Raw genomic sequence first — 144,179 nt, forward strand, 5'->3', positions numbered from 1 at the left:
CTGCACACAGCAGCTAATTGGTTCACCTGAGATGGAATCAGTGATCACAAAAATCTGGAATGGTCATGTCTTCAAAGGATTGCCTTGAACAAATCACCTCTAAAAGAAACACATGAGTGTATAATCACTTGTCTCAATGGATCACATTCCCAACACACCCATCTCACACTGCCATATGATAATGAATGGGGGTGTCCATTGCAAGTTAAATACACCCCCAGATCACATTGCTTTGTTAATTTACAGATCTAACTGGAATATGATGGCACTGCTGTGAACCACTATGCCATCAAATTCTGCTGGGGACCTTTAAAAAGGATTATGTGTGATTGTGTGGATAATTATGCCACCTTAAATTTGCATCTCCCACATACCATGTGCAACTCTTGCAGGAATTGTGAATCAAGGATAATTCAGCACAGCTTAATGAACAGACACATTGAGGAGTGTAGGAACACACCGTCAGATTACCCGATCACACTATGGGGTTTTAACTCCTCCATAATTTTGCCACTTTGGAAACCAAGTGCTTACTTTATGTATACTTTTTAGACGGAACTACAATTTCTAGTAGGGTGATATCATTGCATGAGATTTTCCCTCACTTCCTGTCTTAGTGTCACCAAGACAGGAAGTGAGGGGAATATCACTGTGGGGAAATAGCTTGCAATTGTTGCCTTATAATGTCCATAGTATATATAAAAGGAAAGAATTGCTGGCTGTATCCCCACGGGAGATTCCCTCACTTCCTGTCCTGGTGACACCAAGACAGGAAGTGAAGGGAAATCTCCTGCAATGATATAACACTGTTACATGTTCTAGTTATGTAGCAAACTTAAGAATATACAAAGCAAACATCTTTTTTTTTCCATTTTGGCAAAATCATGGATTCATTAAAAAACTATCTTTGTTTGTCCCGTGGCTTGCAGGAAAAACATTTTGCCTTGATTCCACCATCAACACAGACAGGGGAAACCCTCCTGCGGAGCCATTGTGTTCTCCTGGTGCTGCCCCTGCCAGGAAAACACAGTGATTATTGCTAGTGGCTACAAGAGATGCTAGCGATAAGTGTGTGTAAAATCTGACAGACTGGTTGTACGTTGTCCTCCAGGTGATCGACCAATCAACTTGGGTACCTTCAGCCTGGCCATACACAGTTTAAATCTGCATCTCAAATGAAGCAATCCCATTTACATATAACACTCCATAAAGGAGAATTGAGGGGCTTATCAGGTCTGCGTCAAAAATTAACAGCCACACCCAATCAGACAGCTCGTGTTAAAAGGGACCTGAAAAGCAATCTGCATGGCTTGCTTTTCCAAGCATTGGCTAGTTTAGTGAGCCTGGACTAATAACAGTCACTGTAATGCTACCCATACTGCTGTCCTTTTAACATGGTGACAAAAGTTGATACCTATGCTACATGTGTGTAAAGTTACTTGCACCCTGCTAAATGGACAGCAATAAGGTTGTAAATACAGTGACTGCCTGTCCCCCCCTGATGGCGGCCCTGGGTGTGTCATGAAAGGCCAATTGAGAAAATGGCTATATCATGTAGAGGAAATCACCAGTGTGGGGCAACCTATGTCATGGAGGTAGATTTGGACATCGATGTATATGTATCACCAGAAATGGAATTCTTTGTTCTACAATATCTCAAAGACGACCTAGCATGTTATTTGAAGACTGTACTATTTTGGACATACTTGGACTCAAACATACACTGCTCTTTCCACAGCTCCTCCTCCTCTGGGGGTATGATAAAGTTTATACGCATCTTCACCAAAAGCAAAAGATGATGTGTCGTCTCCGGATGAGGCTGCAGCGGAGATTTCAGTTTCTGCCTGAGATAGTGGATCTGCAGCGGGCCTGGAGTGATGCCAAAAGGCGCTCACCCAGGCTCCTGCTAAAGGCTGTGGAGCAAATCTCCGGTAAGTAAAAATATACATTACATGTGACCAGATAGGTTACAATTTTTTGGGTAGGTGGACATGTGTTTAGCTATGCAACAACACTAATACCAACACCCCCCCCCCCCCCCTCCCTCTCGCTCCTACCTTTCCTACCTCCATCAAGTGTCTCTTCACAACCTTTAATACTACTATGTACATTCGTATTTTTTATGTTTTTTTTTTTTCTTCTGCTTCTAGCCAAAGCGGACGGACGGCACCCTCTTGTGCTTTTGGTGAAGAAGGGGAGGAGGAGGACGGCCACACTCCAATATGCAGTCAGAGGCAGCGAGCCATTTGAGCAGCTGAAAATTGTGGATCGTAAGTAGAAAATAAAAATGTTAGAAATTTCTAATCTCTAATCACATTTTACAGAGCCCCCTTTACATCGGAGTCTCCAGACTTACTACACTGTAAGAGGGAAGTGTGAAGACTCTGATATAAGGAGAGTTTGGGAACCATTATTTGAGGGGGGAAGCTGGGGACTCTGGTGTAAAAGGGAACTCTGTGTTCCCCAAAGCTCCCCCATACATCTGAGCTTACAGAGACCCTCTTACACTTCCCTTCCTCAGTCCACCACAGTCAAGGGCACAACAAGTCCCACTGCAGAAGGCTACCTGCTTGGACTTGTAATCCTCTCTGTAGGGGAATGAGGAAATACTGCCTGCTATGCTAAGACTTGTAGTGCCCTCTGTTAGGGACTAAGGATTCCTCAGTCCTCAACATTCTAGGGCACTATAAGTCTCAGCATAGTGGGCTGTCATACCTCAGTCCCTCACAGCTCGGGTCAAAAACAACACAGTTAAACATCTAAAGGACAACTCCAAACAAAACTACCAATAATGGACAGAGTCCATATGCTCTATAATGTCAAAGACCCGCTACCACTCACCTTCCACCTCTGGTGCTGTCATTGTGTAGGGCAAAGGGCTCCATCTACACCATGTTTGGCTTTCATGTCAGATAGGCAGGACTTGCTCAGCTCCACTCTCTTCCTTGGCAATTGACTCTGGCGTCATTGTGGATCTTTCCTCCTCTAGAAAACCCCCAGGGGCCCTCTCCTTGTCCCCCAGCCACCCAGGGCCTTCTTCTCCTCCTCCTCCACCAACCATTTTCAGACTCTTCCAACTTCCCTGGGGCTACTCAACCACTTTGCATAGTGGACACAACAAATCTATGACCAGCCTGCAAAATATCAAGTCTGGGCCTGGTTACCTGTATGTTCCGGGTCCAGGGCGGAGCTCTCCTCCCAGAGCAACAACTGATGATAGCAGAGTGAGTTGACCGGCCAGTCACTTCCTACTGGTGCAGGTACACACCTACCGATTCCTCCACATCTTAGGATAACATGATCAGACGGCCAATCCCCAGGCAGAGAAGGAGGAGTAAGTGTCAGCGGACAACAGACACCTGGCAGACGCAGTGAAGGGACTGCAGCACACTGCTGCAACTTTTTGATCCGAGGATTGAAAGCAATCTTTTACTTGGGAGATTTCCCTGACTGCGCCCTTCGAAATGTTGGTGCTCCGCCACTGGCCGCAAGGCCCCTGTAGGTGCGAGGCCTTAGGCGCCCGCTTAATTTGCATGGTGCCCTCCTGTTTTAAAACATGGTCAATGCATCTCATTGGTGTAAGTGCACTTCTATGTTCTGAATTGTAGGGGCATTGAGTATGGTGCTAGCATGATGAGAGGTTACTGCCTATTTGTGTCCATAAATAATATATAATGTTTTTCTTTTATTTTAGAAACCAGTGATCAGGATGTGGAGGCTCAGCCTTCTCAGGCCCCCTGTAAGTAATGTGGATGTGCTGGTGTGTTGTGTATTAGGTCGAACTTGGAGGAATGATTGTTTGTTTTGTTTTCTTTTGTGGTTGATGTAACTTCAGCAAGAGAGGAGCCTCAGGCAGGGCCAAGTCGCCTGGATCCGGGCCAGGAACAAACTGTTGGCCAAGAAGAGGCCAATTGGTCCGACTCGGATGAGGACCTGGGCTCTCCTCAAAGGGGAAGTAAGTATTCTACATGTGTTTGTGTGTTCAATGTGTCCTGGTAAATATAAGGGCTGTAATATATATATTTTGACATTGGGGTTTTGTAGCAGCTGACATTGAGGATGTTTGTTGTGGAGGACTGGGGAAGAGGGGCCACTGCTTACCCAGTCCACTGTAACTACTACCTTCAATGTTTCCAGACTACTTTCTGTGTGCCTTTATCAAATAGCTTTTGTTCAAGGATTGTATTTGTGTCTTTGTGTTTCTAGGAGATACAACGCCATCCCCCCATGAAGGGACACCATCCCCCCATGTAGGGTCTCCCCCATCCTCCCCCACTCCAGGCTCCCCTGAACTAGTCTGTAAGTACCTAAAATTAGATTCTCACATGAATTGTGTGTGCTAGGATGATGTGTATCTAGGATAATCTAAGTTGGAGTCAAAGCAAGTGTAGTTTTGCTATATGTGACAGGAAGGTTGGTCATGAAACACTCTTGCTTAACCTTCATGTTTGAAAGGTGGTTTTGGGGAGCTTTACAGGACATGTTATCTTTTGTAAGTTATCTCAAGCCACCCTATTCTAAATTGGTGTTAGTTTCTCTACATTGGAAATGGTGTGCTTTGTACTTGTAAATTTTTAGGGGACATTGTAATTTAATCATGTCCTGATTTAGTCAACACTGAAAATGTGTGTTTGTCAATCTTTCATAAATACTCTTCCTCGGTAATGTACCACATTCCAGTTCACAATTTGTGTTCTTTTTGTGCAGTTTCTCCAGAGCCAGCCACGCCATCCACTTCAGGGGCCCCAAAAAAACCTGATGATGGTAAGTTGTGTGCTTTTCCAGTAATGTGTCTACTTAGTAAGTGGAGAAATGCTAACTGTGTATGTCCCCGCTCAGGCTTCAAGTTGTTCTAAAGGCAGCGGGTTCTTTATGTGAATGCATTCTATGCATTAGTATTCCAAGTGATAGGTGTGCATATTCCCCCTAAGACTTACTGGGACCATTTTTTACGGTCCAAATTTTTGCACTAATACTTGTCTGGAACAGACTCCCCCTCCTCCTTAACTGAGGTGACAGCATGCCAATATTGCCTCCTGATGCTGTCACTCCTAATCATTGGGACCATTGGAAGGGAGGGGGGCAAGGCTGGCTCACAGCCTAGTGCCTGAACAGGCACAGGGTGCTTGGCTTCATCTCATGTGCCTCCATAGCAAGCTGCCTGCTGTGGGGTCAAACAACAGGAGGGAGGTGCCTAGAGGTGTGTACAGGGGCCATGTAAAAAGGAGGATTGTTATTTCTCTTGTCCCCAAAAACCTAGAGAGTGTAAGTCTAACCTGATTAGTTTTCCGCAGCCCTCCCAAAATGATATGTTTCCAACACTTAGAACAGGCAGGGCTGAGGCACCAAAAACATCAGAAAAACACAATCAGCACAAAAGCAGGGAGTACGTATCCTTAACGCTACAAGCTTCACCCAGAAGAATGACGCTTGCACTGTACAAATCTGCATCACCACCATATCAATGTCTAAATAAAACTTTCAGGGAAATGTGGAGGGGTAATGAGTGGGTGTTAGAGCGTTTTCATGACTGCGTAACCTACAGTTAGCGTGAGTCCATTTGTTGATAAACTTTTTCTTCTCTCTTAACACAGCTGGGATGGCGGAAAGGAGATCAGGGGAGCAGACACATCTGCTCCGTCCAGAACTGGCCCTCAAAATTCCTAAGGGTGAGTCTCTACTATGTGTCAGGTTCAATCTATAGACAGTAAGAGTGAGAGAGAACGCTCCACAGATTCCAATGGTGATAGAGATAAATGTGTGCACATGTATCGTGTTGACCAATTGAACCCAAAACACCTTACATTCTTCAAAATGATTGCTTGTGTTTACATGCAGAAAAGCATTTTACTTAGCTTTGGTGGAACTGCTACTAACATTCCAAGCCATCTTATGTAACCTTTTGAACAATTTGCTGTGAAAGTTTGAGTTTAAGGTTTACAACAGCAATTTAGCATATTTGCTTCAGAGTGTTGATAAAAGCCAACCAATAGACTCCTAAGCATATTTGTTGAGGCACATTAATTACAATCCTTGTTTGGATCATTTTGCCTAAAACTAATTGACATGTTTTTTTCTACCCAGGGCACACCCACCTCACCTACGAGGTCCTCCTGGATTATATGAGGTGGTGCGGAGACCGAATTCTCTATTTGGAACACCTTTGTGGCGTGGATCCAGACCCTAAGGAGCCATTCGTTAGGAATGTCACACCTTTAAAAAGATCCTAGTATTTTTTTTTTGTTGTTTGTTTACTTATGTTGCACGTTGCAACACAAAGAAATGTCACATTTGTAATTGTTGCCCATTATAAACAAAAATCTAACAAAAAAATCAAAAACAGTTTAAAAAAAAACCCTTTTTTTGGGACCCAAAAAAAAAAAAAAAAAAAAAAAGCCTTGTTTTTGGCAACCAAAAAAAATATAAAAATTTAAAAAAAAACCTTTTTTTGGGAACCAAAAAAACCAAAAAAAAACAAAAAAAGCCTTGTTTTTGGCAACCAAAAAAAATATAAAAATTTAAAAAAAACCCTTTTTTTGGGACCCAAAAAAAAAAAAAAAACAAAAAAAGCCTTGTTTTTGGCAACCAAAAAAAATATAAAAATTTATAAAAAACCCTTTTTTTGGGAACCAAAAAAACCAAAAAAAACAAAAAAAGCCTTGTTTTTGGCAACCAAAAAAAATATAAAAATTTAAAAAAAACCCTTTTTTTGGGACCCAAAAAAAAAAAAAAAACAAAAAAAGCCTTGTTTTTGGCAACCAAAAAAAATATAAAAATTTATAAAAAACCCTTTTTTTGGGAACCAAAAAAACCAAAAAAAACAAAAAAAGCCTTGTTTTTGGCAACCAAAAAAAATATAAAAATTTAAAAAAAACCCTTTTTTTGGGACCCAAAAAAACAAAAAAAACAAAAAAAGCCTTGTTTTTGGCAACCAAAAAAAAAATGTTTACAAAAAAGCCTTGTTGTTTTTATGGCAACCGACAAAACCAAAAATGTTTACAAAAAAGCCTTGTTGTTTTTGGTAACAAACTAAACCAAAAATGTTTACAAAAAAGCCTTGTTGTTTTTATGGCAACGGACAAAACCACAAATGTTTACAAATAAGCCTTGTTGTTTTTATGGCAACCGACAAAACCACAAATGTTTACAAAAAAGCCTTGTTGTTTTTATGGCAACCGACAAAACCACAAATGTTTACAAAAAAGCCTTGTTGTTTTTATGGCAACCGACAAAACCACAAATGTTTACAAAAAAGCCTTGTTGTTTTTATGGCAACGGACAAAACCACAAATGTTTACAAATAAGCCTTGTTGTTTTTATGGCAACGGACAAAACCACAAATGTTTACAAATAAGCCTTGTTGTTTTTATGGCAACCGACAAAACCAAAAATGTTTACAAAAAAGCCTTGTTGTTTTTGGTAACAAACTAAACCAAAAATGTTTACAAAAAAGCCTTGTTGTTTTTGGTAACAAACTAAACCAAAAATGTTTACAAAAAAGCCTTGTTGTTTTTATGGCAACGGACAAAACCACAAATGTTTACAAATAAGCCTTGTTGTTTTTATGGCAACCGACAAAACCACAAATGTTTACAAAAAAGCCTTGTTGTTTTTATGGCAACCGACAAAACCACAAATGTTTACAAAAAAGCCTTGTTGTTTTTATGGCAACCGACAAAACCACAAATGTTTACAAAAAAGCCTTGTTGTTTTTATGGCAACCGACAAAACCACAAATGTTTACAAAAAAGCCTTGTTGTTTTTATGGCAACGGACAAAACCACAAATGTTTACAAATAAGCCTTGTTGTTTTTATGGCAACCGACAAAACCAAAAATGTTTACAAAAAAGCCTTGTTGTTTTTGGTAACAAACTAAACCAAAAATGTTTACAAAAAAGCCTTGTTGTTTTTGGTAACAAACTAAACCAAAAATGTTTACAAAAAAGCCTTGTTGTTTTTATGGCAACGGACAAAACCACAAATGTTTACAAATAAGCCTTGTTGTTTTTATGGCAACCGACAAAACCACAAATGTTTACAAAAAAGCCTTGTTGTTTTTATGGCAACCGACAAAACCACAAATGTTTACAAAAAAGCCTTGTTGTTTTTATGGCAACCGACAAAACCACAAATGTTTACAAAAAAGCCTTGTTGTTTTTATGGCAACCGACAAAACCACAAATGTTTACAAATAAGCCTTGTTGTTTTTATGGCAACCGACAAAACCAAAAATGTTTACAAAAAAGCCTTGTTGTTTTTGGTAACAAACTAAACCAAAAATGTTTACAAAAAAGCCTTGTTGTTTTTGGTAACAAACTAAACCAAAAATGTTTACAAAAAAGCCTTGTTGTTTTTATGGCAACGGACAAAACCACAAATGTTTACAAATAAGCCTTGTTGTTTTTATGGCAACCGACAAAACCACAAATGTTTACAAAAAAGCCTTGTTGTTTTTATGGCAACCGACAAAACCACAAATGTTTACAAAAAAGCCTTGTTGTTTTTATGGCAACCGACAAAACCACAAATGTTTACAAAAAAGCCTTGTTGTTTTTATGGCAACGGACAAAACCACAAATGTTTACAAATAAGCCTTGTTGTTTTTATGGCAACGGACAAAACCACAAATGTTTACAAATAAGCCTTGTTGTTTTTATGGCAACCGACAAAACCAAAAATGTTTACAAAAAAGCCTTGTTGTTTTTGGTAACAAACTAAACCAAAAATGTTTACAAAAAAGCCTTGTTGTTTTTGGTAACAAACTAAACCAAAAATGTTTACAAAAAAGCCTTGTTGTTTTTATGGCAACGGACAAAACCACAAATGTTTACAAATAAGCCTTGTTGTTTTTATGGCAACCGACAAAACCACAAATGTTTACAAAAAAGCCTTGTTGTTTTTATGGCAACCGACAAAACCACAAATGTTTACAAAAAAGCCTTGTTGTTTTTATGGCAACCGACAAAACCACAAATGTTTACAAAAAAGCCTTGTTGTTTTTATGGCAACGGACAAAACCACAAATGTTTACAAATAAGCCTTGTTGTTTTTATGGCAACCGACAAAACCAAAAATGTTTACAAAAAAGCCTTGTTGTTTTTGGTAACAAACTAAACCAAAAATGTTTACAAAAAAGCCTTGTTGTTTTTGGTAACAAACTAAACCAAAAATGTTTACAAAAAAGCCTTGTTGTTTTTATGGCAACGGACAAAACCACAAATGTTTACAAATAAGCCTTGTTGTTTTTATGGCAACCGACAAAACCACAAATGTTTACAAAAAAGCCTTGTTGTTTTTATGGCAACCTACAAAACCACAAATGTTTACAAAAAAGCCTTGTTGTTTTTATGGCAACCGACAAAACCACAAATGTTTACAAAAAAGCCTTGTTGTTTTTATGGCAACGGACAAAACCACAAATGTTTACAAATAAGCCTTGTTGTTTTTATGGCAACCGACAAAACCAAAAATGTTTACAAAAAAGCCTTGTTGTTTTTGGTAACAAACTAAACCAAAAATGTTTACAAAAAAGCCTTGTTGTTTTTGGTAACAAACTAAACCAAAAATGTTTACAAAAAAGCCTTGTTGTTTTTATGGCAACGGACAAAACCACAAATGTTTACAAATAAGCCTTGTTGTTTTTATGGCAACCGACAAAACCACAAATGTTTACAAAAAAGCCTTGTTGTTTTTATGGCAACCGACAAAACCACAAATGTTTACAAAAAAGCCTTGTTGTTTTTATGGCAACCGACAAAACCACAAATGTTTACAAAAAAGCCTTGTTGTTTTTATGGCAACGGACAAAACCACAAATGTTTACAAATAAGCCTTGTTGTTTTTATGGCAACCGACAAAACCAAAAATGTTTACAAAAAAGCCTTGTTGTTTTTGGTAACAAACTAAACCAAAAATGTTTACAAAAAAGTCTTGTTGTTTTTATGGCAACGGACAAAACCACAAATGTTTACAAATAAGCCTTGTTGTTTTTATGGCAACCGACAAAACCACAAATGTTTACAAATAAGCCTTGTTGTTTTTGGTAACAAACTAAACCACAAATGTTTACAAAAAAGCCTTGTTGTTTTTATGGCAACGGACAAAACCACAAATGTTTACAAATAAGCCTTGTTGTTTTTATGGCAACCGACAAAACCACAAATGTTTACAAATAAGCCTTGTTGTTTTTGGTAACAAACTAAACCACAAATGTTTACAAAAAAGCCTTGTTGTTTTTATGGCAACGGACAAAACCACAAATGTTTACAAATAAGCCTTGTTGTTTTTATGGCAACCGACAAAACCAAAAATGTTTACAAATAAGCCTTGTTGTTTTTATGGCAACGGAAAAAACCAAAAATGTTTACAAAAAAGAATTGTTTTTGTGAAAACCTTCCAAAAAATGATGTCAAAACATAAAAAATGTTTAAAATGTTTATCTAAATTAAATTTAAGTATGTTGCTCTTTGCAACACAAATGTTACATTGGCAATTTAGTTCATTCTATTATATATTGTAATATATTTTTTGTACGCTACAGTTGGTAGACACCCACATGTGTTATTAAAACATTTATTTTATTACCCAAGTTTTCTTTTTGGTGTACACATCGAATGTCTTTTGTGTTGTATTTGTTTACTTGAGTGGTGTGGTCTGTAATTGTTAGTATGTTGGCTTTGGTTTATGTTAGCCTTGAGACTTGTTTTGAAGCTACATTTGAAGGGAGACCTTTTCTTGGGTCGTTATGTGAACATTGAGTTATCTAAATTTACATGAAATCATATGTTTGGAGATAGAGAAGCACGTGTGTATAAATGCCTACATTAACCAGGGCCATTACTTGGCCACCAACACTCCTAAAAAACCAAAGAGCAAACACAAACTAATCATTTTGCATAAAATTTTATTTCATCCCCAAAAGAAGCACTATAATAAATCATATTGTGCCACCCTCAAATTAAAAAAAAAAATGGCCCAAAAAATTGGCCAATGTAAATCATTAACAAAACTAAACCAAATTAAACAAAAAAACAAAAAATCAAGTTGGTGGTCGTGCCTGAAGCAGTGTGGTGAGCATTGTTAAGTTTCCTGCCATCAAATGGTGTGCCAAGAGTTCCATCTGGTCTGGGGTTAACTGTAGAGTTGTGCTCAAGTGGCCCATTAGGATCATATCTTCTGTCTGAGGCTGCTGATGATGCAGGGTGTTGAACGTTGGAAATGTCCCAGACAGAAGATGTTCGGCCAATAGTGTCATCTGCTCTGGGGTCAGCCTAAGCATTTGGGCAACGTGTGCCATTACCATGAGATGGGATCGTTGCTGCTCCAAGGCTATTTGATGCTGCTGGTGGTGCAAGGGTTGTGAAGATGTGTGGGGAGTGGTGGTTGATTGTTTGTTGTGGTCCACGGTGCGGGGGCAAACGACATGTCGCATTGGTGACAAAAAAGAAGAACGGCCTGGGGAGGAGTGAAGTGATAAAGGTGTGGAGGGAATGTAGTCAGGTGGAAGGGGTACTGTGGAACCAGTGCGCATTGAGGTTGTGCAGGAGGATTGCTCATTGAGGGGTGTGGGAGTCCGAACGGAGTGTGAAGTGCTAGGAGTGGCTACAGGAGGAATTGTCCCATCCCCAGCTGCCTGACAAGTGGCCAACACTGGCATTACCCTCCCACTACCACAACCTGCAGTGGCAGGTGAGTGAGATGTTTGGGAGGGCTCTGCCAATGGGGCATCTTCAGATCCAAACAGGCATTGGCGTGTGGCCAGCACCTGAGTGTCAACACTTTGCCGATCCCGTTGATGCTGGTCTGCTAAACTTACCAAGCTGTTACGCATAACCTGTTGAACCTGTAACATATCCTGGTGAACCTGTACCATTGTTGCTACAGATTCCTGTATGAGCCCGAGCAGACGTACTGCCTCAGTAGATTGCTGAGTACGCCTCCTTAACTCATTTTGGACCTGATACTCATCAAGCAGCCTCTCGGCTACATCCAGCATAGATGGACGAAGTTGGGTAGGTGACAATCCCTCTGCATCTAAGGCTACCTGAAAGCAGAAGAAATAGACCAAATCATTATCAAACATCATGACTAAATATTTCAGATTAGTTTGACAACTTAACACCCCAAGCAGAACGTTGAAAAGTTTGATGTGCTTCTAATGAGTACTTGTTCATTGTAAGATTATCCAAGCTAGCAACACTTCTGATAATGGGTACATATTATATTGGTGTGACTAATATGACAAAGGCAAAAAAGATTCAACATGAAGGTGTTCCCAATTAACCCTGGTGTGGTAGGTTGTTTATGCTTTTGGTAAATCTGTTACTACACCAATGACTTTATACATCTACGTATGTTGTCTAAAATCTTGCCATCAATCGGCTACAGGACAACCCAACCAAACGATACCCATGAATTTGGACCTGGAAAATCAAAGACGGGCCGGACTTTAAAGATCCTGGATGTTTTTGGAACATTAGTGGCACACCAAATTATAACATAATTCCCTGATGTTCAAGATAGAACTCTTGTTGTGCTGGTGCATCGTCAGAATGTCATAGCACTAATTTAACACACACAATGTAAGCCACATCTAGTCCAAAATCAATGCTACCATTGAAATGTTACATGTGCACCTTGTTCCCTTATATCACATACCACAGCACTGGATGCAGAATCGTCGCCAGCTCCTGATCCAACTCCAGCTGCAACGTCAAGAGGGGCCTGATGTTCTTTTAAAAACAAAAAAAAAAAAACATGTTTAGTACATAACCTTAGTCAGTAATGATTATGGCCAGATTGCCCTCCTAGCTTCATGAATGAAGCATTGAGGCCAAACATTCAAAAGTGCTTTCCTGGGCTCATAGGACACTTGCTAAACCCTCCCAAAGGTTAAGAAGGCTTGGTCTGCCTACTAATGACGGCACCCATTAATGCTGTCAACTGTGTTTTGCAGGGTAAACATCTAAAAGGCAACACTCTTTCCTAAGAAAAAACATGTGTGTTAATGGGGTTAATAAGATTCAAAAAAACATTATTTGACTAGACATACCAACACCTTCCTCCAGGCCTAGCTGCACTGGGTGTGTTCCCTGCTGCGGATCTTCTGTAAAGGACATAGCAATATGAGCTATCTTGGAAAAAAAAAACATCTACATTGTTTGGCACAGTATGATATTGGACCTACCAGGAGGAGGGTCAGCACTGATGTCAACACCTGTGAGTCCGTCTGGTTCGCCAAGCTGCATGGGCTGTGGAGGGGCTGAGATCCGTGCTACAGATGAACAAATTGCAGGTTGGGGAAAACAAAAAAAGGACAATTGGAAGGGCAAGTATCACATTCTCTTAATGTCACACATAGGATAGTAGTTAATCTTTTCCAAACAACTCACACAATTGACATCCAAGATAATATCCTACCTCGGTGCAAAGCATCCGAATCTAAGTCCTCTCTGGGAAAGATGGTATCGGGTCCTATGATGTTCAAGAAAGGTAATTGATAATCCCAGAGAGAACTTCGTGCACGTTCATCCAGCCGACCTTGACGGTCATAAAGACCCTCCGCAGCCCATGCAATTAGCTTCTTCCGAACGGACCCACAGATGTCGTTGACCTTCTTCCGCACACTGTCACGGTGGCGAGGTGCTTCACCCAGTGCATTTACAGCATCCCGGATTTCATCCCACAATCTGTTCTTCTCTGTTACTGAGTAAGACGCGGCCCTGGTCCCATGTATCGCCTGATATCTGGCCATATAGGCGTGGACCAGGGCACAGCACTGATTGTGGGTGAAACGGGGAAGCCGGGGTAATGTGGACAAGCTGACTCTGGTGGACGGACCCGCTCCAGGACTACTGTCAGAAGAGCCAGCTTGTCCACTTGGTGTGTTAACACCTCCCCCGGCTTCCTCCTCCGGGATGGGGATGGTGGACTCCCTCATGGATACAGCTGGAGCCTCCCTCACACCAGAGCCAGACGATCTGCCCACCCTGCCCCCCCTGCCCCCCCTGCCCCCCCTGGCCCCCCTGGCCCCCCTGGCCACCCTGCCCCTTCTCATCCTTCCAGTGGGTGGGGCCATGGGAGCACGAGGTGGGCAGAGAATCTGGCTGTCCAGCAGCAGCAAAGAGCCCCAAACTCCTAAATCTGAAATGACAAAAGAGAAAACAGAAAAAACAGGATTTGCAGATTGCTCTTCATATACAGTATAATTAGTGAACAGTTACAGAACACACTTACCTAATGGCACAAACAGACTTGGTCGTGGTGGTGGTGGTAGTAGTGGGCAAAGAGCAGAAGAGGCTGCAAAGAAAAGGAAAAAAAAAAACACATAAGAAAACGCATATGGGTACAAATCACACGAGGCCCTCCAAACACTTACCTAATGGCACAAACACGGTGGTGGTGGTGGTGGTGGCAAAAAAAGCAGAAGAGGTTGCAAAGAAATGTAAAAAAAAAACACATAAGAAAACGCATAGGGGTACAAATCACACGAGGCCCTCCAAACACTTACCTAATGGCACAAACACAGTGGTGGTGGTGGTGGTGGTGGTGGTGGTGGTGGCAAAGAGCAGAAGAGGCTGCAAAGAAATGTAAAAAAAAAACACATAAGAAAACGCATAGGGGTACAAATCACACGAGGCCCTCCAAACACTTACCTAATGGCACAAACACAGTGGTGGTGGTGGTGGTGGTGGTGGTGGTGGTGGTGGTGGTGGCAAAGAGCAGAAGAGGCTGCAAAGAAATGGAAAAAAAAAACACATAAGAAAACTCATAGGGGTACAAATCACACGAGGCCCTCCAAACACTTACCTAATGGCACAAACACAGTGGTGGTGGTGGTGGTGGTGGTGGTGGTGGTGGTGGTGGCAAAGAGCAGAAGAGGCTGCAAAGAAATGGAAAAAAAAAACACATAAGAAAACTCATAGGGGTACAAATCACACGAGGCCCTCCAAACACTTACCTAATGGCACAAACACAGTGGTGGTGGTGGTGGTGGTGGTGGTGGTGGCAAAGAGCAGAAGAGGCTGCAAAGAAATGTAAAAAAAAAACACATAAGAAAACGCATAGGGGTACAAATCACACGAGGCCCTCCAAACACTTACCTAATGGCACAAACACAGTGGTGGTGGTGGTGGTGGTGGTGGTGGTGGTGGTGGTGGTGGTGGTGGTGGTGGTGGCAAAGAGCAGAAGAGGCTGCAAAGAAATGGAAAAAAAAACACATAAGAAAACTCATAGGGGTACAAATCACACGAGGCCCTCCAAACACTTACCTAATGGCACAAACACAGTGGTGGTGGTGGTGGTGGCAAAAAAAGCAGAAGAGGTTGCAAAGAAATGTAAAAAAAAAACACATAAGAAAACGCATAGGGGTACAAATCACACGAGGCCCTCCAAACACTTACCTAATGGCACAAACACAGTGGTGGTGGTGGTGGTGGTGGTGGCAAAGAGCAGAAGAGGCTGCAAAGAAATGGAAAAAAAAAAACACATAAGAAAACTCATAGGGGTACAAATCACACGAGGCCCTCCAAACACTTACCTAATGGCACAAACACAGTGGTGGTGGTGGTGGTGGTGGTGGTGGTGGTGGTGGTGGTGGTGGTGGTGGCAAAGAGCAGAAGAGGCTGCAAAGAAATGGAAAAAAAAACCACATAAGAAAACTCATAGGGGTACAAATCACACGAGGCCCTCCAAACACTTACCTAATGGCACAAACACAGTGGTGGTGGTGGTGGTGGCAAAGAGCAGAAGAGGCTGCAAAGAAATGGAAAAAAAAAACACATAAGAAAACTCATAGGGGTACAAATCACACGAGGCCCTCCAAACACTTACCTAATGGCACAAACACAGTGGTGGTGGTGGTGGTGGTGGTGGTGGCAAAGAGCAGAAGAGGCTGCAAAGAAATGTAAAAAAAAAACACATAAGAAAACGCATAGGGGTACAAATCACACGAGGCCCTCCAAACACTTACCTAATGGCACAAACACAGTGGTGGTGGTGGTGGTGGTGGTGGTGGTGGTGGTGGTGGTGGTGGTGGTGGCAAAGAGCAGAAGAGGCTGCAAAGAAATGGAAAAAAAAAACACATAAGAAAACTCATAGGGGTACAAATCACACGAGGCCCTCCAAACACTTACCTAATGGCACAAACACAGTGGTGGTGGTGGTGGTGGCAAAAAAAGCAGAAGAGGTTGCAAAGAAATGTAAAAAAAAAACACATAAGAAAACGCATAGGGGTACAAATCACACGAGGCCCTCCAAACACTTACCTAATGGCACAAACACAGTGGTGGTGGTGGTGGTGGTGGTGGTGGTGGTGGTGGTGGCAAAGAGCAGAAGAGGCTGCAAAGAAATGGAAAAAAAAAACACATAAGAAAACTCATAGGGGTACAAATCACACGAGGCCCTCCAAACACTTACCTAATGGCACAAACACAGTGGTGGTGGTGGTGGTGGTGGCAAAGAGCAGAAGAGGCTGCAAAGAAATGGAAAAAAAAAACACATAAGAAAACTCATAGGGGTACAAATCACACGAGGCCCTCCAAACACTTACCTAATGGCACAAACACAGTGGTGGTGGTGGTGGTGGTGGCAAAGAGCAGAAGAGGCTGCAAAGAAATGGAAAAAAAAAACACATAAGAAAACTCATAGGGGTACAAATCACACGAGGCCCTCCAAACACTTACCTAATGGCACAAACACAGTGGTGGTGGTGGTGGTGGTGGTGGTGGTGGCAAAGAGCAGAAGAGGCTGCAAAGAAATGTAAAAAAAAAACACATAAGAAAACGCATAGGGGTACAAATCACACGAGGCCCTCCAAACACTTACCTAATGGCACAAACACAGTGGTGGTGGTGGTGGTGGTGGCAAAGAGCAGAAGAGGCTGCAAAGAAATGGAAAAAAAAAACACATAAGAAAACTCATAGGGGTACAAATCACACGAGGCCCTCCAAACACTTACCTAATGGCACAAACACAGTGGTGGTGGTGGTGGTGGTGGTGGTGGTGGCAAAGAGCAGAAGAGGCTGCAAAGAAATGTAAAAAAAAAACACATAAGAAAACGCATAGGGGTACAAATCACACGAGGCCCTCCAAACACTTACCTAATGGCACAAACACAGTGGTGGTGGTGGTGGTGGTGTAATCCTTTATAGGCAAAAGGAGGCTGCAAACATTAAACATACATGAGAAATCGCATGACCTACATACGTGCACATAATAAATTACAGTTATCAGGAAAGCAAAAATGGTGTCTTTGGAAGCTGGGAAGGTAAGGGGGCAGGTTTAGATGCCAAATCTAGACTGCACACCTTTAACAAACATGAGAAAACACATGTCCAAACCACATGCACATGGGGCCAACTGCCAATGATTAAAAGACACTTGAGGGGTTCCCAAGCTATTGTGGGTTGGAGGGGATTCACCATAGACAACTTAAGCACACCCAAGATAAGTACAAATTGTCTCCTTCCTTTTTTTTGGGAGAGAGAGATACAATTGTCTTACCTCCAGATAATGTAGGTTGTGGGTCACAGGGTCTTGCTAGCACATAAGAAACATCGATCTATAACATCCAGCAGCCATATTGGCCATGTGCTCCTTTTATAGCTGGCTCACAGGTGTGATAATTAGCGGCCGTTTCTATATATATCTGCGCATTCGCGAATTTGCGCGTTCAAAATGGAGGACGATATCCCAGACGCATTAGATGGTGCAATGCTGGCATTTATTGGTGCCTTGTTTGAGGAGGCCCTGGCACAGGAGGCAGCAGAAGGTGGGGAAGCTGCAGCAGCAGCAGCAGCAGCACCTCCAGCAGCAGCACCTCCAGTCCGTGTGCCCTTACCTCGCCAGCCACGCATTTTTGCTCCAAGGATCTATTTGGACAAGCTGCGGGATTCTGATGTCAGGAGGAAGTTCCGGCTCGAGCGAGGAACTATTCTACACCTCTACCAGCTCATAGCAGAGAAAATTGACCCGGACACACAGCGCGGCCATGCGGTGCCCGGCATGGCCAGATTGCTGGCCACTTTGTATATTTTAGGGCGTGGCAGCTTCCAAGCCACTTCGGGAAGTATCATGGGCATTAGCCAGCCCACAGTTTCAAGGGTGTTCATGTTGGTCATTAATGCCATAGTGGATATAGTGCCCAATTTTATCCACTGGCCACAGAATGAAAATGAGTGGAATGAAGTCAAGTTGGGTTTCTACCGGCGGGCACACATGCCGCAAATCCTAGGGGCAATCGATGGCACCCACATAGCCATTAGGCCCCCAAGGAGCCACGAAAGTGAATACCGGAACCGCAAGCAGTACCACTCTGTGAACGTCCAATTAGTGTGTGACGCCAAACAGCGCATCATGAGTGTCAACACTGGTCACCCAGGGTCGTGCCATGATTCCAGTATGTTAAGAACAAGTACTCTGTACGAGGTGTTTGAAAGTGGACAAATGCCCGAAGGGTGGCTTATTGGTAAAGTATTTTGTCTTAACAACATAAACTGTAAGATTACATAGACATAGGAATAAGCTACATCGGTGTACACCCTGATTTAAGCAAAGCCTACCTAAAATGGATGTGTTATTAGTTGTCAGGCTGTTCACACACAACCAGATCAGCAGCTTAGCAGCTCACAAAAGAAAGATTTGCAAAGTTGTCTTTGAGTCCAATGAAGGTGGTTAACCAATGTGTAAATGGTGTCCTCTAGCCACCCAAAGAAAACCTACAAATGATTCCAATGGTATTGCCATATCCCCAAAGTACTTTGCATAAGTGAGTCAATATTGGTTTCCTCACTCTAGTTGCAGATATATTCCAGAAGTAAGACCTAGGCTAATGTAATAGGAACAAAATAGGGGCCAAGTTGGAACTTGCAAGAGAAACCCACCACTTTGTGTGTCCTTTTTCCCATTTGTATTAGTGATTTAGGCAGTTAGACAGAGTTGAGATGTTTCATATGATTTTTTGCAAACAGACGAGCAGGTTGTTTAGTAAAATGCCTAATTGTCTCCCATTTTGAGGAGTCATCTAAAGTCACATGATAGGAAGAACTAATGTATATTTTTCTTATTTTTCAGGGGATGCTGGTTACCCGCAGCTGACGTGGCTGATGGCTCCAATCAGGTACCCCCAGGGCCCAGCAGAGAGGAATTACAACAGGGCCTTGCGGAGAAGCCGGAGTATCATTGAGTTGACCATAGGTCTTCTCAAGTCCCGGTTTCTCTGCTTGGCCCGGCCTGGGGGTGAACTCCTGTACTCTCCTACAAAGGCTTCCAAGATCATCCTGGCGTGCTGCGTGTTGCACAACATGTGCGTTGCCCGGGATGATTCTTGGGAGCTGACGGAGGAGAGGGAGCCAGAGGTCCGTCAGCCGGCGGCCCCCAGGCGGCGGAGCACCGCTGCCGGTATGGCCACCCGGAATACCCTGGTTGCTAGCCACTTTACATGTAAGTACTGTAACCGGTCAAGATAGGGCATGTGTATTAATTAGCTAGTTAGCAGAGGTGCCACTCACAGGGAGACAGAGGGTGATTATCATCTGCCAATGACACTTGCCATTGTAGATAAAGTGTAGTCAACATTGGTAAAATTGTGTTACTTGAGCAAAAACATGCACCTCTAACCATAAACATGTTGGTATTGTGAATAGTGTAAAGGGCTGAGAAGAGCTGGCAGGTGTTTATTTGTGTCTATGCCACCTGTGTAGTTATTGATAACATGAACGGCTGCTTGGTATCTTATGGTGTTGTAATTTTCCAGAACATCAACATCTTGGAATCATGGCACGTACCATGGGAAGCCTGTGGTGATGGGCTGTCTGGCGTCACAGGTGTGTATTCAAATGTTTACATTAATGATTTCTGGTTTGTGTAAGTTGGCATAAAATGTGTTATTTCACTCGTGATGTCGAAATTAAATGAAGTTCAGAATGAAGCAAACAGGCATTAAGATGTGATTTTCATAATGAAATGTCTTATCCTTTGTTTTATTTTTCCAGGAGTGGTACTGCTTGCGGGTGTAGGTGGTAGAAACCCACCTTGATGGACTCCACTCATTTTCTTTTGTGGTCAGTGGATATTTGGTAAGGCACATGGCCAATAACCAACATGAACACCCTGGAACTTCGAAAGTGGCTTGGAAGCTGCCCAGCAACCTTGCCATGCCTGTCCCCTATGAGCTGGTAGAGGTGCAGAATGGATTCTGAACTCTGCCGGAAGTTGTGGAAGACATCAGAATCCCGTAGCCATGGAGCAAAGATCGTGGTCTGGCGCTGTAAAGGCACACGGACTGGAGAGTGACAATATTCTTTTGCTGCATCCCTCCTTCTGCTGTCATTCTCAAATAAATAAATACATTAGAATTGAACATGTGTTTTTTTGTTTTGTGTGGGTGCCTACAGACAAAAGGGCCATCCACACTGTAAGATTTAGAGAAGACTTTATCCTTCCGATTGACATTTTCTATGTAGTGCAAGGGCCTGCCTGATTGCATCCAAATTGAAAGTGTTGAGGTTTGAGCTTCTATTATATGGTTTGGTTAAGTCTACAGGAAAAAGTCTAGACAAATTGTTAGTGTATGGCCCATTAAGCTGCCAAGGCCGGAGTTTTGCACTTTGCATGCTGCTTGTACTGGTGATGTGAGGGGTTGTAATGTAGAGTAGGGATGTGACAGTGTTGTGTTGAGGTGTGAGGCAAATGTAGTGTTGGACTATGAGGGCCTGTGTTGTTGAAATATGGAGAGAGTCCAATATCAGACACCTATGTTTATTGGTCAAGAAATTGTAAGAACCATGGTAAATATGTAAAGAATTGCATCTCGATAAAACTAGGACCACACTCATAAAATCAAAATTGTGTTGTTTCCATTGATGTGCTTGAAATTTGGGTAGGACACCCCCCTCCCCCCCCAAATTCAAGATAGTTTAAAAAAACTGTTTAAAAAAATGAGAGTGAAAAGAGATCCCAAGTGTAGTGATGTGATTTGAACCCATGACGTTGTGAACTGCAGTGAAGTTGCAAAGCACTTAGCTATTGTGCAGAATAAAGCTGTATGGTGGAAAAAATGGAGTGTGTTAAGGCTAAAAAGCACATATAGCTAAAGAACTAAACATTGTATGGAATGTGGGAAGAAGACCATGGTAAAATTGTGAGGTTTCATCTTGCCCTGAAGTAGGGTAGGGGTTTGGTCACTTGCCTTTGGTACTTTCCTTCATAAGATCGATTCGACACACAGACAAGATCAAAAAAACACTTAAAATGGTGTAAGCTTGCAAGCGCTTCTGAGTGTAACATTATTTAGCAATATATATGATGTAATCCGTTACATTTTAGCAATATAAACAAAAAAAGAAAATAAAAAAAGTAGGTGGAGATGGTAAGCCTCGAACCTACAGCAGAGGGAGATGAATTACAGACATGTGATGTGTGCACTAATCCACTAGCCCACATCGCTATGTGAAACTGCTATAAGCACGAAGACATAAGTTTGCGAATTGGCGAAGCCGCGATCGTAAGTGAATCCCGCTGACGGCGGAATTCATTATTGCTGTTTTACTCGCCAATTCGCCGCAGCGCCAGTTAATTGATTTGAACGCGGCGAAACTGAAACACGTCATAGAGGTTTGAAGCTGCAGTTTCTTTAAATCCGGCCCCCCGATTGAATATTTCAGGTGACTCCACCGTGCACTATGATGAGGCTACGGAAGGAGTAGATGTGGACAAGGAGCCTGGGGAATAGGTGGCTTTGGCAGCTGCGGTGGAAGGCAAACTATTATGAGCCTGTGTGACAGAGGATGAGGACGGCTTAGTTATCCACTCCAGCAACTCTTCTGCATGTTGTAGCTCAAAAACACGGCCAGCACCAGAAAAAAAGAACAAGCGTGCCCTGCCTGCAGAAGATGCACCATGTCCACGACCACCACTTTTCACTATGGACACAGAGGCTGCTTGCCCTCTTTTAGTGGCGTGTGAGCATCTGCCTCTCCTTGTTGGCCTTTCGGACATGATGGGGATTTTTGGGGGGGTTTATATAACTTTTTATTATAGAATGTGGGATGGAAATATGATGCTTGGGTGCAATACTTTTGTGCTTGGTGCACTATTAACCATTTTATTATTCTTTTTTATTTTTGGGGGGGAATTTTTATAACTTTTTATTATAGAGTGTGGGAAGGGATTATGATGCTTGGGTGCAATCCTTTTGTACTTGGTGCACTATAAACCATTTTATTATATATATTTTTTTAATAAAGAAAAACCTAATAAAGCCAAAAAAAAAAAGAAAAAGCCTGCTGATGCAGAAGGAAGAGCACCTACAACGCAAAGGGGGGGACTGCAATTATGCCCTGAATAAAATTAGTGCTGCTGCGCTACCAAAAAAAATCATTGCTGACGCAGAAGTAATAGCACCTGCGATGCAGAAGAGGGGACAGCAGTTATGCCCTAAATATTATTAGTCCTGCTGTAACAAGATAAAAAAAAAAAACACTGCTGACTCGGAAGGAATAGCACCTACGTCACAAAAGGGGGGACAGCAGTTGTGCCCTAAATAAAATTAGTACTGCTGCGCCACAAAAAAAAAAAACCACTGCCGACGCAGAAGTTATAGCACCTGTGACACATAAGGGGGAGTACTAATATAAGCAACAGAACCTGATGCTGCAAAAAAAATTTTTTAAAGAAAAAAAAAAAAATGTATCAATGAAAAAAAGAAGAAAATGGGATCAGTGGGGTAACACAGACGTGTTGTATACATCAATGCCGTGTAAGCAGCCTTATATAGTGTGGGGCGTTGGCCTTTAGCCAATCATGGCTCTGACAGGACATTGTACTGTGATTGGCCGAAGCATACAGGTCAGGTGCATGCTTTGGCCAATCACAAGCACCTAATGCACTGCAATCGCGCAGTGCATTATGAGGCACTAATCAGCGGGCGAACTTCCCGCTGAGCACCCCATTTGTTTGTGTGTTCGCTGAACACACGAACACCCGATGTTTGAGTCAAACATAGGTTAGGTTCCACTCAAACGTTAAGCCCATCACTAGCATGGAGCAAAGTGCTCCTAACCACTCCCTTTACAGACTGACACCCTGGGGAAGGTGGGGCCACTGACCTCTAACTCTGTCTCCAACATAAACCCAGCACACACCTGAGCCTTTGTCCCGAGTCAGTGAGAAGGACAGGGATCTGATACCCGCATCCATCACAGAACTCATGAGAGCAAAATGAACTACGCTGGCTAGTCCATTTTTCTAAAATTTCATTGCAGCAACTAAAAATGGTACTCAGTAGTTTGTATGGCCTCCACGTGCTTGTATGCATGCTTGACAATGTCAGGGCATGCTCCTAATGAGATGATGGATGATGTCGTGGGGTATTTCTTCCCAGATCTGGACCAGGGCATCACTGAGCTCCTGAACAGACTGAGGTGCAACCTGGTGGGATCGGATGGACCGAAACATAATGTCCCAGAGGCATGTTATCTGATTTAGGTCAGGTAAGCGTGGAGGCCATTTAATGGTATCAATTCATTTATCCTCCAGGAGCCGGCTGCATACTCTTGCCACATGAGGCCGGGCATTGTCGTGCACCAGGAGGAACCCAGGACCTACTGCAACAGCATAGGGTCTGACAATGTGTCTAAGGATTTCATCCCGATACCTAATGGCAGTCAGGGTGCCATTGTCTAGCTCAGTGTTTCTCAACTCCGGTCCTCAAGGCACACTAACAGGCCAAGTTTGCAAGAAAACTGGAATACATCACAGGTGATATAATTTGCTGTTCAGTGATTGCAGTATTCTAGTCTGCATCTCCCCAAGGTAATACTTAAAATCTGGCCTGTTAGTGTGCCCTGAGGACCGGAGTTGAGAAACACTGGTCTAGCTTGTAGAGGTCTGTGCGTCCCTCCATGGATATGCCTCACCAGACCATCACTGACCTATCACCAAACTGGTCATGCCGAACGATGTTACAGGCAGCATAACCTTCTCCATGGCTTCTCCAGACCTTTTCACATCTGTCACATGTGCTCAGGGTGAACCTGCACTCATCTGTAAAAAGCACAGGGAGCTAGTGACAGACCTGTCAATTCTGGTGTTTAATGGCAAATGCCAATCAAGCTTTACGGTGCCAGGCAGTGAGCACAGGGCCCATTAGAGGATGTTGGGACCTCTGGTCACCCTCATGACGTCTATTTCTGGTTGTTTGGTCAGAGACATTTACACCAGTGGCCTGCTTGAGCTCATTATGTAGGACTCTGGCAGTGCTCATCCTGTTACTCCTTGCACAAAGGAGCAGATACTGGTCCTGCTGATGGATTAAGGACCTTCTATGTCCCTGTCCAGCTCTCCTAGAGTAACTACCTGTCTCCTGGAATCTCCTCCATGCTCTTGAAACTGTGCTGGGAGACACAGCAAGCCTTCTGGCAATTACAGGGGCATCCACCTATAAAGCCACTCCTGTTTTTGAAGTTGTCTCATTGTTGCCCATCTAGTGCGCCAGTTGTTAATTTCATTAACACCAAAGCAGCTGAAACTGATTACCAACCCCCTCTGTTACTTAACTGACCAGATCAATATCCCGGGAGTTTAAATGACTTGATGCTACACTCCGATTAAAAAGTGTCCTTTTCATTTTTTTTTAGCAGTGTATTTAAACAAGCAATAAAAATCCTAAAAGTGTGTTGAACAGTTGTATTTCAAAGTAGACTGATGAAGTGTTAGTTCTATGTCTAATTACAGAAATATGAAAATGAAATGATCTTTGGTGCTGAAGCTTATGTGTGTCATAAGGGGCACTATACTTACATAGTAATTATTCAAAGTCACCCTGAGGTGTTTAAAAATTGGGAAGTGTGTTTGTTTACATTCTCTCTCCGTACTGTGACAATCCTGTAGTCTTTTTGTAAAAACTACCTACAAATGTGTACATGCTCTAGCAGCAGGACATTGCATGTGGTGTCTATGGTTGATTGGGCCAGCAAACTGTCCACTGTTACCTGTAGTCTAACTCAAGAGTGAACAGAAAAGGGTAACAATGCAGTAGCTGAACTGAGTAAGCATTGTCACCCTAAGAAAAGTAATGCCTGTGGATATACACTATATTGTCAAAAGTATTGGGACACCTGCCTTTACACGCACATGAACTTTAATGGCATCCCAGTCCATAGTCCATCTTAGTCCATAGGGTTCAATATTGAGTTGGTCCACTCTTTGCAGCTATAACAGCTTCAACTCTTCTAGGAAGGCTGTCCACAAGGTTTAGGAGTGTGTCTATGGGAATGTTTGACCATTCCTCCAGAAGCACATTTGTAATGCCTCGTACACACGCAACGATTATCGGCCGACCGATCGGCCGACTTTTGTCCAGTGTTGTTGTGTTGGTTGAAATGTGCTCTAGACTGCACACGAATTTTCTCGGCCAACAAAAATCTACTTCAGAAGTGATGTCATGTGCTGGTTTACTTTCCGTGTGGTTTTTTTTCTCTGAGCATGCCCAGTCTTACCCAGAATTACCCAAGTGCAACTAATGCCTCGTACACACGCAACGATTATCGGCCGACCGATCGTCCGAATTTTGTCCAGAGTTGTGTTTTGTTGGTTGGAATGTGCCTAGACTGCACACAAATTTTTTTGGCCAACAAAAATCTACTTCAGAAGTGATGTCATGTGCTGGTTTACTTTCCGTGTGTTTTTTTTTCTCTGAGCATGCCCAGTCTTGCTCATTAGATTTTTGTCTGCCGAAATCTGTACTGACTGACGGAAAATCAGCCATTTTGTTGACAGCCAACAAAAATTTTATAGCCTGCACACCAGATTTTATTCGGCCGAAAAGTCGGGGTCGGTTGTCGAAAGCATCATACTAACAAGCCGAAAATCGGCCAATCGGACGTTGGCGAAAATTCACGGCCAACTATCGATGCGTGTGTACGAGGCTTAAGGTCAGGCACTGACGTTGGATGAGAAGGCCTGGCTCACAGTCTCCTAATTCATCCCAAAAGGTGTGCTATCAGGTTGAGTTTAGGATTCTGTGCAGGCCAGTCAAGTTCCTCCACCACAAGCTCGCTCATGCATGTCTTTATGGACCTTATATACATGAATAAGCTATAATATTTATTATAATAGATAGGCAGAGGGCAGATGAGCCTTGAGGGAGCCCACCCCTCCTTAAAGGCAGAGGGGCACACTGGACACCTAGCATATTGCACCATGGCAGCAAAGGTGGCCAATACGTCCCTCACCAAAATGTCAACAGTACAAACAAATGGCCACTGCCCCACCTATAACTGGCCTTTGCAGCAAAGAGCACATGGAAGGGCAGGTTTAGTGCAATATCCTGTTTGTAGATATTTATTTCTCATGCCCTCCAACAACAACAAAATGTGAAACTACAAATTCAATTGGTGTTAGCCCCGGTTCACATTTGTGCGATTGCGGAGATCGTATGTAATTCGGAGCGCACTGCTCCTAAATTACATGCGATCTCATGTGCGGTGCAAATTTCAGCCATACACTTTGTATGGCTGAATTCGCACTGCATCTGCACTAAACTCGCACATGAGGCTTTTTTTTATCCGCATCAGGATCGGATCGCATAGTGGTTCACACTAGTGCGATCCGATTCTGTGCGAACTTGCAGATCGCACTGCGATATGCGATCGCAACTGGGGTTGTCATTAACTTCTAATTGACACCCCCTGCGTATCGCATATGGCAGTGTGAACTGCCAGAGGTGCGGATGCGATGCGGGATCATGCTGCATATTCGCAGGGTTCCCGCATCTCACAAACGTGAACCGGCACTTAGTGATTGTAAAAGAAAAAATTTGTATTAAAAAAATCTAACACCCTTGGAGGTGGGGAGGAGCCTGCCAATGGCGCCAGTCCCGACTGCAGGCTAGAGAGCCGGAGCGCCGTCCAGAATGAGCAAGGGAAAGTCTGATCCACCGACCTCCACCCCCAACAGCTAACTTGGCCATCCGAGATCCCCTCATGCGATTCCCATCACCTAGGAAAGCCTTCCGCTGAGCTACCGACTCTGAGACCCATACCTGAGATCCCCGAAGCCACTGCTGGAAGACTGCAGGGGAGCCGAGCCCCGGAGCCGAAGGGGGCGGAGGCACTGCTGAGCGCACGAGAGCAGCGTGTGTGAGACAGCCCGGGGAGTGAGACGCCGCTGGGTCTCCGGGACGCTCGGTCGGGAGCATGGCTATGGACGGCCAGTGCAACGGGAGGAGAGTGATCCAGTGAATCGGGAGCAGAGTCGCAAGTACAGCGGCAGAGGACACAGGGATCTCTGGTTGACCTGTCCATGCTGGAGCGGTGAGAGGGTGAAAACCCCCCCCTTCTATTACACTATATCACACAGTATTAGTTCTGTTTCTCTGAACTTTTTGCACTAAGTCTATGCAATTACATGATGGACTGTAATACATCAGAGATCCCTACGTAGCTGGGACTCTATACTTATATTCAGCCTTGGATAAAGTCATAAGAAAAGCTAGCGTTAAGAGAAGAAGGGTGTCTGGCATAACGGGCCTGGAAAGAGTCCCTGAGTTTTATGAGATTAACCCGATAAGGACTTTATTGGCTTTCTTTCCCAGCGGTGAGAGGGTGAAAGATCCTCTTTTCTTCCTTCTATCTGTTATCTGCCTCAGATTAATGACTAAATTACTGCAAGCGTCAATATTCATGGTTATACCACTGATGAACTCTTGCCTACAGTCATAAAGCTTTCATGGTGGTCAGTACTTGGTCAAGGATCAGTCTCACTACCCCTTAATAAGGGGAGTAGACAGGCAATGGACTAGATGCTGCAGTAGTGTACTGTTAACTCCGTGATACTGAAGGGGAAAAGGGAAGAAAAAAAGAGAAAGAAAGGGAGATCTCTCTCTAATTAAAAACAGGACAGGAGTAACCAGTGGAAGAGGGGAGGATAAACACCCTCAATAACTTTAACTTTATCTATTGCTAACAGCAGACCCTCTATACCCCCCTTTTTTATTTTTTTTAGGGGTAAAAGAGGATCTCTATTACTGTTAAATGTCTGCAAATAGTAAGTGTCAACAGTTGAAGTGAAAGAGCAGTAAACTGCTGGTACAATCCACAAAAAGAAGTCAACAACATTACTTCACCTGCTGCCTAGAAAAGGAAGGACAATTAACATAAGTTTTTTTTTTTTCCCTTCTCTTCTTTTTTTATTTTTGGATAGCAGTTCCAAAGTGCTTGGTCTTGTGAACTTTTCTCTTCTTTTTTTTTTTGTTTCTCGCTCCCTCTTTGTCTTTCCATTGGGGACAGAAATACAAACTTAAAGATAAGGAGGGGAGGGGGGGGAGAAGGAGGAAGAGGGGAGGAGCCACTATGTCTAAAATAAAGAACAAACAGACAAAGGATGGGACGGGGAAACCCGCAAAAATCACGGCAAGCCCCGGAACCATCAAAATGTACATGACCCAGGAAGGGAAAGGACAAAGTGGAACATCTGAAAATCAACCAGCGGTAAGACCAAAACAGGCTAGTGAATGAAATAAAAAGACTAAAGGAACAAAGGAAATAGGAGTAATGGGAGAGGAGAGCCTAGACCTATCCAGAGAGAGCACACAGACAATAGGAGACAATCAGCCGGGGAAGGAAGAAGACCCAAGGGGGAAAGATCACCCTCCTACAAAAACAGAAATGATGGAAATGTTCTCGAATCTGGATAGGTCAATCAAAACCGAAATGGCCACTCTATACAGAGACCTGGGACTCACACTGACAAGAGTAGAGGAAACTGAAACGAAGATAAATACTCATGGGAAAAAGCTATCAAAGGTAAAAGAACAACTGAAGAAAATGCAATTAGAACAGAGGAACATACTATACAAGATGGAGGACCAAGAGAACAGAAATAGGAGGAAGAACTTACGGATTAGAGGATTACCGGAAAAAGATAAAGAAGAAAAATTACAACAAATGCTGGAAAGTGTATTCAACCCGATCCTTGGGAATCCAATTGAAGATAAAATAGAATTCGAAAGAGTCCACAGAATACGGAAACCCCTAAATGTACCGAAAGAAAAATCAAGAGATGTGATAGCGAGATTTCATAAATACGAAGTGAGAGCCCAAATCTGGGAAAAGATGAGAAGTAGACCAATACTGAGATATGAAGGAGAAGACTTACAAATTTTCCCAGACCTTTCACAGGAAACTATGAATAGAAAGCGCATCCTAAACCGGTGGTGGAAGTGTTAAAGAAGCAAAGTATACAATATTTTTGGAGCCACCCGCCGGGACTTGGAGTGAGAAGAGAAGCAAAGACAGTTCTATTGAGGTTTCCTGAAGACATGTCAACATTTTGTGAGGCTCTAAAGATACCAGAAATAGAGGTCCCAGGATGGACAGATCAAGAGATTACCGAGGAAGAATCAGAGGAAGAAACAAGAAAAAGTGGCAGGAGAAGAAAAAGAAGGATAAGAAAATTAAAGAAAAAAGAACTTAAGATCAAAAGACAAGTCTGGGGGGCTGTGAGCGAGGGGGGGGGGGTGTGAGGGAGGGGGTGAGAGGGAATAGAAGTTAGAAACTTAGAAGTACGGCTTTAAGGTGGCAACAGCAGGCAGAAATCTTTCTCCCCAATATGGGGAGGAAGAAAGGGAAGGGCGAGCAAAGGCAGAGCTCAACCCTGGGAGAATGTCGATTGAGTGGGAGGGGAGGTAAATCGACTACCCTAGCAAAGGGGAAAGAGAAAGCTAGGGGCCCACTAAGATGGGGAGGGAGGAGGGGAGGGGGGAAGTAGGAAAAACAATAAGAAGAAAGCACCCTGTTTACAAAATCAAATATTCTTTGCACCCAACGTGGGAACATACTCTTGGAGATATAACCCCAGGTAAATTTAATAATAGAAAATGAGTGTACTAAATTATCTATCATATAATGTACGAGGAATGAATTCACCCGTAAAGAGACAAAAAATCCTAGGGGAAATTAAGTACCTAAAAGCAAATGTAATATTTTTACAGGAGACCCATATCACCCATGAATCAAATATCAGACTGTATTCCCATAACTATCCTATTTGGTTCTATGCAGACTCGTTTAAAAAAAAATCAAGTGGGGTAGCTATTGGTCTCGCCAGAGGGACTAGATTTGTCTTAGAAGACAGGTTAGCCGACCCGGAGGGTAGATTCCTCTTCCTGAAGGGGACGTTAAATGGAGAAGAGGTTACATTAGCAAACATCTATAGCCCTAATGAAGGACAAATAGCTTTCCTGGGGAAGATCCTAGGGAAACTAACAAATTTTAAGAAAGGAGGGGTGATCTTAGCCGGGGACCTCAACCTGAGCCTCGATCCAAAAATGGATAATACATCACGATACCAAAGGTACTCGAACCATCAGATCAAGGAACTTAGGACAAAATTATATCAAAATCAACTAGCAGATATTTGGAGAATACTCAACCCAAAAGAGAGAGATTATACTTACTATTCAAATATACATAAGACATATTCCAGAATCGATTATTTCCTAATAGAACACCGATGTATCGAGAAAGTATCAGAGGCAAGGGTTGGGATTAGGACCTGGTCAGACCACTCCCCCATTTCAGTAAAAACAAAAATGGGTAAAGAACTAACCAGAAGATCTAATTGGAAAATCAATGAGGAATTGATCAGAGATAAAAAATGGGGAAAGGAAATAGAAAAAGAACTTGAATTTTACTTTCAAAATAATGACATCGAAGAAACACCCAAAAATATTATATGGGAGGCACAAAAAGCATATATGCGAGGTATATTAATCTCAAAAGGAGCACAGAGGGAAAAAGAAAGATCAGAAAAAAGCCAGTTTAATGAGAGATATATACGATTTAGAACAAAAACAAAAAAAAAACAACAATATTAATAAATAAAAAAGATCTATCTATGTTAGAAAGGAAAAGAGAAGACCTAAAAGAACTATTAGAACAAGAAACTAGACAAGAAATTAATAAAGTAGCAAGAGAGAAATACGTAGAGGGTAATAAAATAGGAAAAAATCTGGCAAGAATTCTTAAAAAAAAAAAATCAATAAACTTCATAGATAAGATCAGAAATAAAGGGGGGGACTTGGTCCACTCATCTACTGAGATAGCAGGAGAGTTCCAAAAGTATTATGTAAATCAATATGCGGTAAGGGGGGTAGGTAAACAGGAAAATAACCCCGATAGAGAGGAGAAGATTAAAAACTACCTGGAAAATGCAAAAATGAAAAAAATAGAGAAGGAAAAAATAATACTCCTTAAGGCACCAATTACGGAACAAGAAATAGAAAAAGCTATAAAAGATACCCCCACAGGAAAAAGCCCAGGACCTGATGGTTTCACCATCAGTTATTACAAACAATATAAAGATCTCCTGATCCCAAGATTAAGAGGGTATATGAATGGTCTGGGTTCCCAGTTTAACATGAGTAAAGAGGCACTCCAAGCTGCGATAACAGTTATTTTAAAAGAAGAGAAAGATCCAACGTTGTGCTCAAGTTACAGGCCCATTTCCCTCTTGAATGCCGAAACAAAGCTATTCACGAAAATATTAGCAACTAGGATGAAAGGGCTGCTGGAAGAGTGGATCCATGACGACCAGGTGGGTTTTATACCCGGTAGACAGGGGAAAGACAATGGGATTAGAACAACCTTACTAATAGATCAAATGTTAAAAAACAGGGACCCCAGTTTGATACTGTCGATTGATGCTGAAAAAGCATTCGACAGGGTCAACTGGGAGTTCATGTTGAGAACTTTAGAGGAAATGGGCATCGGTCCCAGAATGATGGCATGGATCGGTACTTTGTACAGCCGACCATCAGCAAAAATAAAAATAAATGGGACAATGTCCGAATCCTTTGACATGTACAACAAAACGAGACAGGGATGTCCCCTATCTCCAATGTTGTTTGTGATTTCTTTGGAGCCCCTGTTGGCAACAATAAGAGAATGCCCAGATATCAAGGGAGTGGTGGTTGGGGGAGTGGAGCATAAAGTGGCGTCATTCGCCGACGATTTGTTGCTCTATGTCTCCAACCCAAGGATCTCCCTGCCAAACATAGTCAAAATTTTTAAGCAATATGGAGAACTCTCAAATTTAAAAATTAACCAAATTAAGTCCGAAATATTAAGTATTAAAATGAGCACTCAAGAGAGAACAGGGTTAAAATCTGAATTTCTTTTGTCTGGAGAAGTGAGGACTTAAAATATTTAGGAATTAAATTAACACCTACACCTGAAAAATTATATATAGCTAACTTAATTCCATTATTGAATGAAATAAAAGGCGAAATAAATAGATTAAATCCAAGAGCTATATCATGGATGGGCAGAATAAATATAATAAAAATGGCGATTCTCCCAAAAATCTCATATAAGTTCCAAATGATACCAATACAGATCCGGGAGGCATTTTTTAGGACACTAAAGGCACTAATAACTAAGTTTGTTTGGAAAAATAAAAAACCAAGGATAAAATACACAACATTAAGTAGAAGTAAAAACGAGGGGGGACTTGCACTACCAGACATTAATAAATATTACCAAGCCTCAATTCTTACACGGGTGATGGAATGGGGAAAAAAAGATAGTAGGAAAAATTGGGTTAAAATAGAAAACACAATAAGTGGCACGAAACTAGGTAAAATTATTTGGATCCCACCAAAATACAGAGAATTGAAAAATGACACACACACCATTACACGACAAGCACTAAAAGTGTGGGATTTAATATATAATAGAGGAAAAGGGAAGTATAATTCACCATTAATTCCACTACAGGACACAAAATTTTTCGCACCGGGAGATAGGAAAGAACATGAAAATTGGCTAGGTGAAGGAGACATCCGACTAAAAGATATAATGGACAGGGGGAAAATGTTTACGTTCTCCGAGCTTAAAAAAAAGAAAATTATTTGGAACTTAGATGAGTGGAGATATCGCCAACTTAAACAGTTTGTGGCATCTCTATCCCACCCAATTAGAGATAGAAACGAGTTTAACCCATACGAACAAATATGCACATCCGAAAAGAATAAGAATAACATCTCAAATATTTATAAAATACTTAATGAGGGTAAGCAGTTAGCCCATCCAACGGTGGAGAAATGGGAGAACGAACTGGGCGCTCGAAGAGAGGGAGTCCAGTGGGACAAATGCGTAAGGTTGGTTCATAATTCCGCGATAGATATCAGTACTGCGGAAATGAACTATAAATTGATCTCAAGGTGGTATAAAACCCCAGACGAAGTGGGGAGATACCATTCGGAGACTTCAAGATTCTGTTGGAGAGGATGTAAGGTATTGGGTACTATGACACACTTATGGTGGAAATGTCCAAAAATGAATAAATATTGGAAGGAGGTATTGCTATCAATTAAAAGATTTACTAACATAAAGGTTAAAGAAGATCCATGGACATGTCTCTTTCATGGGACGTCAATGTCGATTAAACAATATAAAAAAACCTTAATCCCCCACTTGCTAAATTCAGCAAAAAGTTTAATTCCATTAAACTGGAAGAAAATAGAAGCTCCGTCATATAAAGACTGGGTGGTGTGGGTGGAGAAAACAAGAAAATTAGAATTACTAAGGCCCTGGGGAGAACAAGAACAAGAGTATGAAAGTAGAGTAGAGATTTGGGAAGTATGGCAAGAATATAAAAAGGAAATTTAAGGGTTCATCTAATGTTTTTTCGGAAAGAGGAGGGAGGGGGGTGGGTTTTAGGGGAGGGATAATCAAGGTTGTTGTATGTTTTATGCACATAGCTATGTCCCTGTATGCTGAAAATTTTCAATAAAAAAAAAAATTAAAAAAAATAAATAAATAAATAAAACAAACATGGTATACTTACCTGCTCCGTATAATGGTTTTGCACAGAGTGGCCCGGTCCTCCTCTTCTCGGGTCTCCCGCTGGCGCTCTGGGCCCCTCCCCTTTGCCAATTGCCCTCAAAGCAAGCCGCTTGCTGTGGGGGCCTTCATGTATGCTCACACCCCAGCTGGATCTCTGCGTCCATAAGGCTGGCCAATACATGTTCAATTTTCTTGTACATTTTCCTGTTAGATTTACCTAAAACCATATAATATGAGGTCAAAACTTAACAACACTATCAATCGTATCCGATTAGGCAGGCCTTTGTATTACATAAAACAACAATATCTCTCCTGCGCTCAAGTGGTATGCGGGAAGGTGAATCTTCTAGGCAGTTTTATGACACAAAAGAAGTGGTCTTGCTGCCCCCCTCAGGACCAAGGGTATCCAAAAGGCACTACAAGAAAACAACAAGAGAAGAGAGTGGCGATTTTGGCTCTGAGGAAGAGGGTCCTCTCTCGAAACGCGTAAGCCACATCAGGTTTTGAGGACGCCATCACGCTATCCAGCAGTAGAGAAGTGTCCTGGAAGCGAGCGGTGCCCATTTCCTATATGCTTGTTCATATGCTACGTTTGTGAGTATATTGTACGCTACCCTTCTTTGATTTTAATAAACTTTAAGTGGTAATGCACAAGGTCGGTGCGCCCTTCTCTTGTTGTTTTCTTTGTATTACATAGTTGGTGGTAAATCTAAAGAAAATTGTAAGAAAATTGTATAATGTATGGCCAGCCTAAGACACAGAGAGCGTGGTTCAGCCCCGCCTCACTGGCTGTGATTGACAGGAGTGGCAGCCAATGGCTCCCGCATGTCAGCCAATCTGGAGGGAGAGACCCGGGAGAGCCTCAGGTCTTGTGCAATTTGCTGGATTGAGATAGGGCTTAGGTAAGTATTAGGGCTGCACAGAATGCATTAAGGTAAAAAACCTTGCGCATTTAGAACCACTTTAAGGAGATAACTTTCATCTTTCACTTTCCAGCCTACAGAACACAAAGCAATAGCCGCAGACAGGAAGTGCCCTCACTATTGGGCTATTCTCCCCTGGGCGGTCCTATCCCTCTTGTACAGGTGAGCTGCCCTCACTATTGGGCTATTCTCCCCTGGGCGGTCCTATTCCTCTTGTACAGGTGAGCTGCACTCACTTCTGGGCTATCCTCCCCTGGGCGGTCCTATCCCTCTTGTACAGGTGAGCTGCCCTCACTATTGGGCTATCCTCCCCTGGGCGGTCCTATCCCTCTTGTACAGGTGAGCTGCCCTCACTATTGGGCTATCCTCCCCTGGGCGGTCCTATTCCTCTTGTACAGGTGAGCTGCACTCACTTCTGGGCTATCCTCCCCTGGGCGGTCCTATCCCTCTTGTACAAATGAGCTGCCCTCACTTCTGGGCTATTCTCCCCTGGGCGGTCCTATCCCTCTTGTACAGGTGAGCTGCCCTCACTTCTGGGCTATTCTCCTATGGGCGGTCCTATCCCTCTTGTACAGGTGAGCTGCCCTCACTTCTGGGTTATTCTCCCCTGGGCAGCTTATCCCTCTGGTACAGGTGAGCTGCCCTCACTTCTGGGCTATCCTCCCCTGGGCGGTCCTATTCCTCTTGTACAGGTGAGCTGCACTCACTTCTGGGCTATCCTCCCCTGGGCGGTCCTATCCCTCTTGTACAAATGAGCTGCCCTCACTTCTGGGCTATTCTCCCCTGGGCGGTCCTATCCCTCTTGTACAGGTGAGCTGCCCTCACTTCTGGGCTATTCTCCTATGGGCGGTCCTATCCCTCTTGTACAGGTGAGCTGCCCTCACTTCTGGGTTATTCTCCCCTGGGCAGCTTATCCCTCTGGTACAGGTGAGCTGCCCTCACTTCTGGGCTATTCTCCCCTGGGCGGTCCTATCCCTCTTGTACAGGTGAGCTGCCCTCACTTCTGGGCTATTCTCCCCTGGGCGGTCCTATCCCTCTTGTACAGGTGAGCTGCCCTCACTTCTGGGCTATTCTCCCCTGGGCGGTCCTATCCCTCTTGTACAGGTGAGCTGCCCTCACTTCTGGGCTATTCTCCCCTGGGCGGTCCTATCCCTCTTGTACAGGTGAGCTGCCCTCACTTCTGGGCTATTCTCCCCTGGGCGGTCCTATCCCTCTTGTACAGGTGAGCTGCCCTCACTTCTGGGCTATTCTCCCCTGGGCGGTCCTATCCCTCTTGTACAGGTGAGCTGCCCTCACTTCTGGGCTATTCTCCCCTGGGCGGTCCTATCCCTCTTCTACAGGTGAGCTGCCCTCACTTCTGGGCTGTTCTCCCCTGGGCGGTCCTATCCCTCTTCTACAGGTGAGCTGCCCTCACTTCTGGGCTGTTCTCCCCTGGGCGGTCCTATCCCTCTTCTACAGGTGAGCTGCCCTCACTTCTGGGCTGTTCTCCCCTGGGCGGTCCTATCCCTCTTCTACAGGTGAGCTGCCCTCACTTCTGGGCTGTTCTCCCCTGGGCGGTCCTATCCCCCCCTGGGCGGTCCTATCCCTCTTGTACAGGTGAGCTGCCCTCACTTCTGGGCTATTCTCTTATGGGCGGTCCTATCCCTCTTGTACAGGTGAGCTGCCCTCACTTCTGGGCGTGTCTTCCCCCTCTGCAGCTCAGTCAATCCTTTACAGTAGGTAGGCGGGTGCCCTCATCCCTGGGCATTTACTCCACTTTTCCTTCAGTTCTGGGCGTGTCCTCCCCTCGGGTTGCCCTATAGCTGCTCTACAGGAGTCATAGGCGTGTTCTTTCTTCAGTTCTAGGCGTGTCCTCCTATCAGGCTGTCCTATCGCTCCTCTACAGGAGCCTTAACCGTGTTCTACCTTCAGTTCTGGGGGTGTTCTCCCGTCAGGCTGCCCTATAGCTGCTCTACAGGAGTCATAGGCGTGTTCTTCCTTCAGTTCTGGGCGTGTTCTCTCGTCAGGCTGCCCTATCGCTGCTCTACAGGAGTCTTAGGCGTGTTCTTCCTTCAGTTCTGGGCGTGTTCTCCCGTCAGGCTGCCCTATCGCAGCTCTACAGGAGTCTTAGGCGTGTTCTTCCTTCAGTTCTGGGCGTGTCTTTCCTTCAGGCTGCCCTATCGCTCATCTGCAGGAGTCTTAGGCGTGTTCTTTTTTTCAGTTCTGGGCGTGTCCGTCTTATCACTTGTGTACTTTACGGCGCCTTGTCATTCTTACACAAGTGAGCAGCCCCCACTTCTGGGCGTGTCTTCCCTCAGGTAGCCCAATCACTCCTATACAGTAAGCGAGTGCCCTCAATTATTGGGCGTGACCTCCTCTCGGGCCGCCCTATTACCTGTGTACAGGAGAGGGGTGAGCGCCCACAGGCGGGTGTCACGTAATGATGATGTCATCCTTGGCAGGGCACTCAGGGATCGCTTGGACTGTGTTGTCATGCCCGCAAGCCGTAGCGGAGAGCCCAGCCGGCTGTAAGGATGAGAAGAGGTGTTGGCCTGTGTATGGAAGGGAGCTCGGTCTAGCAGAACGGACAGGCAGGTGTAGGAGTGTTGCTCATATGCTTTGTGGCCGGAGTGTTCTCTGGTGAGCAGACAGCCGCCCGGTGTACAGACTTTCAGGATGATCCGGATCCTGCTGCTCGTCCTGCTCTGCTCCAGCTCTTTAGGCTCCAGCCAGCAGCAGCAGCCGGAGACCCCGGACTGGAGGATGACCCTGAAGAGGATCCGGAATGGAGTCCATAAGATTGACATGTACCTGAACGCAGCCCTGGACCTGCTGGGGGGCGAGGACGGACTGTGCCGCTTTAAATGCAGAGATGGTAATGACAGCTGGATAGTGCAAGTCACCAATCAGCTCCTTCCTTCCTATATGGAAGCTTTGTTGAGAGTGACAATAGAACAGGGACTGCTCAATTCACACTGAGACACTCAAACTATGGCCCTCCAGCTGTTGTGGAACTACACATCCCATGAGGCATTGTAAAACTCTGACATTCGCAGACATGACTAGGCATGATGGGAATTGTAGTTCCTGAACAGCTGGAGGGCCGTAGTTTGAAGACCCCTATTCTCTTCACAGATTGTCAGCAACATGACAGATCTTCACTTTAGGGCCTCATGCACACTGGATGTTTTTACAGGCTGCTGTTTTTGGCGTCAGACTTTTTTTCTGCCGCCAGTAAACTCCCCAGCATGTTATCCTATGTATCCATGCACACATAGGCTGTTATCAGCAGTTTTTGGCACGGGCGTTTTCTGGCTGGAAAAAAACCCCGGAACTAGTGGGTTTTGAGAGGAGTTTTCAGCTGTAAAGACACTTGCATGGTCCATCGGCGGACTCCGTGCTGCTCAGCGGGGATCGATCACCGCTGAGCAGGCGGATGACAGCTCCATCTCCACTCTGTGTGCCTGCTGTTCTCTATGGGGGAATCGGATGAGAACGGACCGCCTGTCCGTTCTCATCCGATCCCATCTGATGTCCTGGACGGATGGAAAATAGGGGTTCCATCTGTCTGGATTTCAAAGACAGGAACAGAATCAGATAGCAGCGGGTGTCAGCGGACATGTCTCCACTGACATCCGCTGCCTCATAGTAATGCATGGAGGATCCGATCAGATCTGCCTAAAAAACTGACAGTTGGATCAGATCGGATCGTTCGTGTGAAAGGGGCCAAACTCTGGTAAAAGCAGAAATAACGCAAAAAAAAAAAAAAAAAATGCAGCTATTCTGCATTTATCAATGAGCCATAAGCTTTTATCAGAGTATAGCTTTGCAAAAAAAAAAAAAAGCTTAAATACTCACTCTACAGCTAATGCTACTGGCTTTTTTTATAACACGTAGTGTGCATGAGGCCTAAGGCTGGGTTCGCACTATTGCAATGTCAGAAATCGCATCTGATTCGCACCGTATTGCTGTGCAGATCACATATGATGTCTGTGCAATGTGTATTCAGCCATACAAACTGCGTGCAGAGTATATGGGAAAGATATATCAATGTAAACTCTCCGCAACACAGCGCTTGCTAAAAAGGCTCTGAATTACCCAAGTGCAACTAACTCCCTCCACATGGGGACTTAAATATAAATAACAAACAATAAAATAGTAAAGTGCAGTGCTGTAAGCATAAATAGACCCTTAATGTCGGGATTAAGTGTTGGTTCACACTAGGGCGACACGACTTCGGGCGAGTTATGCCACTTCGGCGTGGGTTGCAACGACTTCACATAATGGAAGTCAATGCAAGTTGCTCCGATGTCGCCCCAAAGTAGTGCAGGAACCTTTTTCTAAGTCGGAGCGACTTGAGTCGCTCCTATTAGAACGGTTCCAATTGCACAGCACGGTCCACTACTTGTCAAGTGACCAAGTCGCCTGACAAGACGGGACAGTGTGAACCGGCACTAAGAAATTCAAAAAAGGCTTGACAAATACCTCTAAATTAGGGTGCAATTACTACAATATAAATAGGTTTAAAAAATACACCACACACACCCCACACACACACGCTATTCAAGCAACTTATAATGCCACTGAAGGCCTTGAACTACATTGCAGTGAGGAAAAATTCAAAATACTTAAACACCTGTCAATTAAAGTGCAAATGCTACAGTATAGGTGGATACAAGAATTTATACATGTGATATTCAAGAAACTTAAAACTCCACTGGAGGGCTTGAACTACAGTGCATTATACAAAAAAAGCCATACAAATTGATGGGTAGATCTAACAGTCAATCAATCTGTGAATGAACAAGAAAGTGTCCAGATCCAAATGTGTATATGTAGCAGGATAGGAGGAGTAGTGTTATTCCCAGAGGGAGTGATGAACACTGTGTCCTACAAAGGATGGAAACCAGGGGATATGAGAAAACTCACCAGACGGTGTGGATCCTCTCTTGCCTTATGACAAAAGGATCACAAAGGCTCAGGTTGTCTCAGTGACCAAATTGCGGTATGCACCTGGGTAAGTCCTGCCTCTTGTGCTCCAGACAGGACAATAGGTTTTTAGCTATAGATGTGAAAGGAAAATAGTCCACATAGTGAATTCTGTAAAGGAAGCTCTTTATTATAAAAAATGACTTGGTACAAAAAAACTTTGATGCAGACAAAAAAAAAGTATATATCCTAAACAAAAAAAAAAAAAAAACATTGGCACCAGGTTGGAGAGCAAAAACGAACCCGCAGACTGTGGTAAAACAGTGTCCTGGGGGACATAGGCAGAGGAACACCGTGCGAGCAACCAGCGTGCGCTCCACCTGCTACATCCGCCTCACAACCACATGACCAACCTGTGGTCCAAAATGATGCGTTTCATCACAGGGTGTGATGTCTTCATTCCATTCTCGGAAGATGTCACACCCTTTGACGAAACGCATCATTTTGGAACGCAGAGAAACACCGGGTGAGCAAACAGCATGCGTTCCACCTGCTACTTCCACATCATGACCAATGTGCGTTCCAAAATGACGCGTTTCGTCACATGCTGTGACGTCTTCAGAGAAAAGAATGAAGACGTCACACCCTGTAATGAAATGCGTCATTTTGGAACGCACGTTGGTCACGTAGGTCGTGAGGCGGAAGTAGCAAGTGGAACGCATGCTCGTTGCTCATGCGGTGTTCCTCTGTCTATGTCCCCCAGGACACTGAATTACCACAGTCTTTGGGTCTGTTTTTGCTCTCCGACCTGGTGCCAAGGTTTATTTTTGTTTAGGATATATACATTTTTTATTGTCTGCATCTGTATCCAAGTTTTTTGTACAAAGTCATTTTTTTTTATAATAAAGAGCTACCTTTACAGAATTCACTGTGTGGACCCCGTTTTCCTCTTACATCTATATCTAAAAACCTATCGGCCTGTTTGGAGGAGGAGAGTGAGGATGTACCCTGGTGCATACCGCAATTTGGTCACAGAGACTGTCTGAGCCTTTGTGATCCTTTTGCCATAAGGCAAAAGAGGATCCACACCATCGTGTGAGTTTTCTCAAATCCCCTGAGCACTCGTGGTGGCCCTGGTTTCCATCCTTTGTAGGACACAGTGTTCATCACTCCCTCTGGGAATAACACTACTCCTCCTATCCTGCTGCATATACACATTTGGATCTGGACACTTTCTTTCCGTTCATTCACGGATTTATTGACTGTTAGATCTACCCATTAATTTGTATGGCTTTTTTGTATAGTGCACTGTAGTTCAAGCCCTCCAGTGGTGTTTTAAGTTGCTTGAATATCACGTGTGTGTGTGTGTGTATATATATATATATATATATATATATATATATATATATATATATATATATATATATATATATATATATATATATATATATATATATATATATATATATATATATATATATATATATATATATATATATATATTTCTCGTATCCACCTATACTGTAGCATTTGCACTTTAATTTAGAGGTGTTTGTTAACTCTTTTTGAATTTTTCCTCTCTTCATTGTAGTTCAAGGCCTTCAGTGGCATTATAAGTTGCTTGAATAGCATGTGTGTGTGTGTGTGTGTGTGTGTGTATATTTATATATTTTTAAATCTATTTATATTGTAGCCATTGCACCTTAATTTAGAGGTGTTTGCCAAACTTTTTTTGAATTTCTTCTTCCTGATATTAAGGACCTATTTATGTTTACAACACTGCACTTTAATATTCATTTGATTGTTATTTATATTTAAGTCCCCATGTGGATGGAGTTACTTGCACTTGGGTAATTCAGAGCACCTACTAATTTAGCAAGCGCTGTGTTGCGGGAGAGTTTAGATTGATATATTTTTCCCATTTGGCTTTAGCAGGTCGGGCCACAGCTGCCTTCAAACAATTATTATTAAGTTAATCACATTTAAATTCACAATTATACACTTGTTTTAATTTCACTTAATCACTGGGGCCGCCATTTACAGCACAGGGCTCTGAAGGAATGGCACGAGTGGCCATTCCTTCACAGCGCTTTCGCCAGTGATGTCACTGGCTGCATGCAAAATCAGTATCTCCTAAATATGGTGCATGTTTAGGAGATATTAACAGTACCTATAGGTACGAGTTACAGAGGAAGCTTTACTTCCTCTTTTTAAGGTTAGATTAGGGGTTAATATTTTATTCGTCTTTTTTTTTTTTTTTTTCTTCATTGGTGTTAGGGTGTTACTACTTCTAAATGAATAAATGTAAAATACACAAAAATAATTAGAAATGAATAATATAAAATAATAAATAAATTACCCTTAACCCTTCATAAACACACTAACACAAAATAAATATTATTATTATTAATACATCTTTATTATTTTTTTCGTTTGTTTTTTTTATTAATAATAATAATAATAATGTATTTTAAATTTGTTAAGGTTAATTATATTTTCTTATTACAAATACATTTCTTTTATTTTTGATGATTTTTAGCTATTTTTGTAATTTTAATTTTACATTTTGTTAATTTTTTTTCCCATTTAAGCAGAAAAACACGTAAATTGAGCATTTCTATTCATTTCTATGGGATTAAAATGCACCAAAAATGCCCAAATCTGCCTAATTTGAGCTACAAAAAAAGCTCCGGAACTTTTTTAAGCTTTTATGACCTTGGAGTGGAGCATTTGAGCTTCAAGCTACAAAACGCTGAGGTGTGAATGGGGCCTAAATGCACCGGGGGGCTGATCAGATCCGCCTATCAGTTTTTAAGGCGGGTGGTCTATTCACCTCTATGGACAGGCGGGTCAGAAAACGGAAGGGGGTCCATCTTCTTCCGTCTAGGTAGATTGGAGGATAGTTGGGTATATAGGGATGGCAGATTTCATTTACACACGGCCCATCGAGCAGAGTGGGCTCCGTCTGTGTCCACTTTGCAAACATTGAGCAAAACACGGGCTTAGGTGCCATTGTTTTCAATGGCACCTAAAATGCGATGCCGTTTTGGTGCAATTGTCGTAACAAATTACAACGCCCTAAGCTTGTTGCCCAAAAGAAGCTCCTGTTCCTTTTTGGTGATAAGCTTCACGTGATGCGATTTTTGACCGATAGCGTGGCAAAACGGCACCGCTGTTTAGGTGCCATTAAAAATAATGGCTCCTGAATCCATGTTTTGCGATTGTAATACGTTGTAAAATTGTTAGCAGAATTGCGAATCTGCAGTGTTCCTAAAATTCCCAGGTGTGAACAGGCCTCATATGTTCATGGCTGGTGTGTTTTAAAGGGTAACTCTACTTTCATGGGGAAAAAAAAAGCAAATAAAAAAAAAAAAAAAAATATATATATATATATATATATATATATAACCTATCCAATAGCAACACAAGTCATATTGTAATTGAATGTTGTTTTTAAAAATTACCTTTCTTTTCAATCTGCAGCTTTGTAATTTTCTGTAAAATTCAATGCAATATGGCTACCTGGAGTTGTTCTGTACACAGAATTTATACTGACCACACCCCAGAAACATCATTTCCTGCTTGTGTGATTGGCTCACCAATTTTCCCAGACGTTTGCCTAAGATACAAGTCAGATTTCTGGCATCCCCTGGAACAGAAAATGTCATTTTTAGTGAGATACTCCCAATAGGAACACGTCTAAAGGGATGCAGACCTAACAGATTTCCTTATTAGAGCCCTGCAGGTGCAGCAGCTGACTGATAATTATGAAACCACTCCTATACAGTTTCACTTACCACATGGACACAGACAAACACACAATGATTTCCGTCGTAAAACAAAAGGTAGGAATCTGCAACAAAGTTTGTTTAAGTGAATGTAAAAGCAGAAGGTTCTTTACCCTAATGCATTCAATCCATTAAGGTTTAAAACCTTCAGTGTGCAGTTTCCCCCACCCAATACTTACCTAAGCCCGATCCAGCAATGTGCAAGAGACCTGGGGTTCTCCCTATAGCCATTGACCTCTGCTGCTGTCAATCACGGCCAACAGGGGGTCGGGCTGCACCACGCTCTGTGTCTTTTGGACACAGAGAGCTGGTGTTCCGTGACAATTACCTACCCGTGAGAAAAACCTACCCTCGTCACTTCCGGTACTCGGCACTGTATGTAATGCAGCGGGTACATTAAAACAGCTGTGTTGAAATACGAGTGATCTCCGCTCCTGTCCCGGTCACTTCCCTGCTCTCGGATAGTAAATATAAAAGCGGCGGCGGCTGTATGAAAACATACATCACGGAGCCGAAAGCCGCTTTTATATTTACTTGCCGAGAGCAGGGAAGTGACCGGGACAGGAGCGGAGATCACTCGTATTTCAGCACAGTTGTTTTATGTAAGCGCCGCGTCGGTAGGTTTTTTTCACGGTACACCGTGATCGTTTCATACTAGTGCGCATGCGCACTAGTATGCTCCTCTGTTCTTCCATTAGGTATCCGTGGCTCTGAGCATGCGCACTGCTGCGCTGCTCAGCTGTTTCTGGCCGGAAGTGACGAGGGTAGGTAATTCTCACGGAACACCGGCTCAGGAGGGAGCACGCAAGCATACCCCTACAGCAAGCGGCCTGCTATGAGGGCACTGGAAAGGAAGAGGGCTGGGAGGGAACCCAAAAAGAAGATCGGCGCTGCTCAGTGCAAAACCACTGATCAGGGCAGGTAAGTATGACATTTATTTTTTCTTTTAATAAATTTTCCTTTACAATTATTTTAAAGTGATATTCCCCCCCCCCCCCCCTTTCCAAAAATTAAAGTCAGCAGCTGCACATACTGTAGCTGCTGACTTTTAATATTAGGACACCTGTCTTGGAGTCCAGCGATGTAGGCACCGCAGCCAATTTTTCCATCGGCTGTCGGATGCTGCCGCCGCCATTACTGGTAAGGGAACCTGGCAGTGAAGTCTTGCGGCTTCATGGCCGGGTGCCTTACTGCGCATGCGCAAAGCGCGCTCACTCTCTTACTGGTCTAGAAGCAGAGGAAGGAGGAGGGAGGCCGAACTTCTGACGTACCTGGTGAGGTCCGACGGAAAGGGGGACAGGTATACCTGTCAAAAACTGGTACCTGCTCCCTCCTCCCGAAAGGTGCCAAATGTTGCACCGGAGAGGGGGAAGGAGACAGATAAGTGGAACTCTGCTTTAAAATCCTTGTAATGTACATCACTCAGAGGGAAATGGTGTGTTTTTTTTTTTTTTTTTTCTCAACAAAAGTGGAGTTACTCTTTAATGCAATTGAATGGGTTTGTTCTAGATCTTCTTAAAGCGGAGTTCCACCCTGGATTTTTTTTTTTTTTTTTAATACCCCCGGGACAGTCAGGGCTAGTGCATTCCACAATGGCTAGCCTCTGATCTGTCCCGGGTTGCACTTACCTGTTAGGACAAATACTTACCTTGCAAACGTCTTGTCCAGCGCTGCCATCTCAGATGTGGGCAGCTTGAAGCCAGCGCGTCCTCTTCGGCGTCTTCTTCCGCCTTCTTTGGTCCCACGATGCTCTGCGCCGGCCCCGACGTCACTTCCGGGTCGCGCGCGTCATCCCTCCACAGCTTCTGGGCATGCCCAGAAGCTGTTTAGAAGGGGATGACGCCGCGACCCGGAACTGACGTCGGGGCCGGTGCAGGCGCAATGATTCCTGGGAGCTATGACGTCCAGCTCCCAGGAATCATTGCAGAGCCAGGAAGTGACGACGGGCCGCGGCCGAGGAAGGAGGAAGAAGGAAGTAAGGTAAGTATATTTTCTTCGCTACGAGGTAAGTAAAAAAAAAAAAAAATATGCGATTATCCATTTCTTTTTCAGGTGACCCGGAGCGAGAAGATGGAGGTAAGTATAAAAATAGGGTGGAACTCCACTTTAATAAAGAAAACGAATACAGTCACCACATCTAAGAACTGGTCTATATTACACTTTTGTTTTTGAACGATTAATCATAGAGGCCATTTGGTTGACCTTGTATATGTGGGTGGTGGAAGACTGCCTTGACTAATCATGCTCAGAGAGATAGTATTCTAAGTGTTGTAATGACGGATGTGTTTCCTCCAAGATAAGCCGACGCCAGAGGTGTCTGGCAGTGACTCCACTTCTTGCCACTCTTAGGCTGTTATTGTCTTACCTGTATGACTGACTTGTGTCTATTGGCTATAACTAGCCTTCGCATTAATTCTGGACCAGATATGTGGTAGTAGAGTCCAATATTTTATAATTTTGTGATTCTATTTCTATTCACCCTTTTGAAAAAGCAATGAGCTGTTTGCTTAGAGGATTTGCTGATGTTTGCCATTGACAAAGTAAAACATTTCTCAACAGGACTTGCATAGTGTTTTAGATAAAGAAAATGTTATATTGCAAATAAGCTGTAAAGAACGGTATGTGCCTGTTTACATTCAGGTTGGAGTTGGCTATATAGTAAAGAGATTTTCATGTGATGTATAATGCAGACTGTAATACCCATAATATCAGGTGGAGCAACCTTATTCATTAATTGGTATGAATACACCTAGTATGGTGTACAGAGCCGCGCTCATCTAAGGCCCCTTTCACACTTATGCAACGCAATTTTACCACGATTTTGCCGCGATTTTGCCACGATTTTGAAAGCAATGGCAAGGCTATATGCCTCAAAATGCATTAAAATCGTGGCAAAGTAGTGCAGGAACTACTTTGAAGTCGGTGCGACTTCAAAACGCACTGATATGAATGGGGCTCATTGAAAATAATGGAAAACGACTTGTCATGCGATTTTGCGCTCCAAAATCGCGGGACAAGTCGCACTAGTGTGAATGGGGCCTAAAGTGCACTGGGTGTGATAAGATTGACAAATACAATTATATGTAAATATATTAATAAAGTGCTTTCAACAATTGATTTAAAGTGCATCAACAATAAATATAAAGTGCATCAGTAATAAGTGAATGAATCACAAATAAAATCCCATACACCAACAGATTTTAGTGCAGTCTCTAAAGGATTCTTCCACATATATTCAGATCTTCAATCCCTTCACCACACGGACACCCAATGTGTGAAAAGGCTTACCAGAAAGCACCGACCCCTTGGTTATAGGGGGTCAGTATAAACAGAATGAAAATCAAAATCCAGAGTAGATCTCAGCCCTCCTTCAGGATCCACCTTACAATCGCCTGTAGACAGATATACTCCAAACTCCTTACCCAGCCCCACGCTCCTCAGCAGCAAAATAAAGGAATGGCCAATATGGTGAAGTACGCTCAAGCAATTTTATTAAAAATAAGGTAGATGCACTTACATTAAAACAGGAAAAATGGGCATTGATTCAAACAAATTCTGGGGATGACAGGTGATGCTTCCACATCTTAAAGCGTTACATCCGCTCCCAAAAATATGGCAGTGTGATTGCACTCCTAGAGTCCCGACCGGTTTCGATAGCACACAGGCCGTCGTTGTCAAGGGTCATAGGGTCATGAGTCACCTCATTGGCTCACTGACTTTGACAGCAGTAGGAGCCAGTGGTGCCTCGCTGCTGTCTCAGCCAATCAGGAGGTAGAGTCCTGGAAAGCCAAGACTCTCGTGCCACATCACTGGATCGAGATGGGGCTCAGGTAAGTATGAGGGAGGGCTTCTGCACACAGAAGGTTTTTTGTCTTAATGCATTTAAATAAAAAAAAAAAAATTGCCTTTACAACCACTTTAATACTGCTTTCATTTAGCTGCTGGGAGCTTCCTGAAGATTGCTCTATGTAAGCTATGACTTGTGCTACTTGTAATTTGTACACGAAATCTGTCAGTCATAGCTTTACACGTGGCTATAGAATCCCCCTGACAGCCATGGTGTGGTGCTTGGCCCACCATCAAATGCTCCTCCATACCAGTACCAAGTATTTTCTTTTGATCAGTGAATGTATGGTAACTAATGCCAGGGGAAAAACACAAGATACTCTTTTCTTGGTTTCACTTTAAATCGAAATGTAGTCTAGTAATAAAGTAATTGTAAGTTGGACTTTGAGGCATTGTTTTTGTTGTTCCTAATATGCTCAGGAACATCCCTTATTCATAACAAAAACTAATGTTGGCATTGTAGTGCAGACACTTTTTTTTAAATTAACCCATGTTCATCCTATAGAGGAACTTGACCCATTCATCAACCCCCACCCATTGTGTGTGTGTTGGGTTTTTTTTTTTTTTTATGGCAGTAAGCCTGGTTACATGAAGCTAGTGCTGTATTGCTGCAATCTGGACAGCAGAGCTAGCATACCTCCCAACGTTTTTGAGATGGGAACAAGGGACACCTATTAGCAAAAGTATGTAGGCATAGGACTCTCACCACTGCCACGTCCCCCCTAAAGGAGAATTCTACAAAAAATGATTAGTTGAACCCACAAGTGGTGTGTGTGTGTGTGTGTGTTTTGTTTTTTTACTACTATTCCTTTAGTGCCGGTTCACACTTATGCGATGCAGGAAGGCTGCGAATTCGCAGCCTGTTCCCGCTTCGCAAACGCACCCTTGGCAGTTCACACTGCCATATGCGATATGCTGGGGGTGTCAATGAAATGTTAACGACACCCCCAGTTTGATCGCATATCGCAGTGCGATCTTTACAGTTCGCACAGGATGGATCGCACAAAAAAGGGTCATGTGTGACTTTGCTGCGGGTGCAGTGCGAATTTAGCCATACAAATTGTATGGCTGAATTCGCACCCCACAGCCGATCGCATGTAATGAAGGAGCAGTGCGCTCCGATATTACGTGCGATCGCCGCAGCCGCACTAGTGTGAACCGGCACTTATACTAGCTTTTGAAATTTACAAATGAAGCAATTTAGAAATTGGATGATAGGTTTAGCACTGGGGAACACTTTTTGAAAGCTAAAAAGTGCATTTTTTATACAACTTTAATGGATCAGACAAAAGTGAGGGACAAATGAGGAGAAAAGAGGGACCTTGTTCCAAATCGGGGACAGTCCCTCAAAATCAGGGACTGTTGGGAGTCATGGAGGTAAGGTTGTCAGCCCACTTACAGGATTGTTCCAAATGTTCTTGCAGTGTTTTTAAAGACCTAAAATGAAGAAATGTCCATGTATTGGAGAGCTATGCTGAATGTTTTTTTTTTTTTTTCTCTTGCAAAGCCCAGGTTTGCTTTAACATGCCCTAACAAATGTTATGTCACTGCCTATGGCCTGCAAGTCCCTTGTAAATGCCATCTTGCATAGTTGTAGTCCTCCTCCTATTTCCCAGTATCAGTGCTCAGGTTTAGAGTTCCTGCCCAGGCATTGAACGCTGCTTTGTGTGTGAGGTTGTACTCCTTTTTTCTTAGTATTTTTGGGAGGCTCTGTGGGACGTGTGGCAGCACTTTATGGAGCCTGTTTTACAATGCTATCATTGGTTTATATTCTTTGCTTCTGTAGAGTTTCATTTTATTTGCTTTGTGTGTACAATTCCTGAATTTGTTTGGGAAGCTATTGTCCATGTGAGAGTTTTTGTAATCATAATTCCACTCCTCATTGCATATTGTGTAACTTGATTTTGAAACAAGTTGCACATTATCCTATATCTTCAGAAATAAGACCTGGCTTTCTAATATGTAACGTGCCGAATTGTGCAAATACAGTATATAGATCTTTTTTGCATTGTAAGTATGTTCTCGTTGTTAAGGTCATATAGGCAACTCTTGGGGGTCAATTTACTAAGAGAGAAATACTGCATACCTTTTTTATTTATTTTATTTTTTCATAATATAACTTGCCGTATTTGTCACAAAAGTAGTTAACCACTTGCCTTCTGTGCACTTAAACACCCTTCCCATCCAGGCCAATTTTCAGCTTTCAGCGCTCTAACACTTTGAATGACAATTGCGCGGTCATGCTACACTGTACCCATATGAAATTTTTATCATTTTTTTCACACAAATAGAGCTTTCTTTTGGTGGTATTTAATCATCTCTGGGTTTTTTATTTTTTACAAAAAAAAAAGAAAAAAGACAGAAAATTTTGAAAAAAAAAAAAAAGTTTTTCTTATTTTCTGCGAGTAAATTTTGAAAATAAATTTTTCTCCCTCACTGATGTGCGCTGATGAGGCTGCACTTATGGGCACTGATAGGCTGCACTTATGGGCACTGATAGGCTGCACTTATGGGCACTGATAGGCTGCACTTATGGGCACTGATGAGGTGGCACTTATGGGCACTGATGAGGTGGCACTTATGGGCACTGATGAGGAGGTACTAATATGCCGCACTGATGAGCACTGATAGGCGGCACTGATAGGCACTGAGAGGTGGCACTGCTGGGCACTGAGAGGTGGGACTGCTGGGCACTGAGAGGTGGGACTGCTGGGCACTGAGAGGTGGCACTGACGGGTGGCACTGATGGGCACTGATAGGCGGCACTGATGGACACTGACGGGTGGCACTGATGAGCACTGATGGGCGGCACTGATGAGCACTGATGGGCAGCACCATCAGTGCCCACGCTCAGTGCCCATAGTGCTGCCAGTCAGTGCTCATCAGTGCCTAGATGAGCAGGCACTGATGGGCACTGACTGGCAGCACTATGGGCACTGATTGTGGGCATTGATGGGGGCACTGATGGCGGGCACTGTGGGCACTGATGGGGGGGCAATGTGTGTGTTTTTTTTTACCTTCAGTAATCAGGGCACTGGTGATCAGTGCCCTGATTACATGTCTCTGTGTCCCCAGCGGCTGTCGGCTCCCCCTCCTTCCTCACACTGCAGGCTCCGTGTGAGGAAGGAGCGCCGGCGATGAGAGATGATCTCATATGTTTACATATGAGATCATCTCTCATTGGACGGCTTGATCACGTGGTGAATGGCCGCTGTGATTGGCCATTCACCACGATCTGTGATCGGCCGTGTCCCTTGGACACGGCCGACACAGATTCTCCCCGCTGCGCGCTCGCAGGAGCGCGCGGGGGGGCGTGTCACTGGAGGCTGTTTAAAAACGGCCTCCCGAAAATTCGAGTCCGCGCTGCAGCCGTATATAGGCTGTAGCGCGGATGTGAGGAGGTTAAAGCGGTAGTAAACCACTGAAGAAAAAAAAAAAAAAAAAAACCTCAAAGACTATAGCATTATGGGCTAGTATGCATCGCATACTAGCCCATTATGAAATACTTACCTTAGAACAAAGCCCCCGCAGCGGTGCCCGGTTACCGCTGAGGGAGCTGACATGTTCCCTCTGCGTTTCTTCTGGGTTCGCGGGCTCTTCTGGGTTCGCGGCAAGGAGCTCTACAGTTCCGGCACAATACGCCGGACCTTCAAAACGCATGCGTCGCTGATTTCAGTGGCTGCATGCAGGGTGAATTTCTCCTAAACCGTGCAGGTTTAGGACATATTCATTTTATGTACAGATAAGCCTTATTATAAGCTTATTTGTAGGTAAAAATCAGCAAATGGGGTATACAACCGATTTAATTGCACTAAAAAATGTGTTATTTATTGTATCGAATAGGTTGAATATTTGTTTTACAGTATTCACGTAAATACATTGTACAAGGAGCTCTACAGTTCCGGCACAATACGCCGGACCTTCAAAACGCATGCGTCGCTGATTTCAGTGGCTGCATGCAGGGTGAATTTCTCCTAAACCGTGCAGGTTTAGGACATATTCATTTTACGTACAGATAAGCCTTATTATAAGCTTATTTGTAGGTAAAAATCACCAAATGGGGTATACAACCGATTTAATTGCACTAAAAAATGTGTTCTTTATTGTATCGAATAGGTTGAATATTTGTTTTACAGTATTCACGTAAATACATTGTAAAAAAAAAAAAAAATTACAAAAACACAAACACCAAAACATAACAATGAAACACCTCACTAGAGGAAATTAGTTCTGTAATTTAAGGCCCCGTTCACACTGGGGCGATCCGACTTCCCGGGGCGACCTCACAGGTCGCGGCGCGCTGCTCGCACCACGACCTCAGAGTGGCCGGCACGGACTTCATAACATTGAAGTCAATGCAGGTCGCCCCAAAGAAGCTGAGCACCCTTTTTCTAAGTCAGAGCGACTTGTGTCGCTCCTATTAGAACGGGTCCACAGCTTCTCTATGGCAGGCGACCTACGGCGACCTGTCAGGGGACCAGGTCGCCTGACAGGTCGCCCAAGTGTGAACGGGGACTAAAGCACATATATTCTGAAACTGTGAAAACATTCTAGTGTGCTTTCGTCCACAGAACGATCTCCCTCCTGGTAAAATGTTACAATTTATTTTCATTCCTGGGTAGCACATTTCCACACGGATACATTGTATATACTGACTGTTCTACTGCCAGGTGATAAAATAACAAATGTGTGTGTTCTTTAGGCCTCATGCACACTGGACGTTTTTGGAGCTGCTGTTAGCAGCGTCAGACGTTTTTTTTTTTTTTTGCAGCTGCAGAACGCCCATCCATGTTATTCTATGGACTCATGCACACATAGAGCTTTTAGGAGCTCCAAGTGGCATAGGCGTTTTACAGCTCCAAAAAAAACCCAGGAACTGTGGGTTCGGGAGCTCCAGCGTCAAGCTGCAAAAAACGCCTGACGCTACTGAACGCGCCTAAACGCGGCATGACGCGCGTCAAGCGTTTTTTTTTTTTTTTTTTTTAACTGTGATTGGTCATTGTAATGACCTGGAAACCAGGAAATACATAAAAAATGTGATTGGTGACTGTAATCACATGGAAAACAGGAAATACATGCCCACATTACCCAAGAGACCTTTGCCCCTGTTGAGAAGAGTGGAAAGTGTGGAAAAGAAGCATGGCTACTGACATTCAACAGGCAGAGCTGATTTCAGATCCTATGCAGAGCAATCAGAAGGATTGCCTCATCGATTTTTTTTTTTTTTGAATCACAGGATCCATTTTCCTCAAAACAAATGCTCTCTCCTCAGTTTCTCCTCACAAAATGGTATAGTCATGTGATATTTCTCATATTTTATGGAATTCTGGGTAATATGGGAGTGAATTTATGTAAAAAGTTGTGTTTACTTTAAAAAACGCTTGTTAGCGCTGACGCGCCTAAACGCGCTATGTCGCCAATGCAAAACGCGGCTTGACGCGCGTTTTTGACGCTGCTTTTTTCCGGCGTCAAGTAAACAGCTTTTGAGCACGTTTTTAGAATGCCCTGTGTGCATGGAGCCTTAGAGCCCTTTCACACTGAGGAGTTTTTCAAGCGCTTTTGCGTTAAAAAAAAAAAAAGAAAACACGCCTGGTAAAACTCAAGAAATCTGCTTGCCATTTAAAATCAATTAATGCTTTCATATTTGGCAGTGCGCTGCAGTGAAACAAATCCTTCATGCAGCATGTTTATCAATAGAGAGGCAGTTTTGGGGCACTTTTTTTTAGTTCTTCAAATGCCTGAAATGCGTTTCAAAAGTGCAGTTTTTTGAGTCACATGTACTTTAAAAACCACGCTGCAATTGCCTTCAAAAGCGCTCAGCATTTTACTGGCATTTTTGAAGCAAACCAGTGTGATAGGAGCCTTAGTGAATTGACTTTGTGTTTTTTTTTTTTTTTTTTTCCTTTTGCGGTATTTATAGCCCCCCTTCTGTTTTAAAAAAAAAAAAAAAATGTGCAAGATTTACTTTTTACTTTGATGAATCGACTCTCCTATTATCTAATGTGATATTTATGAAAAACTAGTCAATGTGACCTTCATTTTGCATGTGGAATCCTTTAGTGAATTGACCCCTTTAGTATATATAGTTGCTGATTGTCAGAGAGCTGCCTTCAACCCAACAGAATCCAGGTGATTTATGGAGAACATTAGAGAATAATGCTCCAGCCCCTTTTTGAAGCTTCATAATGCTATGTGTATATATATATAGCTGTATAGTTCTGCCATCATCCTTTAAGTATAATAAAATGTAACTTTTTTTTATTTTTCTGATAACGGAGCGATATTCAAATATCTGTAAGGGCTCTTTCACACGGTCGGCCCCGTAGGCGGATCCGTGTTGCTCAGCGGGGATCGATCCGCGATCCCCGCTGAGCCGGCGGATGACAGCTCCGTCTCCGCTTGCAGAGCGGAGAGGGAGGTGTCTCAGCCCCCGCTGCCCTCTATGGGGGATCGGATGAGAGCGGACCGCCAGTCCGCTCTCACCCGATCCGATCCGATTACTGAACGGATGGAAAAATAGGGTTTCCATCTGTCCAGATTTCACGGACAGGATCGGATACGGATGGCAGCGGGTGTCAGCGGAGGTGTCTCCGCTGACATCCGCTGCCCCATAGAGCTGCATGGAGGATCCGATCAGATCCGCCTAAAAAACTGACAGGCGGATCTGATCAGATCGCCCGTGTGAAAGAGCTCTTAGGTTTTTATTGCGGTCTATGCCCCTGTAAGAGTGATTCACCCACTCCATTCTTTACCAGAATTGAAATAGAGTGAAAATATTTCAATGGGGGGACACTAGGTCTGCGGACCCCTCACTTGGAAGAATTTTCTCTTTTGTCCTGTTTCGGCTATTGGACTAAGATGTGTGTGTTTGGGGTTTTTTTTTTTTTTTGTTCTCGCCTCTACTCTATCCATAACCCTAAACAAAACAAAAAAAAAAGCTTTGACTATACATACTCTTTAGAGTGAACAAACCACCTTTTACAGGTATTTCCATAGTCCCATAATGTATGCTCTTGTAAAACTAACCATTTACTCATGCTTAACTAGTGTCCTTATGGATACTCACGCCAAATTTTTTTTAATCAGAAAAAAGTTTGAGCGAGATCAACAAACCATACAGGAAAATGCAATGCCAAAGAATGGTCACATAACATAACCCACTCCAATACTAGGGGTGCGCATCTTCACTGGTCTCACAATTCGATTAGATTATGATTATCCTATCAACAGTTCAATTCCACGATGCATCGCGATTAATGCCCACGTTTTTATCCCAAAATTCAAGCAGTCAGAAGAACTCCAATTTTTTTTTTTTCTTAGCGCATTATCCTATTTGGGGAGAGTAATGCTCATAAAAATCCCAAAAAGAGGGCTTCAAGTTATTTACTTTCAGTTCATTACAGAGAACAAAAGGGCATTCCTTACATCTAAAGGAAAAACAGAAAGGCTTCTTTGCCGTAAGAGCTGTGAAAATGTGGAATAGACTGACTCCCTCACATAGTAGTTCTTGATTGCTCAGCAGATTATTTTAACAAAGACCTGAAATGCTTTTCTGTCCTAAATACACAAAATCTAAGTGACCGTGACACAGGGATGGTGGTGGGGAGGAATGGGATCAGGCAGAGGGATGGTGGTGGGGAGGAATGGGATCAGGCAGAGGGACATTGGTGGAGGAATAGGATCAGGCAGAGGGATGGTGGTGGGGAGGAATAGGATCAGGCAGAGGGATGGTGGTGGGGAGGAATGGGATCAGGCGAAGGGATGGTGGTGGGGAGGAATGGGATCAGGCAGAGGGACATTGGTGGAGGAATGGGATCAGACAGAGGGACGGTGGTGGGGAGGAATGAGATCAGGCGGAGGGATGTTGGTGGGAGGAATGAGATCAGGCGGAGGGATGGTGGTGGGAGGAATGAGATCAGGCGGAGGGATGGTGGTGGGAGGAATGACATCAGTGACGCTGGCATTCACTTGCTTTCAGTGTCAGTCGATTTACACCTCCTCCATGCTCCGTGTGTCTGTGCTTCTCTTTTCCCTTCCAGTGATGCTCCTGCTGACGTGGGGTCTCATCAAGCTCTTCCTCCTTCACTCTGACTGTCCGCTCATCAGCGACTTTCTGTTCCAGTGTCCATCTGAAAGGGGAGGGGGGCTTTAGTCACCAGGCAGGCTCTTCCTCTGTGTTTCTCCAGGAAAGGCAGATCCCTGCACGGAGCGCCGGATGACGTCATCGGCAAGCGATTCGGCCGACTCTCGGCGTTGATGCAGAATCGTGAACGTGTTAACCACGATGGATCAATGCTACGATTATATTCAACACCCCAAGTTAATATTTTGATAGCCTTGGACCTTACAATAAGAGTCTATCCATAATTAAAGTGTTACTAAACCCACAACAGTAAAATTAGTCTGTATATCCAGTGAAGCATGCTTGTTATACTCACTATGGAACCTAAGGGGTTAATGCTCTGCATTGTGTAAAAGAGGCTGTTTATCCTGTAGTCTTTGATCCTCCCCTTCTTCCACAGTCCTCTATCTTCTGACAGAACAGAGCCTTGAGGGCAATCTGCACATGCTCAGTTTGGTGTGTATTGCTACAGAGGTGTTTGTTTTGTTTTTTTTTGTTTTTGTTTTTTTTCTTGGGAGAGTGCATGTGATCAGCACAGGGCCAAAAAACATTGTCCAGACAGAGGGTCATGAGTCATGCAGCGAATCATAGGACAAGCGGGAGAATGAAAACTCCTACAAGCTTTAACCAGACACTGATAGAAGTCACAAGACTGCTCTAACTGCTGATGAGAAAAGGTATTTAGCAGTTTATATTTACTAAAATAATTACATTTCCATTTTCTGTGTACTGTGGGAGCCCTGATATAGTGAGTGCAGGATTCTGAGTTTAGTAACACTTTAAGTCTACTGGAGCCAGGCCAGGCATGGCCAGCCAGTTCTCCCACTCTTTCAAATGGTATATGGGTTACCTTTGTGTTGGTAAATCAGTTTTTTTATATTGAAGTGTGGTGCCCATCTGATCAACCCACATCTACATTGGTATGGTCTGGGAAACCCAGTTCATTAGGATAAGCGTATGGGCCTGAAACCGAGTTGTTTAGCCTTTGCCCACATTTTATGCATGAGCCTTCATGTAGGATATTGCTTGTTAGGTTTTGAAAACAGTTCAGCTTCCAGCCCACTAAATTGCAGCATCACAAACTGAGTAGAGTCTCCAATCTCCTCCTCACCTCTAGGTCCCAAAACCAAGCCCCCCACTAAATGTAGCTGAGAGGCTAGATGATATGACCAGGGGTTCAGGAAGGCTAGCCCCCCCCCCCCCTCCCACACCATCATTTTGCCCTTTGTAGCTGGGCAAGGATTATTTAATTTATAAAGGCAGTCAGGGGAATCTCTTGTCTCTTAATGCAACACTGTTAGTCAAGCTGAAAAAAATCACCACCAGCAAAGGAAGCCTTGTCGTTGGTCCAGGGTGGGTAGGAGATGCCAAGACCCTAACCAAGCTGCGGCAGTTCGTGGCGTCTGAAGTGCTTACGGTGTCTGGTGGAGTGCTTGGAGCCCTCGGGAAGCACTAGGAGCATCTGTCAACGGAGGTACCTGCTCAGGGGTGCCCTGTTCCGCTACATAGTCGTATTAGTGCACTTGCGACAGGAACAATTGAGTACTGTCCGTGATACTTTTTTTTTTTTTATTTGCACTAACATACAATTTTTCATGACAAGCTTTCGGGACATGTCCCCTTCTTTAAAGTCCTAGCAGTACTAATTCGCAATAGTTTTAGCAGAATGTTTAACCAGTTCCCGCAAACCGACGTACCTGTATGTCGGCTCGCAGAAGTGGTTGTACCGGGATAATAGCTGCAGGCATCAACCTGGTACCGTTTTTGAGAGCCGACGGTCGGCTTTCAGGAGATAACAGCCGATGCGGCTCAGCAGCCACTTGACTATTATCCCAGCGAGCGGGAGGGGACGTTCACCACCCCCCTCCCTCCTGCGGCTCTGTTCGGGTCTTCTGTCCCATCGGATTCGGCTTTGATGGGGTCTTCGATGTAGTAACCTGGAAGTGACGTCACTTCCGGTTTACTTGGCTGCTAACGGCTCAGATTTAAAAAAAATAAACTGTCTGTATTTAAAAATGCAGTTTTTTTACTTTGAAGTGCAGTGGAGGGGTCGGGCTTTTGAAGAGTCCGTAAACTGTAACATGTTGGGTATTTATTTACTCGGCGTGACATTTTGCACAATATACTAAAAAAAATTGGGCCAACTTTACTGTTAAGTTTTTTTTAAATACAGTGAAATTTATTTTTTCCAAACAAATTGCGTTTGAAAGACCGCTGCGCAAATACCGCTTGACAAATAATAATTGCAATGACCGCCATTTTACTCTCCAGAGTTTTTGCTTAAAAAAAAATTAAATATATATATATTTATTGAACCTACCTGATTTTACATGTAATTACCTCTAGTGGCTGGTCTTCTCCCTAAGGGGAAGGCTTCCCCCATCTCCGCTGCCAGCGGAACACAATGGCTCTGTCAAAGAAGTCAACACTGTCAAAGAAAAAACATTTCCTCCCATGTATGGCCTGTCTAAGGCCATTTCTAAAGGGGAGAGAAAAACTAGATTTCATTTAGTTGCACAGTTTTTTTTTTTATTGTGTTTTTGTTGCAGAACCTAAGTCCTTTATCGGTGACTTCATAAAACGAGTGAAGTTTCCTGCTGATCAGTTTGTCTGAGGTTGGGTTGTTGTCTGTCTGAAAGCCAGCAGTGGGGCTTGCTGAAATATTTATTTCAGAGTTTCATCTTCTGTTCTGATGGGTTGTGATTTTTGATTATCTTTCTTATCCCTTCTAAAGCTGGATTTTTGTGTTTACAAGAGAGTACGAGGGTACGTGGTGTTTTTTTTTTTTTTTTCCTCTTTGTATTGGAGGAGATTTTGTCTTTGGGTTTTCAGGGCCATGCTTATGTGTGTTTGATGGTTTTAGTGCCGGTTCACACATGTGCGATGTCAGACATAGCATGTGATTCGCAGTGCACTGCTCTGCAAATCACATGCAATGTCTGTGCGTTGCAAATTCAGCCATAGAGATTGTATGGCTGAATTCACATTGCATTCGGACCAAAGTCGAACAGGACCCTTTTTGGTCTGCACCAGAATCTGATCGCATAGGTGCTCACTAGTGGTGCACCGAAATTTCGGCAACCAAAATTTTCGTACGAAAATGGGCCTATCCCATTTTGGCCGAAAACGGGTCATATATGAGGAAAATCATAGCTGCCAACTGTCCGGTTTTTGACGGGACAGTCCCGCCAAATAGGACCATGTCCCGGCTAGCTTACTCTTCCGGGACTTGTCCCGGCCAGTGGGGAGGCTGGAGGGGCCGTCTGACCTTTATTTTCCCTAACGGTGTCTCCCTGCTCCAGCCACCATCTTCAGGCTCAGGATGGCCGGCGAGCACCCTGTGATTGGACGAATATCAGTTACAGAAGTAAGTGACTGCTAGAAGAAGAGAGCAGAGTGCTGTTAGAGAAGAGTGGGGAACAAAAGAGCGATATTGGAGAAAATGAGGGGATGCCTGGGATGCTAGAGAGGGACTAGTCTCAGCAGTGCCATAAAACAAATTCTGTCTGGCTGAGAAATATAGGAAGCAGGGAGAGAACTGTCTCTGTATTCTCGCCCTGTTCCTTATCTTTCTCTTCCAGACAGAATTTTTGTTTTATGGCACTGCTGAGACTAGTCCCTCTCCAGCATCCCAGGCATCCCCTCATTTTCTCCAATATCTCTTTTGTTCCCCAATGTACTAGAAAAAAACTATTTTTAAATCATTTGGGGGGGAAAAAAGTAATTTTTGTTTTCAGCCAAGGGCATCCTGAGTTTCGACCCAGAATTTTCATTTCGGTGCATCCCTAGTGTTCACACCTATACGATCTGATTCATGTCTGAATTGACAGTTCGCTCTGTGATATGCAAACTGATCTGGGGGTGTTGTTAATTTTGTATTGACACCCCCAGCAATTCACATATGGCAGTGTGAACTTCCTGCGAGTTGAGTGGATTCGCAGGGTTCCCACATCGCTTATGTGTGAACCGGCACTTATCCTTGTAATTCTTTTTATGGAAAGAGTCTGCTAGTATTCTGAGATGTTTCTCTCTGTCTTCAGGGTTTGAACATATTTGGTGGTATCTGATGGCCTGGCTGTGTATGATGGGCCATTTAGTGTGTTGAGGGTGAAAGCTGGTGTTGATTAAGGAGTAAAATTGTTTGATTTTCTTCACCTTCCGTCCATAATATAAAAATATCATCGATATAGCGATAGTATCTGATACAAGAGCTAAAGGGCCCCCGAGCCCTGCTTGGCCACGCCACCAATGCATTTTGTTACGCCCACCATGCCCCCATGAATAAGCTCTGGTTGTTGGAGCAAAATGTGTTGGGGGAGTGGCCTGAAGGGGGTCCAGGCTGAGACTGCCACTTGTTTGCACACAGCAGGTCTCGCTCTGATGTGCCGCTCCCAGGACCTTTAGCTCTGGTCTATCATTGTCTATAGCATGGGCAGGCTCCTTCCCGACCAGCACTCGCAGCAGCAGGCACAGGATTACTTCCTTGAGCGGCTCACATAGTTTAGTGATAGTATCTGTATGGTTTTTGTTGTATGCTGTTCAGGAATTTGTCCTCCAGGTCAGCCATATAAAGGTTTGCATATTGGAGCGACAGCGGCGTCCCCTTGTCAGAACACAATAGCTCAGTAGGGGAGCAGTGGCAGAACTACCAGGGTTGCACCAGTCGCACTTGCGACTGGGCCCTGGAGTTTCCCCACTGTAGGGGGGCCCAAAAACCTGGGATGTGGCTCCAGGGTTGCTGGCTGCAGCTATGAGCAGAGTGTCTATTAATATTAGAGTTTTAAAGTGTCACCACAGGATGACACTGGACACTTGAGTATATCTGTGCCATGTCCTATTCATATAAAGGGAACTAGAAAGAGCGAATGGACTTTGTTGGCAAGGCAACAGGACCCAATGTCATAAAATTTCTGTATTTTTAGTCAAAAACATTTAAAATTATAATGCAAAATGTACAAAACATTATTAAAAAGTAAGTGGTCTGACAGTGTCTATTACAGTCTCTCACACTGCCCAGAGCCCGCACTGATGGACCGCCTCCCCTCCTCGCACAGACAGGAGAGGAAAGGGATCGAGAAAGCAGGATCTTCTCCTCCTTCTGTTTGCCTTTGTCCCTGCCCACATTCCAATCCCTGGCAACTCTCTGCTTTGCAAAGTCAAACAGCTAGCAGGTAGATAGTGGAGGAGTTGCCAGCTCATACCATGGATGCTGCAACCCTTTTTAGGGAACCCACCGCTCTCCAGGACAGCCTTCCTTCCCAATCAAACATCTCAGTGATTCAAAACAAAGCAGCACTATGGTGGGTCAGTCATTAAGGGGACTGAAAAAGAGTGTGTTGTCACTTCCAAGGCACCTCTACCAACACAGCAGCCTGCTGGGGTTTCCCTGGTGTGGTACACTACAAGCCCCAGCATGCTTTGCCAGCCTGTGTGTATAGCACAGGGTAGTAGGCCTTGCTTACTCCAGGGCCTGAGCCTCCATCCATGGTGAGTGAAATTTCCCTCGCTTCCTTTCTTATCTCGACAGCCTCTATACACACACATGTAAGGGAGAGCTCTGTGAACTGTAATGTAAAGGGGGATTCTGATGAAAATGGGGGCTTTGGTGAGCAGAGACCCCCTTAAATCAGGATTCCCAGAGCACCCCTAACATCAGAGTTCCCCTTTACATTACAATCCACAGAGCTTCCCCTTAGGGCACCTTCACACGGGCGGACTCTGCCAGGTGGATTTGCCTGCTCAGCGGGGGATCTCTCTGCTGATTCCCTCTGAGCAGGAGGATGACAGGTCTGTGTCAGCTCCGCTTGTGCAGACATGGACACAGCCCACTGTTCTCTATGGGCCAGTCTGACCATCATCCAATCCGCTAGACGGATGGTGAATGGATCCCCATCCATCTGTTTTCATTGGCTCAGATGCTGGCTGGTGTAAATGGTCACATGTCTCTTTACATCTGCCCCCCTATACAGAACAATGGGTGGTCTGATCAGTTTGTATGTGTAAAAGGGCCCTTAAAGTGCAAGTGGAAATTCTGCAGACTCTGAAGTAACAAGGGCTCTGGGAACCCTGATTAAAGAGGAATGCTGGGAACGATGATGTAAGTGGGGGCTCCCGTTATCAGAGACCCCCTTTATATCAGGGTCTGCAGTGTTCCCCCTTTACATCAGAGTTCTCACTGTTCTTCCTTAAATCAAAGTCCCCAGAATTCTCCCTTGTATCAGAGTCTGCACAATCCCCCCTCTCTACAGTGTAAGGGAACACTTCAAGTTCAGATGTAAAAGGGAAACTGCGTATTCAGATGTAAAGCAGAACTCATTTTTATATATATATATATATATATATATATATATATATATATATATAATTGGGATTGTTATTCAATCACAAAATATATGTATGGTGTATACTACAAAAAATAATTTGCTGTGCGCGGCTAAAGTCTTTGGGTTTGGCTTGAAGAAAAGGTGGTAACCGTACCAAAGACGTCAGAAAGGGGTCCTGCTGCAGGATCATAATTAAGGGCCCCGTGATGGGAGAAAAGGTCCCCGGGACCAGAGGTCAGGGGGGCCCTTCATAATTCCTTGCACCGGGGCCCTTAAGGTTCTAGTTATGCCTCTGGGGGGGGAGATAGCTGTACTAACATCAGATAGTTAGAACAGCGGCTCCTCCCGAGCTCTTTATTTATTTTTTCTTCAGCTGGCTGGGGTAAACAAAACGAAAACAAAAAATTTACCTAATGTGTGCCAGGTATGATGAACCAGCCGACTTAAAGCGGTAGTATCCCGCTTTTTGACACTTTTACCTACAGGTAAGCCTAGAATAAGGCTTACCTGTAGGTACAATTAATATCTCCTTAACCAGCACGGTTTAGGAGATATTTGCAGTGCATGCAGCCGCTCACGCGAGCGGCGCATGCGCTCTGAAGGTCCGGGGGGACCTTCAGTTTTGCTTGCCGGGAGCTTGCCGGAAAATCACTTCCGCGCGGCTCCGGCCAATCACAGCGTCAGAGCCGCTGAACCCGGAAGAGACGCCGAGGGATCATGGCAGCGCCCGCAGCGATGTCGGGGGGTCCGTGTCGGGGCTTCGTTCTAAGGAAAGTAATACATAATCAGCGAGTATGCGATGAATACTAGCTCATTATGCCTTTGTCTTGTCTTGCAGGTTTTTTTTTTTTTTTTTTTTCGTGTTTACAACCGCTTTAAGAGGAGAACCAAAACTCTATTATACTTCTTGTATTCTTAAGCCTCCTACACACAACTAGGTGTGTTTTTTTTTTTTTTGTTAAATCAAAAAGCCTGACAGCTCAGGTCAGAGTAGCTGTACTAACAAGCTGATGTTAGTACAGCGATCTCCCCCGCTGAGCTGTTGTGTTCTGAGGGTGACAATGTTGGGAGTCGGTCATGACCCTTCGGCAGAAGCTGTACGAACGGCCGGCTCTTGTTAGACTGGCTGCCGTACACACGGGCCAAATGTCAGACAGGTGTTTATTGAATCGGCCGATGCCACCTGACATTCAACCTGTGTGTACTAGGCTTTACTAGGAGTATAGGATATTAAGTAATCCAAAGGTCTTTTTCAAACAAAGATTTTTTTGCAGATAATGTATCAGTGGTGTGATAGTATATCAGCACAAGTGAGATCACTGACTTTCTATCAGATACTAATGGTTTGTGCAATAACAAATGCTATATTAAGCAAAGGTTAAGGTTTTGGAAACGTGTTGGTCTCTATGCTTTGCCAGCACTTGCCTGCTGTTCCTACCAGTCCTTCTGTTTCCCTATTAAAAACTGACCACACTAAGCATGAGTAAAGCGTGGTTAATTCTCTGGCTGTGCTCTCCTCCAATGATCAGACTTGTGCTAACACCAGCACACACAGCCATTCACTGGGAAGACCAGTGTGTTGAAGTTTCTCCTCCAGCTGTCTCCACCCTGCCCTAGATCCGCCCAGGCATGTGTGAAAGCAGATTCGGAGGGAGGATCTGCATCTAAAAATGGGGCAAATCATATGGTCTCAAGCCTCCAAAAGCTCAATGTGCACATTGTAGAAGGAAAATCAGTATAAAATTCTTTATTTTTCTTTAGTTGATTTACGGACACAGCTCCAGATCTTCTTGACCATTGGGTTATGCTGCCCAACAGGAGTAGGTCACCAGGCAGGAAAAAAACTTTACCACCCCTATGGGGCACTCCCAGGGGGTATACTCCCACTTCCTGCTACAGACACTCATATTTTTTTTTTTTTCTGCCTAGTCAGGATTAAGGGCCTAGTTCTTTGCTGGGATCTCTGGTCCTAGCATTTTTGTCCTTTTTAAACTGATTTTTTTCCTCCTTTTATTTTTTTCTGTTCCTGTTAGAACTACAATCAACTGCTGGACTGAGCGATGCACTGGATAGTCTAGATCCTTACAGTATCCCCAGTCTGGCCAGCGAGTGCGACCCGATCTCAGCTTGGTGCTAGGTCAGCCACAACATAGCCCCACTGGACGGGGGCTGGCTGGCGAGTTAAACGTCTCGCAAGGATGCTCAGACCTGGTCACAACCTGAGTGGCAGCGTACCTTTGGCCCGCAGCACCCCCCATTCCCAGATGGTGCAGTGGTCTGTCTGGAGTGGTGCCCACCCAGTTGCCCACACCTAGCTCCCCTCTCCTTTCCCCCCTAAGGGGAGCCCATGCAGGCCTGGCTGTTTGGGGATGGGAGCGAGCAATGGGGGCCGAGGGGGGGGGGGGGGTCACCGCCGGCTGCTACAAACGCAGTTTTTTTTGGGGGGGGGTGGGGGCTCTTGCCGGGGCCCCCTTCCTGCCCATTCCTTTTCTGGGGTCCCCGAAGCCGCCATTTTGTCATGGATGGCTGCTGTATCCCATTGAATAAATGTTTTTGAAGCCTACAGAGTGGTAATTCGGCGGTGGGCCTCTAGGGTTAACTCCTGCATTTCCTCTTTCTTTGTGATCGCCGCACAGCCTGCAGCTGAACGCTCTGCGCTGTACCTGGGTCTGTGTTGGTGAGTCCATGGGTGGGTAAAAGGCTCTCCCGCTTTTCTGCCATAGCAACAACTTGGTGTGCTTGGACCTGTGGTGCCGCTAGTGCAACGGTGGGGAATTTTTAGCAGCCTTTTTCTCTGATCTGCTAAGGTAGTCCCTGGGTTACCCATTGAGCCCCTGGAGCATGTTTCACCACCTGACCCCCTCTCAGAGGCAGCGGGGCTCTCTGGGGCCCAGTCCGCTTTGTCTGCTATGATGCGGTCCTGGAGTCACTAGTGTACGAGGTGGACATGGTCCTGCAAAACAGGATTGGCAAAAAGCATCCCCCGCCTTCAACTGCATCCTCTGTCTCCTCAGATAGTGAGGAGGATTCCTCTTCCACTACAGCTGCGCGCAAAAAGGCACTAGGGGATGCACTGGTTGTAGCAGTGTGGGAAACTTTAAAACTGGAGGACACTGCTGCGTCGGAGGAGCCTATATGTTTCGGGAACCTGCAAATCCTCGAAGGCGACAAAGGCGCTTCCCTTTCCCGCCTATTTTGATAAAATTGTCACGAGTCAGGGGAGTTCACCAAAATGCACTGTCAGAGTACCTAAGCGTTTCGCTAGAAGGTATCCTTTTGAAGAGTCCCTGTTAAAGCTCACAGTCCTACCTGTGGTGGACTTTCAAGTTTCCAGGTTAAATAAAGCCACCCTTCTCCCGGTGGAGGACTCTCCGTCTTTTAAGGACCCTTTTGACAAAAGAGCTGAATCTCTGGTCCAGCATCAGTTTACCATGGCCGGTTCCATCCTTAGACCAGTATTTAACTTGAGACCATAACTTTGGTCTCCTAGACCTTAAAGGAATGGCCAAAGCTTTTACACCATGATTTGGAGGGCGAACAGATTTCTCCTAACCTTGCGGAGCTGGCGGACCAGTTGGTCCAGGGGTTGCAGTTCATCTGTGATGCCTCTCTGGATGCAGCTCCCTTAGTCTGCAGACTATCTGTAACAGCGGTGACCCTGAGGTGCATGATATGGCTCAAACATTGGTCTACGGACCAGGCTTCCAAGAAGGTCCTGTCTCCTCTCCTCTTTGTAGGAGATCACCTGTTTGGAGCTTCAGTGGATAAAATCATTAAGGGTCTTACAGGGTAGCAGAGCAGTCTTCTTCCACAGGCTACCAGGTGCAAAGAGGTTCGTCGCAAACATGGCCCCTTCTTCTCGACTCACAAGCGGCCCTTTCGTTCCTCGGGAGGTTCCAAGAGGCCCTGGTCTGATAAGCCAAGAGCAGGTCCCTTCAGGCCCACAGATAAGCCCACTTCTGCCTGAAGGGGTGCCCTCATCCGTATCTTGGGGGTGGGGTGGACCTCCTTGGTTCAAGACAGGTAGGTCCATGAGCTGGTCCGGTTACAAGATCGAGTTTCGGTCTTCATCTCCAGCAAGGTTCTTCCCTTCCAACCTGCGTTCGTCCCCAGATCGCCTGCGCGGTCTCCTCGTAGTCGTGCAAAATTTACTTCTACAAGGGGCCATTGTACCAGTTCCTGAATCTGAACGTTTTCAGGGGTTTTACTTAAACCTGTTCACTGTTCCCAGGATTTCCTCACCTCTATCGATATCAAGGTTGCCTACCTACACATTCCAATTTGTGCCAGTCACCAGCATTTTCTTCGCTTTGCTGTGGGTGGGGAGCATTATCAATTTGTGGCATTACCCTTTGGTCTAGCCTCAGCTCCTCGGGTAGTCACAAAAGTGTTGGCCCAGGTGTTAGCATTGTTGCGTCAGCAGGGGATTTCGGTACTGGGGTACATGAATGATCTCCTTCTGCAAGCAGAGTCTCCTTCTGCCTTGAAGGACAACCTGGACATCACTGAGAACCCTTCAAGAGTTCGAATGGAAAATTAATTTCCAAAAATCTGCTCTGGTTCCGTCCACCAAGCTGGACTACCTGGGCCTGACCTTGGACTCGGCCTCAGCCCAGGTGTTTCTTCTGTGAGAAAAACTCCAGAAGTTGCAGGATGTGATTTGGCTCCTGTTGTCCAACAGGAGGTCATCTCTCAGGACTTGTATGCGAGTGCTGGGCCCGATGGTCTCCACCTTCGAGGCAGGTCTGCTTTGCACAGTTCCATACAAGACCTCTGCAAAGGGGGATTCTTGCCAAGTGGAACAAGAATCCACAGTCCTTTTAGGCGACAATGTGACCCTGTTGAGCCGGGTCACGAGAGGGTCCCTGGTATGGTGGCTTTTCTCCCCCCCCCCCCCCCCCGTACTAGACGGTGGTTACCACGGATGCCAGCCTGTCCGGGTGGGGAGGCGTCTTGGGCACGGATTGTGCTCAGGGGGTTTGGACTCTGGAGGAATCCAGACTGCTGATCAATATCCTGGAACTTTGAGTGATCAGGTTTTGCCTAATCCATTGGACAGATTGTCTGCAGTTGCACCTGGTCAGGATTCAATCGGACAATGCCACGGCCATGGCATATGTCAATCACCAAGGGGGCAAAAAAAATGTCCTAGCGGCCTGGAAAGTTGCTGGCTTTTTACAGTGGGCGTAACCCTTGTTCCAGCCCTCTCTGCTGTGCATGTTCCAGGGGTGGAAAATTGGCAGACGGACTACCTCAGTCTGCAGGCATTGGGCCAGGGAGAATGGTCCCTTCACCCGGAGGGATTTCATCAACTGTGTCTCCGGTGGGGAACTTTCGATGTGAACTTGTTGGCCTCTCGTCTCAAATAGAAGGTACAGAGGTTTGTAGCAAGGTCTCGGGATCCTCTGGCCGACACCACAGATGCTCTGGTGGCCCCCTTGGAACCAGTATCGTCGCCGACGTCCCTTGAAGACTACCTCTCAGAGAAGATCTTCTGGCTCAAGGGCCGATCTTCCATCCTACTTCACAGTTGCTGGCTTGAACAGTGTGGCTATTGAAAGCCAGGTGCTGAGGGATAGAGGGGTGTCAGAATCGTGGATTCCCACGCTGTTAAAAGCTAGAAAATCTTTTATTTTTCTAGGAAGATTTATGATCGTGTCTGGAAGGCGTAAATACCGTGGTGTGAGGCTCGGGGAGTCTTCTCCCACCCCGTTCCTTTTCAGTGGCTAGAATTTTGGAGCTCCTCCAAAAAAACGGTAGATCCAACGCTTGACCTTGGGAACCATCAAGGGCAAAGTTTCAGGCTTTGCGATTTTTTTTTAATTTGAATGCCCTTTTGGCTACGCACTCCTTGATTAATACTTTTATTCAAGGAGGTCCCCTACTTGCCCCCCCTCCCCCCCAGTGAGGTCACTGTTGCCTCCCTGGGACCTCAACTTGGTGCTGTTAGTTCTTCTTCAAAAAGCGCTTTTTGAAAACATTTGTGAGATTCCTCTGCTCACTTTGACACAGAAGGTAGCCTTCTTGGTGGCTATTACTTCTGCACGCAAGGGTATTGGAGGTGGCTGCGTTGTCTTGTCGTTCACCTTTTTATATGGTGGTCCAAAAGAGAAAAAAAAAAAAAACCTGCAAGACAAAGGCATAATGAGCTAGTATGCATTGCATACTAGCTCATTATGAATTACTTGCCTTCGAATGAAGGCCCGACACGGACCCCCGGACACCGCTGGGGGGGCGCCGACATGATCCCACGGCATATCTTCCGGGTTCGGCGGCCTCCGGCGCTGTGATTGGCCGGAGCCGTGATGACTTCGCTCCCGCGCATGCGGGCGAGAGTGATTTTCCGGCAAGCTCCCGGCAAGGGAAGCTGAAGGTCCGCTGGACCTTCAAAGCGCATGCGCTGTTCGCGTGAGCGGCTGCATGCACTGCAAATATCTCCTAAACCGTGCAGGTTTAGGAGATATTCATTGTACCTACAGGTAAGCCTTATTATAGGCTTACCTGTAGTTAAAAGTGAAAAAATGCGGTATGCTAACGCTTTAAATGAAGACCTTGTGTCCTAAGCCTAAACACCCTAAAGAGATTGCCTTACATTCCTTGGATGTGGTTTGGGCAATCACGGTGTATCTAGCGGTGACTGACTCGTTCAGGAAATCGGATTCACTATTTGTCCTTACAGATGGACCTCATAAAGGGCTTGCTGTGTCTGCTGTGACCATTTCCAGATGGATCAGGCAGACGGTGGTACAGGCTTATTCCATTAAGGGTCAGGATCCTTCTTTTCCTGTTAAGGCGCATTCTACCAGGGCGCTTAGTGCCTCTTGGGCTTTTCGTCATCAGACGTCCGTGGTGCAGGTTTGTATGGCGACCACCTGGTCGTCTGTGCACACTTTTACAAGGTGGACGTGTTGGCGTCTGCGGACGCTGCCTTTGGCTGCAAGGTTTTACAGGCTGCTGTTTGAGAGGACTATTCCTCTTTGTGGATGTATTTTTCAGGTGAGTTCCAGTTGTACCTGGTTGAGCTCTTGTTACCTGGTTGGCTAGGATTAGCCTTTTGGGATTTTTTTTCTGCCGTTTTTCCCACCCCTCCTGTTTGACACTGCTTTGGGATGTCCCAATGTCCGCCAATGAACAAAAGAGGGGGAAAAAATTGATTTTTGAATACAGATTTACGAGTAAAATCCATTTCTTGAAGTAGCTCACGGGACACAGAGCCATAAAACATAACATGGGTTATATAGCCACCTACAGGTGAAGGACACAGGCAGCCAATCAGAAAGGATGCCCACCTATATAACTCCTCCCACACAGGAAGTACCTCAGTTTTGTAGCAAGCAATAAAGGCCCCATAGAAGAGGAGAGGGACCTCTGTGTCCTGTGATGTACTTCAGAAATGTTTTTTACAGATAGGTCTATTAATCAATTTTTCTTTTCGTACATCACAGGACACAGAGCCATAAATCCTAACATATGGGATGTCCCAAAGCAATGCATCTGAGGGGAGGGGAAACACCAAAAAAATACTTCCATCCGACCACAAAAAGGATTACACCACTGCCTGCAGAACACTGTGGCCAAATGCAGATCCCTCTTGGCTCTTTCACCGATGACCAGGTCGCGGCCTTGCAAATCTGAGCCATAGAGGCTTGATGGCGATGTGCCCAAGAGGCACCTACTCCTGTTAGAAAGTGCCTTTACAGGAAAAGGTGGAACCCTCCCTTCTAAATCATACGCCTGGGTACTAACCTATCGAATCCAATGAGAAATCGTGGACTTGGATGCTGCCAACCCCTTCCTTGGCCCTTCTGGCTGCACAAATAAGCTCTCGGTCTTACGAATCCGAGCTGATCTCTCCAAGTAAAACCTAAGTGCACGCATTACATCAAGAGAATGCAATAACTTTTCCTCCTCTGAGTAAGGATCTGGAAAAAAGGAAGGTAGCATAATGTCCTGATTCAAATGAAAGGTGGACTCCACCTTTGGGCAAAATCCTGGGTGTGGACGTAAAATCACCCCATCTTGAAGAAAAATCAAGAATGGCTCTTTACAAGAAAGAGCTGCTAATTCCGATACCCTTCTAGCTGAAGTTATCCAATCAAAAAGACCAGTTTCCTGGTCAGAAGAACCAGGGGAACCTGCCCCATGGGCTCAAAAGGCTGTTTTTCTAAAACTGCCAGCACAAAATTTAAATCCCATGGACATAATGGTGGCTTCACAGATGGAAGCAAACGTAACATTTCCCGGATGAAGGTCTGAACCAACAAATGGGAAGCGTTCTGTTCTTGGAAGAAAACCGATAAAGCTGAAATTTTCCCTTTAATAGTGCTCAAGGCTAATTTCATATCCACCCTTGCTTGAAGGAACGCTAGATATCTCCCAATTATATATTTGCGGGGATGTCATTTCCTGGCTTCACACCAGGTAATGTAGTGTTTCCAGACCCTGTAATAAATGTTTCTAGAGACTGGGTTCCTAGCATTTATCAGGGTATAAACTGCAGGGCCAGATACACCCGCTCCTTCAAGATTAAGGTTTAAATAGCCAAGCTGTCAAATTTACAGATTGCACAGCAGGGTGGAATATTGAACCTTGAGAGAGTAGGTCTGGACGCAGTGGAAGGGCCTAAGGCCTTGTCACTGCTAACCTTTGGATATGTGCATACCAAACCCTCCTCGGCCATGCTAGAGCTACCAGGATTACTGGCTTCCTTTCTAGCTGGATCCTCTGCAACAGACGTGGCATCAGCTGTACTGCAGGAAAGGCATAAATTGGGGAATACTCCTCCCAAGGAGTCACTAAAGCATCCACTCCAACTGCGAGTGGATGCCAACAGATCTACGTCTGGGACCCCCCAGCGTAGGTGGCTTGATTGAAAAATCTCAGGATGTAAGGACCATTCCCCCTGAAACATCTGCCAGTTCTCCATTCCTGGAATAAAAACTGCTGTCAGGCATGGCACAAACTTCTCTGCCCAGGATAGGATAAGATCTGACTCCTTGTGCCTCCTATAAGCCACGGCCGTGGCATTGTCTGATTGCACCCTGACAGGGTGACCCCAAAGCCTGGGCGTCCAGTATTTCAAAGCCTGACTGGCTGCTCGGATTGCCAGAATGTTGATGGGGAGACTGCTCTCTACCCAAGAAGATCCTTCAGGTCTGTGACCTTTTCTTGTTGGCAAGAATATCTTTGCCTGTACTCTGTCCACCAGAAGACCCAGATATTTCAGATGCTTGACCGGCTGTAATGCTGACTTTGCCAAGTTCAGTATCCAACCCAGACTTTCTAGGAATATACTGTCTGGAGGATAGTTCGGCTTAGTGCCAAAGCCGATCACTTTATAAGTAATAGATCGCCCATATATCCAATTACAGCTATCCCTCGAGACCTTAGAACAGCCAATACTGGAGCTAGGATCTTTGTGAACACTCTTGGAGCTGTGGCTAACCCGAAGGGCAGGTCCACAAACCATAAGTGACGGTTTTCTATTGCAAAGCCTAGAAACCTTTTGATGAGCCTGGAATATAGGCATGTGAAGATACACATCCTTGATGCCTATGGATACTAGAAATTCCTCTCCCTGCAGGGAGGCTGTGACTGAATGAATTGACTCCATACTGAAAGTACGAACATTCAGAAACTGGTTTAGAGCTTTGAGATCCAGAATAGGTCCCACATCCCCGCTTGGTTTGGGATTCTGAACCTGTTTGGGTAAAAATCCCTAAACCTTTTGTTCTCAACGCCAGAAAGAGAGACCTTCTTTTTAGGGGATCGGTCGGTATACTTGACTTTTAAACTGAGGATGCGGGAATACCGGAAATTCCAGTTTGTACCCCTGCAAAATGGAGATAATCCAGTTGTCTAAGATCGTTTCCCCCCAAACCTTTGAGACCTGAAGCAGCCTCCCTTCCCCCCCTCCCCCCACCCAAGTGAGTGGGGGCTCCCCTTCACAGAGTAGATTTGGAGGAAGACTTGGCTGATCTCTGGGCTTTTTTTTGACCCTGCCCTGAAGGCTTGGTTCTGGACCCAGATGGCTGAGGCCATCGCTACCATTTGGAATTAGAAGCACTGGTAGTATGAGTGCTGGGGTTCTTAAAAGGACGTTTGCTCTTACTTTTTACAGGTAGCAAAGTACTCCCCCCCCCCCCCCCCCCCCGCCCAGGATCTTCTGAATATACTTATCCAGATCGTCACCAAAAAGGTGTTCTCCCTGAAAAGGAAAGCTAGCCAGTAACCTTTTACATGGTAATTACGCAGACCAGCTCTGGATTCTGCACATATGCACTGTCCTCAGAGCAACTCGTGACATTTGCCTTATGGAGTCCGTAAGAGCATCCATTGCGAAACAAAGTGCGAGGCAGATCTTCCGCAGACTCTCCAGTCTCCTGTCTTGGACACTCGCTTCATATGGTCTTTTAAAGACTGACACATTCCTATGACCGCTACTGCTGGTTGTATCGCAAATTCTGCAACCGCAATGGAGGCTTCCAATAAAGATTCCAACCGCTTATCTGCTGGATCTTTAAATACCGGGCATTATCCACAGGGCAGGTTAAACTCTTGTTTAACCAAAGAAATGGCAGCATCCACAATGGGTATATTCCATTTCTTAGTAAACTGTTCCTCCATAGGATACAATAGTGAAAACCTTTTTGGAGGAGAAAAAATCCTACCAGGATGGTCCCAATCATGATACATTTCTTACTCCAAGAGCAAATGTATGGGAAATGTCCAAGGACTACGAGGAGGACACAATGAGCCTAGAGAGGGAAAAAGACTTCAGCTCTCTCTTGGAGGAAATTTTTTGTCCATACCAGACACAAAGGAAGCACAGCTAGAACCTTCGAGGCCTGACTGTGGCATCACAGTGCCCCCCCCCCCCCCAAAGCCCTCTTTGGGGCAGACATGGCTTTATAGCAAGACAAACTTGAGGTACTAACATAAGTGTACCCAAGGCTTGTGCCAAGCTTATACAGCTTATTGCACACAGCACTGATAATCCTAAAATACAGGATTTGTTTGTGCTAGTAACATACACCCACGGTGACTCATGTAACCCAGCAGCTGCTGCTGCTCTGTGTCCCCTTCAGCCTCTGACAGAGGCCAGCGTGTTAGAAACAGTTCCTTCTAAATCACGCCCATTTATGCTGTACTGCGCATGTGTGGCATCCACGTGCACGCCAATCTCGTTGAAACACGCCCTCCATGCGGCGAACGCCTGTATTAAAATGCGATGATTCTTGCACGCGAATAGGCCTTCGCCACAGACAGGCTAACAAGGGAGGAGACAAACATGTGGACGCTTATGCACCAAGGCAAAAACAGCAGCCGCATGGGGTGAGAGCAGCATAGGCTGAATTTTGTTTGTTACAGCAGACACCTTTCAGGTGATCAGCCCAGGGCAAAAAAAAGTGTGATAACAGGCAAAGAAATAATGTTTAACCACTTCTGGACCGGAAGATTTTCCCCCTTAATGATCAGCCCATATTTTGCGATTCGGCACTGCGTTACTTTAACAGACAATTGCGCGGTCACACGACGCTGTACCCAAATAAAATTGATGTTCTTTTTTCCCCACAAATAGAGCTTTCTTTTGGTGGTATTTGATCACCTCTGCGATTTTTATCTTTTGTGCTATAAACAATAAAAGAGCCACAATTCTGAAAAAAAAACATTTTTCACTTTCTGCTATATAACATTCTCAAAAAAAAAAAAAAAAATTTTAGGCCAATTTGTTTTCTGCTACATATTTTTGGTAAAAAAAAAATTGCAATAAGCGTATTTTAATTGGTTTGCGCAAAAGTTATTGGGTCTACTAACTACGGGGAAGATTTGTCTTCTTTTTTCTTTCTTTTACTAGTAATGGTGGCGGTCTGCGATTTTAGCGGGACTGCGACATTGCGGCGAAAAGATTGGACCCCTGACATTTTTGACACTTTTGGGGGGACCAGTGACATTACTACAGTAATCAGTGCTAAAAATGCACTGTTACTGTAAAAAATTACATTGGCAGGGAATGGGTTAACATTGTGGGTGTTCAAGGGGTTAAATGTGAGCCTAGGGGAGTGGTTCTAACTGTGGGGGGGGGGGGGGGGCATGGCTTGTGAAATGACCATAGAGACCTGCGATTCTATATAAAAGGATCACAGGGGCTCTATGATCATTCCAGGGAGAAGAACGGTCGGCTGTGTTTACAACAGCTGTCCGTTCTCTCTCAGCGGGGATCGATTGCAGGTGTCAGAGGCCAATTGGAGCCTCCTGACCTGTGGATCGGCTTCCCCGCTGCTGAGTGGGGGCGGGAGCACGCGTTCGCCCCCTAGCTCCCCACGTGCAGTCTACGTCGGTTTTCGCAGGAGAGCCACCCTGCCGCATTAAAAAGGTGGTCGGGAAGTGGTTAAACAAACTTTGTATCAATCCCATATAATTAGAATTGATACAGTTGCCACATTTAATCCCTGAGGAAAAGCCAGAGCTTTCAACAAGATGTACAGGCATACCCCATTTTACGTACACTCACTTTACGTACACTCGCGAGTACGGACATGCCCCGAGAGTGTACGTAAAGTGCCTCGCAAGTACGGACGTTCCGACATTCCCGCGCCGCGCAGCCGCAGTATACCTTGGAGTTGCGAGAGGCCAGGTTCCTGCCCAGAATACGCCCACAGACAGCTTGCCGCGCAGCCGCAGTATACCCTGGAGTTGCGAGATATGCCCACAGACAGCTTGGAGTTGACCACCAGCCATCCACGAGTTGCCTGCCAGGTTACATAAGCTGAGCCCATAGAAGCCTTTACCTCCATTACCTGTGCAAATGTTAAAAAGTTGGAAACAGCTGTGTGTATTTGTGGCTCTATGTTCTAGGCTGTGCTATGATAAGGTGACCACTTTTTGAAAATCAAATTCAGGGAGACCCTACTGACTGCACCCAGTTTTTTTTTTTTTTTTTGGGGGGGGGGGGGCGGGTAGGTTTGAGCAGAGGGGCTTCTATAATGGCAGCATGTGAAGTGCACCACGCCAACAGTTGGGTGTGGCCAAACTGGAAGGGGCTTAAATAGTTATAGTTTGATAACACCTAAGCCTACTTTGCTCTGGGATGGGAGTGCAGGCCAAGGTGTGCACTGTGGGTCCCTGTCACAAGCAAGGGCAAGGCAAGCTTACAATTTTTTTTTTTAATACTGTACTGTATTATGTTTATTTTAGTTATCAATGCATTATTTATATCAGTTATGCCTCTAAATGACTATTGGAATGTAGTACATGCATTGAGAAATGAAAAAAGGTATTGCTTCACTTTAAGTACATTTTCATTTTACATACATGCTCCGGTCCCATTGCGTACTTAAAAGTGGGGTATGCCTGTATTTTGCATAGCTTAACATCCATTGTCTCATGCACACATTGGTTTGTCACAGCTGATACCAATCAGGTAATCAGCACAGGGTGAACACAGTGTGTTAAGCCCCGTACACACGCACAGATCGTCGTCATACAAACGTCGGCGGACGTAAGATCTGCCGATTGTACGCGTGTTAGTATGGTGCCTCCGACAGCTGTCTGCACACAATCCGCGGACAAGAGTCTTTCTTGCAAACATGAAAATTTTTGTCTGCGGACACCAGAACGGACGATTGTTCGCCTGTCAGTACAGAAATCAGCCGACAGACCGCAGATTTGCAAGACTGGGCATGCTCAGAAAATAAAAAACACAGGGAAAGTTAACCATTACATGACATCACTTCTGCAGTCAGCTGAAGTCTGCGGACAAAATTCTTGTGCTGTCCTTGTGCTGTCTTTGCACTTTTCAACAGACACCGACATCCCGGGGAGAAAAGACGAACATTTGTATGACGACGATCTGTGCGTGTGTACGGGGCTTTAGAAAAACAAGCAAAGAAATAATGCTTAACAAGATGTATTTTGCCTAGGCTTAACATCCAGTCTCATGCAGAGACTTGCATGGCACTCGGTCTCTGTAAATTTTTTTGCACTGTCCCCTTTAAAGGATAACAATCTGCAATCATGCAAGCAATTTTAGCCTTCAAGGCTTGCTGTATGTGTAAATATTTTAAATTGGACTTGCCAGTCCCGCCGCAGGATTCTATTTGAAACAGGAATCCAAACTTCATCCATCACGACGAGCTTTGTCTTGGTGACCTTCAAGGGACTGGGTCCCCTTGTTTTAGAGGGGCCATGGCCTTGGACCTCTTGAGCACCCTGCACAGAGCGCCTTTGGGGGTTTGGTATTCCAAGGGTCCGGATCCCAGGGTCCAGCGCCTAAAAAGGACAGCAATACAGGCAAAACCTTGTATCTGCTTTCCAAGGCTCAGGTGTACCATCTTTGGATCTGATAGCTAACCCCTTAGATTCAGTGATCTTTGATTGAGGTGTATATAGCATATCTTATTTTCTTTCTTGAAGAAAAATGTGGAGAGACTCTCCACTATGACCATCACCTTTTAGACACTGGCAAAAAAACTGAGGTACTTCCTGTGTGGGAGGGGTTGTATAGATTGTATAGAGTGGCATCTTTTCTGATTCATTGCCAGTGTCCCTCACCTGTAGGTGGCTATATAACCCATATGTTATGATTTATGGCTGCGTCCCATGATGTACGAAAAGAAATTGGATTTTTGTCGTACCGTAAAATCCTTTTTTCTGATGTTCATTGACAGACACAGTACCCACCCCTGTTGAGTTGGGTTATTTTTCTTCTGACACTGCTTGCAACAAAACTGAGTGCCTGTAGCAGGAAGTGGGTGTATACCCCCTGGGACTGCCCCATAGGCATGGTAAAGTTATTATTTTTTTTTTATTTATTTATTTTTTTTTCCTGCCAAGTGTCCTACTCCTGTAGGGACAGCATAACCCAATGGTCAAGAAGATCTGGAGCTGTGTCCGTCATTGAACATCAGAGAAAAGGATTTTACGGTAAGACAAAAATCCAATTTTTCATTGGTATCAAACCTCAGAACTGTTTCACTCCATATACCCACCTGCTGATGGGTGCTGCAAGAAGGATCTGGCAATGTCTCTGTACCATATTTACTTGTCTTGCCCAGTACTTATGCCTTATTTGCAGACAGTTCAAACCCTCATCCACTCCCTCTTTTGGTCTTGGATCCCTTTTAATACTACATATGCTTATAGCAGCAAGGCACTTATTAGCTCTTAAATTTTAACTAATGGTTCCAAATGTGACATTTTGCTGAATGACTTCACTTAATTTGTCGGTATGTTATCTCTTGGTACCTTTTTTTGTTCTTGAAGTCCATACTCATGCTGCATAGTTGTCCTGTATCTTCTCGTATAAAAAATTAAAAAAAATTAAATTAAATAAATTCAGCAGTTGGAGGGCTTTTCTCTATACTATAGAGTCTATAGCGAGAACATGCATGACATTTTAGAGCCTCGCATAGAAACGCTGCCTGGCCAAGGAATGCTTTGTCAGTAAGTAGGCTGACTTGCTTGCATCTAAAGTCTGTACATTACATTACTTTTAGATGAGGAGGAAAGAGGTCAGATAAAAGTATTTTTTAAAACCTGACGCTATACTTTGTTTCATATGGACGTAAAAACAAAGGAAATGATCTTCATGTTTTTTAGTGCCAATGCTGTGTATATTTTCTTTCAAATGCAAAATGCTTATAGGGAATATAGAATTAGTGCACTGGTATGTACACAGAAGGGGGAATAGCACCGAAAATGGGAAGAAAATAAAGATGTTTTCTATGAGTGTACCGCTAACACAGATTTCTTTTCATTAATAGGTTCCAAGCCAACTCCACGCTATGGCTATAAACCTTCGCCGCCTAATGGATGTGGATCCCCTGTGTTTGGTTTTCATGTAAATATTATTTTATATTTCATCATATACAAATATGATTTTCAGCCAGTACTCCTTGTTTGTATTTATGCCCCCCATTGTACATACACCTATGTGGAGCAGATTGAAGACTTCTTTCTTTTAAAGCATGGGTGTCCAACCTTTTGGCTTCTCTGGGCCACATTGAGTGTAGAGAAATTTTCTCGGGCCGCATATAAAGTAATAAGATGCCGCCACGCCCTTCCCGCGCCGGCGCGCCCCCCGCACTAATTTAACACAACTAGAGGATGATCACATGAAATGGAATCAGTATACAGAGGTTTACTTCTTCTGAGAGATAATAAAGGAACACTCAAACCACCATGACCACTTCAGTGATTTGAAGTGGTCATGGTGGTAGGAGTCAGAAACACTGCACATGCTCCCCTCCCCTCTGAGGCAGCCTCTGCCTACCTTTAGTTGTAAGCTGCTGTGGCTGTGCCCCCGACCCGATTTCCATTCTCCCCAGCAAAAAAAAAAATTGTCAGGGGGCAGTGGGCCGCATTGCCTGCAGTACCGGGCCGCAGGTTGGACATGCCTGTTTTAAAGGAAACCTGTCATGAAAGAATTAGAAAAATGTTGAGGGAACGTTCACATCTACCAGTCGCCATACTGTTGTATTGCTTTTTACTTTCAATCATTTTTATTGAAAAGTATTAACAGAGCAATCCTAATAATAGCCAGAGCCCCCTGGGCATATTATTGGAGACACAGTATATTGACTATAAAATATTCATGTGCGCGAGACGATCCAACGCCAACCTTTTAACCATCTAGGTAGCCTAAAGTTAGAGCAAATAATAAACCTATGATACCTGTACATTTCAGATGTTCAAAGCGCAGGTTGACATGAAAATGTATCATAGCGTAAAACGATGACACCAAGAAATGTCAGGGATCACAGCTGCATACAAGCAGAGTTAAGCCATTGTAGGTAAGAACACTAGGGGGGGAAAAAAGAGGAAAACCTAAAACGAAGGACCAGAGAAGAGAAAGAAATGACAGGCAGTTGTATTGCATTTTGTTTCTTTCTTTTGACTTTGGTACAGCAGGTAATTTTGTCCATACTAAAAACCTATTAGAGGACGAATCCCTTGTTATAGGCAATCACTGTTTTCTAGGTTGAGACTGTTACATATTTAAATAATGAAAAACTTGGATGAAACCGTTATGGACCACTACTACCTAAAAACAGATTTTTTTTTTTTTTTTTCTTTTTTGCGTAAGCAGCAGAAATTGCATCTGTTGGTTTTTTTTTTGGTCTGTGTTTTCCCACCAGACTTGGTCATACCCAAGAGATTTTGCCAATTAGAATAGAGAAGCATGTAGCAGGACCAGTGATTTGTGCGATACATTTCTTTTTTTTTTTTCAGCAAAATTAAAGCTGAACTCCATACAAACAGCTAAATATACAGATGAGGTACATATGAGAGCTGTTTTTACCTGCCAAAGATAAGAATAGTTTAATGTCTGTCCAACAATTCCTAACGTTTACACTGCTCTGCCACATTGCACAGCCCACTCTGGCACGGCAGGCATTTTCATTCCGTGTATGCGCAGCTTACTATCGCACTTTGATGCTGGAATGAGCAAATTGCTGTGCACATGCACAGGAGTTGTCATTCCTTGCTGTCCAGTCAAAGCAGCGAAAGATCCTTCAACTGGAAGTAGCCGGGAAGAAAATGTTGGCCCCAGCGAGGGAGTTCATGGACATCCCATTTCTGGGGCAGAGGAGAATATTGGCCGACTTTATTACTCATATAATGTAAACGCATAAATAAGTTGCATACATTTATGCAACTTATTTATGCGTTTACATATACTTTTTAACCAACATGGTTAAAAAGTATATGTATATGCACAGGTGTCCCACTTTTTGTTCACGTATTTCTCAAGTTTTCAATTTATATTGTGTATTTTTGATCACATATTTCATTTTTTCACTAATTTTATTTACAATATGTTTCACTGACATATATTATAATTAGCGCAGCTATACTATTTTTATTTAGCATTTTGGTGTTTCCCACTTCTAGCTGCAGCTGTATACCTCTATTTTTTGTGTTTTTAACGCGGTTATTTTTATATTACTCATATAATGTATAAAGTAATCTACAGCTCCATCTATAAAAACATTGCCAATTTCCTTTAGAGTCCATTCACTCTGCCGCGACTTGTGAGGCGACTTGTGTGCCCTCAAGTCGCCCCCAAGGCGCTTGACATAACAAAAGCAATGTAAATCAATGAGTGCCGTCTTAATTGGCACTACTCAAGTCGCTCCGACTTCAGAAAAGGGTCCTGTACTACTTTGAGGCGACTTGTATCCGACTTGTCCCAATAGACTTCAATGGGAGTCGCCTCCAAGTCGGTTCCTTATCTTATTTGAAGCGACTTGTGATCCGACTTTACAGGAAGAAGGAAAATTAACCAGGCATTCCCCACATTGCAGCCATGCCTACAGTTGCTATATACCATTATCTCTGCCTGGTCTGTGTGAGTGGCACTGGTGGACACTGATTCGTGGCACTGGTGGACACTGATTCGTGGCACTGGTGGACACTGATTCGTGGCACTGGTGGACACTGATTCGTGGCACTGGTGGACACTGATTCGTGGCACTGGTGGACACTGATTCGTGGCACTGGTGGACACTGATTCGTGGCACTGGTGGACACTGATTCGTGGCACTGGTGGACACTGATTCGTGGCACTGATATGTGGCACAGGTGGACATTGATACGTGGCACTGATGTGGCACAGGTGGACACTGATACGTGGCACTGATACGTGGCACTGGTGGGCACTGATTCGCGGCACTGATACGTGGCACTGGTGGACACTTAGTGTGAGGAAAGGGATATGCAGTGTAGTTAGGGTACTATATACCACGATTAGTCCCTGCGCTACTGAAATTATTTGCAGGGATGGTATTACCCTCATTTCACACCTATGTGTGTGTGTGTGTGCATATGTATGTATATATATATATATATATATATATATATATATATATATATATATATATATATATATATATATATATATACCCCTATACAGAAGTTCAGATGTCATGCCTGCCTCCAAAGACGCCCAAAAAATGCCCAATAAACGCCTGAAACAAAAACGCCCAGGTGTGACAGGAGCGGAGTCCCATCCCTGCTCTAATAAAAATTCTAAGAAAAATTATCTTTTTTTTCTGGTTCTGGACATGCTACAGAGCTGAAACTTCACAGGTACACTTTTAGACCCCCCAGACACTAAATCCAAAGAAATCTCATTTTTAATAATTGGCTCTCTATCAAAAACGACAATTTTTTAAGAACTTTTTTTTGGTTGGCAATGAGGAAATGACAACATATTATATTCTGATTGGCCAAATACAAAGTCGTCTATCCTACAAGTCGTGCTGAAGTAGCGCTAAGTCGCGCTAATAAGTCGCCCCTTATGAGGCGACTTAGAGGTCGCGATAGTGTGAACCGGCTCTTAAAAGCTAAGCCTACCTTCATTAAATAAATAATTAAACAAATAAATAAAAAAAAAAAGCTATAAACACACATTTTTTGCATTCTGAGTGATGCGGCTGTGCGGGCAGAGCCCAAATGCGGCTGTAACGTGGTGCAAAAGATGGAGTTGGCCTTTGAGCTGCAATAAAAAATTGCATGGATCTACTATGAGCAAGACTAACCTATTTTTAACTTCAAAAAGAATAAGAAACAGCCTGATGTATACTTGTACTGTAAGGTGGGCCTTTTGTGGAAAACATACAAAGCCCCAGCAGGGATTTGCTGAAGCCATGCACCAAACCCACCCACCATCACCTTAAACTTAGCTTTTATTTGACAACTAAATAAAACCCATAATATAAGGAGTAAAGGGAAGTCAAAGAAAAAAAAAAACTGCCAGGTGTGTGATCGGGGAAGTAGGACTAGTTCATGGGCATGATATGATAATTATAGAAGATGTATACAAATACCTTCGTTATAGGGATATAAACCCAACATCAACAAGCAGCAAATATTTTTAGCTGTTTAATTTTATTGTCTGAGTGAGGATGTGGATAGGGCGGGGTCAGTATCCTGGCTATATCCCAATGCCTACAGGCATGGACTAGTAATAAGGGTAAAATAGGAAAATAACACTGCACTAAGAGAGCAAATAACAGCTGCCAGCACTAGGAAAAATCAACCGAGCTCCAACAATACATATAAAATCGAAAAGTGCAGCACTCAATACAACATTAATTAAGCAGCAATGCCATTAGCATTAAAAGTTCATTGGTATATAAAAAAATCAGTCCATATGTAGTATCCTAAAACAGAAGACCGGATCGTCATTGAAGGTAGATAGGTGTAAATGAAGATGAGGGTGACTCAAAACAAATCTGCTTCACTCCCAAGGTGATGGTAGGTTAAATTACGCTTACCAGACAGCCTGGACCACCAGATTATAAGTGGTCAAATGAGCCTTGATACCAGAATTCACTAGGAATAGGATGTCACTTGCAGCAGGCGTAGACCAGCAATCCATGGGATAAAAAAAAAGAAAAAACTTCCATAGTGCATTAAAAGAACAAATTAACTTCTGTAGAAGAGCAGAGCTGCATATCCTGTGATCAGAGCTTTCAGTGTGTGGAGGTGTACTTCGCACTGCCTCCACCCGGCTTGCCTTCTTCTCATAGTGTATTCTGGTGCCATCTCTTCCCCAGGTAAGCACCACACATGCACTCGGCCATCTACATGATTGCCCCCCCTAACATTACACTGTGACCCCCCCCCCCCCCAACAGGATCCCACCTCCTGCTCTGGGATGGCGGGTTGGTAAGCCTAGATTGCAGGATCCCAAACCAACCATTCCCAAGCCTTACTGTGGTGAATGGAGCCAGCACTAGAGGAATCGGAGCCGATGCTTCCTGTATAGTTCCGGCTCCTGTCACAGGCAGAGTGATACCAAATGTAATCTGCTTGTGACAGATACAGGAAGCGTCGGCTCTGTGCTCTACTGCAGCCGCATGCTTCCTCCAGCATCAGATTCTGTCACACTCTGTTGGTGTCTCAGAGGAGCCAACTGTCCCCACCAGCATTGCCCACAAACAGTACCTACCAGCAGTATGAGCGCTGAAGGCCAGCCAGCAGCAGCCACCAGCTATACCCGCCTGGGGGACAGCAGCAGCCAGCGATACCTGCAGGAATCCTGAGGAAGAAGTGAAGATTGAGGTGCAGGTAAACCGCAGTGCATCCGTGTGAAAGCAGCCTTAGACCCCTTTCACACAATCGGGTTCGCCTATCTGTTTTCAGGTGGACCCAATCGGACCCTCCATTCACCTCTATAGTGCAACAGATGTAAACGGACTTATGCCTGTTTACATCTGCCGGTCTCCAATCTGATCCATATAAAAAAAACAGAAGGGGATCGGTCCTCTTCTGTCTGGGTTGATCTGATCGGAGGGCCCATAGAGTAGAGCGGGCTGTGTCTGCTTTCATAAGCTGAGTGGACACGGACTTGTCATCTGCCTGCTCCGCTCATTGTGGCCTGCGACCAGTTACCATCTCGCTAAAGTGGCCCTCACTCCTCAAAAAGTTAGGCACCCCTGCTGTAGGGGCATGAGTCCCAGATGGAGAGGTGCGCTGTAGCAGCCCTTCCCCTTGGTTTCGCCACAGTGTGTAGCGGAGGGAAGGTGTCCTGGGTGGAGAGGTGCGCTGTACTGTAATGCATCAGGAGACCCCTGGGAAAATCATAATGATCTTCTGTTAAGTTGATAAGTGTTAAGACCGCTGCCATTGTCGCTGCTGGCCTTAACACTTTCATCACTGGTTGGCAGGTCTCATAATTCTTCCCTACCTCCTCCGCGCTGAGAGCATGGCATCAATACTAGGCTTTATTACTGCGTAAACTGGCACCAATACTGGGCTTTATTACTGCGCAATCTGGCACCAATACTAGGCTTTATTACTGCGTAAACTGGCACCAAAACTAGGCTATGTTGCAGTGTAAACTGGCACCAATACTAGGGGATATTACTGCGTAAACTGGCACCAATACTAGGCTTTGTTACTGCGTAAACTGGCACAAATACTAGGGGCTATTGCTGTGAAAACTGGCACCAATACTAGGCTTTGGTACTGCGTAAACTGTCACCAATACTAGGGGTTATTATTGCGTAAACTGTTTGCTGAAATTGCTTTAAACTATAAAGAAAAACTTTAAAGAGTTTTTTCCTCTTTCTCAGGTCTGAAGCAATACCTGAGGAAGAAAGAAAAACTCTTGAAAGCTTGTCTTTAAGTGTTAGGTTAGTACAATAAAAAGGTATTGTTGCATACTGCATTACGCTCATATTTTGTAAAAATATAGGTGTATATTCTTTTTGTTTTTTTTTTTTTGTTTTTTTCAGTGGTATGATTATAATGGTGAACATTTGAGTGCCCCCCCCCCCTTTATATTGACTGTGATATCTTATGTGCCCTCCCTATATATTGTTCCTTGAGTCCCCACTGTCTGAACCTGCCTTAAAGTATAACTAAAGGCAAAACTTGTTTTTTTTAATAGAGTGGAGAGAGTTTGGAAGGCATGTTCATTTCTATTGCGGTCTGTGCCCCCGTTAGGGAGATTTACCCCCTCTGTTTGATCTGTTTACCATTATTAAAAGGTGATTGTAAAGAAAAATCAAATATTTTTTTGGTTATCCCCAGAAACGTAATAGCAGGCAAATCTTCCAATAGGGACACTAATTCTAGTGACCGGGGGTCCTCAAAAAGTTCCCTTAATTTGCAGGAATTTCCTCTCCTCTTTGGATATGGGACAGGAAAAATCTCCGCAATAGGACAAGATGGGGGGAAAAAAAAAATCTTGACAGGTTATGACCCTACCTTACTCTATCCAAAATGGGGTGGAGAGTTTTGCCTATAGTTCTACTTAAAGTGGAGTTCCACCCTATTTTTATACTTACCTCCATCTTCTCGCTCCGGGTCACCTGAAAAAGAAATGGATAATCGCATATTTTTTTTTTTTTTACTTACCTCGTAGCAAAGAAAATATACTTACCTTACTTCCTTCTTCCTCCTTCCTCGGCCGCGGCCCGTCGTCACTTCCTGGCTCTGCAATGATTCCTGGGAGCTGGACGTCATAGCTCCCAGGAATCATTGCGCCTGCACCGGCCCCGACGTCAGTTCCGGGTCGCGCGCGTCATCCCCTTCTAAACAGCTTCTGGGCATGCCCAGAAGCTGTGGAGGGGTGACGCGCGCGACCCGGAAGTGACGTCGGGGCCGGCGCAGAGCATCGTGGGACCACAGAAGGCGGAAGAAGACGCCGAAGAGGACGCGCTGGCTTCAAGCTGCCCACATCTGAGATGGCAGCGCTGGACAAGACGTTTGCAAGGTAAGTATTTCGTCTTGCAGGTAAGTGCAACCCGGGACAGATCAGAGGCTAGCCATTGTGGAATGCACTAGCCCTGACTGTCCCGGGGGTATTAAAAAAAAAAAATACAAATCCAGGGTGGAACTCCGCTTTAAACTTTTTCAGCAATTTGAGCAACAGTGGCTCTTTTATTGGGTCAGACTACACAGGCCAGCCTTCACTCCCCACATGCATCAATAAGCCTTGGCCGCCCATAACCCTGTGATCAGTTGAATAGTTTTACTTCATTGGACCACTTTTGATAGGGCCTGACCACTACAAACCAAAAACATTCCACAAGAGCTGCAGTTGTGGAGATGCTCTGACCCAGTCTTCTAGCCATTACAATTCTGCCCCTGTCAAAGTCGCTCAAATCCTTATGCTTGCCTTTTTTTTTTATTCTGCTTTCAATATCTCAACTTTAGGGCCAACCTGTTCATTTGCTGCCTGCTCATTGTTACTTGATAGTTATTTACTTTACTTTACCTGTCAGTGATCACAAGTTGCTTCCTGGCTTCTTGACTAGGACAAAATTAATGTCCTACATCCCATGAGTCTTCACGGACATTTTATTTTTTTCTCCTGGAAGAAGGGGCTTTCTCAGCTAAGCTCATGCCTGAGCTAAGGGCAGATGGATTCCAGGAAGTACCTGATACATGAATCGTCTGCCCTTACTCAAGATGGCCGTGGCTAGAAATTCTTTGTTTTTTTAAAGTGAGTTCTCAACAAAATGGCATGGGGACATGGATGGATGAATTTGCTTTGAATATTAAAAATGAATTAAGCAGTATTTTTAGCTGTCGGGGATTAGATTAAGTTCCACTTTAAATGTTTTGCTTAGCTGTCAAGTATAACTTTTCTTCTCTTCCCAGTTTGATGTTGGCATACCCTCCATGACAAAGTGCTGCAATCAGCATGACCGCTGCTATGACACATGTGGTAGCCTGAAGAATGAATGTGATGAGCAGTTCCAGAACTGCCTCTCCAAAATATGTCGAGATGTACAGAGGACCCTGGGTATTGCAGAGACTGTGAAAGGTAAGTAGCTTAAATTTACATATTTTATTTGTAAGGGTGTAAATGCCTGGGACTCTTTATGATACATCAAGCAACATCTGAATCAGTTGTCCTTTTGAGGAAAACGGAATTTTTGTAAAATCTTACCTGTAAAATTCCTTTCTCTGAGTCCTCCGACAGTCGCCGCCTCTTCATATTCTTCACATATGGGGTATTAGACTTTGCTCCGAAGGAGTAGCTAGGCAACAGAATATGTTAACAATAAAGCTTTAACATATCCCACCCTCAAGGGGTGGTCCCCTCAGTCAATACCCTCCTACTTCCTGCAACCATATCTCAGTTTTAGTGGAATAGCAGTAGAGTATACAATCAAACCCCAAAAGAGGGGCGGGGGCGGCGACTGTCGGAGGACTCAGAGAAAGGAATTTTACAGGTAAGATTTTACAAAAATTCCGTTTTCTCTTACGTCCTCCGACAGTCGCCGCCTCTTCATATTCGTCACATATGGGGACGTCCCAAAGCAGTGCAAACATGAGGGGTGGGAAACGCATCCGCGCCGAAAGGCAACGCAGTCTCCACATCAAAGAAAGGAACCTTACCAAAGGAAGGAAACCAGCTGGGCAACAGCAAAAATAAGTGCTCAACAGGAGCAACAACCCAGGAAAAGACAAAAAAACCAGGGGATACAAAAGATATCCCAACAGCCAGGAGTCCCCAACAAGGGACCCTAGGGAACAGCCGCACTAAGAACCTTGCGGCCAAAGGAAGCATCCGCCGATGCCTGAACATCTACTTTGTAGAATTTCGTGAAAGTGTGCACGGTCGACCAAGTCGCCGCCTTACACACCTGGGCTACAGAAGCCCCATGACGACAGGCCCAAGACGTACTCAGAGATCTAGTAGAGTGCGCCTTCACAGGCACAGGGGGAACCTTCCCCTGCAAAGCATAGGCCTGTTCAATGGTCTGCCTGATCCATTTGGCGATGGTAGAGGCCGAAGCCGCCATGCCCTTCCGAGGACCCTCTGGAAGAACAAACAAGGAGTCCGTCTTACGAAAAGACTCAGTCGATTTAAGGTAAACCCTTATCGCCCGAACAACATCCAGAGAGTGCAATCTCACCTCCTTTGGATGTTTAGGCTTCGTGCACAACGAAGGCAAGACAATATCCTCATTAAGATGGAATTCCGAAACTCGTTTCGGAAGAAAAGAAGGATTAGGTCGCAAGACCACCTTATCCAAATGAACAACCAGGTACGGAGACTTGCAGGACAAAGCCGCCAGTTCCGACACTGCGAGCCGAAGTGATCGCCACCAAAAAGGCGACCTTTTTGGACAACATAGACAACGAGATCTCCCTGATCTGTTCAAAAGGAGCACGTTGTAACACAGATAGAACGAGATTCAAGTCCCAAGGGGGCAAAGGATCCCTCCTAGGAGGAACCAGATGCCGCACACCCTGAATAAAAGTGCCAACCAAGGAGTTGGAAGCCACGGGACGTTGAAACAGAACGGCCAGCGCAGACACCTGACCCTTTATCGTAGCCAGCGCCAAACGCTGATCGACACCCGTCTGAAGGAAAGACAGCACACGGGAAACCGAGTACGTGCGGGGTGAAAACCCCCTGGACTCACACCAGGCAAAATAGGCCTTCCAAGTACGGTAATAAACCTTCCCCGAGGAAGACTTCCTCGCGTTGATCAAAGTATGAACGACCTCTGGAGAGAGACCCTTCTCCTTCAGAACCTCGGTCTCAACAGCCAGGCCGTCAAAGCCAGCGACTGTAAAGCAGGATGGTAAATCGGTCCTTGAGACAGTAGATCGTCTCGAAGAGGCAGACGCCAAGGGGCGTCGACCGCCAGATTCACGAGGTCTGCGTACCAGGACCGGCGAGGCCAGTCCGGTGCCACAAGAATCACCGTGCTGCGTTCCGAGTGTAACCTGCGAAGGAACCTGGACAGCAACTGAATCGGTGGAAACGCGTACATCAGCCTGTACTGATGCCACGGGGCCACTAACGCGTCCGACGCGTCTGCCCGAGGGTCGCGCGTCCTTGCCACGAACCTCTTCACCTTGTTGTTGAGGCGAGACGCAAACAGGTCCACATCTGGAAGACCCCACCTCGCGCACAACGTCTGGAAGACAGCCGGATGGAGAGACCATTCCCCCTGATCCAGGGTCTGGCGACTCAGATAGTCCGCCTGCCAGTTCTCCACTCCCGGAATGTGAACCGCCGTTATCGCCGGGACATGAGTCTCGGCCCAAGACAGAATGTCGGCCACTTCTCGAGCCGCTCGGGCACTCCTGGTGCCCCCTTGGTGGTTGATGTAGGCCACCGCCGTGGCATTGTCCGTCTGCACCCGAACCGGGCAACCCTGCAGCCGGTCCGTCCAGCGATGAAGACAGAGCCGTATCGCACGCAATTCCAGAATGTTGATCGGAAGGGAAGACTCCCCCTCCGACCAAGTCCCCTGGGCGGACAGAACGCCCAGAACTCCACCCCAGCCCGACAGGCTGGCATCCGTGGTGATTACCGTCCATGAGATCGGACGAAACGACTTGCCCCCGGACACCAACGGGGACTGGAGCCACCACAGAAGGTTTTCCCTGGTGCGATGACTCAACGAGATCTGAAGATCCAGAGATTGAGGTCGCCCGTCCCACCTGGACAGGATCTCCGCCTGGAGACCCCGCGTGTGAAACTGCGCGAAAGGAATCGCCTCGAAGGCCGAGACCATTAATCCCAGACATCTCATACACGTCCGCAGAGACGAGTTCGGAACGTCCCTGAGGAACCTGACTTCCTCCTGAAGAGTTCTGAGTTTGTCTTCCGGCAGGAAGACCTTCGCCTGCACCGAGTCCAGTATCATTCCCAGATAGGGGAGACGAACCGACGGACTCAGTGTCGACTTTGGAACATTTATCGTCCAACCAAACTCTTGCAGAGTTTGCATTGTGACAGACAGGTCCTCCTCCAGACCCTGTCTGGTCGCAGACCGAACCAGAATGTCGTCCAGATACCCCAGGACAGAAATGCCCTGGGCCCTCAATAATGCCAGAACCGGTGCAAGCACCTTGGTGAAGACCCGCGGAGCCGAGGCGAGACCAAAGGGCAACGCCACGAACTGGTAGTGATCCTCCGCAATGGCAAATCGAAGGTACCTCTGATGACCCTCGAATATGGGGATGTGAAGGTACGCATCCTTCAAATCGATGGAGGCCATGAATTCCCCCGGAACCAGGGCAGCCACCACCGACCGCAGGGATTCCATGCGGAACTTGCGAACCCGCACAGAGCGGTTCAGAGCCTTCAAGTCCAGAATCGGACGAACCTTGCCCTCCTTTCTGGGCACGGTGAACAGATTGGAATAAAACCCCCGAAACCTGTCCCGATGAGACACCGGAACCACCACTCCCTGAGCCCTCAGGTCCCGCACCGCCAGGTGCAGATCCCGCAGGCGCTCTGGAGACAGTTGAAGATTTGAGGGAAAAAATCTGCTCTCCGGCCGAGAGAGAAACTCGATCTTGTAACCAGATCGAACGATTTCCAGAACCCATCTGTCCCGCACACGGGCCAACCAGGGCTGAATAAAACCGAGCAAGCGTCCCCCCACCCCAAAACTGGGTGAGGGCGCCCCTTCAGGCCGAACTGTTATGGGCTGCAGGTCCGGATTGGCCGGACTTCTGTTTCCCAGACCAGGGCTTCTTCTGAGAGCCTTGGCCTTTGAACGGTTTGCCCTTGTAGTGCGGCCGAAAGGCACGAAAGGACCCCTGAGGGGGCCGAAAATTTGCATGCTTCTTCCCAGAAGCCCCCTTAGCCTTGGGGAAATGGGGCAAGAGAGTGCTCTTACCCCCGGTGATCCCCTTAATCAACACATCCAGGGACTCCCCAAAAAGGCGAGACCCATCATAAGGCAGATTGGCTAAGGTCTTACGTGAAGATTGGTCCACCGACCAACATTTCAACCAAACCAGGCGGCGAGACAACACCGCCACGCTGTGCACACGTGCAGCCAACGGAATCAGGTCCAGGTCCGCATCACACAGATACATGACACCCTGGTGGATCTGATCCACCATATCCAGGGTCGCCGCCGAGGCCGAATCGGCCACTAGGACGCGCCTAAGCATCTGCGTCCAACTTGCGCTCGCCTGGGCCGCCATGAGAGAAGCAAACAGAGCCTTAAGCATAGAACCCGTAACAGAATAAGTATGACGGGCAAGAGACTCCAGTCTCCTATCCGTGGCATCACGGAAAACAGGGGAACCCTCTGCAGGAATCGCAGTGGCTTTGTTCAAAACCGCAATTGCATGATCCACTGGCGGAGGCACACACCACCGTTCATCAGTGGCAGGCGAGAAAGGATAACGCAGCTTAAATTTACTTGGTACCGCAAAAGGCTTGCGCAGATCGCGCCATTGATCCTTAACAGCGCGCTGAAAATCAGCATTGCAGGGAAAAACCTGCGGCGTCCTGCGTTTTCTCTGCGTCCCATAAGCCGCCAAGGCAGCGGGGGGACACACTTCGTCCTGCAAACGCAGCGTTTGCTTAATGGAAGCAATCAACTCATCCATGATTGCAAGCTCTTCAGGCGAGCCAGGGGGAGAATTATCGACCCCCTCAACTTCAGCCTCCACCTCAGACCCCACTAGATCAAGAGAGGAGCGGGACCCCGATAAGGAGGTCCCTGCCAGAACAGCCCCATCACCTTCACCCTCAGAATCAGAGGACAGAGCAACTCTGGGCCGTTTAGTAGATTGAGCAGCCACCAGCATTTGCACCTGGGCAGCAAGGCCAGCCACAATAGTGGCTAAATCCCCCCCTGGGGGGGAAACAGCGGTCCCCTGGCTTTCCACCAATACTGTAGGAAATTTGCCCTCCTGAGAATCCATTGCCCCTGTAATGCCAGACAACCAAGGGTTAACTGCCCCTTTTTAGCAAGCGCGGCAAGCGCAGCCCACCGCACCACACTTAAGCACAATGAGACCCCCACAGGGAATATGCAAACTGAACACAGGCAATGGATAGCAAGAACAGAAGGATAAAACCTGAGGAGACCCTCGCTGCTGCTGCTGCCTCGATCGGTGTTCCTGGAAAGAGGAAGTGATGCTGCCAGGGCGCTCTATGTAAGCCTATGGAGGCTACAAGAAAATGGCCGCCAAGCATGTAAACCATGCGGCCGGAGCGGGCGCCGGTAAAATGGCGTCGTTTGGCGCCGAAAACGCCGCTCCACAGTGCATTAAAACACACACATTACATCCCAATATAAGGATACATGTTAGATCGCCGCAGCGATCGCTGTATATGCCCAAACATGCCAAGAAAAAACATGCCCCACAGCACACAGCTTCTCACACTGCCCAGCCTGACACACACAGTGTCATACAGCTCCCCCCCCCTTGCAGCCCACAGCATGCAGCCGAGAGATAGGGAGACAAGCAGCGTGAATAGAGGCAGGTTACACAGTCCCAGACTGATACCCCCCCAGACAGACAGGTCCCCACATAAATACACTTACCTCACATGGCGTGGGGAACCCGCACAGGCGAACAAGCCGCTGCACATGAGGCAGGGAGAGTCGCAATTCAAGACGCACACAATGGAGGTTAAGAAACCGCACAGCGTCCGGTGAGGTAGCCACCTCACCAATCATCCCTGCACCGAACAGGGATGGGTCGTTCACTATGCCAGGAGCGTTACCTGGCTGAACGCTCGATGGCAGACTGGGAAGCCACTGACCCACGACCTGCGACCAGGGGGATCAGCCCGAGACCCAGTCCGCATGATCCTCTTCGTCCGAAGAACTAACTAACGCTGACAAAATAACAGCTAATGAAAGGTAGAGAGAAAAACTCAAACAAAATATTAAAAAGAAGAAAGAGTCTGGGACAGAAAGTCCCAGCACAGAGAGAGCCAGCCACTCCTGACAAGCTAGACATTAAAACTGAGATATGGTTGCAGGAAGTAGGAGGGTATTGACTGAGGGGACCACCCCTTGAGGGTGGGATATGTTAAAGCTTTATTGTTAACATATTCTGTTGCCTAGCTACTCCTTCGGAGCAAAGTCTAATACCCCATATGTGACGAATATGAAGAGGCGGCGACTGTCGGAGGACGTAAGAGAAAGTCTCCTTTTCAGACCTGCTCTTGACACAGTAATTAGCAGTGCAACATAGCGATTGTACTGTGCTCCTGTCTCAACACAGGAGGTTAGTAGAAGGTACAGAAGGACCTTTTTTTTTTTTTTTTTTCAATTTACTACAGCAGTATTAATATGTAGACAAGCTCTTCTCCCACTCAAGCCATAGTGCACAAAGCAAACCCCCCTCCCTCTCTCCCTCAGTGTTCTCTTTAAGGTGTTTCTCCTCCTTCATGCCCCTTTCCATGAGTGGGGGCTGCTTGTTCATTTTTTTTTTTTTTTTTTTTTTTTTTTTTTTATTCTTGCAAAGTCAACAAAAATACAAGTGGTAAGCATAAAGAGCAGCGGTGAACAATAGAAAATAGAGCCAACAACGACCCAATACTGGTAGAGTACACATTTGATCACCGTCGGCACATAAAACTTTGCAAATGATACTAAATTTTTAAAAGATATGTCACGCAGTAAGCGCAATAAACTGAGAAGTAACTGAGATTTTACATAGACGTGGGCTCGGGGGTGTTGAAACCCAGGGCCTCATTAGAGGGAGTGGGTGTAGGGAGGAAAGGTTGAAAGAGAGGGTTAGAGGGGAGGGAAGAAAAGATGGAGGAAGAGAGGGGGGGGAGGGGAAATTAGGCAACGGGTAGAGAAGAAGACTGAGTTTTAGAGGATTGCCGGTGCGTTAAGGCCCAGTCGGCAGGAGGGTAGTTAAGAGCCTCCAGACGCCTGTAGGTAGGCATCATGGCAAGTGAAATGTAGCCATGGCATCCACTTATCCTTAAACTGCTCTTCCGTGTTATTAGTGGCTGTCAATTCTTCCATACGGTAAATCTCTTTAACTTTGGCATACCACAGGAAATGAGATGATGGGAGAGTTTGTCTCCACAACGCGGGAATACAAGCTTTAGCCGCGTTGAGTAATTGTAGGGTCAGAGATTTTTTGTATTTCTGCAAGGGTCTCCCCGTCAAGTGGAGCAGACAAGCCGCGGGGTTATCTCGTATGTCAACAGCTGTCAGTTGGTGGATGGTGTCCGTCACCTCTCTCCAAAAAGTGCCCAACGCGGGGCAAGACCCAAAAACATGATACATAGGGCCACTCCAGAATCTCATTGCCAGCATTTATCCCGGCTGGATGTATCAAATTTATGTAGCAAGTAGGGAACTCTGGACCACCTGGTGAGCGTATGTCTAAGTGGTTCACCTGTCAGGCAGAGTCTCTCAAAAGCTGTTGTCGGGCAGGGAGCGTATCCTAGTTTCAAAAAAGTCTGGAGAAAGTGTCGCAGTTGGTCACCTCGGAGCAGATCAAGAGGTGGATCTGAAAGTCGAGACAATTCCGCCGCAGTGGGCATGTCTCCCCTTGGCCAAGAGGGATCTCCCTTGACGGCCCAATCTCCGCAAGCCCCCGCCTGGAAGGCCAGGGGCAAAGCCAGGGTTACCTACAATGGGGGTCATCGGGGAGGGCAGAGGCGCAATATCCATAGTGCGAAAGACCTCCCGAACCACTGACACCGTGGCCCCCTGCCAGAGGGTGCTGCTGCAAGGTGTCTGGCACAGAGCACGGCAGCCAGGGAGTGAACTTGAGCGGCCCATCCTTCTCCATTGCCACCTACCTCTTGGACTCCCGGTGGCAATGCCAATTAATCACCCTGGAAAGATGTACCGCTCAGTAGTATCGAAGCGGGTCAGGAAGGCCCACACCCTCTCTCACCTTTTGGTATTGACAAAAGTTGCAGCTTTATCCTGGGGGCTTTAGAGACTGGGGGAAATAGAGACTGTGGCTGTTGGAAAAATAGGAGCAGGATACGTATCAGAATGGCCTGGAGGACATATAACAACGTGGGAAGAACATTCATTTTCGGGGCGCTGCACCTCCCGAACCACGATAAGGTTAGGGGATGCCACTTCTGAAGGTCCAATTTTAGAGATTGGAGAAGGGGTAGGAAGTTTGCCTGGTAGAGGTTAGCTGGGTCTAGTGTGAGATATGCCCAGGTACCAGATAGATGAGTCTGTCCAGTGGAATGGGAAAGAGGCACATAACTGAGTGGATGACCCGACTCGGAAGTGTGAAGTTAAGAGCCGCCGATTTAGGAAAGTTAATCTTCTAAATTGTTCAGCTCTGCTTTAGAGATCGACCTATTTAAAGTCATCACTGATCTATCGGGGGGCTGATATGCACTTTCCTCGACCTATCGGAATCGGCCCTGGCGGGTACCGATATTGCCATGACGTCATCGCTTATGTTGCGCCTCCGCGCACTGGGCAGCATCCGCGGCCTTCTTAGTCAGTCTCCCTCAGCCTCGTTACAGTGTGTTTTACCCACCACAGCCACATGCTGTGCACAGTCGGTCGGGACAGTGAGGGATCTTCTAGTTCTTATCAAAATCACAGTGCATGTTGTGTAACACAGCCGCCGCAGCCCCCCACCACCCACAGCTGCCCGGTGCCAGCCAGCCACCCAGTCCCACACACCCACAGGCCTGTGTACAAACCAGCCAGCCACAGGCCCTGCCTGACTGTACCAGCTAGCCAGCCACAGGCCCTGGGCCTGTACTTGCCAGCCATCCGCCCACCCACCACAGTGTGCCAGCCAGCCGCCCACCCAAGGGTGCCAGCCAGCCATTTTGTTTAAGCCTATATTAGTGTCTTTTCAAGTTTCAATGGAGATGGATGGAGACAGAAAAATTAAAGTGTGGTCTGGGACTATTTCTCTTCTCCATCTCCAGGAAAATCAGCAGCACTGTGCAACTCTTGCAAAAAAAATATAAGCCTGGGATCAATAACTGCAAAAACCAAAAATACGTCTAATCTTTGGGCCCATCTAAGAGTTCATCATGTTGAATTGTATAATGCAGGACAGAGAAAACAAAATGAATCACAGGTGAAACATCACTATCCAAGGCAGCAATAACCGATATGTTTCAGAAAAAAAACAGGTGGCTAAAATCTGATGGAAGATCCCAACTGCTGGACAGAGTAATCGGAGATGATGATCACTGATAACCAGCCATTTACAATAGTGTCTGATTCTGGATTTAAGCATTTGCTGCCCATACTTGAGCCAAGGTACACACTGAAGAGTGACAAATGTTATCATACTGAAATGCTGCAAAACATTCATCAAAAGATCGTTGACAAAGTAAAGACTATGCTGCAACCAGAGAATGCTGGCAACTCACTCTCATTCACAACTGATTGCTGGTCAGGACAAACAGAATCACTAAAGAGTCTTACATGCCACTTCATTGACAGCGGATGGACAAGAAGGCATTTGGTGTTGAATGCAAAAGTGATGCAAGGATCCCACACTGGGGTGTACATTAGAGAAATGTTTCTAGGCATGCTAGAAGAATGGGGGAATCACCAAAGACTGAGTGATGCTTGTGCTGCGAGACAGCAGAGCGAACATGGTTAAAGGTATGAGACTTGCTGAAGTGTCAGACCTCAGTTGCATGGCACACACCCTCCAACTTGTGGTAAATGATGGTCTGTCAAACTAGAAAGCTTTGCTTGACATTATTAGCATGCTGAAGTGCGCAGGCCATTTCCACCATTCTATTCTAGCCAAGCAGCAACTGAGGGACATTCAGGAAGACCATGGCCTACCCAAATACAACCTGATACAGGCTGTTTCAACACAATGGAACTCAACGCTACACGTTCCAAAGGATGCTGGAGCCAGAAGCGAGCTCTCACTATATATTCTGGTGAATATGGACTTGGAGAAAATTCTTGTCCTACTGCTGATCAGTGGAACCTAGTAGCCAACATTATTGAGACGCTCCTACCCATTGAGGAAGTGACACTAGAGGCGAGTCATTATGACACATCTTTGTCCTCTGTCATCCCATGTGTGAGAGTCCTGAAGATGATTCTTCAACAGAATGAAGGACATAACACACGTGGCATTAAAGCATGTAGGCAGGCCATGAGGGACAGCCTCGTCAAACAGTTTGAGAAGCCTGGGGTAGAATAAAAATGTTGTGCTGCATGTCTTTTGGATCCTCGATACAAGAACCATCCTTTCTCTTCTGATGATGTATTGGCCAAGGCAAAACAATGGCTGACAGAAGATATTCAACAGAAGGTGCAGGAGGCTCCTCCTGACGAAAAGAAAAGTCAAGAAGTGAAGGTTTCTGATGTGGAAGAGCAGGATGCATGAGAACAATGTCCAAAAAGACAACGGACAGAAGAGAAAATTTAATTGTGGTCAAATAGATGCCATACGTTTTTTTATTGGGGCCTCAGGCGGCGGATTCATCAGAATCTGCAATAATGAGCCTGGATGATGAACTTCATCTCTATTTGAAGGAACCAGTAATTGACAAAAGAAGTGGTGATCCTCTTCAGTGGTGGAAAGAAAATGAGGCACGCTACAAAATACTTGCTTCTCATGCTATAAGATACCTTTCTGCTCTTCCTTCCTCGATACCAAGTGAGCGTGTTTTTTAGTGAAGTGGCAGCAACTTATGAAAAGAAAAGAAGCCATTTAACTGGTGAACATGCTGAAATCTTATGCTTTCTGCACTATAATATTATTCTACTTCACTGGGAGTATTAATTTAAAAGTGTAGTAGTGGTAGTGTCTGTCCACCAGTCCACTCCATCCACTGTCTAGCTTTTGTCTAGCTATTTTTTCTAGCAGTTTTGCGCTGACTGCGCTGTGCTGAAGTCAGTGCAAAACTGCTAGAGAAAAAGCTAGACAGTGGATTGGAGTCAGTGGAGTACTGCTGCAGTAGTGCGCCACTCACTGCTGCAATCATTTTAAATCAGTACTGCAGCAGTGATTTAAAATTATTGCAGTGAGTGCCCTACTGCAGCGATAGTCCAATGACTCCAGTCCACTTACAATTTCCCCCCTCCCCCCGCATTTTCACCAAGGTCATGGCAGAGGCCTTGGCATCCTTGCGACTCAGAGGTATCTCAGTCATTGCTTATCTGGACAATCTGCTTCTGTTCACCCCGTCTCAGGAAGAGCTGTCCAGGGACCTACAGAGGGCAAGGCGATTTCTTAGAGAGCCTAGGGTGGCTCCTGAATCTGGAAGTATCCAGCCTGGTGCCCGCGCAAAGGGTCCCCTTTCTGTGCTACTAATTCGTCTCCACTCTGCAAAAGGTCTTTATGCCTTTAGAAAAGAGCCAGAAGATAGACAGGGTTATGAGTCTTTTTACACAGCAATCAATCTATATTGATAAGTCAAGCTATGTCGGCACTGGGGTCGCCGACAGCTGCAATTCCAGCAGTACAGTGTGCAGGTCTTCATTTCCGTCCTCTACTATTATTCATCCTGGAGGTATGGGACCACACACAAGGCAATCTGGAGTCCTTAGTGTGTGTACCAACACGTGTAAAGAGATCCCTCTGGTGGTGGAGAAAGGTCTCAGGGCCTCTCTTGGGTCCCAACAGTATCCAGAATCGTCACTACGAACACAAGTGGCACAGGGTGGGGAGCACGCCTGGACTCCCAACAGATGCAGGGACCCTGGAAGAGCAAAGATTCAAAGCAATCTTCAACTTGGAGAGAACTGAGAGCAATAGAGCTAGCTCTCAGAGCCTTCCAGACAGAACTAAAAGGACACGAGGTGCAGGTCCGCTCAGACGATTCCACTGTGGTTGCTTATGTCAACCGACAAGGGGGAACGAGGTGCAAGTCTCTGTAGGCTCATAAGGAGAAAATTGTTCAGTGGCCTGAAGCCCAGCTGCTCTCCCTGTCGGCAGTTCACCTAAAAGGAGAATTGAGCCAGTTCCTGAGCAGGAAAATCGTAAGGGAAGGCGACCGGAGCCTCAACCAAGAGGTCTTCAAGGATCTCACTCAAAAATGGAGAGTGCTGTGCGTAGATCTGTTTGCCTCTCTGCAAAATACAAAATCTCGACTCTTCATCTCCCTACACAGGTGGGACAGGGCTCCTGGAGTGGCCCCCCTAACTCAAAGGTGACATTTCCCCAAATGCTATGCGTTTCCCCCGCCGGTGCGAATACCGGCAGTCTTGAGGAAGTTTCAGGAGGACGACACTACCCTGATCCTCATGGCACCACATTGGCCCAGGAGACCGTGGTTTTCGGTCCTGAAAAACTCTGGCAGTGGAACCCCCCCTGGATTCTACCAGTTTGGTAGGACCTTCTGTCGAAGCCCAGCTTTCTGTCCTCAGGTAAGGTGTTGGAATCTCGCAGCCTAGCTTCTGAGGAAGAGTTGTTGAAAAGCAAGGGGTTTTCGGATCACCTGGCGGTGATTCTGCTTAGTCGCAAGAAAAATGAACGCGGGCCATTTACTTTAAGACCTGGAAGCATTTTAATAACTGATGCGCAGGAAACTCCTTGGATGTAGGAAGCCCAGTGACAGTACTGGAATTTCTACAGAGTGAGGCATAATAAAGGGTTAACCCATAGCACCCTAAAGAGCCAAGTTTCAGCAATAAGTGTCTTTTTAGACGCATCCTTAGCCAAAAACCCTTGGGTAATTTGTTTCTTTAAGGCCTTAAACAGGCAGAAACCAGTGAGTAATCTCCCTTTTTCCATGTGGGATCTATCTGTGGTTCTATAGGCTCTTAGGAGAGCCATTTGAACCTTTTACTACATGTGCGGTGAAATTTTTAACACTCAAAACTGTTTTTTTTTTGGTTTTGGTGGCAATCACTACTAGAAGGGTTAGTGAACTAGAAACGCTTTCTATTAGAGCTCCGTTTTTCTACAGGTTTTTTCAGATTGCATTATTTTTAAAACCGATACGTCTTTTTTACCTAAAGCCATCTCAGTTTTATAGAGATCCAAGAAATCATTTTACCAACTTTCTGTTCAAATCCTGTGAATGAACAGGAGAGTAATTTTCATAAGTTAGATGTTAGAAGGTGTGTCCTTCATTACATAGCTTGTACAAAGGAATTTAGGAAGTCTGATTCCCTCTTTAGTCTATTTGCTGGTGCTAGTAGAGGGGCTAATGCCTCTAAACGTTCTTTAGCCAGATGGCTAAGGTTAGCCATTTACCAGGCCTATTCTTCTAGCGGGAAGGATGTTTCGGTAGGTATTAAGGCACATTCCACCAGGGCTATTGAAACTTCCCAGGCAGAAAGAGCTGGTGCTACCCTGGAGCAGATCTGTCGGGCAGCAACCTGGTCCAGTTATGCAACTTTTACCAAGCATTACAGGCTGAACCTGTTGTCCGCTAAAGATCAAGCTTTCGGGCGCAAGGTCCTTCAAACGGTGGTCCCACCCTTAGGGTAAGTACTCGCTTAGGTGGCTGTCCTGAAAGACGATAGGGGAAAAATAGAGTTACGCTTACCGGTAACATCTTTTCCAGTAGTCTTTCAGGACAGCACTGTTACCCACCCGAAGAAGGTCTGGACATAAGACGATCAGAAGATAGGGGGTTGGTATATTTGTCTTTGCGCCTCCCCAGCTGGCCGGAGGTACTCTTGAAGAACTGAAGGGAGCCAGCTAACAGGGCTTAAACATGTGAACGGGGCAGTGTTTCCTGAGAAGGGAGGAGCCAGGGTCTCTCAAAGGTGGCTGTCCTGAAAGACTCCTGGAAAAGACGTTACCGTTAAGCGTAGCTATTTTATTTCCTCCTGTTTTTTTCTTGTGAGATCTACGATCAACTGCCGGACTGGGTGACTGGCTGGAAAATCTAGATCCAGTGGTCACCCCAGTCTGGCCAGCGAGCACACGCAGGCCTTAGCACCGCTCTAGGTCGGGCGTGACATAGCTCGACTGTATGGGGGCTGGCCATGCGAGTTAAATGCTTCGCGAGGTGTCGTACAACCTGGCCTCAGCCTGAGTCGCACTGTTCCTCCTGGCCAACAACCCCCCCCCCCCCCCCAAATTTCGATGGAGAGGAGGATTTATCTGGAGCAGGCCCACCTGGTTTCTGGTATGGTGAGTAGCTGTCCCTCCCTCCGCCCCTGGAGGATTTTGGGGTGGACTTGGGACAGTCGCACCCCCCCCCCCCCTGTTTTTGCTGAGCCCTCAGTTTGCCCCCACCTCCAAATACACTGGGGCTGTCTGGTCACTGGCCTGGGATGGGAGCAGGGCGCTAACTGGTGATGGGGGCCGGGGGGTGCGCCGCCGGCGACCAGACGATCCACTGTACAGGGGGGGGGGGTTGTACCTGGTGAGGGCTCCTGCCAGGGCCCCCTGTCCTGCCTGGATCTGTTCTTGAGGCCTACTCTTCCAATTCGGAGTTCCTGTATACCTCGTGGTACCGCCATTTTGTGGTAGCCTGTGTATTCCTATACATGACGGCCATGTTTGTTTAATTTGGCCATTTCCTTGTGGTTTGCCATTGCAAATAGCGGTGGCCATGACAGTGGAGCCCTGTGGGAGGCGATTTCGGCGGTAGGAGCCCCTCCTTATCCCCTGGTGTTGACTCCTGGATCATTTAACTTCCTGATCACCGCACATATAGTGCAGATTCTCCTACTGGTTGCAGGTGCCTGTATCGGTGGGTGTTGAGCCTGGTGGGGTCCTCTGATGAGGATCCCTCTGTGCCTTGTGCTTGGTGACTGGGTGGTGCGGCCAGCGCAAGGGGGTTGGTTCTTAGCAGTGTGTTACACCTTTTTGTGGAGTCCCCCTAAAGTCTTTGGAGCACATTTCCCCACCTGATCCCCTCTGAGGCTGCGGGGCCCTGACGACGGTCCCGGAGTCCCTTTTGTCCTGGATGGAGGCGGCTTGCAGATGACAGGCTAGCAAAAAGTGCCCACCGCCTTCCCCTGCCTCATCTGTCTCATCAGATGCTGAATCTGATTCTGCGGACGTGGGTCACCCTTCTGGATCTGGGACCACGCGCCTGGAATCATCTGATGGTGAGGATGATTCCTCCACATCTGCGACTGCGCATTAAAAGGCGCTGGTGGATGCACTGATTGTATCTGTGTGTGAGACCCTGAAGACAGAGTACACAGCTGAAGCTGCGGCAGTGGTGCAGGTACCCTTTGGCACTCACAAGCCATCCAGAGCGGCAAAGATGTTTCTTTTCCCCTTATTTTGACAGGATTGTCGCTAGAGAGTGGGGACAACCAAAGTGTCCCTGTGGGGTTCCTAAGCGCTTTATTCCCTCTTCCCTTAAGAAGTGGACTGTCCCCCGGTGGTGGACCCTCCAGATTAAATGAGGCAACCATGATTCTGGATGAAGAGTCCTCGGCCTTTAACCACTTAAGCCCCAGGCCTGTTTTTCACACTCTGTGTTTACAAGTTAAAATAATTTTTTTTTTTTTGCTAGAAAACTACTTAAAACCCCCAAACATATTTTTTTTTCAGAGACCCTAAAGAATAAAATGGAGATTATTGCAATATTTTTTATCACACCATATTTGCACAGCGGTCTTCCAAACGCAATTTTTTTGGAAAAAATTCACTTTTTTGAATTAAAAATAAGATTCCAGTAAAGGTAGCTCAATTTTTTCCCATAATGTGAAAGATAATGTTACACCGAGTAAATAGATACCCAACATGTCATGCTTCAAAATTGCGCACACTCACGGAATGGCGACAAACTTTGGTACTTAAAAATCCCATAGGCGACACTTTAAAAATTTCTACAGGTTGCCATCTTACAGTTACAGAGGTGCTCTAGGGCTCCAATTATTGCACTCGCTCTAACGATCGCGGCGATACCTCACATGTGTGGTTCGAACACCGTTTACATATGTGGGCGGGGTTTCCGTATGCGTTCGCTTCTGCGTGCGAGCTAACGGGGACAGGGCGCTTTAATTTTTTTTTTTTTTTTTTAAATTGATCATTTTTATTCCTATTGCAAAGAATGTAAACATTCCTTGTAATAGAAATAGGCACGACAGGACTTCTTCTTTTTTTTTTTTTTGTGAGATCTGGGGTCAAAAAGTCCTCAGATCTCACAAGTACACTAAAAGATGAAAAAAAAAAAATGGGCCTTTAAACCGGTTGCTAGGCAACGTTTGCCGTCGCTCTGGTCCTCCAAGACCATAGAGTCGAGTGAGGGCAAGCTTGCCCTCACTCGACATCCTGTCTGTGAGGATCTGGGACCGGATCTTTTTCCCCGCTGCCGGCGGGTCCTGGGATGCAGCGGGAGGGGGGTCACCTCTTCCGCCGACCCAGAAGGGTGATCCCGCGGCGAATCTGCCGCTGGGACCACCCTTATCGGAAAGCCGACCGTCTGCAGTTTAAAAAAATACCAGGGTTATGGCAGCTATCTGCTGCCATAACACCGGTATTTAGGTTTAAACTGCCGAAGTAAATAGTCGTTGGAGCGGTCGTTAAGTGGTTAAGGACCCGGCTGATGGCCCGCACTATGTACACCTTAGCTGGTTCGGCAATGAGGCCAGTATTTACCATTGCCCTTGTGTTGCAAACTCTGACCTAGTGGGCTAAGTTCCTATGCCATGACCTGGAGAGTGAACAGCTCCCCCTGCCTTTGCTGAGCTGGCAGACAAGCTGGTCCAGGGGCTGAAGTTTATCTGTTAAATTTTATAGCTCAAATGCTGGTTAGCGGACCAAACTTCTAAAAAGGCCTTGACTGATCTTCCCTTTTAAGGAGATCGCCTGTTTGAAGCTACTCTGGATGACCTCATTAAAGGGCTCACAGGGGGGGAATTGTACCTTTCTTCCACAGGCTACGAAGGGCAAGGAACCTTGTTGTAGATGTGGACCTTACTTCTCCGCTCATAAGATTTTTCTTCCCTCCAGGGTCGACTGACAAGGGCTCAAAGCCTTTCAGGGCCTCCTCTGGCGGATCCAAACAAACCTGGTCTGGCAAGCCAAGCGGGCTTCTCCAGACCGGCAGACAAGGCTCCTTCTGCATGGAGGTGCATCCTCACCCGTATCGGGGGTGGGGGGGGGATGTCTTCGCTGGTTTCCGGACCCGTGGACTTCCCTGGTACATAACAAGTGGGTCCACAAAGTCATTCAGGCTGGCTACAAGATTGAGTTTCATTCTTGTCCTCCGACAAGGTTTTTTCCTTCCAACGTGCGCCTGTCCCCAGACCAGACCTGTTTCTTCAAGGGGTGATTATCCCTTTTCTGACTGCAGAACATTTTTAGGATTTTTACTTAAACCTGTTCACAGGCCCCAGGAAGGAAGGCAAAGTGTGTCTAATCCTGGCCTCAAGACGCTCCATGGAGTCCATTCGAACAGTGGTGGCATCCCTGCGTCAGGGGGGATTTCATCGCTTCCTACATTCCAATATGTGCCAGTCGCCAGCGTTTTCTCCACTTTGCTATGGGAGGGGAGCATAATCAGTTTGTGGCTTTACCCTTTGGTCTTGCCTCGGGTCTTCACAAAAGTGTTTGGCTCCAGTGCTAGTCTTGCTACGCCAACGGGGGATCGTGATACTGGGCTACTTGGACGATCTCCTTCTGCGAGCCCCATCTGCTCTGGTGGAGAACCTGGAGAAATCTGCGGGAATTTGGCTGGATTCTGAATTTTCAGAAGTCTGCCCTGGTTCCGTTCACAAAGCTGGACTATTTGGATCTGACTCTGAAGTCGGCCATAGCCAGAGTGCTCCTTCCTCTGGACAAACGCCAGAAATTGCAGACTGCAATTCGCCTCTTGCTGTCCAACAATTGGTCACCCCTCCGGACTTGCATGCGGGTGCTGGGCCTGATGGTATCTACCTTTTTGAGGCAGTTCCTTTTGCACAGTTCCATACGAGGTCCCTACAAAGGGAGATTGTGACCAAGTGGGACAAGACTCTGCAGTCTCTGGACAATCGGATCCGGCTTGATCGGGGAACAAAGGAGTCCCTGATAAGGTGGCTTCGCTCTCCGGCGCTTCGGCTAGGAAAATCCTTCCTCCCCTTGTATTGGACAGTGGTCAACACGGATGCCAGCCCGTCCAGCTTGGGAGGGGTCCTCGGCCAGGATTCTGTTCAGGGGATCTAGACGCTGGAAGAGTCCAGACTACCAATCAATGTCCTGGAACTCTGAGCAATCAGACTGTGTCTGGATCTTTGGACAGATCGTCTTCAGGATTGTCCAGTGTGCATTCAATGGGAGAATGCCACGGCCGTGACTTATGTCAGTCACCAAGGGGGCACAAGAAGTGTCCTCCAGGCTCTGGAGGTAGCAGGCAATCTGAGGTGGGCAGAACAGTTCGTTCCAGCCTCTCTGCCGTACACATTCCCGGGGTGGAAAATTGGCAGGTGGATTTTCTCAGTTGCCAGGTGTTGGACAACGGGGAGTGGTCCATTCACTCTGAGGTGTTTCATCAGCTGTGTCTCCAGTGGGGCACCCCCCAGGTGGGTGTTTTGGCAAAGGTTTGAGGCAAAGGGATTCCAGTCATCTTCATGGCCCCAGACCGGCCTCGCTGGGCTTGGTACACCGATCTGGTGCGGCTTGTCACCAACATTCCTTGCAGGCTTCCTCTCAAGGACAGATCTTCCATCCTGCATTACAATCGCTGGCTTTGACAGCTTAGTTGTTGAATGCCAGGTGCTAAAAGGATAGTTTGTCTGAGTCTGTGATTCCTACATTAAAAGCTAGGAAATCTACCTCGAGGAAGATCTACTATTATACGTAGAAGACATACATTGCGTGATGTGAGTCCTTTGGGGTTCATCCTTGCTCCTTCTCGGTGTGTTGGGTCTTAACCTTCATTGGGGGGGGGGGGGGTTGAACAGAAATGGGCCTAGAGTATCATCAAGGGCCAGTTATCGGCCTTGGCGGTCTTTTTCCAATGACCTTTGGCCACACACAACCTGGTGTGTACTTTTCGTCAGGGTGTCCGATATTTGGTTCCTCCAGTGCGGGCTCTGTTGCCGCCTTGGGATCTTATTTGGTGCTTTCAGTGCTACAGAAACCTCCCTTTGAAAATATTCAGGAGATTCCCCTGCTTATGCTGTCCCAGAAGGTGGCCTTTTTGGTGGCTATCACCTCTGCGGACAGGGTGTCAGAACTGACGGCGTTATCCTGTCGCTCATCCTATCTGGTGAGTCACAAGATAAGGTGGTGCTTTGCCCCTGTCCGTCATTCCTTCCTAAGGTGGGCTCTGGCTTTCATTTGAATGAAGACCTTGTGTTGGTTCCCGTGTGTCCCAGGCCTAAACATCCGAAGGAAATTGCCTTGCATGCCTTGGATGTGTGTCGGGCAATTAGGGTGTACCTGGCAGCTACAGAGTCTTTCAGGAAGTCAGACTCTCTATTTGTGCTCACGGATTGACCTCGCAAAGGGTTGTCCGTTTCCTCTGCAACCATTTCCAGGTGGATCAGACAGATGGTGGTTCAGGCCTATTCCATCAGGGGTCAGGTTCCTCCTTTCCCTGTCAAGGCACACTCTACTAGGGCACTTAGTAGGGCTGCTAAATTTAATCGAAAGATCGATGCATCGCGATTCGACCCTTCGCGATTCTGCATTGATGCTGCGACCCTCTTAATCGATGTTCTAATGACGTCATGAAGCGCAGCCCCCTCCCTCTCCGCACAGCGATGGCTCTTTAAAATTTGTAGCCGCGCCCTCTTTTGCCGCCTCCCGCTGACGTCATCCCCAGTCGCCCCACGTCACTGCAAGAGGAGACACGAGGAGCGAGTGTCCCTGACTGTTGGAGAGGAGAGAATGAGATGGACTACGGTGTGCAGTGTTCACGTTTACATTTTACACATGCCTGATCCCTCCAGTAAGCTGACACTGCACTCCGCTTATCACATGCAGTGAGACACTTCCCGATCAGCAGCTGCACAGATTGGGAAATGTCTCACTGCCTGTGATTACCGGAGTGCAGTGCCGGCTTCCTGGCGGGATCGGGCACGTGAGGACTGTCATCTCTACTCTCAGACACTCAGTCTGCTGCGGGAGACTTGAGTGTCTGTCAGAGCAAACATCCCCCGCTCCCACATGCATGCTGGTCGTCCTCCTCCTCCAGCGACTGTCTGTCCTGACTCCTGACTGTCCTCCAGCAAGTGTCCATGTGTCCATCCTCCTCACACAGGCCTCTGTGGGCAGAGGGAGACCCCGAGTCAGCGTCCTGGACCCCAACTCCCAGTCCTCCTTGGCTCAGGCGTCTGCAGTGACTCTCATCATCAGTGATCAGGTACTAATCTAAGTCTTCATACTATTACAAATGTTGTTAACAGGACACTGCCAGGGGGAGTGGCAGAGCCAGGTGAGGGGAGCACACTGAGGGAGAGGGGGAGCCGGACTATCCGTTTAGGTCACAGCACCGCAGATTCTCCAACCCGGATATCCCTGAGGGAGACCCCTATCCAATGCCATGTATATAATATATATCACATCTCTGATATCCCTGAGGAGACCTCCATACACCAGTGTATGGGGGTCTCCTCAGGGATATCAGGGATGTGATATATACATGGCAGTGTATGGGGGTCTCCTCAGGGATGTGATATATACATGGCAGTGTATGGGGATCTCCTCAGGGATGTGATATATACATGGCAGTGTATGGGGGTCTCCTCAGGGATATCAGGGATGTGATATATACATGGCAGTGTACGGGGGTCTCCTCAGGGATGTGATATATACATGGCAGTGTATGGGGGTCTCCTCAGGGATGTGATATATACATGGCAGTGTATGGGGGTCTCCTCAGGGATGTGATATATACATGGCAGTGTATGGAGGTCTCCTCAGGGATGTGATATATACATGGCAGTGTATGGGGGTCTCCTCAGCAATGTGATATATACATGGCAGTGTATGGAGGTCTCCTCAGGGATATCAGGGATGTGATATATACATAGTGGTGTATGGGGGTCTCCTCAGGGATGTGATATATACATGGTGGTGTATGGGGGTCTCCACAGGGATGTGAGATATACATGGTGGTGTATGAAGGTCTCCTCAGGGATGCGATATATACATGGTGGTGTAACACCACCATGGATATATCACATCCCTGAGGAGACCCCCATACACCGCCATGTATATATCACATCCTGAATATCCCTGAGGAGACCCCCATACACCGCCATGTATATATCATATCCCTGAGGAGACCTCCATACACCGCCATGTATTTATCACAACCCCGAGGACACCTCTATACACCACCATGTATTTATCACATCCCTTAGGAGACCTCCTATATGTTTGCAGTGCACTATGGGCTGGGCATGGGCATTGGGCAGTAATCGTGATGCATCGCGGAATCGAATCGAATCGCTGCCCTAATAATCGTAATCGAATTGAATCGTGAGGTAAGTGAAGATGCGCAGCCCTAGCACTTAGTGCCTCCTGGGCCTTCCTTCTTCAAGTGTCAGTGACGCCGGTTTGCAAGACGGCCAACTGGTTGCCCGTGCACACTTTTACAAAGTTTTATAAAGTGGATGTGTTGGCATCTGTAGGTGCTTCCTTTGGCTGCAAGATTTTGCAGGCAGCTGTTTGAGGACCTGATCCTCTTTGAGGATGTATTGTTTTTTTCAGATGGGCTCCAGTTGTTTTGGTTGAGCCCCTTTGGCTAATGTTTAGCCTTGGGAATTTTTTTGCCGTTTCCCACCCCTCATGTTTAACACTGCTTTGGGACGTCTCATTGGTCAAGAATGACAGGAGCTGTGTCCGTAAATGAACGAAAGAGAAAATGGCATTTTTGACTTACCGTAAAATCCAATTTTTTTTTATGTTCATTGACTGACACAGCACCCACCCCTCTGTGGAGTTATAATTCTCCTGTCACTGCTTGTAACAAAACCGAGTGACTATAGCAGGGAGAGGGAGTACACCCCCTGGGACTGCCCATGGGTGTAGCCAGAAGGTTTTTTTCTGCCTAGTGCCCTACTCCTGTAGGGGGCAGTATAACCCAGTTGTCAAGAATGACAGGAGCTATGTCCGTCAATGAACATCAGAGAAATGGATTCTACGGTAAGTAAAAAATCCAATTTTTCTATTGGGTGAGTTGGATTTTCCTAAATCAGAAGATTTTTATTTTTTTCTCCTTTTTTTTTTTTTTTTTTTTTTTTATCATGTTGGAATACCTTTGTACAAAATGAGTGGTCCTTCAATAGATGTCATCTCCTTTTTTATTTCTTAATTTCTTTTTCTTTTTTTTTTTTTATTTCTCCATTCTGCTTACTATAATAAATGGTTATAATTTATTACACCCAATAACATTTTGCATTTTGAAAGTAATTTTTTTTTTTCTTTCTCTTAGCTTGTGAATCTACAGTGGATCTCCTGTTCGATGCAGTCATACATTTGGGATGCAAACCCTTTATGGAAAGCCAAAGAGCTGCTTGCATCTGTCCCTATGAGGAGAAGATAGACCTTTGAAATAAAGACTTCTGGATAGTCTTTGCAGTAATGAGCCTGGATCTGGAATACTTGTCCCATTTTATTTCAATGCATTTTGTATTATGAAGGAAACCTATATTTTTGTTCAAGTTGTGGATAGTTTCTAGAAAAATTATATTCTTGTAATTTCCTCACATAGATATGCATACATAAATGTATGCATATGCTTTTATTGTACATTTGCTAACTGGATAATTTAATGAATAGGATTTTAAGTTTCTAACTATAATAAAAATGTGTAAATTGATATTTTTATTTTTTTCTTTTCCATTTAATTTTAGCCATATTCCTATTGTCCCCTAGAGCCAGGTACACTGAAAATGTCAAAATGTTATTTCACTGACTGATCAGACACGTTTACCCTTTCACTGCCTGGGTCTGTTCAAATTTGGTATCTCAGGAAAGCATTTTCTTTTGGGAATATTTTGCTTTATTCTATTAAATTTATGAGTCTTCTGTTTTAAAGTTTTGTCGTTATAAATCTGTGCCCTTTCATTTGTTAACATTTCATTGGGAAATTTTTGAAGGAACAATTTAAACTGTGCACTTTAATTCAATTAATGTTTTTAAATCTCAGGATGGCCCTTTGTTATCCTGTAATGTATAGTGTTTGTTCTTGTTTATTTGTTGTTTTGTATAATTTAGCTTAAATAAACTTGTTTTAAAATGTGCCTTGTCTATGAGTAGGTGCATTCAATTATATAACCGCAATATTCTACTAAAAGAGGCTCAATGTCCTCTTTACCAGCCCTTAAGAACTTACAGTAGCTTTCCACGGTAGTCTGGCAAATGCATAATATATTGACTATATAAAAAAAATCTATATTAACCTTATATGTAAAAGGAAAAAATGGTTAAGGTTGGAGGGACAGTATGTCATTGGTGGTTTAAATGTGCAAAGACCCTGGCAGTTAGATTGTGTATGTCCTTTTGACATATGGTCACTGAAAGGCAAACAAGCTAATTGTAAGTGTCTGTACAGTTATGTATTATTATTATCATGGATTTTTATAGTGACAACAGTTTATGCAGCACTTTACAACATGAGTAGACCGTACAGTTACAATACAGTTCACTACAGAAGGAATCAGAGGGCCCTGCTCAATAGAGCTTACAATGTAGGAGTTTATGCTTATTGGAGATTTTACTCAAACAGGAAAAAGCACAGTTTATAGGCACTAACTGAGGGTTAATAGTAAAGTCTGCCCAGGGACTACAATCCTTGTTGAGAAGCGTTTTCTTTTACATGAGCTGGTTTGCTGCACACTAACTTCTCCCTGAATGGAGCTGCAATGTGGTACATGGAGATTTGCTTCTATTGTTCATGTGTAGGAATGGCTTGTCAAATTCTCAGTCTAGATCTTGTTTAAATAGAGTAATTGTAAAAGAAACCCCATTTGATTACAAGTAAAGAATGTTTACATTAAATTTAGTTGCAACTAAATGTGTTAAAAAAATGCAGCATTCTAACAGAAAAGAAGAAGTCTCAGAGAGCATAACGCGGAATTAGAAACTGCTGCCTCAGTTTTTGTGCTGGCAATTTGCATATACTCCAGAATGTTATGAAGAGTGATCAGATGAATTGCAGTTAATTTCAAAGTTCCTCTTTGCCATGAAAATTACCGTAATTATCGGCGTATAACAGCACTTTTTCTAACTATAAATAGAGGAAAAAGTAGCTGTGCATGTTATACGCCGATATAAAAAACATGTCAAGAAAGCAACACCGAGAGGTAGAAGGGGGCGGGCGGCGCCGAGAGTCAGAAGGGGGCGGGCGGTGCCGAGGAGAAGGAAGTCCGCGCTGTCATCGGAAGTCCCGCCTCCTATGCCGACGTCAATCATAGGCGCCGGGACTTCCGATGAGAGCGCAGACTTACTTCTTCTCGGCGCCGCCCGCCCCCTTCTACCTCTCGGCACTGCTTTCTGGAGATCTTTAGTAATGTGTATAGTGGCGCTGGCGAGGCTGCATGACCCCCTCACTGACCCCCAATGTAAGGGACATTCTTCCCACTGATCACCAATGTAAGGAGCATTCTTCTCACTGATCACCAATGTAAGGAGCATTCTTCCCAGTGACCCCCAATGTAAGGGACATTCTTCCCACTGACCAATAATGTAAGGAGCATTCTTCTCACTGACCCCCAATGTAAGGAGCATTCTTCCCACTGATTACCAATGTAAGGAGCATTCTTCCCACTGACCACCAATGTAAGGGACATTCTTCCCAATTTTTGTTTATTAAAAGTCTTGCAATCAATAATCATAAAATCAATATACATAAATAAATATATACATATTTACATGAAAAGGGAAAAAAAATACATAGCAAGTTCTGCTCTCAAATAAAGAATGGCTTTACAGCAAAAACAAAACTCACATCATGAAACACATCATTACCGGGAAAAATAATCTTAATAAGACTCACACCACCACACCAGACATCAAACCTGCGAGGTCAAGAAACAAAAACCACTCCCATTATGCATGCAGCCCTTCTTCAAAAATGAAGATATTAACTAACAAAAGCTAAGGGCGTGAAAGAAATAGCATAGGAAAAAAGCTTTTCACCCAGAGATGGACAGTTCACCAAAAGCAGGTCTGATATTCCTCCACGCCCTTATCCAGACCGCTCGAGGCTCCCTGCCCTTCTCAAGATCCCGAATCTTCCCAACCTCACCCAGAATATCGTACACCACCACCTCGACAGGAAGGACTTTCTTCCGCAGGGTAATCTGGCACCGTGCATTCCACGTGAAGTAACGGACAACTATACTAACTAGAAAAAGTGTATCCAAATCAAAATCCCAGAGAGTCAGGAATGCCCCGTACACCCACTCCGCATAACTCATGCGATAGAGAAAGGGGATGCCTAGAGCCCTCCCCACCCTTTTATACACCTCTATGTTAAAGGGACACTGGAGCAAAAAGTGGTCCATAGACTCCACTTTACCAACACACTCCGCTCTAGGACAATCCCGATCATCCACAGGGCGATGCTTCAGGTTCCCTCTCACATAGAGCCTTCCATGGAAAGCGAGCCAGGCTTGATCCCTAAACTTCAAAGGGATTCTTCCTAAGTTAATTAAACGCAACCCCTCCCTCATTACGGGGCCTGGGCAATCCCTTAAGGTCAGCGACACACTGAAAGCAGAGCCCAAAATCCTCTTCTCCAGAAGCTTTCTGGGGAGGGACTTGATATCCCCCACTGTCACCTGCCACTGCCTAAGTATTTTCAGACACGGGGCAACATAAGCCGGAAGCTTGCCATGTCGGACTCTCAGACTTTTCACTGGCCCGCCATCTTCCCAGCATCGCAGAAAAGGCCTAAACCAAGATTGAAAAATACCCACCCATCCCGGCGGGGTCTCTGCTAACATATTACCAAGATTATACTTTAAAAAGAGCAGAGAAAAGAAAACTATAGGGTTGACCATTCCTAGACCACCCTCCCGCCTGGACAGGTAAGTTACATTGCGTTTGATCAGGTTCAGCCTATTTCCCCATAACAGTTGGAAAAAGCAGCTGTACACCCTTGCATAGAGAGATTCCGGCAAGATACAGACAAAGCTGACATATAAAAAGATTGGGATCAGGTAAGTTTTAATCAAGTCAACCCTTTCCCTCAAGGAAAGTTTCCATTTCTTCCAGCTTGCCACCTTGGCATTGGCATTCAACAACCTGCTTTCCCAATTTCGATGACCATAGTCACCAGGACCAAATTTGATGCCCAACACTTTAATTTCCTGCTGGGGCTCTGGGAAGGCATCCGGAAGTTCGAAGCTTTCACCCTCCTCACCCATCCAGAAAACTTCACTCTTTTCATGATTGATTTTAGAGCCAGAAGCCTCAGTGTACTGCTCTATCACAGAGACCACCTCCTGCGCCTCCTCCATCCCAGAGATAATAACAGACACATCATCGGCATAGGCCACGACCTTCAAAGGCGGCACACCAGCAATGCCCAAAGGCACCCCACACAACGATCCACTCTCTAACCTTCTTATGAAGGGATCGATTGCGAATACATATAGCAGGGGGCTCAAAGGACACCCCTGGCGCACCCCAGAGCCAACCTCAAAAGGCCGTCCAACCCAACCATTAACAAGTGGGAAGCTCTCAGCCCCTTTATATAATGTTTTCAGCCAATCAATAAACCTCCCCTGCAGGCCGTATCTACCAAGTAGCAAATACAGGTACTCATGATTGACTCGATCAAAAGCCTTCGCCTGATCCAATGCCAGCAAGTACTTTCTCCATCCAGCAGCCCTGCATCGCTCCAAAGCCTCCCGGACAGCTAAAATTGCTGAAAAGGTACTTCTGCCCTGGACCGAGCAGTGCTGATGATTGGACAACAAATCGCCTGCTACTGACGACAAGCGCCAAAAAAGAATCTTCGCCAAGATCTTTCTATCAACATTGAGAAGACTGATGGGGCGCCAGTTCTCAATTATTGAGGGGTCTTTACCTTTTGACAGAAGAATCACAGCGGATTGCCTCATGGAGGGAGGGAGAGAACCCTCATCTAAACAGCTGTTATAAACCTCCGTTAAAAAGGGAGCCAGAATGGACTTAAAACACTTGTAAAATTCAGCTGTCAACCCATCTGGCCCAGGCGACTTTTTGGTAGCCAGCTTCTCTATAGCACGAACTACCTCATCCGCTGAAATTGGTTCTGTCAAATCCATCAAAGGCAATGTATCATTTCCCAATCCTGGAGTAGAATCCAGAAAGCTTTCCATCCTGTCCCGACTAAGGTCCTTTCTTCCCAGAAGGTCTGCGTAATATGACCTGAAGATCTCCAGGATCCCTGATCTGGACTTCACCAGGGAACCCGTACTATCCCTCAGACCTATGACCGTCTTAACTGCTATGCCTTGCTTACAGTTCTGGTAAGGATCAGGCGAGTGATATTTCCCATAATCTCTCTCCAGAACCAAGGAGGCATGCCGGTCGTATTGACACTTCCTAAGAAGAAGCTTTACCTCCGAGATCTCCCCTGGATCTCCTCCATACGAGACAAGACGATCAAGCTTCCTCCGCAAATGCTGGTAGGCAATATACATACCAAGCTGCTTCTTCTTACTTATGGCCTTGAAAAGTCCAATCGCCCTTTGTTTCACAAGCTCCCACCACTCTGACTTACTGCTGCAAAAGTCCAGAATAGAAACCTGTGCCTGAAAAAAATCCTCAAAGGATTGTCTTACCTCTTCATCTTCCAGGAGAGCCGAATTCAGTTTCCAGGTACCCCTTCCCCTGGGTGGAGTGTCCGAGGCATTCAGAGTCACAGACAGCATACAGTGGTCAGAGAACTCCACTGCCCTCAACTCAGGAGCCGAGAAAGCAGAGTTCTCCTTTAAAAAAAACCTATCTATCCTACTCTGACTATTCCCTCTCTGAAACGTGAATCCCGTGCTGCCAGGGCAGTGCTTAATGTGCACATCTACCAGGCCTGCTTGTCTAACCATATCTCTAAGAAAAACGCTATCATAACCCAGCCTGTCTATGGAGACCCTCCTGTCTTCAGGCCTAATTATGGTGTTAAAGTCACCTCCAAAGACAACCTGCTGGGATGTAAAAAGGAAGGGCTTGATCTTTGTGAAGAGGCATTTCCTGTCCCATTTTGACTGCGGTCCATAGATATTGATCAGGCGCAGGTCCTGCCCCCTAACAGAGACGTCTAAGACCATGCATCTCCCCATTTCTACCTCAATTATCCGCCGGCACGTTACCATATCGGTTTTAAAAAGAACCGCAACTCCGCTGCAAGGCTCAGCCGCAAGAGACCAAAAGGAGGGACCGCATCTCCACTCCCTTTTTGCTAGATGGACATCGGCCAAAGTATTGAGCCAGGTCTCTTGCAAAAATAAAATCTCAGCATCAAACTCACTGAGCAAAAATAAGGCAATATCACGAGCTCTTGCAGATTTCACGCTGGCGACATTAATGGTCGCCACCTTTATCAGAGCGGGCACTGCCATCAGGATGATTGGGGTAGTCGTTTCTTAACCTCCACCACACTCTCATCACCCGAAACAGCTCTCTTTACACTATGTGACTCCCCCTCATCCATAGATGATAAAGTAGATAAATCGGATACTAACTCCTCCCCTGATAAAACCGAAAATGTGTTGCCAAGAGGAACCCCTCCTGGCTCTAACTGTAAGGAAGAAATGACCGCCTTACTGGTCTTCCTCTTCTTCTTTTTCTTCCTCTTTGTCCTCTCCCACCCCTCATCATCCGAATCCTCCACAACAGAGGGTGAGACATGGGACATGGACACCCCTCCCTCAACCCCATCGACCCCACCACCATCCAGCACCCCTGCACCCTCTTGGCCGCGTTTGCGGTGTCGAGAGACAGGGACTGGAGGTGGAGTAGGCCGAGGGGGAAGATCCACTATACCCGCCCCCCCAGCAGCTTCCGCTAGTCTGGAGGATCTACGCACAGTAGATGTAGGAACAACAGGAGGGACAGACTCAGGGACCACATCACTAGGGGAAACAGAATCTGACACAACAGACACAGACTCAGGGACCACATCACTAGGGGAAACAGAATCTGACACAACAGACACAGACTCAGGGACCACATCACTAGGGGAAACAGAATCTGACACAACAGACACAGGAGGGGCAACAACAATTTCCTCTCTAACTTCAGCTGCTTCATCTTCTTTATCAAGCCTCTGCAGCTCAGTCTCCAATCCTGGCAAGTTATGCAGTGCCTCTGGGCACTGGCTATATGGATGACCCAGCTGCTGGCACAAATTGCACCGAATCTGGGTGCATTCTCTGGCCAAATGGCCTAAATCCTGGCACAGTGAGCACTTCTTGTGGGTGCAGGACGATGCAAAGTGGCCTTTATCACCACATTTATTGCACACCTTAGGCTGACCTTGGTAGAAAATGGTCAGCCTATCCCTACCCAGAAAGGCTGAGCAGGGAAGGTGCTGAACTACATCGCCCAGCACCCCCAATTTTAGTGACACTGTCCAGGCCCCTGTCCATATCCCATGCTCATCAAGGACCTTCCGCAGTGGAGTGAGGACCTCGCCATATCGGCGTAGCCATACTAATAAATCAGCCTCTGGTATGGATTCGTTACGCACCAAAATGGTCACTGATTTTATCAGAGGCTGTCTTGAAATCACTTTTGGCACCAAACCACTCCACTGCTGAAGGCCCTTGCACCTCCTAAATCTCTCCCAGAAGAGATCCAAACTTTCAGGTTTTACAAACGACAAATCAAATTCATAACTCCCCACCGGGCAAATTAAAGCAAAAATATCACAAGCTTTAAACCCCATTTCCAAAATCAACTCAGCCACCCTCCCCCTTACTGGCGGAGTTCCATCCCCCACCCATCTCAACTGTACCACATTCCTCCTCCTATACCCACCAAACCTCCCTGAATTTTGACTAATAACAGAATTCCCACCACCCACCCTGGTGTGACTCCCCAAAGCTGAAGCATAGCTTCCAACATTCCTCCCAGCAGAAAATCCATCAGTTTTTTTTAAATTATCTGACACACACTTAGCAGATAACGATTGCACAGATTCGGGATTGATCTGTGCAATCGAATCTTTCCTCTGCTGAGCAGGAGGAGAAATGTCATTTTTATTTTTCCCAGCATTACTAACCCCTTCACCACCACCCACCACATTCATTGCTTTAACATTAATGTCATTTTTTATACTTGCTGGGATATTTATTATTGCTGTTGTCTTCACAGCAGAATCCATAGTTGGTGCTGCACTGGTAAGAACTCCAGCTGTCATCTTCTCTTCCACTAGGACAGGGTTTTCAGCTGTGGAAATAGCATTCTGTTTTAACACAGCAGCAGGTAAAGCATTGCAGGATATTTCCATTGCTACTTCCATTCCACTTCCAGAACTATGTTGATCCCCTCCCCCATCAGCAATCAGCACTGGAAGACTGGGAGGCTCAGGTGAACATGAAGCAGGCTCTTTGGAGCTGGCAGCCATTTTGCTTGCCGTGGGACTACTGGTCTCAGCCAGACCAGCAAAATCCATGCCTGGGGTGTTTAATGCAGGTCCATCCACATTCGTCTGATGGTCCGGGGCTTGCATGTCTGCACTCGGTTTCTCCACAGCGGTAACTCCAATAGGTAGCTGTATGCAGAGCTCTTTCTCACCTGGGACACCATCCACTACAGCAGATGGGGCAGACATGTTGGATGGCAGCATGGTGTACTGGGATTTCTCCACCATTACTGGCTTTGCTGGCCTGTATCTCCTCTGCCCATCCTCAGGGATTTCTGATGGATCATCAGAAAATACAAACCTGTCTGCTTTCAGGGGTGACTCCATCTGCTGGATGAATGTCAGGGATCCATGTCCACTCTCAACCCCCTGGCTGGTTGCCGCTGGTGATTCCCAGTTCTGGCATGGGGGGAGAGGTGCAGAGGCAGATGGAGCCTGGTCATCCATTAACTGAGGCTGCTGATCCACAGAACTTGCTGATGCTTGGCTGGTAAATCGCCTCTCATTGTCAAATTTTTCTTTAAATGCTCCACTTCTGTCTTTCAGCCTTTCCAATAATAAAGTTTGTTCCTTTACCCTTTCTTCCAATTCCTGTAACTCAGGCTTCATGGCTGTGCGATTTTTACTCCAGGCCTGGAAATACTTGGTTTTGAAGGATTTGTGTTCAGCCTTCAAAACTTTAAGTTTTTCTTCCGCTCTCCCAATCGCCCTAAAACGATTGATAATCTTCTGGCTGAAGACATCCGCATTCTCACCAGGGCCTGGACCCACAGACAGGTCCTCCACCTCCACCTCACTAGGCCCCGTGTCATCAGGGGGATCCCTCCCAGGGCCTCCCCCAGGATCAGGCATTGTTCCTGGGCCAAGCTAGCAAGCAAGGCCCAGGCTTGAAAAGGACTGGTTCTCACAGAGAGCTCTTTGGGTGTGTCCTCCTCCTTCTTCCCACTGACCACCAATGTAAGAATCAATCTTTCCACTGACCACCAATGTAAGGAGCATTCTTCTCACTGACCCCCAATGTAAGGAGCATTCTTCTCACTGACCCCCAATGTAAGGGACATTCTTCCCACTGATTACCAATGTAAGGAGCATTCTTCTCACTGACCCCCAATGTAAGGAGCATTCTTCTCACTGACCCCCAATGTAAGGGACATTCTTCCCACTGATTACCAATGTAAGGAGCATCCTTCTCACTTACCACCAATGTAAGGGACATTCTTCCCACTGATTTCCAATGTAAGGAGCATTCTTCCCACTGACCACCAATGTAAGGGACATTCTTCCCACTGACCACCAATGTAAGGGACATTCTTCCCACTGACCACCAATGTAAGGAGCATTCTTCCCACTGACCACCAATGTAAGGGACATTCTTCCCACTGACCCCCAATGTAAGGGACATTCTTCCCATTGATCACCAATGTAAGGGACATTCTTCTCACTGATCACCAATGTAAGGGACATTCTTTCTACTGACCACCAATGTAAGGAGACATTCTTCCCACTGACCCCCAATGTAAGGGACATTCTTCCCACTGATCACCAATGTAAGGAACATTCTTCTCACTGACCACCAATGTAAGGGACATTCTTCCCACTGATCACCAATGTAAGGGACATTCTTCTCACTGATCACCAATGTAAGGGACATTCTTCCTACTGACCACCAATGTAAGGAGCATTCTTCTCACTGACCCCCAATGTAAGGAGCATTCTTCTCACTGACCCCCAATGTAAGGGACATTCTTCCCACTGATTACCAATGTAAGGAGCATCCTTCTCACTTACCACCAATGTAAGGGACATTCTTCCCACTGATTTCCAATGTAAGGAGCATTCTTCCCACTGACCACCAATGTAAGGGACATTCTTCCCACTGACCCCCGATGTAAGGGACATTCTTCCCATTGATCACCAATGTAAGGGACATTCTTCTCACTGATCACCAATGTAAGGGACATTCTTTCTACTGACCACCAATGTAAGGAGACATTCTTCCCACTGACCCCCAATGTAAGGAACATTCTTCCCACTGACCACCAATGTAAGGGACATTCTTCCCACTGATCACCAATGTAAGGGGCATTGTTCCCACTGATCACCAATGTAAGGGACATTGTTCTCACTGATCACCAATGTAAGGGACATTCTTCCTACTGACCACCAATGTAAGGAGACATTCTTCCCACTGATCACCAATGTAAGGGACATTCTTCCCACTGACCCCCAATGTAAGGAGCATTCTTCTCACTGATCACCAATGTAAGGGACATTCTTCCTACTGACCACCAATGTAAGGAGACATTCTTCTCACTGACCACCAATGTAAGGGACATTCTTCTCACTGACCACCAATGTAAGGGGCAATCTTCTCACTGACCACCAATGTAAGGGACATTCCTCTCACTGACCACCAATGTAAGGGACAATCTTCTCACTGACCACCAATGTAAGGAGCATTCTTCCCACTGACCACCAATGTAAGGAGACATTCTTCTCACTGACCACCAATGTAAGGGACATTCTTCCTACTGACCACCAATGTAAGGAGACATTCTTCTCACTGACCACCAATGTAAGGAGACATTCCTCTCACTGACCACCAATGTAAGGAGACATTCTTCTCACTGACCCCCAATGTAAGGAACATTCTTCTCACTGACCCCCAATGTAACGAGCATTCTTCTCACTGACCACCAATGTAAGGAGCATTCTTCTCACTGATCACCAATGTAAGGAGCATTCTTCCCACTGATCACCAATGTAAGGAGCATTCTTCCCACTGACCCCCAATGTAAGGAACATTCTTCCCACTGATCACCAATGTAAGGAACATTCTTCTCACTGATCACCAATGTAAGGAGCATTCTTCTCACTGATCACCATTGTAAGGGACATTCTTCCCACTGATCACCAATGTAAGGAGCATTCTTCTCACTGACCCCCAATGTAAGGAGCATTCTTCTCACTGATCACCAATGTAAGGGACATTCTTCCCACTGACCCCCAATGTAAGGAGCATTCTTCCCAATTTTTGTTTATTAAAAGTCTTGCAATCAATAATCATAAAATCAATATACATAAATAAATATATACATATTTACATGAAAAGGGAAAAAAAATACATAGCAAGTTCTGCTCTCAAATAAAGAATGGCTTTACAGCAAAAACAAAACTCACATCATGAAACACATCATTACCGGGAAAAATAATCTTAATAAGACTCACACCACCACACCAGACATCAAACCTGCGAGGTCAAGAAACAAAAACCACTCCCATTATGCATGCAGCCCTTCTTCAAAAATGAAGATATTAACTAACAAAAGCTAAGGGCGTGAAAGAAATAGCATAGGAAAAAGCTTTTCACCCAGAGATGGACAGTTCACCAAAAGCAGGTCTGATATTCCTCCACGCCCTTATCCAGACCGCTCGAGGCTCCCTGCCCTTCTCAAGACCCCGAATCTTCCCAACCTCACCCAGAATATCGTACACCACCACCTCGACAGGGAGGACTTTCTTCCGCAGGGTAATCTGGCACCGTGCATTCCACGTGAAGTAACGGACAACTATACTAACTAGAAAAAGTGTATCCAAATCAAAATCCCAGAGAGTCGGGAATGCCCCGTACACCCACTCCGCATAACTCATGCGATAGAGAAAGGGGATGCCTAGAGCCCTCCCCACCCTTTTATACACCTCTATGTTAAAGGGACACTGGAGCAAAAAGTGGTCCATAGACTCCACTTTACCAACACACTCCGCTCTAGGACAATCCCGATCATCCACAGGGCGATGCTTCAGGTTCCCTCTCACATAGAGCCTTCCATGGAAAGCGAGCCAGGCTTGATCCCTAAACTTCAAAGGGATTCTTCCTAAGTTAATTAAACGCAACCCCTCCCTCATTACGGGGCCTGGGCAATCCCTTAAGGTCAGCGACACACTGAAAGCAGAGCCCAAAATCCTCTTCTCCAGAAGCTTTCTGGGGAGGGACTTGATATCCCCCACTGTCACCTGCCACTGCCTAAGTATTTTCAGACACGGGGCAACATAAGCCGGAAGCTTGCCATGTCGGACTCTCAGACTTTTCACTGGCCCGCCATCTTCCCAGCATCGCAGAAAAGGCCTAAACCAAGATTGAAAAATACCCACCCATCCCGGCGGGGTCTCTGCTAACATATTACCAAGATTATACTTTAAAAAAAGCAGAGAAAAGAAAACTATAGGGTTGACCATTCCTAGACCACCCTCCCGCCTGGACAGGTAAGTTACATTGCGTTTGATCAGGTTCAGCCTATTTCCCCATAACAGTTGGAAAAAGCAGCTGTACACCCTTGCATAGAGAGATTCCGGCAAGATACAGACAAAGCTGACATATAAAAAGATTGGGATCAGGTAAGTTTTAATCAAGTCAACCCTTTCCCTCAAGGAAAGTTTCCATTTCTTCCAGCTTGCCACCTTGGCATTGGCATTCAACAACCTGCTTTCCCAATTTCGATGACCATAGTCACCAGGACCAAATTTGATGCCCAACACTTTAATTTCCTGCTGGGGCTCTGGGAAGGCATCCGGAAGTTCGAAGCTTTCACCCTCCTCACCCATCCAGAAAACTTCACTCTTTTCATGATTGATTTTAGAGCCAGAAGCCTCAGTGTACTGCTCTATCACAGAGACCACCTCCTGCGCCTCCTCCATCCCAGAGATAATAACAGACACATCATCGGCATAGGCCACGACCTTCAAAGGCGGCACACCAGCAATGCCCAAAGGCACCCCACACAACGATCCACTCTCTAACCTTCTTATGAAGGGATCGATTGCGAATACATATAGCAGGGGGCTCAAAGGACACCCCTGGCGCACCCCAGAGCCAACCTCAAAAGGCCGTCCAACCCAACCATTAACAAGTGGGAAGCTCTCAGCCCCTTTATATAATGTTTTCAGCCAATCAATAAACCTCCCCTGCAGGCCGTATCTACCAAGTAGCAAATACAGGTACTCATGATTGACTCGATCAAAAGCCTTCGCCTGATCCAATGCCAGCAAGTACTTTCTCCATCCAGCAGCCCTGCATCGCTCCAAAGCCTCCCGGACAGCTAAAATTGCTGAAAAGGTACTTCTGCCCTGGACCGAGCAGTGCTGATGATTGGACAACAAATCGCCTGCTACTGACGACAAGCGCCAAAAAAGAATCTTCGCCAAGATCTTTCTATCAACATTGAGAAGACTGATGGGGCGCCAGTTCTCAATTATTGAGGGGTCTTTACCTTTTGACAGAAGAATCACAGCGGATTGCCTCATGGAGGGAGGGAGAGAACCCTCATCTAAACAGCTGTTATAAACCTCCGTTAAAAAGGGAGCCAGAATGGACTTAAAACACTTGTAAAATTCAGCTGTCAACCCATCTGGCCCAGGCGACTTTTTGGTAGCCAGCTTCTCTATAGCACGAACTACCTCATCCGCTGAAATTGGTTCTGTCAAATCCATCAAAGGCAATGTATCATTTCCCAATCCTGGAGTAGAATCCAGAAAGCTTTCCATCCTGTCCCGACTAAGGTCCTTTCTTCCCAGAAGGTCTGCGTAATATGACCTGAAGATCTCCAGGATCCCTGATCTGGACTTCACCAGGGAACCCGTACTATCCCTCAGACCTATGACCGTCTTAACTGCTATGCCTTGCTTACAGTTCTGGTAAGGATCAGGCGAGTGATATTTCCCATAATCTCTCTCCAGAACCAAGGAGGCATGCCGGTCGTATTGACACTTCCTAAGAAGAAGCTTTACCTCCGAGATCTCCCCTGGATCTCCTCCATACGAGACAAGACGATCAAGCTTCCTCCGCAAATGCTGGTAGGCAATATACATACCAAGCTGCTTCTTCTTACTTATGGCCTTGAAAAGTCCAATCGCCCTTTGTTTCACAAGCTCCCACCACTCTGACTTACTGCTGCAAAAGTCCAGAATAGAAACCTGTGCCTGAAAAAAATCCTCAAAGGATTGTCTTACCTCTTCATCTTCCAGGAGAGCCGAATTCAGTTTCCAGGTACCCCTTCCCCTGGGTGGAGTGTCCGAGGCATTCAGAGTCACAGACAGCATACAGTGGTCAGAGAACTCCACCGCCCTCAACTCAGGAGCCGAGAAAGCAGAGTTCTCCTTTAAAAAAAACCTATCTATCCTACTCTGACTATTCCCTCTCTGAAACGTGAATCCCGTGCTGCCAGGGCAGTGCTTAATGTGCACATCTACCAGGCCTGCTTGTCTAACCATATCTCTAAGAAAAACGCTATCATAACCCAGCCTGTCTATGGAGACCCTCCTGTCTTCAGGCCTAATTATGGTGTTAAAGTCACCTCCAAAGACAACCTGCTGGGATGTAAAAAGGAAGGGCTTGATCTTTGTGAAGAGGCATTTCCTGTTCCATTTTGACTGCGGTCCATAGATATTGATCAGGCGCAGGTCCTGCCCCCTAACAGAGACGTCTAAGACCATGCATCTCCCCATTTCTACCTCAATTATCCGCCGGCACGTTACCATATCGGTTTTAAAAAGAACCGCAACTCCGCTGCAAGGCTCAGCCGCAAGAGACCAAAAGGAGGGACCGCATCTCCACTCCCTTTTTGCTAGATGGACATCGGCCAAAGTATTGAGCCAGGTCTCTTGCAAAAATAAAATCTCAGCATCAAACTCACTGAGCAAAAATAAGGCAATATCACGAGCTCTTGCAGATTTCACGCTGGCGACATTAATGGTCGCCACCTTTATCAGAGCGGGCACTGCCATCAGGATGATTGGGGTAGTCGTTTCTTAACCTCCACCACACTCTCATCACCCGAAACAGCTCTCTTTACACTATGTGACTCCCCCTCATCCATAGATGATAAAGTAGATAAATCGGATACTAACTCCTCCCCTGATAAAACCGAAAATGTGTTGCCAAGAGGAACCCCTCCTGGCTCTAACTGTAAGGAAGAAGTGACCGCTTTACTGGTCTTCCTCTTCTTCTTTTTCTTCCTCTTTGTCCTCTCCCACCCCTCATCATCCGAATCCTCCACAACAGAGGGTGAGACATGGGACATGGACACCCCTCCCTCAACCCCATCGACCCCACCACCATCCAGCACCCCTGCACCCTCTTGGCCGCGTTTGCGGTGTCGAGAGACAGGGACTGGAGGTGGAGTAGGCCGAGGGGGAAGATCCACTATACCCGCCCCCCCAGCAGCTTCCGCTAGTCTGGAGGATCTACGCACAGTAGATGTAGGAACAACAGGAGGGACAGACTCAGGGACCACATCACTAGGGGAAACAGAATCTGACACAACAGACACAGACTCAGGGACCACATCACTAGGGGAAACAGAATCTGACACAACAGACACAGGAGGGGCAACAACAATTTCCTCTCTAACTTCAGCTGCTTCATCTTCTTTATCAAGCCTCTGCAGCTCAGTCTCCAATCCTGGCAAGTTATGCAGTGCCTCTGGGCACTGGCTATATGGATGACCCAGCTGCTGGCACAAATTGCACCGAATCTGGGTGCATTCTCTGGCCAAATGGCCTAAATCCTGGCACAGTGAGCACTTCTTGTGGGTGCAGGACGATGCAAAGTGGCCTTTATCACCACATTTATTGCACACCTTAGGCTGACCTTGGTAGAAAATGGTCAGCCTATCCCTACCCAGAAAGGCTGAGCAGGGAAGGTGCTGAACTACATTGCCCAGCACCCCCAATTTTAGTGACACTGTCCAGGCCCCTGTCCATATCCCATGCTCATCAAGGACCTTCCGCAGTGGAGTGAGGACCTCGCCATATCGGCGTAGCCATACTAATAAATCAGCCTCTGGTATGGATTCGTTACGCACCAAAATGGTCACTGATTTTATCAGAGGCTGCCTTGAAATCACTTTTGGCACCAAACCACTCCACTGCTGAAGGCCCTTGCACCTCCTAAATCTCTCCCAGAAGAGATCCAAACTTTCAGGTTTTACAAACGACAAATCAAATTCATAACTCCCCACCGGGCAAATTAAAGCAAAAATATCACAAGCTTTAAACCCCATTTCCAAAATCAACTCAGCCACCCTCCCCCTTACTGGCGGAGTTCCATCCCCCACCCATCTCAACTGTACCACATTCCTCCTCCTATACCCACCAAACCTCCCTGAATTTTGACTAATAACAGAATTCCCACCACCCACCCTGGTGTGACTCCCCAAAGCTGAAGCATAGCTTCCAACATTCCTCCCAGCAGAAAATCCATCAGTTTTTTTTAAATTATCTGACACACACTTAGCAGATAACGATTGCACAGATTCGGGATTGATCTGTGCAATCGAATCTTTCCTCTGCTGAGCAGGAGGAGAAATGTCATTTTTATTTTTCCCAGCATTACTAACCCCTTCACCACCACCCACCACATTCATTGCTTTAACATTAATGTCATTTTTTATACTTGCTGGGATATTTATTATTGCTGTTGTCTTCACAGCAGAATCCATAGTTGGTGCTGCACTGGTAAGAACTCCAGCTGTCATCTTCTCTTCCACTAGGACAGGGTTTTCAGCTGTGGAAATAGCATTCTGTTTTAACACAGCAGCAGGTAAAGCATTGCAGGATATTTCCATTGCTACTTCCATTCCACTTCCAGAACTATGTTGATCCCCTCCCCCATCAGCAATCAGCACTGGAAGACTGGGAGGCTCAGGTGAACATGAAGCAGGCTCTTTGGAGCTGGCAGCCATTTTGCTTGCCGTGGGACTACTGGTCTCAGCCAGACCAGCAAAATCCATGCCTGGGGTGTTTAATGCAGGTCCATCCACATTCGTCTGATGGTCCGGGGCTTGCATGTCTGCACTCGGTTTCTCCACAGCGGTAACTCCAATAGGTAGCTGTATGCAGAGCTCTTTCTCACCTGGGACACCATCCACTACAGCAGATGGGGCAGACATGTTGGATGGCAGCATGGTGTACTGGGATTTCTCCACCATTACTGGCTTTGCTGGCCTGTATCTCCTCTGCCCATCCTCAGGGATTTCTGATGGATCATCAGAAAATACAAACCTGTCTGCTTTCAGGGGTGACTCCATCTGCTGGATGAATGTCAGGGATCCATGTCCACTCTCAACCCCCTGGCTGGTTGCCGCTGGTGATTCCCAGTTCTGGCATGGGGGGAGAGGTGCAGAGGCAGATGGAGCCTGGTCATCCATTAACTGAGGCTGCTGATCCACAGAACTTGCTGATGCTTGGCTGGTAAATCGCCTCTCATTGTCAAATTTTTCTTTAAATGCTCCACTTCTGTCTTTCAGCCTTTCCAATAATAAAGTTTGTTCCTTTACCCTTTCTTCCAATTCCTGTAACTCAGGCTTCATGGCTGTGCGATTTTTACTCCAGGCCTGGAAATACTTGGTTTTGAAGGATTTGTGTTCAGCCTTCAAAACTTTAAGTTTTTCTTCCGCTCTCCCAATCGCCCTAAAACGATTGATAATCTTCTGGCTGAAGACATCCGCATTCTCACCAGGGCCTGGACCCACAGACAGGTCCTCCACCTCCTCCTCACTAGGCCCCGTGTCATCAGGGGGATCCCTCCCAGGGCCTCCCCCAGGATCAGGCATTGTTCCTGGGCCAAGCTAGCAAGCAAGGCCCAGGCTTGAAAAGGGCTGGTTCTCACAGAGAGCTCTTTGGGTGTGTCCTCCTCCTTCTTCCCACTCACCACCAATGTAAGGGACATTCTTCTCACTGACCACCAATGTAAGGAACATTCTTCTCACTGACCACCAATGTAAGGAGCATTCTTCCCACTGACCCCCAATGTAAGGAGCATTCTTCCCACTGATTACCAATGTAAGGGACATTCTTCCCACTGACCACCAATGTAAGGGACATTCTTCCCACTGACCACCAATGTAAGGGACATTCTTCCCACTGACCACCAATGTAAGGAACATTCTTCCCACTGACCACCAATCTAAGGAGCATTCTTCTCACTGACCACCAATGTAAGGAGCATTCTTCCCACTGACTCCCCAATGTAAGGAGCATTCTTCCCACTGATTACCAATGTAAGGGACATTCTTCCCACTGACCCCCAATGTAAGGAGCATTCTTCTCACTGACCACCAATGTAAGGAGCATTCTTCTCACTGACCCCCAATGTAAGGAGCATTCTTCTCACTGACCCCCAATGTAAGGAACATTCTTCCCACTGATTACCAATGTAAGGAGCATTCTTCCCACTGACCACCAATGTAAGGAGCATTCTTCCCAATTTTGTTTATTAAAAGTCTTGCAATCAATAAGCATAAAATCAATATACATAAATAAATATATACATATTTACATGAAAAGGGGGGAAAAAAATACATAGCAAATTCTGCTCTCAAATAAAGACTGCCTTTACAGCAAAAACAAAACTCACATCATGAAACACATCATTACCGGGAAAAATAATCTTAATAAGACTCACACCACCACACCAGACATCAAACCTGCGAGGTCAAGAAACAAAACCACTCCCATTATGCATGCAGCCCTTCTTCAAAAATGAAGATATTAACTAACAAAAGCTAAGGGCGTGAAAGAAATAGCATAGGAAAAAAGCTTTTCACCCAGAGATGGACAGTTCACCAAAAGCAGGTCTGATATTCCTCCACGCCCTTATCCAGACCGCTCGAGGCTCCCTGCCCTTCTCAAGACCCCGAATCTTCCCAACCTCACCCAGAATATCGTACACCACCACCTCGACAGGGAGGACTTTCTTCCGCAGGGTAATCTGGCACCGTGCATTCCACGTGAAGTAACGGACAACTATACTAACTAGAAAAAGTGTATCCAAATCAAAATCCCAGCGAGTTGGGAATGCCCCGTACACCCACTCCGCATAACTCATGCGATAGAGAAAGGGGATGCCTAGAGCCCTCCCCACCCTTTTATACACCTCTATGTTAAAGGGACACTGGAGCAAAAAGTGGTCCATAGACTCCACTTTACCAACACACTCCGCTCTAGGACAATCCCGATCATCCACAGGGCGATGCTTCAGGTTCCCTCTCACATAGAGCCTTCCGTGGAAAGCGAGCCAGGCTTGATCCCTAAACTTCAAAGGGATTCTTCCTAAGTTAATTAAACGCAACCCCTCCCTCATTACGGGGCCTGGGCAATCCCTTAAGGTCAGCGACACACTGAAAGCAGAGCCCAAAATCCTCTTCTCCAGAAGCTTTCTGGGGAGGGACTTGATATCCCCCACTGTCACCTGCCACTGCCTAAGTATTTTCAGACACGGGGCAACATAAGCCGGAAGCTTGCCATGTCGGACTCTCAGACTTTTCACTGGCCCGCCATCTTCCCAGCATCGCAGAAAAGGCCTAAACCAAGATTGAAAAATACCCACCCATCCCGGCGGGGTCTCTGCTAACATATTACCAAGATTATACTTTAAAAAAAGCAGAGAAAAGAAAACTATAGGGTTGACCATTCCTAGACCACCCTCCCGCCTGGACAGGTAAGTTACATTTCGTTTGATCAGGTTCAGCCTATTTCCCCATAACAGTTGGAAAAAGCAGCTGTACACCCTTGCATAGAGAGATTCCGGCAAGATACAGACAAAGCTGACATATAAAAAGATTGGGATCAGGTAAGTTTTAATCAAGTCAACCCTTTCCCTCAAGGAAAGTTTCCATTTCTTCCAGCTTGCCACCTTGGCATTGGCATTCAACAACCTGCTTTCCCAATTTCGATGACCATAGTCACCAGGACCAAATTTGATGCCCAACACTTTAATTTCCTGCTGGGGCTCTGGGAAGGCATCCGGAAGTTCGAAGCTTTCACCCTCCTCACCCATCCAGAAAACTTCACTCTTTTCATGATTGATTTTAGAGCCAGAAGCCTCAGTGTACTGCTCTATCACAGAGACCACCTCCTGCGCCTCCTCCATCCCAGAGATAATAACAGACACATCATCGGCATAGGCCACGACCTTCAAAGGCGGCACACCAGCAATGCCCAAAGGCACCCCACACAACGATCCACTCTCTAACCTTCTTATGAAGGGGTCGATTGCGAATACATATAGCAGGGGGCTCAAAGGACACCCCTGGCGCACACCAGAGCCAACCTCAAAAGGCCGTCCAACCCAACCATTAACAAGTGGGAAGCTCTCAGCCCCTTTATATAATGTTTTCAGCCAATCAATAAACCTCCCCTGCAGGCCGTATCTACCAAGTAGCAAATACAGGTACTCATGATTGACTCGATCAAAAGCCTTCGCCTGATCCAATGCCAGCAAGTACTTTCTCCATCCAGCAGCCCTGCATCGCTCCAAAGCCTCCCGGACAGCTAAAATTGCTGAAAAGGTACTTCTGCCCTGGACCGAGCAGTGCTGATGATTGGACAACAAATCGCCTGCTACTGACGACAAGCGCCAAAAAAGAATCTTCGCCAAGATCTTTCTATCAACATTGAGAAGACTGATGGGGCGCCAGTTCTCAATTATTGAGGGGTCTTTACCTTTTGACAGAAGAATCACAGCGGATTGCCTCATAGAGGGAGGGAGAGAACCCTCTTCTAAACAGCTGTTATAAACCTCCGCTAAAAAGGGAGCCAGAATGGACTTAAAACACTTGTAAAATTCAGCTGTCAACCCATCTGGCCCAGGCGACTTTTTGGTAGCCAGCTTCTCTATAGCACGAACTACCTCATCCGCTGAAATTGGTTCTGTCAAATCCATCAAAGGCAATGTATCATTTCCCAATCCTGGAGTAGAATCCAGAAAGCTTTCCATCCTGTCCCGACTAAGGTCCTTTCTTCCCAGAAGGTCTGCGTAATATGACCTGAAGATCTCCAGGATCCCTGATCTGGACTTCACCAGGGAACCCGTACTATCCCTCAGACCTATGACCGTCTTAACTGCTATGCCTTGCTTACAGTTCTGGTAAGGATCAGGCGAGTGATATTTCCCATAATCTCTCTCCAGAACCAAGGAGGCATGCCGGTCGTATTGACACTTCCTAAGAAGAAGCTTTACCTCCGAGATCTCCCCTGGATCTCCTCCATACGAGACAAGACGATCAAGCTTCCTCCGCAAATGCTGGTAGGCAATATACATACCAAGCTGCTTCTTCTTACTTATGGCCTTGAAAAGTCCAATCGCCCTTTGTTTCACAAGCTCCCACCACTCTGACTTACTGCTGCAAAAGTCCAGAATAGAAACCTGTGCCTGAAAAAAATCCTCAAAGGATTGTCTTACCTCTACATCTTCCAGGAGAGCCGAATTCAGTTTCCAGGTACCCCTTCCCCTGGGTGGAGTGTCCGAGGCATTCAGAGTCACAGACAGCATACAGTGGTCAGAGAACTCCACCGCCCTCAACTCCGGAGCCGAGAAAGCAGAGTTCTCCTTTAAAAAAAACCTATCTATCCTACTCTGACTATTCCCTCTCTGAAACGTGAATCCCGTGCTGCCAGGGCAGTGCTTAATGTGCACATCTACCAGGCCTGCTTGTCTAACCATATCTCTAAGAAAAACGCTATCATAACCCAGCCTGTCTATGGAGACCCCCCTGTCTTCAGGCCTAATTATGGTGTTAAAGTCACCTCCAAAGACAACCTGCTGGGATGTAAAAAGGAAGGGCTTGATCTTTGTGAAGAGGCATTTCCTGTCCCATTTTGACTGCGGTCCATAGATATTGATGAGGCGCAGGTCCTGCCCCCTAACAGAGACGTCTAAGACCATGCATCTCCCCATTTCTACCTCAATTATCCGCCGGCACGTTACCATATCGGTTTTAAAAAGAACCGCAACTCCGCTGCAAGGCTCAGCCGCAAGAGACCAAAAGGAGGGACCACATCTCCACTCCCTTTTTGCTAGATGGACATCGGCCAAAGTATTGAGCCAGGTCTCTTGCAAAAATAAAATCTCAGCATCAAACTCACTGAGCAAAAATAAGGCAATATCACGAGCTCTTGCAGATTTCACGCTGGCGACATTAATGGTCGCCACCTTTATCAGAGCGGGCACTGCCATCAGGATGATTGGGGTAGTCGTTTCTTAACCTCCACCACACTCTCATCACCCGAAACAGCTCTCTTTACACTATGTGACTCCCCCTCATCCATAGATGATAAAGAAGTGGATAAATTGGATACTAACTCCTCCCCTGATAAAACCGAAAATGTGTTGCCAAGAGGAACCCCTCCTGGCTCTAACTGTAAGGAGGAAACGACCGCTTTACTGGTTTTCCTCTTTTTCTTTTTCTTCCTCCTTGTCCTTTCCCACCCCTCCTCATCCGAATCCTCCACAACAGAGGGTGAGACATGGGACATGGACACCCCTCCCTCAACCCCATCGACCCCACCACCATCCAGCACCCCTGCACCCTCTTGGCCGCGTTTGCGGTGTCGAGAGACAGGGACTGGAGGTGGAGTAGGCCGAGGGGGAAGATCCACTATACCCGCCCCCCCAGCAGCTTCCGCTAGTCTGGAGGATCTACGCACAGTAGATGTAGGAACAACAGGAGGGACAGACTCAGGGACCACATCACTAGGGGAAACAAAATCTGACACAATAGACACAGGAAGGACAGACTCAGGGACCACCTCACTAGGGGAAACAGAATCTGACACAACAGACACAGGAGGGTCAACAACAATTTCCTCTCTAACTTCAGCTGCTTCATCTTCTTTATCAAGCCTCTGCAGCTCAGTCTCCAATCCTGGCAAGTTATGCAGTGCCTCTGGGCACTGGCTATATGGATGACCCAGCTGCTGGCACAAATTGCACCGAATCTGGGTGCATTCTCTGGCCAAATGGCCTAAATCCTGGCACAGTGAGCACTTCTTGTGGGTGCAGGACGATGCAAAGTGGCCTTTATCACCACATTTATTACATACCTTAGGCTGACCTTGGTAGAAAATGGTCAGCCTATCCCTACCCAGAAAGGCTGAGCAGGGAAGGTGCTGAACTACATCGCCCAGCACCCCCAATTTTAGTGACACTGTCCAGGCCCCTGTCCATATCCCATGCTCATCAAGGACCTTCCGCAGTGGAGTGAGGACCTCGCCATATCGGCGTAGCCATACTAATAAATCAGCCTCTGGTATGGATTCGTTACGCACCAAGATGGTCACCGACTTTATCAGAGGCTGTCTTGAAATCACCTTTGGCACCAAACCACTCCACTGCTGAAGGCCCTTGCACCTCCTAAATCTCTCCCAAAAGAGATCCAAACTCTCAGGTTTCACAAACGACAAATCAAATTCATAACTTCCCACCGGGCAAATCAAAGCAAAAATGTCACAGGCTTTAAACCCCATTTCCAAGACCAACTCGGCCACTCTCCCCCTTACTGGCGGCGTTCCATCGCCCTCCCACCGCAACTGAACCACATTCCTCCTCCTATACCCACTAACCAACCCCCCAACAAACCTCCTTGAATTGCGATTACTAACCAAATCCCCACCACCCACCCTGGTGCGACTCCCCAAAGCTGAAGCATAGCTTCCAACATTCCTCCCAGCAGAAAATCCATCAGTTTGTTTTGAAACATCCGACACAGACATAACAGATAACGATTGTACAGATCCGGGATTGATCTGTACAATCGATAAATCTTTCCTCTGCTGAGCAGGGGGAGAAATGTCATTTCTATTTTTCCCAGCAATATTATCCCCTTCACCACCACCCACCACATTCATTGCTTTATGATTATTGTCATTTTTAATACTTGCTGGGATATTTGTTGTCTTCACAGCAGAATCCATAGTTGGTGCTGCACTGGTAAGAGTTTCAGCTGTCATCTTCTCTTCCACTGGGACAGGGTTTTCAGCTGTGGAAATGGAATTCAGTTCTAGCACAGCAGCAGGTAAAACACTGCAGGTAACTTCCATGGCTGCTTCCATTCCAAAAACAGCAGCATGCTGATCCCCTCCCCCACCAGCAATCAGCCCTGAAACACTGGGAAGCTCTGGTGAAAGTGAAACAGACTCCTTGGAGCTGGCAGCCATTTTGCTTTCAGAGGGACTACTGGTCTCAGCCAGACCAGCAAAATCCATGTCTGGGGTGTCAGATGCAGGTCCATCCACATTCACCTGATGGTCCGGGGATTTCACGGTCAGGGATTTTCCCTGCATGTCTGTACTGGTTGTGTTCACAGCAGAATCTCCAATAGGTAGCTGTAGGCAAAGCTCCTTCTCACCTGGGACACCATCCACAACAGCAGGTGGGGCAGACATGTTGGATGGCAGCATGGTATACTGGGATTTCTCCACCAGTACTGGCTTTGCTGGTTTGTATCTCCTCTGCCCATCCACAGGGATTTCTGATGGATCATCAGTGAATGCAAACTTATCTGCTCTCAGGGGGGACTCCATCTCCTGGATAAATGTCAGGGATCCATGCCCACTCTCAACCCCCTGGCTGGTTGCCGCTGGCGATTCCCAGTTCTGGCATGGGGGGAGAGGTGCAGAGGCAGATGGAGCCTGGTCATCCATTAACTGAGGCTGCTGATCCACAGAACTTGCTGATGCTTGGCTGGCAAATCTCCTCTCATTATCAAATTTTTCTTTAAACACTCCGCTTCTATCTTTCAACTTTTCCAGTAATAAAGATTGTTTCTTTACCTTATCTTCCAATTCCTGTAGCTCAGGCTTCATGGCTGTGCGATTTTTACTCCAGGCCTGGCAGTATTTGGCTCTGAAGGATTTATGTTCAGCCTTCAAAACTTTAAGTTTTTCTTCAGCTCTCCCAATCGCCCTAAAACGATTGATAACCTTCTGGCTGAAGACATCCGCATTCTCACCAGGGCCTGGACCCACAGACAGGTCCTCCACCTCCTCCTCACTAGGCCCCGTGTCATCAGGGGGATCCCTCCCAGGGCCTCCCCCAGGATCAGGCATTGTTCCTGGGCCAAGCTAGCAAGCAAGGCCCAGGCTTGAAAAGGGCTGGTTCTCTGAGAGAGCTCTTTGGGTGTGTCCTCCTCCTTCTTCCCACTGGCCACCAATGTAAGGAGCATTCTTCTCACTGACCACCAATGTAAGGAGCATTCTTCCCACTGATCACCAATGTAAGGAGCATTCTTCCCACTGACCCCCAATGTAAGGAGCATTCTTCCCACTGACCACCAATGTAAGGAGCATTCTTCTCACTGACCCCCAATGTAAGGGACATTCTTCTCACTGATCACCAATGTAAGGGACATTCTTCCCACTGACCCCCAATGTAAGGAGCATTCTTCCCACTGATCACCAATGTAAGGGACATTCTTCCCACTGATTACCAATGTAAGGAGCATTCTTCCCACTGACCACCAATGTAAGGAGCATTCTTCCCACTGACCCCCAATGTAAGGAGCATTCTTCCCACTGATTACCAATGTAAGGAGCATTGTCCCCACCAAAGTATACAGATGTCAGTATTATGGGAAAAGCACTAAGTGCTATTCCCTATATATAACACTTATCTCTGTAAATTGAGTAAAGGTACCTATAACACTGATATATGTACTACAATGAGTGCTATTCCTTATATATAACATTGATATGTATACACCGAGTGGCACTCAGTGTACTAATGAATAGCATCTGGTAGATGGGCACTTGGCAAGAAGGAACACTAATTCAGCCTGGCTAGTAATTATAGACACAAACTAAACTGCTGTATTTACACTAAACTATGTCATCAGGGCAGCCATCAGAAATTGAGGCCCCTTAAACAGCTTTAGGCCTGGGCCCCCACGGGCCTGACCACTAACATTCCCAAGGGCCTTCCCACTGGCCATTCCCCGAAATCCACCCACTGACCAGAGGTGTACACATCATTTGTAGTTGGGGGGGGGGGTGATAAAACGCCATATTTGATCCCTATCTTCCCCCCAACCGTACCCTCTATAACTGCAGTGCCCAGCAGTGTACACATGTCACAGCTGCAGCAGGAATTATACACACTGTAACACAGGTGTAGAGCCTGCCAAGTGTGACCTATACAAGTGACAAATGGGCCACTCTGCAAATGCCCTGCAACTGTGTGCAATACATGCTCGTGTGGGATCCCAGGGGTTAAAGCAGATGGTGAGGAGGTGATAAAACACCTCCCCACCACCCTTAGTCACTGTACTGCACAAGGTTGCAGAGCGCTTGCTCCTCACTTGAATGGGTCTCACTTGGCAGGTGCTACACCTGTTAAGTGTAACAGGGTGAATAATTCCAGCTGCGGCATGTGTACACCCCTGGCCACTGCAGTTAAAGGGATGTGGTTGGGGGTGGTAAAAACAGGGCTCAACTATGGCGGGTTTTTTTTTTTTTACCATCCCCAAACTGCAAATGTAAGCAAGTCCTTACTGTCCCGAGCCCCCTATCAGTTACTTTTTAGGGGACCCCTGGGATGGGGACAGAGAGAGACCCTGGAGGACAGAGGGATGCCGTGGGGAGGGCAGAGGGATGCCATGGGAGGAGGGCATAGGCACACCGTGGGAGAGGTCATCTCTCCTCCCAAAGCACCCCCCAATACATATCCTCTAGCCCCCCCCCCATCACTCCATCATGTGTGCTACTTGCCCTTTGCCCCTTTCTGGTTACTGTCTGTGCCCCCCCTCCTCCACTGTATCTATAACTATACACAGACCTCAGATCATCAGCGCGGCTCTGGCAGTGAAATCTGCCTCCTCCCGGGTTCCTTCTCCTTTCTGTAGTGTTTACATCGGAACATGTGCAGGGGGCAGGGGATGCTCAGTGGGATGTGGGGAGAGAGGAGGATGATCGCTGCGGGCTGAAGATGTCCCCTGTGACCCCCTCCCTTTGGCAGCGCTGTGTGCGATAGTACACACTGACTGACCTTCTGCTGCTGCACACAAGGCTCTGCAAAAACTTTGCTGCACTTTGCTGGCCACTTCCCCTCCAGGGACGGACTGACTCTCTCATGGGGCCCCCCTCTGACGCCGGGCCCTCGGGCAATGCCCGAATGATCAGTCCGCCCCTGGTACCATCCCTCATGCGTATTTAAAAAAAAAAGAATTTACCCTAAACTTTGGCTTTAAATATTTTAGTAGCCCACAGTTTGTATTCAGTAGCCCACAATTGTCCTTTAGTTTCTTATTTCTACTCAGTGAGTGAAAAAGAACAGAGATCAGAGACAGCCAAGCTACTAGCATCCCAGGAGATCAGACAGGACAACCTCCATTAGTTTCTTTATTGGAACTCTCCTGGCAGCCTGGTGAAGGAACTCTCACCCCATCCCACTGACATCTACTGTGCAGATCAGATTGTACAGGGTGATAGGGAGGAGGGTCTCTGCACAGTGATGTAGCTGGGAAGGTGGGCAGCTGGAAGAAAAAGATCACAATTACTTTGTTTTACGTTTTTATTAGCAGAGTTTAAAAAAACAAAACCTGGCTGCAGTAAGGGAATAAAAGCGGATGGTGTATAATGTATATCATGCAGACTGATGAATAAAGGGAGGCAGCACATTACCCAGCACCAGCTGAGAGGTGACATCCTTCCTCCTCCTCTGCAGACGCTCCCGCAGGTAGTCCAGCTGCTTCTTGTGAGCCTGGATGGAGCTCCACGTATCGGACATAGCGCTCGGCAACCTCCCAAACCGTCCTCCGCCGAACTGCAATCACTTTACACCGCTACACACCGTCCTACTCCCCGACCGGATGTGTACAGCGCACACCGGAAGATGCAGCTAGCGTCATCTGTAAACCCTTCCCCGAACTAGAGAACTCTCCGCTAATAGGTTCCGTACGGAGGCTGCTTGGGGGATAACCAATAGCAAGGCGCCTTTCATCTGTGTTCCTTCTCGTGCTTAGCAGGGTGGTGAAATGAGAGCTGCGATTGCTTAAAACCTAAAATTGTATCAGCGTCCACGGCGGGGAGATTGTATACCGTCAGATTACATGTGTAACAATACAAGTACTGAGCAGGCTCAAGCTGGCTATGGCTTCTGTTCACATTCCTCCTTAAATGGCCCTCTATAGCCCTAAGGCTGGGTTCACACTTATGGTTTCCCCAATTACCCAGTGCCAGTGAACTGATTGAACATGTGTGCGAACTGCAGACGGTTTTTTTTTTTTTTGGTAATTCAACATAGCAAAATGTATTTGGATGCTTTTGTTTTATTATGTTCATCTAAGTCAGACACCTCCCCCCATATACAGACATCTCCCCCATATACAGACATCTCCCCCCCATATACAGACATCTCCCCCCATATACAGACACCTCCCCACATATACAGACATCTCCCCCCCATATACAGACATCTCCCCCCATATACAGACACCTCCCCCCCATATACAGACATCTCCCCCCCATATACAGACATCTCCCCCCCATATACAGACATCTCCCCCCATATACAGACATCTCCCCCCATATACAGACACCTCCCCACATATACAGACATCTCCCCCCATATACAGACACCTCCCCCCCATATACAGACATCTCCCCCCCATATACAGACATCTCCCCCCCCATATACAGACATCTCCCCCCCATATACAGACATCTCCCCCCCATATACAGACACCTCCCCCCATATACAGACATCTCCCCCCCATATACAGACACCTCCCCCCATATACAGACATCTCCCCCCCCATATACAGACACCTCCCCCCATATACAGACATCTCCCCCCATATACAGACATCTCCCCCATATACAGACATCTCCCCCATATACAGACATCTCCCCCCATATACAGACATCTCCCCCCATATACAGACATCTCCCCCCATATACAGACATCTCCCCCATATACAGACATCTCCCCCCATATACAGACATCTCCCCCCCATATACAGACATCTCCCCCCATATATAGACATCTCCCCCATATACAGCTACAGCCACCCCCCATATACAGACATCTCCCCCATATACAGACACCTCCCCCCATATACAGACATCCCCCCATATATAGACATCTCCCCCCTATACAGACATCTCCCCCATATACAGACATCTCCCCCCATATACAGACATCTCCCCCCATATACAGACACCTCCCCCCATATACAGACATCTCCCCCATATACAGACATCTCCCCCCATATACAGACATCTCCCCCATATACAGACATCCCCCCATATACAGACATCTCCCCCCCCCATATACAGACATCTCCCCCCATATACAGACACCTCCCCCATATACAGACATCTCCCCCATATACAGACATCCCCCCATATACAGACATCTCCCCCCCATATACAGACATCCCCCCATATACAGCTACAGCCACCCCCCATGTACAGACACCTCCCCCCATATACAGACACCTCCCCCCATATACAGACATCCCCCCCATATACAGACACCTCCCCCATATACAGAAACCTCCCCCCATATACAGACACCTCCCCCCATATACAGACATCCTCCCCCATATACAGACATCTCCCCCCATATACAGACATCTCCCCCATATACAGACATCTCCCCCATATACAGACACCTCCCCCCATATACAGACATCTCCCCCCATATACAGACATCTCCCCCCATATACAGACACCTCCCCCATAAACAGACACCTCCCCCCATATACAGACATCTCCCCCCATATACAGCTACAGCCACCCCCCATATACAGACATCTCCCCCATATACAGACACCTCCCCCATATACAGACATCTCCCTCCATATACAGACATCTCCCCCATATACAGACACCTCCCCCCATATACAGACATCTTCCCCATATACAGACATCTCCCCCCCATACAGACATCTCCCCCCATATACAGACACCTCATCCCATATACAGACATCTCCCCCCATATACAGACATCTCCCCCATATACAGACATCTCCCCCCCATATACAGACATCTCCCCCCATATACAGACATCTCCCCCCATATACAGACACCTCTCCCATATATAGACACCTCCCCCCATATACAGACATCTCCCCCCCATATACAGACATCTCCACCATATACAGACATCTCCCCCCATATACAGACATCTCCCCCATATACAGACATCTCCCCCCCATATACAGACATCTCCCCCCATATACAGACATCTCCCCCCATATACAGACACCTCCCCCATATACAGACACCTCCCCCCATATACAGACATCTCCCCCCCCCATATACAGACATCTCCCCCCATATACAGACATCTCCCCCCATATACAGACACCTCCCCCATAAACAGACACCTCCCCCCATATACAGACATCTCCCCCCATATACAGCTACAGCCACCCCCCATATACAGACACCTCCCCCATATACAGACATCTCCCCCCATATACAGACATCTCCCCCCATATACAGACATCTCCCCCCCATACAGACATCTCCCCCCATATACAGACACCTCCCCCCATATACAGACATCTTCCCCATATACAGACATCTCCCCCCCATATACAGACATCTCCCCCCCATACAGACATCTCCCCCCATATACAGACACCTCCCCCCATATACAGACACCTCATCCCATATACAGGCATCTCCCCCCCATATACAGACATCTCCCCCATATACAGACACCTCCCCCCATATACAGACACCTCCCCCCATATACAGACACCTCCCCCATATACAGACATCTCCCCCCCATATACAGACATCTCCCCCCCATATACAGACATCTCCCCCCATATACAGACACCTCCCACATATACAGACATCTCCCCCATATACAGACATCCCCCCATATACAGACATCTCCCCCCCATATACAGACACCTCCCCCCCATATACAGACATCCCCCCATATACAGCTACAGCCACCCCCCATATACAGACACCTCCCCCATATACAGACACCTCCCCCCATATACAGACACCTCCCCCCATATACAGACATCCTCCCCCATATACAGACATCTCCCCCCATATACAGACATCTCCCCCCATATACAGACACCTCCCCCCATATACAGACATCTCCCCCCATATACAGACATCTCCCCCCATATACAGACACCTCCCCCATAAACAGACACCTCCCCCCATATACAGACATCTCCCCCCATATACAGCTACAGCCACCCCCCCATATACAGACATATCCCCCATATACAGACACCTCCCCCATATACAGACATCTCCCCCCATATACAGACATCTTCCCCATATACAGACAACTCTCCCCATATACAGACATCTTCCCCATATACAGACATCTACCCCCCCTATATAGACATCTCCCCCCCATACAGACATCTCCCCCCATATACAGACACCTCCCCCCCTATACAGACACCTCATCCCATATACAGACATCTCCCCCCATATACAGACATCTCCCCCCCATATACAGACATCTCCCCCCATATACAGACATCTCCCCCCATATACAGACATCTCCCCCATATACAGACACCTCCCCCCATATACAGACATCTCCCCCATATACAGACATCTCCCCCCATATACAGACATCTCCCCCATATACAGACATCTCCCCCCATATACAGACACCTCCCCCATAAACAGACATCTCCCCCATATACAGACATCCCCCCATATACAGACATCTCCCCCCCATATACAGACATCCCCCCATATACAGCTACAGCCACCCCCCATGTACAGACACCTCCCCCCATATACAGACACCTCCCCCCATATACAGACATCCCCCCCCATATACAGACATCTCCCCCCATATACAGACATCTCCCCCATATACAGACACCTCCCCCCATATACAGACATCTCCCCCATATACAGACATCTCCCCCCATATACAGACATCTCCCCCATATACAGACATCTCCCCCCATATACAGACACCTCCCCCATAAACAGACATCTCCCCCATATACAGACATCCCCCCATATACAGACATCTCCCCCCCATATACAGACATCCCCCCATATACAGCTACAGCCACCCCCCATGTACAGACACCTCCCCCCATATACAGACACCTCCCCCCATATACAGACATCCCCCCCCCATATACAGACACCTCCCCCATATACAGAAACCTCCCCCCATATACAGACACCTCCCCCCATATACAGACATCCTCCCCCATATACAGACATCTCCCCCCATATACAGACATCTCCCCCATATACAGACATCTCCCCCATATACAGACACCTCCCCCCATATACAGACATCTCCCCCCATATACAGACACCTCCCCCATAAACAGACACCTCCCCCCATATACAGACATCTCCCCCCATATACAGCTACAGCCACCCCCCATATACAGACATCTCCCCCATATACAGACACCTCCCCCATATACAGACATCTCCCTCCATATACAGACATCTCCCCCATATACAGACACCTCCCCCCATATACAGACATCTTCCCCATATACAGACATCTCCCCCCCATACAGACATCTCCCCCCATATACAGACACCTCATCCCATATACAGACATCTCCCCCCATATACAGACATCTCCCCCATATACAGACATCTCCCCCCCATATACAGACATCTCCCCCCATATACAGACATCTCCCCCCATATACAGACACCTCTCCCATATATAGACACCTCCCCCCATATACAGACATCTCCCCCCCATATACAGACATCTCCACCATATACAGACATCTCCCCCCATATACAGACATCTCCCCCATATACAGACATCTCCCCCCCATATACAGACATCTCCCCCCATATACAGACATCTCCCCCCATATACAGACACCTCCCCCATATACAGACACCTCCCCCCATATACAGACATCTCCCCCCCCATATACAGACATCTCCCCCCATATACAGACATCTCCCCCCATATACAGACACCTCCCCCATAAACAGACACCTCCCCCCATATACAGACATCTCCCCCCATATACAGCTACAGCCACCCCCCATATACAGACACCTCCCCCATATACAGACATCTCCCCCCATATACAGACATCTCCCCCCATATACAGACATCTCCCCCCCATACAGACATCTCCCCCCATATACAGACACCTCCCCCCATATACAGACATCTTCCCCATATACAGACATCTCCCCCCCATATACAGACATCTCCCCCCCATACAGACATCTCCCCCCATATACAGACACCTCCCCCCATATACAGACACCTCATCCCATATACAGGCATCTCCCCCCCATATACAGACATCTCCCCCATATACAGACACCTCCCCCCATATACAGACACCTCCCCCCATATACAGACACCTCCCCCATATACAGACATCTCCCCCCCATATACAGACATCTCCCCCCCATATACAGACATCTCCCCCCATATACAGACACCTCCCACATATACAGACATCTCCCCCATATACAGACATCCCCCCATATACAGACATCTCCCCCCCATATACAGACACCTCCCCCCCATATACAGACATCCCCCCATATACAGCTACAGCCACCCCCCATATACAGACACCTCCCCCATATACAGACACCTCCCCCCATATACAGACACCTCCCCCCATATACAGACATCCTCCCCCATATACAGACATCTCCCCCCATATACAGACATCTCCCCCCATATACAGACACCTCCCCCCATATACAGACATCTCCCCCCATATACAGACATCTCCCCCCATATACAGACACCTCCCCCATAAACAGACACCTCCCCCCATATACAGACATCTCCCCCCATATACAGCTACAGCCACCCCCCCATATACAGACACCTCATCCCATATACAGACACCTCCCCCATATACAGACATCTCCCCCCATATACAGACATCTCCCCCATATACAGACAACTCCCCCCATATACAGACATCTTCCCCATATACAGACATCTACCCCCCCTATATAGACATCTCCCCCCCATACAGACATCTCCCCCCATATACAGACACCTCCCCCCATATACAGACACCTCATCCCATATACAGACATCCCCCCATATACAGACAACTCCCCCCATATACAGACATCTTCCCCATATACAGACATCTACCCCCCCCTATATAGACATCTCCCCCCATACAGACATCTCCCCCCATATACAGACACCTCCCCCCATATACAGACACCTCATCCCATATACAGACATCTCCCCCCATATACAGACATCTCCCCCCCATATACAGACATCTCCCCCCATATACAGACATCTCCCCCCATATACAGACATCTCCCCCATATACAGACACCTCCCCCCCATATACAGACATCTCCCCCATATACAGACATCTCCCCCCATATACAGACATCTCCCCCATATACAGACATCTCCCCCCATATACAGACACCTCCCCCATAAACAGACACCTCCCCCCCATATACAGACATCTCCCCCCATATACAGCTACAGCCACCCCCCATATACAGACATCTCCCCCATATACAGACACCTCCCCCATATACAGACATCTCCCCCCATATACAGACATCTCCCCCATATACAGACACCTCCCCCTATATACAGACATCTTCCCCATATACAGACATCTCCCCCCCCCATATACAGACATCTCCCCCCCATACAGACACCTCCCCCCATATACAGGCACCTCATCCCATATACAGACATCTCCCCCCATATACAGACATCTCCCCCATATACAGACACCTCCCCCCATATACAGACACCTCCCCCCATATACAGACATCTCCCCCCATATACAGACATCTCCCCCATATACAGACACCTCCCCCCCATATACAGACATCCCCCCCATATACAGACATCTCCCCCATATACAGACACCTCCCCCCCATATACAGACACCCCCCCCATATACAGACATCTCCCCCATATACAGACACCTCCCCCCATATACAGACACCTCCCCCCATATACAGACATCCCCCCCCCCCATATACAGACACCCCCCCCATATACAGACACCTCCCCCCCATATACAGACATCCCCCCCATATACAGACACCTCCCCCCATATACAGACATCCCCCCCCATATACAGACATCCCCCCCATATACAGACGTCTCCCCCCCATATACAGACACCTCCCCCCATATACAGACATCCCCCCCATATACAGACATCTCCCCCATATACAGACGTCTCCCCCCCATATACAGACACCTCCCCCCATATACAGACATCTCCCCCATATACAGACATCTCCCCCATATACAGACACCTCCCCATATACAGACATCCCCCCCATATACAGACACCTCCCCCCATATACAGACACCTCCCCCATATACAGACATCTCCCCCCATATACAGACACCTCCCCCATATACAGACATCTCCCCCATATACAGACACCTCCCCCCATATACAGACACCTCCCACCATATACAGACATCTCCACCCATATACAGACATCTCCCCCCCATATACAGACTCCTCCCCCATATACAGACACCTCCCCCATATACAGACACCTCCCCCCATATACAGACATCTCCCCCCATATACAGACACCTCCCCCATAAACAGACACCTCCCCCCCATATACAGACATCTCCCCCCATATACAGCTACAGCCACCCCCCATATACAGACATCTCCCCCATATACAGACACCTCCCCCATATACAGACATCTCCCCCCATATACAGACATCTCCCCCATATACAGACACCTCCCCCTATATACAGACATCTTCCCCATATACAGACATCTCCCCCCCCCATATACAGACATCTCCCCCCCATACAGACACCTCCCCCCATATACAGGCACCTCATCCCATATACAGACATCTCCCCCCATATACAGACATCTCCCCCATATACAGACACCTCCCCCCATATACAGACATCTCCCCCCATATACAGACATCTCCCCCATATACAGACACCTCCCCCCCATATACAGACATCCCCCCCATATACAGACATCTCCCCCATATACAGACACCTCCCCCCCATATACAGACACCCCCCCC

The 144,179-nt window shown here is 46.1% G+C and overlaps 1 protein-coding gene across 1 annotated transcript; it reads left to right on the plus strand.

The window, feature by feature from the left end:
* The first annotated feature begins 37,363 nt into the window (after positions 1–37,363).
* PLA2G12A (phospholipase A2 group XIIA) lies at positions 37,364–108,537 on the plus strand. Its single transcript, XM_082243357.1, has 4 exons — positions 37,364–37,623; positions 77,521–77,597; positions 85,877–86,042; positions 108,222–108,537. The coding sequence occupies exons 1-4, from the start codon at positions 37,425–37,427 to the stop codon at positions 108,338–108,340; spliced, it is 561 nt and encodes a 186-aa protein (XP_082099483.1). The 5' UTR covers positions 37,364–37,424; the 3' UTR covers positions 108,341–108,537.
* The last annotated feature ends 35,642 nt before the right edge of the window (positions 108,538–144,179 follow it).

The sequence above is a fragment of the Pelophylax lessonae genome, assembly GCF_965119305.1.
Source record: "Pelophylax lessonae genome assembly, chromosome: 1".
NCBI lineage: Eukaryota > Metazoa > Chordata > Amphibia > Anura > Ranidae > Pelophylax > Pelophylax lessonae.

Bases quoted from the DNA above. Each gene is read 5' to 3' on its own strand.
- PLA2G12A (XM_082243357.1), top strand. From the start codon at position 37,425: ATGATCCGGATCCTGCTGCTCGTCCTGCTCTGCTCCAGCTCTTTAGGC. The intron at 37,624-77,520 runs GTAATGACAGCT...TTTCATTAATAG, and splicing joins CCGCTTTAAATGCAGAGATG to GTTCCAAGCCAACTCCACGC. The intron at 86,043-108,221 runs GTAAGTAGCTTA...TCTTTCTCTTAG, and splicing joins TATTGCAGAGACTGTGAAAG to CTTGTGAATCTACAGTGGAT.